The sequence below is a fragment of the Tasmannia lanceolata genome, unplaced genomic scaffold, assembly GCF_043159265.1.
Source record: "Tasmannia lanceolata isolate RefF3 unplaced genomic scaffold, GAP_Taslan_0.1 ptg000003l, whole genome shotgun sequence".
Classification (NCBI taxonomy): domain Eukaryota; kingdom Viridiplantae; phylum Streptophyta; class Magnoliopsida; order Canellales; family Winteraceae; genus Tasmannia; species Tasmannia lanceolata.
Genome location: NW_027518680.1, coordinates 49,420,993 through 49,565,171, shown reverse-complemented (window position 1 = coordinate 49,565,171; position 144,179 = coordinate 49,420,993). Strand labels below are relative to the sequence as shown.

At 40.4% G+C, this 144,179-nt stretch overlaps 3 protein-coding genes, 1 long non-coding RNA gene and 1 pseudogene across 4 annotated transcripts; 1 reads left to right on the top strand and 4 right to left on the bottom strand.

The window, feature by feature from the left end:
* Positions 1-11,691: 11,691 nt before the first annotated feature.
* Positions 11,692-12,507, bottom strand: LOC143869859 (uncharacterized). The gene has a single exon (XM_077376418.1). It carries the CDS (start codon positions 12,505-12,507, stop codon positions 11,692-11,694), a length of 816 nt encoding a protein of 271 aa, XP_077232533.1.
* A 6,109-nt stretch (positions 12,508-18,616) lies between these two features.
* LOC143869858 (ADP,ATP carrier protein 1, mitochondrial-like) lies at positions 18,617-21,830 on the bottom strand (annotated as a pseudogene).
* Positions 21,831-47,265: 25,435 nt separating this feature from the next.
* LOC143869857 (uncharacterized) lies at positions 47,266-50,713 on the top strand. Its single transcript, XM_077376417.1, has 2 exons — positions 47,266-49,975; positions 50,138-50,713. Exons 1-2 carry the CDS (start codon positions 47,266-47,268, stop codon positions 50,587-50,589), a joined length of 3,162 nt encoding a protein of 1,053 aa, XP_077232532.1. The 3' UTR covers positions 50,590-50,713.
* A 37,395-nt stretch (positions 50,714-88,108) lies between these two features.
* LOC143862795 (uncharacterized) lies at positions 88,109-90,897 on the bottom strand. The gene is made up of 2 exons (XR_013240508.1): positions 90,789-90,897; positions 88,109-88,601 (listed from the first exon to the last, which is right to left on the bottom strand). It is a non-coding gene; the product is annotated as an uncharacterized LOC143862795 (long non-coding RNA).
* Positions 90,898-92,845: 1,948 nt separating this feature from the next.
* Positions 92,846-128,374, bottom strand: LOC143862778 (PTB domain engulfment adapter). Its single transcript, XM_077373821.1, has 4 exons — positions 128,122-128,374; positions 105,576-105,657; positions 93,685-93,843; positions 92,846-93,479 (listed from the first exon to the last, which is right to left on the bottom strand). The coding sequence occupies exons 1-4, from the start codon at positions 128,308-128,310 to the stop codon at positions 93,415-93,417; spliced, it is 495 nt and encodes a 164-aa protein (XP_077229936.1). The 5' UTR covers positions 128,311-128,374; the 3' UTR covers positions 92,846-93,414.
* Between the last annotated feature and the right edge of the window lie 15,805 nt (positions 128,375-144,179).

The following is a 144,179-nucleotide window of genomic DNA, read 5'->3' as shown; positions in this document are numbered from 1 at the left end:
TTTTCAGAGAACCAGTTCTTTAATTCTCCAGTTATCCGGCTATTAAATCCCTTAATTATCCGGTTCTCCAGTTTTCTACTCTGCAAGTATCCAGTGCCCTATAACCCAGTTATCGAGTCCTCTAGTTTTTAAAAATGTCATTCCCAATCTCATTCTCAATTATCGAATCCAATCAATCTTTCTCAGTCGATCAATCAGGCAATCTAAATATCAGTCCTATTAAACCTCACTCTTCATTAAGCAGAATCCAATCCAATTTCTTGACCCCAGGCTCGCTCGTAGCCAGGTGAATCCCTTAGTTTTCGGTCTCGCTGACCCCAGTCCTGCTGGCCACGTCTCATTCGCAGATAGGTCAATTTTGCAGACAGGTTGTAAGCCCAAGGGTCTACTCTCCTATCTAGTTTTGATAATTCTAAACATAATTGATTATGTTCTTGAATACTAATCAATTTACCTTGTAGTATTGTGATAAGGAAAGGTGATCATAAAAGGAACCATCACATCACTTGGTCATGCTGAAGATGTACCACACAAGAGTCAAAGGAGCTAGAGACCACATGAGACAACTCACCTTGAAAGAACAATCAATGTGGAGCTCACCTCAACACACTCAAGCAATGCAAGAACACCATAGAAGATCTATGAAGACCAAGACCAAAGAGGAGCGTAACCACTTTTAGACTTGTTGTACATCATCTCTCTTTGATTTCTAAGTCAAGGCAAAATCTTTCAAATGTATTTTTCAAAACTAACAACACTCCCCGTATTTAAAATTAATTGGTTAAGTGAATGGTTATGTGGTGGACCAACATGTTGGGACCCTCATAACATTCCAAATTATCATGAGATTTGAGTTCCAAAAGCCCAAAGTCAAATAGCAACAAAAACAGAAAAAGTCTGTTGATTTTAGGCTTCTCGGAACTCCGAGATTTTTCTCGGAGCTCCGACCTCGGAACTCCGAGAAATGGTCCAGTAGTATTTTCCAACTTCTGGCCATTCTCTCGGAACTCCGAGAATTTTTCTCGGAACTCCGAGAAATGGTCCAGTAGTATTTTCCTAACTTCTGGCCATTCTCTCGGAACTCCGAAAATATTTCTCGGAACTCCGAGAATTTCTTAGAGCTCCGAGAATGGTTCTCGGAACTCCGAGAACGTCGCGACAGCACAGAAAAGAGTCGTTGGGTTTAAAATTAAAAATTAATTTTTGGTCTCTTTTGATACTCACACCCCCAAATGGTCATATCTTTTCAAAGGGCTATAAATACTCATTCAAGAGGATTATCTACCACTCTTGAACAAATTGAAAAACATCCTTAAGCATTCAAAGAACTTGTAAATCCCTTTTAGCTTGAGACATTGTTTTTCTTCTCCACAAAACTTGCCTTGCACTTGCAAATCATTTGAGTTTGGATTTAGGGCTTTCATTTGCAACCTATTGTGGAGAGCATTCAAGGGGACTTCATTGTGCATCAAGCTTTCAAGAGAAGCCAAGCAATCTTCATCTTCTATTCATTGTAAAGGTGGCTAGGGCATCCTAATTTTAATACCCTAAGGAGTAACGCTTAGAACTCGGCGTAGAAGGAGAGTCGGTGTCAAGGTGTCAAGGGCATCCTCATTTAATACCCCTTGGGAGTGTAATCGCCTCGGAGCCGGGCATCGTGGAGGTCTCACATAGTGGAAATCCTTGAGGACAATCTCAAGCAGAGTGGAGTAGGGCTTTGCCCGAACCACTATACATCGGTGTGTTCCTTCCTTGTCTTGCACTTTCATTTTTGTTTGGTTTGGCATTTCCTTTTTACTTGATATTATTTGAACTAACCAAAATCTAATCAAGAGAAGAAAAAAATCAAATTAGGTTTAATACTTGAATTTAAAATGGTATAAATTTTTGTTAAAACCAATTCACCCTCCTCTTGGTTCTATAGACCATTATTTCACAGGTCAATTTTGCAAACAAGCTATTTTCATCCGGCCATCTAGGCTAATCCCTTTTGATTCCTGTCTCGCTCACCCCCAGACCCGCTGGCCACTTCTCATTCGCAGACGGGTCAATTTCGCGGACAAATCAAATTTTCTTTAGCTCCCGTCTCGCTGACCCCCAGTCCCGTTGCTCGCGTCTCATTCGTAGACAGGTCAATTTCACAGACAAGCTATTTTCATCCGCCATCTAGGCTAATCTCTTTGATTACCGTCTCGCTGACCCCCAATCCCGCTGGCCGCTTCTCATTCGCAGACAGGTCAGTTTCGCAAACAAATCAAATTCTCTTTAGCTCCTATCTCGCTGACCCCTAGTCCGGCTGGCCGCGTCTCATTCGCAGGCAGGTCAATTTCGCAGATAATCTATTTTTACAGAGCCCGTTCGAGCAATGGTGTCTCAATTTCTCCAATTCCGTTCGAAAATGGTTGCTCCTTCTCTCCGAGTCCGTTCAAAAAATGGTCTCTCATTCTCTCATTACCTGTTTGAAAACGGCGCTACATCATAAATACCCTTCGTTTTGGGTTGTGCGATTTTTACACCCAGATTGAATCCAGTTCTCTATTATTCTGAACTACCAAGTCATGGTGTTTAAAGTAAATGATTTTTTGACAACATTCACATTTTAGAACTTCGTCTAGGGTCTTGCATTCAGGTTGCATTTTTGTGAAGAGAGTATTTTGATTGGCTAAAGCGACGCAAAATGTTGATGTCCCTTTTGCTTTGTCATACGGTTATTACATCACCTCTGCCAAAGAGGGGCATCTGTAAACACCCTCATTTTGCTATGCTTTAAAAAGAAAAGGGTTCGATAAGTCCATTAAATCCTAAGGCAGTCTCTTTGCATTAGCTTATGCATTCTTGCGTTTTAGGATAAATCTCATCTCATTTCAAGTGTTCTAGTGTTGATTCGCAATCCTGAAGGTCCTCTAAGGGGTTCCATTAGTCTCCAGATAATGATATCTTGTGTTTCCAATCAAGTGTGAAAACCTGTTATTTTTTTAATTTCTCAGAGTTTTCTCCGGTTTTATCATTTTCTGCATCTTAGGGGTACGTTTGGTCATTTCTGATGTTGTCCATATTATCCCGAAAGTTTGTCTAAGAAATCATGAATGAAATTGAGTATTTTTGGAAACCTGTTATTTTTAGAATTTGTCAAGGTTTCTATTTCTTTTGAAAATTTTGTAACCTAGGGGCATTTTGGGCATTTCCAGGGAGTTCCAAATGATCATGTTTGATGTCATCTAACATACCAAGTGAACTTCAATAATTTCTATTTTTGAAAATTACCCTCATCTACTTTACATTTTTAACTTCACCCTTAAGGGGTATTCCAGTTCGACGGCATTTTGGTCACTTTTTTATATGTCTTGATCAAATGATTTTATTTTGGGCAAAAAAAATTTTCTAGGGGGGAGAGAGGTTCGGTCATGTGTGTGGGACCCACCCATATTCCCAACACATGGTGTGGGCCCGCTCTCATCTCTTTAATTCGACCACAATGGTTGGGGGACCACTATTTTTATATTTAAAGTGAATTACCTCACTTATAAAGAAAGACTTAACAGGCTCAGCTTACTAAAATGACAATAGTTTTTTAACAACTAGACCAAAAAATTCGTGCTTGTACTTGTTGGAAACATCTCGAGAGAAGCTATAACTTTCTAATATACAACTTTTCGTGATTCTTCCACGAAATAAGTATAAAATGAGTTTTGAAATCAGGTAATGTCATTTGGATGGAAATTCCAGCACACTAAAATTGTCGTAACTATTTAACCGATTGGCCAAATTTAAACTTTAATATGCGTTGGAAAGATCTTTCAAATGGCTACAACTTTGTAGTTTACAACTTTTCGTGATTCTTACACTAAAGAGGTCACAAACCAGCTTTAAAGTTGCGCAGTGCTTTTTGGACGAGAATCACCGTGATATCTTGCATTGTTTTTTTTTTTTTGGAAACTACAATATTTAGATATGCAAAGTATAGCAATTTGCCTAATTAGTATAAGATATTTGTAGTCTTTCTTTAAAAAATGGCAACCCAATAGAGAAATAAAGAAAGAGAAAGAAACAACGCAAAATTAGGAGACGATGAGAATAGAAAGTTGCTTTCTTTCTCTCATCTCAATCTCTATATACACCCAAGAAGCAATGTATATATTCTCTATCATACAATTAGCATGTCTTAGTAAGCAAGCAAGGTAATTGTTATTGATAATAGGAATATGTATAATTAGAAAATTTGAAAGAAAAGCAAGTGATGAAAGGAAATAGAAAGTGAGTTAAAAAGGCCACTCCCCACATTGGAAACTTCATTTTATCTTTATTGTCCTACCATTCTCTATAAATTGAAGGCAAAGCCAACCTTTTTGAGACTCTTGAAAATTCGTCCAGCCCTTCCTCTCCCCCCAAGAAAATTTTGTCCAACCCTATTGTGAAGAATTTGGTTATATTTCTTGGATTTCAAGTGAATGACACTTCATCTCCTTTATCTTCTCTCAGTTATTCTTTGAATCGGCTGCTTTCCTTCGGTGATTTGGGTTTTCTACTGTGAATTAAAAGGCTTTTCAGAGCGAATATCTTGGATCAAAATCCTTTGAGACCTTGGATTAGCGATCAAAGGTTAGTATCTAAACCCTTTTTAGAATAGAGCTAGTAGCAGGATTAGGGGGTTATTTTCTTGTTTTTCCATGAAAATATATGCGATGTTGTTTGTCATGAATATAATATGATATGTGATGGACCAATCCGTGTTATTGCTGATTTTGGTGGAAGAAAAGCCGTTTTAAATAAGAAAAAGAGAATATCCAAGGAAATAGAGTTTTAATTGATTTTTTGAGTCGTTTTCAAAGCAACTAGTCTAAAATCTTATTTTTTTCCAAAAGATATGTTTTCTGAGTTTTATTTAAGTCAAAAGAACATTGGAAATCTAATATTTCAGTAGGATTCCTTTCATCTTGGCGGTCAAAAATTCATTGAAAAAATATCTCGAAAAATGTTTTTTGGTGAATAAAAATTCGTTTACGTGTCAAATCAATTACGAATTTCACAAAATTTTATTTCGAGTAGGTTTTTGGCATTTTAGATCATACAAAAATTTTAAGAGAATTTTGTGGTTATTTATTATTTTTCTTGGATTTTTTAATGAAAAACAATGATTTTCTACATGTGTTAAGGAGTTGTCCTCAAACGAACTCTTCAAAAGCTAAAATTCTGGAATAAGATGGATTGGTTTATTAATATCTTATTATGAATTTTTTAGAATTTTTGAGCACGATTTATTAGTGATTTTTATTTGAATCAGGATGAATCTAAATAAATCCGTTAAAAATAGTAAATTCCAATAAAAATATGTGAAATTTCTATTGTAATTTACTACTATTATAAGCATGTTTCAATACTGCTTTAGACCAATTTGGACTATATTTGTTATAAATTGCTTTGGAACATTGGTAAATTACCTAAATTGATAAAAATCATCAAAACTTAACTAAAATTCGTAAAACCTTGAGAAATCTCATAACATCAAAAGTTTTCAGAAAGATCATAATCCTCAAGTTATTGAAGTAAAAATTATTAAAAATCATTGAAAGTCTTCACAACCTGCTAAATTAGTCAAAACCCTAGCATAGGTGAATTTACTCTTAGAGCCTTAGAATACCCTTATTTCTAGGTGATAGGACCCTTTAAAAGATGGAATTTAAAAACTTAATAACTTGGGTTGGTCAAACCCAAATCCCGATTAATTCCGGAACCGTTGGATCACGGTCGCGTCTCGTAAGAGCCTTTAGAGCCCCCTTTAGGAACACTTAGGTCGTGATTGAGTTCTAGGTCTTAAGAAGTCCTAGAGTTAAGAGTATGGTAAGCCTCATCACAGCTGGTTGCTATGTTTCACTGGTCAATTCTTTTCCCCATAGGACAAGCCTAGGTAAACCTAGGATGTAAGGCTCACTTGCATTAGTTTAGGGAGTGTCTTGCATTTAGATAGGATCATATAGCATCTTAGATGAGTCCTAAGATATGAAAATGTAATCAACTTAAATTAATTAATCTCTCATAAATTGTTAAAACAGTTGAGTCCAATCTAGATCGGTGTCCTAGATGAGTTAGGCACATGTAGCTTAGTTTAGGCACACCGAACTACGTCGACTTTGATCCCAGTGAGGGTTGGGTACGTAGGCAACTTGGATGGCATTCCAAGCTCAAGTCAACTCTACACACATTTCAGTAGAGTTTTAGGGTTGTTATTTATTTTTTGGTCATTTTCAAAACCTAAATTAACTAACATAAATTCATTAAATCACTTAGAATTTTTCCCAAATTAGATTTTAGGAGAACTTTCATATAGATTAAATCAAACCAAATTGAGATAATCAAAAGATGCATCTAGGAACTATATTGAAATTAGATCATTTAGGGTGCATGACCAGTAGATCACATCAAGAGAGTTTAAATAAGCATTTTGAAAGAAATTTAAGTAAGTTAATCTTTGGAATTGAAGACCGGATTACCAGGCGAGAATGGTGCATATGGTGGTAATCCATCATACCTTCCATTCAAGTAATCAGGTAACGGATCTAGACTTCTGGGATCGCAGATCATTGCAGTGTCACTTATGGGTCCTAGGTCCCTTACCTAGGTGGCGACTCTGGTCATTCACTTTTGCGTGAAATTCAGATTTCTTTAGGGATCCCAAGTTCACGGAAAAGATGATACATATCAATAATCAAAAGCACACGTTGCTCGCGTGGGTACAAGAGACCAAGAGAAGCGGGTTGCGCCCCTCTCTCGCGGGATCGGGTCCCACAGTCCTACTTGTCAGTACACTCCCAAATTAAACACTCTGTCATCCTCCAAACATCTATACTATATCCAAACCATCTTTGCCAAAACACTTGGGCCAAACCCATTGGTCAAACCCTTATGCCCCACCCCATTGACTGAGCCTTACACTCACCCCTTGGCCAAACCCTTGTGCCTTGCTCCATTGGCCGAGCCCTTGTACCCCAACCGAGTGGATCCTTAGACCCCAACCAAATTACACCCCTAAACCCAGACCAAGTTTCACCCCTGGACCCAAACTGAGTTGTACCCTTAGACCCCAATCGAGTTGCTGCTTTCTAGACCTCCACAAAGTTTTTCATTTTCTCAAACCCTTTTGGCCGAGTATCTATGATTCCAAAACCAATGTCCCTAGACCCACTCTCATAGGTCCATTCCTTGATGATTCCTTTGAAGCTAATTCCAATTCCAAATCCAAGTTCCCATTCTCAATCTCAATTCCATCAATTCAAAATCCATTCCGTCATCCATGGAACTACGTGTGGCTTGATCCCCACCATGGGGTACGTAGGCAACTTGGCAAAACCAAGTTCAGTCACACCTTTCTCCGTCATTTCCGTTCCCCCATGCCTTTCTTCATCCTTCCCATTCCTCCAAACGTTTCTCGTCTCTTCCATTCCCTTATCCACTCGTTTTCTATTTCCAAATCATTGGTTGCATATTTAGTTGTTTAGTCATTTTGCATGATTAGTTATTTTCTCTCACATGATTAGATGCTTTGCTTTGCACATGTTGTTACACTGCATGTTTTATCACTTATAAACGGCATGTTTAGGATCACTTGGTTTAATTCCTTGCACGTTGCTTGTTTTTTGTGAAAATTGCTTTGCACATGTAAGTTATGATTGTTTTAGTAAAACCAGTCTATAAGTTAAAGTTACAATTATTTATTTAATTCTTTCCATTAAATAAACAGATTTCCTCCCATCCAATGGGATAAAAAGCTCCATCCATATTTTTCTATAATTCTCTAAATACCCTTATGGTTTATACTTAACCATTTTGGTATTCCCAATGTATCCCATAGTGCATATACACTATATACATTGTATATCTCCTTTCAATACATCCAATGCCACGAAACTAGTTCGTGTAAGCAACCAAATAAATGAAGGACCACTATCTAATAGATAATAATAGGTCAATCGAGTAGTGAGTGGGATCGTAGCAAGGATTCAACGGTAGATCCTGCAGAACCCACAAGTGGGCCCCACTGCGATTATTGCTCCGTAGCCAATGCTATAATCGCATTGAGTTAGTAGCCTCCATCGAGACGCAACCCTGAAGATAACCGTCAAATCATCATACCCCTAATTACATCAAATATGCAAGTCCTTTCTCCAAGATCACATCTACTGAGTTGAGTCCTACGGGGGGTGGACATCAACTACCCCCTGGGCTCACTCACGGTATACCTTTCAGTCAAGCAGTGTTGGCCTGTAAATGCATTTGCTGAAACATTTCAAAACTTATTTTGTGAAATTCTTTTGATAAATATTTTATCAAATCCACTTGGCCAGGTATTTTTCTAGGCCTACTGCTCTAACCAAAACCGTAGATGTTATCCTATGAAATAGGTGGATAATTCCATGTCGGGTATCACTATTAACCTCGAGGGTTTGTCCAACACTCCAGTACTACCCTCTAGTGACTTCAAGAGACTCATGGTTAGATAGACCAAGAATGAGAGACTCACCAACAGACCAGTATGACCCCTTAGGTCAAAGGACATGTAAAGGGTCCTGTCTGGTAGAATAGCTCAACTATCTCCTGTCCACAAGTTATTCTAATGCTATCCCATTCAGTATGCAATCTCATTGTCATACCCATTCTATCTTGCTTAGGGTTCACTACCTGAGTGATTGAGATAAGTCACTCCACATCCCGTGCATGTTGGCAAAATAGATGCTAGATGTATACAGAAAGAGGTGTCCAACCTCAACCCCAACTAGGAACTATTAAGGTCTGCAAAGAACCAGAATCTCGTATCTCCTTGCTCCCTAAGATCTGTGAATCCATGAGCATGGGTTTCCTACTTTCCTACCTAAGGACAAATATGTGTCAATAACAAGTAGCATGTCACACATATTTAACTTATAGTTACCCATCAATTGTCATGAAAAGAAACTTTTATTGATTAACATGCGAAATATACTGGGTTTTAGTGCACGTACTCTAACAGTCTCTCACTTGCCCTCAAAGCCAGTTATGCATATATCTTAAACCCATCCCCTCAACATGCCGATCAAACACCTTTTCACTAAGGGGTTTGGTAAAAGGGTCCACCACGTTATCCGGTGAGACAACCTTTGCAATAGCCACATCCCCTCTATCAATGATCTTCTGTATCAAATGATACTTTCGAAGTACATCCTTGGACTTCTGATGAGACCTCGAGTCCTTTGCTTGAGCAATCTCTCTGTTGTTATCACAGTACAGCGTAATGGGTCTCTCAACAGAGGGCACGACTCCAAGGTCGTCCAGAAAATTTCACAATCATACCACCTCTTTCGCTGCTTCACTCGCAGCGATGTACTCAGCCTCAGTTGTGGAATCTGCCGTAGTGTCTTGCTTGCAACTTCTCCATGACACTGCCCCATTTGCTAAGGTGAACACAAAACCAGATGATGATTTTATGTCATCAACGTCATACTGAAAGTTTGCGTCGGTAAAATGAGAAACGACCAACTCGGCTGCACCGTAAACTAAATAATAATGTTTAGTTCTCCTAAGATACTTGAAAATATGTTTAACTGATGTCCAATGCTCTGGTCTTGCCTCTAACTGATATTTGCTAGCCACACTTACAGAGTGACAGATATCTGGCCTTGTACATAACATAGCATACACAAGACTTCCTACAGCGAAAGCGCAGGGAATGTTGTTCATAACCTGCTTATCTTCAGGTGTCTTGGGAGACATCTTCTTGGATAACCTCATTCCATGCCTGAAAGGAACTAATCCCTTCTTGGAATCTGTCATGTTGTACCTTGCCAATATTTTATCTATGTAAGTTTCTTGTGATAGCCCAAGCTTCCTATTCTTACAGTCCTTAAACAATTTAAGTCCTAGAATGTATGAAGCTTCTCCCAGATCTTTCATAGCAAACGTGCTTGAAAGCTACAACTTTGTACTTGATAGCATTCCTACATCATTCCCAATGAGTAGAATGTCATCCACATAAATACCCAAGAATGTAACCACGCTCCCACTGATCTTCTGGTAAACACAAGCCTCATCTACGTTTTGATAGAAGCCAAACTCTTTGACTGCTTGATCAAAACGAAGGTTCCAACTATGGGAAGCTTGCTTCAATTCATAAATGGATCTCTGCAACTTGTACACCTTTTGATTACCCTCTTCAGCAGCCTCAAAACCCTCCAACTGGACCATATAAATATCTTCCTGAATGTTTTCATTCAAGAAGGCAATTTTGACGTCCATCTGCCAGATTTCATAATCATAATGTGTAGAGATAGCTAGTAAAATCCTAATGGACTTTAGCATGGCTACTAGTGAGAAGGTTTTCTCATAGTCAATACCAGCCTTTTGACTATATCCCTTCACCACTAGCCTAGCCTTATAGGTCTCCACCTTTCCATCAGGGCCCTTCTTCCTCTTGAAGATTTGCATTCAATAGGTTTAATACCCTCACGTGGATCAATGAGAGTCCAGACCTTATTGGAATACATAAAGTTCATTTCTGATTTCGTAGCGTCCATCCATTTTTCCGCATCGATGTCTAACATCGCCTCTTTGTAGTTAAGAGGATATGTATCTTCTGTATTTACTTCACCCAAATAGACAAGTCTATCAAGTTGTCTGACCTCCCTACTACTACGTCGGAGTGTTGGAATAGGTTTGGTGGGTACTTGCTCAATTTCCTTATATCTCTCTATTGGATTTTCGGGTTGCTCTTCAAAGGCAATCATGTCCTGCTCAATTTTCTTATATCTCTCTATTAGATTTTCGAGTTGCTCTTCTAAGGCAATTCTATCATGTCATATTGAATGAACTCTTCTTCTAAGAATGTGGCATTCCGGCTCACAAAACAGTTTTGCTCACCAGGGTTATAAAACACGTAACTCTTTGTTTCCTTAGGATATCCAATAAAGAGACACATATTGGTTCGTGCCTTCAACTTTTCAACACCAATCTTTTTAATATGGGCAGGACAATCCCATATCCTCATAGATTCAATGCGGATTTTCTGCCCATCCATATCTCATATGGAGTCCTTGGTACTGCTTTAGTTGGTACTCGATTAAGGATGTAGAGCACCGTTTCTAGGGCGTATCCTCGTAGAAACAAAGGTGCTTGTGCAAAGCTCATCATAGATCGAACCATGTCTAACAGTGTTCGATTTCTCCTCTCTAACACACCGTTCAACTCTGGTGTTGCAGGTGGAGTCCATTGAGAAGCTATTCCATTTTCTTTTAAGTAGTCCTTAAACTAATCCGAGAGGTACTCTCCTTCCCTATCAAAGTGAAGTGTCTCAATCTTCTTGTTTAACTGGTTTTCTACTTCATTCTTGAACTCCTTTGAACTTTTCAAAGGTCTCAGACTTACGTCGCATTAGGTACAGGTAGCCGTACCTTGAATGGTTATCCGTGAAAGTCACAAAGTAGACAATCCCTCCTCTCGCAGGATGAGAAAGAGGACCACATACATTCGTATGTATCAATTCCAATACACTTTCGCTTCTTCCACTCTTGCCCTTGAAGAGAATTTTAGTCATTTTGCCTTGGAGACATGGTTCACAAGTTGGAAAGGGTTCCACTTGAATTGAATCCAATGGACCATCTTTCACTAACCGTGTGATCCGCTCTAGGACAATATGACCTAATCGAAGATGCAGAAGATGTGTTGGAATTACCGTCTTCCTTGCCCTTTTGAAGTTACATAGAGACAATCCTTTATTATTAGATAACCGCCTAAGAATGTCAAAACATAATCTCCTACAGCTTGGAAAACAACTGTTGCTTCAGTTCCAACTTGTAGGGTGAGCTCACCTTCAGCCAACCTTTTGATTTTTCTGAACCCATGCAAAATATTGCAGATGTGTGAAGTCGCACCTGTGTCAACACAGTAGGAAAATACAGGACCAATCATATTGGTTTCAACAACAAACAATGGCAACATGCTTGACGTAGGCTTGTTGCCCTGCTTGGCAGCTAGATAGCTCCGGCAGTTCCGCTTCCATTGTCCAGGTTTTCCACAATGGAAGCATCTGTCGTTGCCCTTGGTTGACTTCTTCTTTTTAAAGTTCTTCTTGTTCTTTACCGTTGGCTTGTTCTTCTTAGAGCCTTGGCCTTTTGCTCTTCCTTTTCCTTTACCTTTTGGCTTAGGTGATGAGGGTACATTACCCTCTACAAGGAAGGCACTTTTCTTTTTACTCTTCTGTAGATCTTCAGTTGTCTGAAGTTGATTCATTAGCTCTGTCAGGGTCATTGTCATTTTGTTCATGTGGCAAGTCATAACAAACTCTTTGAATGACCCACATAGGGAAGACAAGACAATGTCGATCTGCGTCTCAGCATCCATGATGGCCCTCAAGATGTCGAGCTCGTTTATATAGCGCATCATCTTTAGCATGTGATCCCTAACTGGGGTTCCCTCTACCATCTTGGTAGATATTAGGCCTCTAATTGCCAACAGCCTAGCTGTGCGATGTTGCTCTCCAAACATTTCTTTAATATTTAACATATATCCGAGGCCACTGCCATTCCAATATGTTGCTACTGCAGCACATTGGACATGGAGCCAAGGCTGTGACACTTTGACATCTCATTGTCCTCAAGCCACTTAGACTTTCTATCGTGGTCTACTTGAGGCGCATCGGGACCAGGTAGTTCTGGCTCCTTAGTGGTAAGAATCCAATAAACTTTAGCGGCCGAGAGCACTAGCATTAGGTTCATTTTCCAGTCGAGGTAATTTAGACTAATTAACTTATTTTCGTCTAGGATCTTAGCTAATGGGTTGAATGAAGCAATAGTATCCACGCAGAAAGGAAAGAGGCATAATTAGTAAAACTACCTTTTTAGTTAATTTCATGACATGTCCATCGGATCTGGGATTTTGACCTACGATGGAACCGCCCATTGCATGTCTCATTCACGGGCCCCTCAACCTCATGAATCAAGAGAAATGTATAATTTCTCCAATGGGCATCGAAAAATTATTCAACAACTTTAAATAAGTGGATTCATCTAATCCTATGAGATCCAATTTATGTTCAGCATCCAAGCATTGCAGTATGTATATCCTTTGGGCGTCAATACCCTTTGTCTTATTAAGTTATACCCACCGCCTGGGAAAACTATGCAATCTACAATGGCTTCTGCTTTGGCATGTGACTAATATATCATGCACATTCTCCTTATCCTTGTAGGAATCTAACGGTTTACTCTAGTCAAGAAATAAGATCGACTTCTGCTTTGGCATGTGACCATCCTATTTCCTAGACTAGCAAATGGTTAGATGACTATAGAAGCCCACGAGGTCTTGTCCTTTGGACTTAACCCCATTTATCAACTTAATATTTTAAGAGGATTATTTAATGTGGGAGTTACAATCATCATTGTGTATGTTTGATTAGGCATCCATTGCATAAAAGAAAAAGATACATCGCAAACCAAACCATGCCATCCATCACATGAAAAGCAAACCAACAAACCATGAAAATAAAAACACATCCATGAAACCCAATTTGGCATCTTGGATCGTTGGGGTTCTCCTACTAACCTTATTTGAATAAGGAAATCCCTACAACACTATCTTGTCAAATTGAGGGTGAATTATGGGCAACTTTGTGCAACGGCACAAGGGAAACTTCACTGGCCTCAAAGCGAATTCCCAAAGGACTGTAATCTGATTTGCCTTACTATATAAAGTGCAATAACATCAGCAACATCAGCAAGTTCGTCTCTCTTTGGTTGGATCGAATCGGCCTCCATTTGCTAGTCTATCTAGAGCATCACCATGCTGCAATATCCACGATCCATCGAATGAGCACCAAGAGAATGATTTCATCTTCAATTGGTCTTGGACAAACAGATATAAACTACCATAGTGTCCTATAGACTAGGTAATCTATACATCATAATCAATCTCCATGGAAAAATCAGTCGTCCGCCCAATTGCTCAGAGGGAGTAATTAAAAACTGAAATAATTAAATTACATTGTGGACTTTAATATTACAAACCATGAAATAAATCATCACATCAGATCATAACATCCATAAAAAGGTCATGCATCTCATGCATGAATTGAGGTCTAAGCTCTTTTTTGCCCATCTTTCACCAATACCGATCAATTTGCACAAAATCGCGTTAACTCAATTTTGATTAACACACAACCATTCTGATTTTAATTAGAAGTCTCATAAAATCTTTTTCTATGGTCAAATAAATCGGCGTACAAAATTTTGCGGAAAAACAAGATTGTTTGATTTGTGAAAAATAAAATTTTTCCATATTGGGAACACAATCCGGATAGCATGACCTTTCGAGTAACCTTGAGTGGGATATAGTTACTCGAATGCTTTCTCAAGGATCTTATCATGTTACATACACCCCAAGACATTATTAGAAAAGTCTCTGCCTAGGTTATAGGCTTTTCAAATTGTTTGGGGTGGATAAACAAAATTCCAAATCAATTTTCAGAATTAATTTCCTGAAGTCCAACATCATTTTTCAAACTTTGAAAAATCATCTCCTAAATCGCTCGTCGGATTTCGATGATTCTTGATGCGTTGGATTCGTATTCAAGTCTACTTTCCAACCATGTAAGCTAATCAGTCCAGAAATCCACCATACGGTTCAGTTTTGCTGTTTTCCAACAAACAATTATTTATTTATTAAAAACACACAAAGACTAAGAACCTCGGATAGCCGGGATAAACGTCCAAACTCACAGTGAATCACCGCATGATCTATCTTTGGTTCGTTAGCCTCCTAATCTATTCCCTAGTTAGCTTTGATACCACCTGTTAGATTGGTTGTAAAACCCCGAGCAAAATCGTTACACGTTGCGGAAGAATAAACCGTGTAGAACAAAAAATTTGCTCCAACCCAGGATTCCTAGGGACTAATTTATTTTAATGTGATTTAATAAACATAAATATAAATACCTTATTTTGCTAATGAGAAGAAAAACGTCTGCGTGATCTACTCGAAAATTCGCCAACGATCTAATCGATGCGAAACCGCAAGTTGAACCGATGAATTCCTCTCTTTGCACAAAGGATTTTGTAAACAAATCTTTGTTTACTAAATAACCTAATCTAAATCAGATTATAATGTGGAAATATGTATTTAGATCAATGGAGCTTTGTTGGATGTTTGTCTTTAACTTAGAAAAGACAAAACTAGTTAATGAAATTGAAGAATAAGAAGAAGAGAAAGACTTTGGGATGTCTCTACCAATTTTCAACACACGGAATTATGGAAGAGCTCTTGCAAACTATATTCCTTTGTCTTGTAATTATAGATTTCTCAATTTTCATATCCACAACCCAAAGCTTCTAGAGAAATCTCACAAACCATAGAAACTAGCCACAATTAGAAGCTCCAATTTGGAAACAAGCTAGTTAGCTTTTTCAAAATAGAAACCAAACAATGTGGGAGTGTTTTTAGAAATTCTTAGACTTTTAGAAATTCCTAAATTGAATTTTTTTCAAGTAAAAAATGCGGTTTCTTTATTGGATAAAAACAATCCCAAAAATATCTCACATATTGTTTCCTTTTTCAACATTCTCGTTATAAGCTTGGAGGTTAAATTTCGATCTCATTTTTAGATAAGTAAATGGCCGAATTAGAAAATATCATAAACTACAAAGTTGTAGATCTTTCAAAATCCTTTCGAAACAAGTACTTACACATTAATCTTTGACTAGAGATGAGTAAGTTATGATAGTTTTAGTAAAACCAGTCCATAAGCTAAACTTACAATTATTTATTTAATTCTTTTAATTAAATAAACATATTTCCTCCCATCCAATGGGAAAAAAAGCTCTATTTAGATTTTCTATAATTCTCAAAATACCCTTATAGTTTATACTTAACCATTTTTGTATTTCCAATGTATCTCATAGTACATATACACTATATACAATGTATATATCATTTCAATGCATCCAATGTCACGAAACTAGTTCATGTAAGCAACCAAATAAATGCGAAACCTCTATCTAATAGATAATAATAGGTCAATCGAGTAGTGAGTGGGATTGTAGCAAGGATTCAACCGTAGATCCTGTAGAACCCACAAGTGGGCCCCACTGCGATTATTGCTCCGTAGCCAATGCTACAATCGCATTGAGTCAGTGGCCTCCATCGAGACGTATCCCTGAAGATAACCGTCAAATCATCATACTCCTAATCACATCAAATGTGCAAGTCCTTTCTTCAAGTCCACATCTACTGAGTTGAGTCCTATAGGGGGTGGACATCAACTACCCCCTGGGCTCATTCACGATATACCTTTCAGTCAAGTAGTATTGGCCCGCAAATGCATTTGCTGGAAACATTTCAAAACTTATTTTTTGAAATCATTTTGATAAATATTTTATCAAATTCACCTGGCCAGGTATTTTTCTAGGCCTACTACTCTGACCAAAGCCGTAGATGTTTTCTTATGAAATAGGTGAAGAATTCCATGTCGGGTATCACTATTGACATCGAAGGTTTGTCCAACACTCCAGTTCTACCCTCTAGTGACTCCAAGAGAATCACGGTTAGATAGACCAAGAATGAGAGACTCGCCAACAGACCAATATGATCCCTTAGGTCAAAGGACATCTAAAGGGTCCTGTCTGGTAGAATAGCTCAACTATCTCCTGTCCACAAGATATTCTAATGTTATCCCGTTCTCTACGCAATCTCAATTGTCATAGTCATTTTATCTTGCTTAAGGTCCACTACCCGAGTGATTGATATAAGTCACTCCACATCTCGTGCATGTTGGCAAGATAGATGCTAGTTGTATACAGAAAGAGGTGTCCAACCTCAACCCCAACTAGGAACTATTAAGGTCTGCAAAGAACCAGAATCACATATCTCCTTGCTCCCTAGGATCTGTGAATCCATGAGCATGGGTTTCCTATTTTGCTACCTAAGGACAAATACGTATCAATAACAAGTAGCATGTCACACATATTTAACTTATAGTTACCCATTAATTGTCATGACAAAAAACTTTTATTGATTAACATGCGAAATATATTGGGTTTTAAGACACCTACTCTAACAAAATCATCACCAATTCCATAAAACGTCAAATCACACAGATATGGACTTAAGCATTCTAGCTAGGCATTTAGGAAAACAACTCTTGGCCCGCATGAGTCTAAACTGTGAACGGCCAAATCATTAGTAATATTTAAGTTTCTTTAATAAAACTCACATTTACTCCCTTTTAGTTAGAACATTAAATAATCAAAGCTCTTAAAAGTAAAGACCGACATTTGTCTGGCAAGAAGGGTTCCTAACACCTTCCTTCTTGTAACCTGGTAACTTACCCAACTCGGAATCGTAAACCAACTTAACAGAGTTAACTGTGGGTCCTAGGCCCTAACTTAGGTGGCGACTCTGGTCAGTTGCTTATTTCGTGAAGTTAGGATTTTTATCGCAAATTTATGAGAAAATCAACCATATGCAAATCAAAGGACAAAGGACACTATCATAGAAACACACACCCTCATGGGTCACGGAAGGGACCACCTCCTGGACGGGATCCACAGTTGGCATGTCTACTCAAATGAAATTTCTAGGACAAATAGTATAAGAAGGGTCATCACCCCATTTGATATGCTTCTCTGCCAACATCGAAAAAAAAAACTACTTATATACATTAGATAGAGTATGGTGGGCCCTGTTATTAAAGAAAAAAAAATTTGGTAAATGATATATTCTTCCCATATTTTGTAGGGCACTGATGTCCCACAATCCCGAACAGCCGGGACAACTACTCCAAACCAGTCCACCATGAACGGTTGATGGGCCCAACAATTAATTTGTTTAAATCTTTGAGCAAGCCCATGTTTTACAAAATGAACTGTACTGCCACTACAAGAAAAGTGACATTCACCGACGGTCATGACCGTCGGTGTATATGCCAATGAATGTCGGTGTAACTTACACCGACACTTTTAGTAAACGTCACTGATACTACCATGCCTAAAGGTATTTACCGACATTTATTGCAAAGCGTCGGTGCTACCATTTATACCGGCATTTATGAACGTCGTTAAAAATAAAAAACAAACGTTGGTGTTAAGGCTATCACCGACGTTTTAAGTAAACCGTTGATGTATGTAATATTACACTGACAGTCAAGACCGTCATTAAAAGATCTACATGGGCTTTGGATACGTGTCTTTAGCGACGGTTAATACAACAACGTTTTGGACCATCGGTGAATACCTTATTCAGCGACGTTTTGTGAGCGTCGGTAACTACACCGACGCTAAAGACCATCGGTGAATATCAAATTTAGCGACATTTTGTGAACGTCGGTGAATATAGATATATATTTTTATTTTTTTTTAAATTCCCTTTATTGGGGTACAACATGTAATATGGCATTCAAACAACCTCACACTACAATGGCATTGAATCTCACACTACAATGGGATACAATCTTATTATACAAACAACCTGTAATACATGTAATATGGGTTACAATTTTAACCAAAAATTATGGGTTCAGCTCCCGCTAATTTATTCGATGCCAATCACCAAAAAGAGGTAGTTTTTCATCAACATCAGCTAAGAGATAAAGAGGGACAAATACCAATTAGCTGCCTCCAGATCCGTACGTCTTCCCAAGCACAACCATCTGTAACTTGTCATAACCAGTGAGCAAACCAACACCGGCAATAGCATGGCCCCGCCCCTTTGAACAGAGATTTAGCCCCTTCTTTTTGCAGGATCTGAGAGAATGCATCCATGGAGCTCTTGCACTTAACGGCTACATCAGAGGTCATCACCATTCTTCTACGAATGGTGTCAATAGGGTAGGATGCAAGACCAGCACCATTTGTGATCACCCAACCAAGGGCAAAACACGTGAAAATGGTATCCTTAAATCACCCAACAGATAGTCCATGTGATGAAATGCAAGGTAATGCCAACATGCAAAATTTACAATGTACAATTGATTGTTTAACAGCTAAGTTCCTGTTTGTTTTAGATTATAGCAACCAATTATGGAGTCCCCAACCAATTATTGGGCCGAATATTGGACTAAATTTGAGTCTAATAATCGATTGGCGACCCCACAATCGGTGTCATAATTTAAAACAAACAGGACATAAAAAATTTGCTTGATTATAGCATAAGATAATTTTTAAAAAAAATTATTTCCAATTGTCACTTATGCATCCCCACTTAGGCCCAGTTCATTTTGGGTTTTGAGAATTGATCCCCACTAAGGCCTTGTTAGTTTTGGATTTTAGGTCCAAAACACTCAGAAATCTTTGAATCCATTAATCAGTTTTGGACTCAAAAATCAATTCTCAAAATCCAAAACAAACAAGGCCTCAGTGTATTTTGACTTTAGGCCTCTTTGCATGCCTCAAAATCAGTCAATATGTGCAAAAACAATTTGTTATAAATTAATCTTGTTTACAAATGGGATATTACATCCTCTTTGGAAGCCATTAACAATATAGTTTGTAAAACAATTATGACCATTATTTGTAACGAATCATATTTAACTTAAAAACCATTTGCATATAAGATTATAAGCAGATAATCTTTAGAGGTATCTAAAAAGGCCCTTTTCTTGGAAAATCCATGATGGAGAGATTGCATGATTCCAAGATAGCCATAGTTGAATCATACATTTGTAAGTATCATGCAAATCTAAATTTTTGACTGACCTGCATCTTTCCCGTCAGAAGAATTGGCTTCAGAGAATCATACATTCCAAAGTAGAGACCACGATAAACTATAATTCCAACACAAGAAATGTTGAATCCACGATAGAGCCCAGCAATGTCGTCTGACTTGAGAGTTTTCCTGTAGACATCAACCAAACCATTGAATTGCCTTTCACATCCCCCCTTTGCGGCCTTTGCATCATTAGCCAAACAGGTTCAGGCATAGTCAAGGGAGTAGACAAAGAAGAGGGAGGAAGCACCAGCAGCACCTCCCGAAGCCAAATTCCCAGCAAAGTATTTCCAGTAGCCATCTCTGTCTTTCTTGAAGTTAAACAACCGCTTGAAATAATCTTTGAATGCAAAGTTCAGGCCTGGTGCAGATTTTAGTTTGTAGTAATCAGCATATATGGAAAGGGAAAGGCAGTTACGAGTTTTTTAAGAAGATTGATTAAATTAAACAAGCAGAAACTACAATGTGGTGTGTGTGTGTGTGTGTGTGTCAATTCCCTAAGAAAGAGTGAAGCAATAGAAAAAGCAAAAAAAAAAAAAAAACACCATCTCCACTCCACTTCGTTCTCCTCCGCTAATGAATTCAGCTCCTATCTTGGAGGCATCACTTTGATGCAGCCGTTATTCCGATCGATCGAGAAAAGACCATCCTCATGTTCATTGGCAATGCCCACAATATCTACGGGGCCTGAATTACCAAAGGTTGACCTGTTCAATGGGCTTTGTTAGACTTAAAGAAATATATCGCTGACAACGGAAAGGTAAAATGAACATACACAAAAATAGAAAGATGTGCAGAATCAATGAATGATTTAGGTAACTCTGAAATATATCAATTGCATTTCAAAGTATAATGCAGAGAAAGGGGTAAGATGCAATCAATAAAAAAAAACAAATGATTCTAATAATAACACCTTCTTATATTATAAAGTTCTTATTACCCTCTAGAGGAGTCACTAGTATTAAGCTAACTTTATATTAAAAGCCAGTACCTTTCATGCCACTGTTCAAACTTCAAAGACCCTTCCATTTCAAAGCCATCTTACCAGGGTCTATAGGTACACACCATTATATTTATGTCATCCATATATTTATGAGACCTGCAGATGTACCTACCTGTCATTTTTTGCAACTTTGTATAATAAATATTCATGCCTACTTTGATAATACTCACCCAAAAAAACCAATTATGAAAAGGGTTTCCTTGACAAAGTGATAGATCCATATGATGATTACTAAGCAAATATTTGCACATGGAATAAGCAAGTCCAATGAAAGAACTAAGGAACACAGTCCAAAAGCACATTAGGTCAATATTAAAACTATAAAAATGATATAGCAATTGACACCACATGAGATTCATCTATCTATTCAACATAAAAGCATGTGTATGGAGATTTACATCATTCATTCGATTGAAGCCCTCCTTATCTCTTCGATTAGGTGGTGGGGGATAAATGCGCCGCTGATCCAAACTCCTCATATTCATGGCATAAGCTTCATCAAACTATTCAACATAGAAAGCACATTAATTAGATCAATATTAAAACTAGAGAAATCATATAGCACTTGACACCACACCAACCTTAATTCATGAATAATTCTTCAAGAATATAGGGAAACCCCCTCCTTACTGGGTTGATCATGGCTGGATTATGGTTTTGAAACCCCCCAAAATGTGGCTAACTAGTTATGCTTCCAAAACCTGTGCATATGCTTCTAGGTTCACCATATAGGAATAAGAGATCTGGATTCTTACCTCATAAGTTGGAAATGAAATATTTGGCTCGAAAATCTGAAAAGTAGCTCATCGTGAAAGATTATGGTGTTCCCATCCATATGCCCCGTCATTGAATGAGGGGATGGATTAAATTCCCCAAATGTAAGTATAATAAAATAATAAAGCATTTCTTTATAGTCATCAAAGATCCATGTTTCATTTCTGAACCAAACAGGAAATATGAGTTCATTTGCAGGCTCATAAGCATATCTTCCCAAACTAATAGAACGGTATAATTTTACAAAAAATAGACCGAATATGTAATAAAAAGGATCACCATCACCATCACCACCTCCCCCACCATCAGCATTACCATCACCATCCCCAACACCAAACATATACAAAAACGAAAAAGGTTCTACGACAATAAGATGAGGAAGTGTAATACAATGGATCAAAAAAAACTAATTAAGTGCAAGGGAAGCCACAAACATAAGGCGGCTCAAAGAATCCATCTTGGTCTTACCTGAAAACAAATGAAACGCAAAAGAATTGACAAAACGTGAGGCTCTGTCCTCTGGGCGGCAGGGTGTATCTGTCTCCTCATAGGGCGTGGCTGTGAGTCATGGGAGGTGGGGATATTCTTCCTCTTTGCCATGACTGAAGGATAAAGATATGACCTGTAGTATAAAAAAAGGGATATCTACATCAGTGATTAATAAAACATATTCACTTAGATACTTGTCTTAAAATACAAATAAGTGAATGAGATAAACATATACATGTAGATGCCTTAGATTTTATAAAAATTTTCGCAAGATGAAAAACACTTCCTTCAAGTGTCACTTATATAGCTATAGTAGAGAATTTTAAGCCCTGTTTGTTTTGAATTTTGAGAACAGATTGTGTCTCCAAAATTGATTATTGGACTAATTTTGAGTCCAATAATCAGTTTTGGACTTAGTAATTGTAAGCACGTGATTTTTTTTAAACCTCTCTTTCAAAGCAAAACCAAATACCCTCGTCTTTCCCCACATTTACAACCCATGCCATCCAGCTTTTTAGTATAGAAAAGACCAGAGAAACTTTTGAATTTAAGAAGCAATGCCATTATGCCCTATATTCGAGACTCTTCTCATTCCACACATATTTTACCCATTCTTTGCCAAATTTACACCATATCTACTCTTATTCCTCTCAAATCTTGCCCAAAATCTTGTAGCCCCAATCAAGTAGCCTCAAATCTCCTAAATCATGCTATTTTTGCCAAACTTCCATACACAAATTCGATTTCAAATCAAAAGAAGTCAATGTTTTCTTCCCTAAAATGATAAATCTCGCCCAAATCTGCATTTACTACAAAAAAATCACTCAAATACTCAAGAGGGGGGGTGAATTGAATTTAACTCAATATTAGGCCTTTTGAAAATTATCTATAAACCCTAATTGGAATTTTTCTTCACTTAAATAAATATTTGGTTAGTGCAAATATAATTGAAAGAACAAAGTGAAATGCCAAACCAAAACAATAATGGAAATGCAAGAGTGAGAAATTGACACACCGATATATAGTGGTTCGGCCAACGGCCTACTCCACTCTACTCAAGGTCGCACTTGAGGGATTCCACTATAGGAGACCTCCACGATGCCCGGCTCCGAGGCGGTTACAAATCCAAGGGATATTAAACAAGGATGCCCTTACACCTTTACAAAGACTCTCCTTCTCCGCCGAGTTCTAAGCGGTTGCTCTCTAGGGAATTAAAAAGGGAATGCCCTAGCCACCTACACTAGATTTGAAAGAGAATAGCTTGGCTTCTTCTTGAAAGCTTGATGCTCTTTGTAGACCCTTGATTGCTCTTCAAAGATGGTGATTTGCAAGTGAAAGCACTACTATATCCAAACTCAAAAGATTCACAAGTGAAAGGCAAGTTTGGGATGAAAAACAAAAACTCAAGCTAAAATGGATTGCAAATGTTTTTGATGCTTAAGGATGTTTTTCAAAGATCAAGAGAGAGTGAAAAACTTCTCTACATGTTGTATATATAACCACACCAAAGAATATGACCGTTTGGGGGTGGACATATCAAAAACCAACAATTAATTTGAATCCCAACGGCTATTTTTTAGTCTGTCACGAGGTTCTCGGAGTTCCGAGAACCATTCTCGGAGTTCCGAGAATTCTCGGAGTTCCGAGAAATATTCTCGGAGTTCCGAGACAACGGCCAGAAGAAATAAAATTTCTACTGGACCATTTCTCGGAGTTCCGAGAAATTGTCTCGGAGTTCCGAGAAAGTGTCCAGATGCTACTGGACCTTTTCTCGGAGTTCCGAGGGAACTCTCGGAGTTCCGAGCTCGGAGCTCCGAGAAAAATTCTCAGAGTTCCGAGAAGCCTAAAAATCCGCAGTTTTTGATTTTTATTGCAAATTTGATTTTTAGCTTTTGGAACTCAACTCCTATGGTTATTTTGGAATGTTTATGAGGGTCCCAACATGTTGGTCCACCACATAACCATTCACTAATGCATTTTAAGTTCTTAAGTGTTCTTTGAAAACCAAGTTGAAAACACTTTGCCTTGACTTGGAAATCTAAAGAGAAAGGATGTACAATGATACCTATGCAATCTTCAACTTCTCTTTAGTCTTGGTCTTCAATTGATCTTCCATCTTGTGTATGCTTGCTTGAGAGATGAGGTGAGCTTCACTTAGCTCCTTTGACTCTTGTATGGGATATCTCCAAGCATGACCATGTTGTGTGTTGGTTTCTTCAATGATCAATCCTATCTTAAACACAACACTTCGAAGCAAATTGATTAGTATTCAAAAAACACAATCAATTATGTTTAGAATCATCAAAACAAGATAGGAGAGTAGACCCTTGGGCTTACAATCTCCCCCTTTTTGATGATGACAAACAAAATTGATTATGAGGTGTGTGTGAAGTGACATAGTAGGCAAGTGAATACTAGAACTCCCCCTCAATATATGCACACATATAAATGATACAAGTTATAAGCAAGTGGTGCATATAGTCAATTGAATAGATAATCAATTTCAAACTTCTCCCCCTTTTGTCATCGACAGAAAGGGTGTAAAAAAAATAGGAGTGGATAACTCCCCCTGAATCAATGCTTATGGTATAAAATTATATAACCAAGTAATGCACATATACCTGTTCATGATCGAGATGTTGACATATGTCAAGATGTTAGGTATTTTAATTAAAGTGAAGATACCTCTCCAACTTAGAAAAACTAAGAAGGCTAAGAATATCAATTGAGTGATTTTTAAGATTAAAAATTTGACATCTCATTCATGCAGATACTACCAAACAAAGATTATATATATAAATACTATATAGATAAGCTGGTTAAAGGCACAAAGTATTTATTTGGCAATTTCTTTGATTTGATCCGCACTCCATATGTTTAAGGCACTTCGGATATAGCAAATTCTATCATCACTAAGGGGTTTTGTAAAGATATCCGCTAATTGTTCTTCAGTGTTGATATATTTTAAGCAAATATCCCCTTTTTGTGAGTGATCTCTGATGAAGTGGTGCCTAATCTCAATGTGTTTTGTTCTTGAGTGTTGTATGGGGTTCTTTGTTAAGCTTATAGCACTAGTATTGTCACATTGGATGAGAATATTTTCCATTTTGATTGCATAGTCCATCAATGTGCTTTTCATCCATAGGACTTGAGCACAGCAAGCTCCAGCTGCCACATATTCTGCTTCTGTTGTGGACAGAGCTACTGAATTTTGCTTCTTGCTAAACCATGAAACAAGTGATTTACCCAAGAATTGGCAAGTCCCACTAGTGCTTTTCCTATCTACTCTACATCCAGCAAAGTCTGCATCTGAATATCCGATGAGAGTGAAGGAAGATGATCTTTCATACCACAGTCCTAGACTTTGGGTTCCTTTTAAGTACTTGAAGATCTTCTTAACTGCCGATAGGTGAGATTCTTTAGGATCCGATTGAAATCGAGCACAGAGACAGACAGTAAACATAATGTCTGGTCTGCTGGCTGTCAAATAGAGCAAACTACCTATCATACCCCTATACAGTTTCTGATCCACAGATTTGCCAAATTCATCTTTTTCTAGCTTAGCAGTAGTACTCATGGGAATTCTTGATGTCTTACTGCTATCCATGCCATACTTCTTTAATAACTCCTTTGTATATTTTTCTTGATTTAAAAATATTCCATTTTTGTATTGTTTAATTTGAAGTCCTAAGAAGTAGGTTAACTCTCCCATCATGCTCATTTCAAATTCATTTTTCATTAAGGTTGCAAATTCATCACACAATTTTTGATTAGTTGAGCCACAGATGGTATCATCCACATAGATTTGGACAAGGAGGATATCATGATTTTCTCTTTTGATAAATAAGGTTTTATCCACCTTTCCCATCTCGAATCCCTTTTCAACTAAGAAAGTGCAAAGCCTCTCATACCAAGCTCTAGGAGCTTGCTTTAATCCATATAAAGCTTTATCAAGCCTGAAGACATGATTTGGATGTTTGAAGTCTTCAAAACCTGGAGGTTGCTCAACATACACTTCCTCTTGGATATAGCCATTCAGGAAGGCACTTTTGACATCCATTTGATATAGTTTAAATCCTTTATGAGATGCATATGCCAAAAGTATCCTAATAGCCTCCATACGGGCAACAGGAGCAAATGTCTCATCATAATCTATCCCTTCCTCCTGATTGTACCCTTGGGCTACAAGCCTAGCTTTATTCCTAGTGATAATTCCATTTTCATCCAATTTATTTCTATACACCCATCTCGTGCCAATGACTGGATGATCACTAGGTCTAGGTACTAGCCTCCATACCTTGTTCCTTTCGAATTGACTCAACTCTTCTTGCATGGCCATCAACCAATATTCATCCTTTTCTGCTTCCTTGATGGATTTTGGTTCTAATTCGGATAGGAATGCCAAATTATTGCTCACACTACGATAGTATGATCTAGTTCTTACTGGCAATGTGGCATCACCTAAAATTTGGGATTCAGGATGATCTACCAATGTTCTCCTATCCCTAGGCAATGAGTCATCATTTTCATTTTCTACTTCCTCACTAGGTAACGTATGACTAGTAGATGCATGAGGAGGAGCACTCAATTTTGGAAAAAGATGTTCAACGGGTTCATCCTCATCATGTGGCATTTCTTGAGGTGTTGGCTCTCTTTCATCAAATGTCACATGCATGGATTCTTCTACTACTAGGGTTCTCCTATTAAATACTCTATATGCTTTGCTATGAGAAGAATACCCTAAGAATATTCCATCATCCGACTTCTTATCAAATTTATGTAAATTATCTCTAATGTTCAAAATGAAGCATTTACATCCAAACACTCTAAAATAGCTTATATTTGGTTTCAAGTTTTTCCAAAGCTCATAAGGTGTTTTCTTAGAGATTGGCCTTAAGTATACCCTGTTTATGATATAGCAAGCGGTGCTAACCGCTTCCGCCCAAAAATATCTAGGGAGATCATTTTCATGCAACATTGTTCTAGCCATTTCTTGGAGAGTTCGATTCTTTCTTTCTACTACTCCATTTTGTTGAGGTGTTCTAGGTGCGGAAAATTTATGTTTAATGCCATGTTCATTATAGTAAGTGTCAAAGTGTACATTTTCAAATTCCGTTCCATGATCACTTCTAATGTGGGAGATGGCAACACCTTTTTCATTTTGAATTTGATTGCATAATGTTAGGAAGTTTTCATAAGTTTCATCTTTATGTCCTAGAAATATGACCCATGTGAATCGTGAGTAGTCATCAACAACTACAAACACGTACCTCTTTCCACCTAGGCTACTAGTCTTCATTGGTCCAAAAAGATCCATATGAAGTAGCTCCAAGGGGTAGGAAGTTGAAATCATATTTTTAGGTGCAAAAGAGCTTTTCAATTGTTTTCCTAATTGACAAGTTCTACAAATGTGATCCTTGATGAATTTGAACTTAGGCAATCCTCTAACACTTTCTTTTGAGGAGAGGGTCGAAATGAGATCCATTCCGGCATGACCCAACCTCCTATGCCATAGCCAAGAATCCTCACTAATGGCATTTAGACAGGTCACTTTTTGGAGTCTAAGATCATCTAGTCCAATTGTATAAATGTTATTGTCTCTAGACCCTATGAATTTTACTTCTCCATTTATCTTATTTTTAACAATGCATTTGTCGGGATTGAAGACAACTTCAAAACCATTATCACATAATTGACTAATGCTAATAAGATTATGGGACAAGCCATCAACAAAGAGTACATCATGTATGGGAGAGGTAGAGTTACCTATGGTGCCTTCACCTTTGACTTTTCCTTTCTTGTCATCTCCAAAGGTAACTTCTCCACCATCCTTGAGTGATAGTGATGCGAATTGAGTGAGGTCTCCAGTCATGTGTCTAGAGCATCCACTATCAAGGTACCATGTGTTCCTCTTGTTGTGGCTTTTAAGGCATACCTACATAGGAATAGGCAAGTGAGATCCCTTAGGTACCCAAATCTTCCTAATCTTGCTATGTTCATTTGTTTTCACTTTAGAGTTCAATTTGATCTTATCTTGTTTAGCATATAAGCAAGCAACTTTATAATGACCTAACAATCCACAGTAAAAGCAAATTTTGGTACTACTAGAGGAAGTCTTTTCAAGTTTGTTTTTATAGTTAGATATTGTGGTATTCCATCTATGTCCAAGTCCACTTTTATCACTTGACATTCTTTGAAGATTTACAAGTTTATCCAATTTTAATGAACTATTTTCAAATTTTTCAAAGAGTTTCTTGAGTTCATCATATTCAAAAGATAGTTTACCGTTTTCATGCTTTAGTTTGTTATTTTCAATAGAAAGATTTTGTCGATTTTCATTCAAAGTCTTAATGGTAGCATTTAGCTCATGAATCTCTACTTTGCATTTTTCATTTTCATCATCTAAGAATTCATGATCCTTTTTTAACCAACCAAATTCTTTTGTCATGTTAGCAAGAGAATTTTCAAGTGATGCAATTTTATCAAATTGAATTTCAAGTTCATCATTTGCACTTTGTAAGGAATCTAAAACTTCTTGTAAGATAATGACATCATTTAAAGTGTTTACCTCATTGTTGTCGTTTGTTGAGGCCATGAAGCACACATTTCTTGCTAATAGGCAATCTTCCCCATCAATTTGTTCGCCTTCGCTTTCAATCTCCTCATCCCATGTGGCGGACATTCCTTTCTTGCCTTCTCTTCTCTTGAAGCGGTTGTTTGAAGTAGGTTCATTGTTGAGTGGACAATCCGGGCGAATGTGTCCAAGCTTCTTGCAACCGTAACATCGGGGTTGAGAAGATCCATCACCACCTTCTTCTTTCTTCTTGAATGGAGGATTGGTCCTTCTATTTCTCATGCCTCCCATGTTTCTTTGCAAGAACTTGATCCTTCTTGTTAGGAGAGCTACTTCATCCTCGATGTCTTCCTTTGCATCTTCACTTTCACCTACATTACAAGCAAAAGCAATTCCTTTTCCTTCTTGTTTCGATTTTAGTTTCGATTTCGGGTGCTTTTGTTTTGAAAATCATTTCATGTGTGATCAAGGACCCTATAAGTTCATCTAGGTTCAAAGTGTTCATGTCCTTGGCTTCGGTGATTGCGGAGGTTTTGGATTCCCAAGACAAAGGTAAGGACCTAAGAATTTTAGTTACTAAATCTCTATTGGAAAATTGTTTTCCAAGTCCCCTTAATCCATTTACAAGGTTGGTGAATCTAGTGTACATGTCGGCAATTGTTTCATCGGGTGTCATTTGAAAAAGTTCGTATTGCCGAAAAATATGGTTCATTTTAGATTCTTTAACTTGATTGGTTCCTTCATGGGTGACTTCTAGAGTGTCCCAAATTTCCTTAGCCGAATTCAAATTTGATACTGTATTGAATTCTCCGGGAGATAGAGCACAAATGAGAGAATTCATGGCTTTGGCATTATAATTCGAAGCTTGTTGTTCGGCTTCGGTCCAATCATTTAAATTTCTTGTGGGTAGGATATATTCATTATTAATTGCTCTCCACATTTGATAGTCTTGAGTTAAAAAGATTTTCATTTTAGTTTTCCAAAAACCATAATTTGTACCATCAAAATAGGGTGGCCTAGTGTTTGAATAACCTTCATGATGTTGAGGGTAGTTTGCCATTTTTGAATCTTTACTCTAAACCGGTTAGGGTTTTCAAAAAAAAATAGAGACGAGGCTCTGATACCAATTGAAATACTCAAGAGGGGGGGGTGAATTGAATTTAACTCAATATTAGGCCTTTTGAAAATTATCTATAAACCCTAATTGGAATTTTTCTTCACTTAAATAAATATTTGGTTAGTGCAAATATAATTGAAAGAACAAAGTGAAATGCCAAACCAAAACAATAATGGAAATGCAAGAGTGAGAAATTGACACACCGATATATAGTGGTTCGGCCAACGGCCTACTCCACTCTACTCAAGGTCGCACTTGAGGGATTCCACTATAGGAGACCTCCACGATGCCCGGCTCCGAGGCGGTTACAAATCCAAGGGATATTAAACAAGGATGCCCTTACACCTTTACAAAGACTCTCCTTCTCCGCCGAGTTCTAAGCGGTTGCTCTCTAAGAAATTAAAAAGGGAATGCCCTAGCCACCTACACTAGATTTGAAAGAGAATAGCTTGGCTTCTTCTTGAAAGCTTGATGCTCTTTGTAGACCCTTGATTGCTCTTCAAAGATGGTGATTTGCAAGTGAAAGCACTACTATATCCAAACTCAAAAGATTCACAAGTGAAAGGCAAGTTTGGGATGAAAAACAAAAACTCAAGCTAAAATGGATTGCAAATGTTTTTGATGCTTAAGGATGTTTTTCAAAGATCAAGAGAGAGTGAAAAACTTCTCTACATGTTGTATATATAACCACACCAAAGAATATGACCGTTTGGGGGTGGACATATCAAAAACCAACAATTAATTTGAATCCCAACGGCTATTTTTTAGTCTGTCGCGAGGTTCTCAGAGTTCCGAGAACCATTCTCGGAGTTCCGAGAATTCTCGGAGTTCCGAGACAACGGCCAGAAGAAATAAAATTTCTACTGGACCATTTCTCGGAGTTCCGAGAAATTGTCTCGGAGTTCCGAGAAAGTGTCCAGATGCTACTGGACCTTTTCTCGGAGTTCCGAGGGAACTCTCGGAGTTCCGAGCTCGGAGCTCCGAGAAAAATTCTCGGAGTTCCGAGAAGCCTAAAAATCCGCAGTTTTTGATTTTTATTGCAAATTTGATTTTTAGCTTTTGGAACTCAACTCCTATGGTTATTTTGGAATGTTTATGAGGGTCCCAACATGTTGGTCCACCACATAACCATTCACTAATGCATTTTAAGTTCTTAAGTGTTCTTTGAAAACCAAGTTGAAAACACTTTGCCTTGACTTGGAAATCTAAAGAGAAAGGATGTACAATGATACCTATGCAATCTTCAACTTCTCTTTAGTCTTGGTCTTCAATTGATCTTCCATCTTGTGTATGCTTGCTTGAGAGATGAGGTGAGCTTCACTTAGCTCCTTTGACTCTTGTATGGGATATCTCCAAGCATGACCATGTTGTGTGTTGGTTTCTTCAATGATCAATCCTATCTTAAACACAACACTTCGAAGCAAATTGATTAGTATTCAAAAAACACAATCAATTATGTTTAGAATCATCAAAACAAGATAGGAGAGTAGACCCTTGGGCTTACAATCACGTTTGACCTTATTCCCATAGCATTTTGATTTTAAATCATACCCAAATCTAATCTTTGCTTGTCCTTGATTGAGACCCTAAAAGGGGTAGTTTTTCCCATTTTTCACCAATAAATAGACCCCCTCCTACAGCCCTCGAAGGCACGAAAAATACAAGGCACAAGCCTCACACAAAGCTCTCAAGATCCCAAGAATTCTTCTCTCTTTCTTTCGATTTTCTTCCATTTCTTCACTTTATTTCAGCATTTTCTCTATTTTTACACTCTTTTGGATTTTTTTCGTCATTTACACCGGGGCAGCAGCTTGGACGCAGTCTTAACGGCCTTCGACATTCCAAACACAGCCCACACATCTCTTGCCAACATAGAGACGCCTTCAAGGCCTCCCTCTTGCCTCTTGCTGCCTCACCGGTCCGCCTGCGACCCGGGATCTAGAAAAGGGGAAGCCTCATACATTTTACATTTATTCAGTGTTACATTTTCTGTCATATGATCATCTTATAGTTGATATATAGTAGGTGCCTTATTTGAATATATTTCATATACAACCTCTCTCTTCATTACTTTCTTATATACAGAATTTTCGTTTACTTATATTCTGACATCACAATAGTAGGGTCGGACATTTCTTCTTAAAAAAAAGGGACAAAACTTGTGAATCTGTTCTCGCAGATCCCTTAGACATTCATTTTTTAATTTGAAGGATTAAATTGAATCTTGCATGCTTTCTTATCAATCCTAACTGACACTCATCATGTAGCAATTTTGCATTGACAGAGAGCTTTTCTTGGGCTTTCAAATTAATTGACATCTGAATTGAACATTCTTTTATGCTACTTTGGCCCATTTATCATCTAAATTAAAGGAATTTCAGCCCAACAGACCCATTGCTCTCAGATTGCATAGACTTACGATTTAAATAAACTTGGTTTAAACCATCTATATTGAAAATGATTTCTTCATCATCTAATTCAAAGATCAGGTACTCACTGGTTTGCATCGTTACAAGTGAATTTCGCTGGATCCCAAATCCTTATTGTCATTGACCCGCTATATTTAAAACTCATTTTAAAATCCAGAGAATCATTTATTATAAAATTCAATTAGTCATTTGCTTATACTTATACCTGTTGGAATCAGTTCTTAATGATTCATTCATCACTGTAACTTGTGTCTTGTTTGCTAAGAGTAGTCAAATAATCAAATCTGCCTTGTTGCCTGTACGAGTATCACTCATCATTAAATTCCCTACTTTAGGCTTTTGTACCATTGCATATTAGTAGTGCATAGCATTTAATAGTTAATATATTTCATTCTGCTATAAAAATCAGTTTCTTGAGCATGTTGCTACACTTGACCTGTTTCAAGACATCTCTCACTTTGTTCCAAGGTATTTCAGCTAGGTCATTTCTAGATACTCACCAACAACCATCCTTGATGGCGTCTGAATCCGGGTCTGCGATCGCGCAGTCGGTAGAGGGCCTCTGCGGGGTCTGCAATCACAAAAAAAGGGGGTCAGGGGGTCCGGGGTGGGTCCCGGACGACCACTTCGACACCCAAGTCATATCCTTCGACCAATCAATATAAAGGACAGCGAGAAGAGGAGGGGGTTCGATCAAGTTTACCAGGGCCAAGGCGCAGGTTCTTTTCTGGGTGTGCAGATGAGTGGGTCGAAGGGGACTAACAGGGAGAGTGGGATTAAGTTCCTAGTCTCCTCTGTTGTTGCCTCGCCTCTTTTTCGGTTGTTATTTGGGAGCTGAGAAAAATGATGTCTTTCCAAAAAACGTCGCTCCCTCTCTTCTTCCCTTCCCTCCCTTTTAAAGGGAGGCGCGCGGACCTTTTCATCATTATGGAGAGAAAACCTTCCTTTGCAGGATTGGACCGTTCTCCTGCTCCGCCGGCGCGCGTGGCTTTGCCGGATAATTCCTTCCATAACTTGTGATGATGAGGTCAGGACGGCAAGAGAGCGACACGCGTTGTGATCGTATGGTCTTGCCGTTTCCCAACGCCTTTCTTCATGATGGTTAGGCTTTATTGGTGCATGGATGACACGTGGCGAGATCTGAGAGCAGCGCCGTATTTATGTCCCATCGGAGGCGGCAGGATTCTAGCTCAGAAAATCGTAAGGCACGGCTACTTTTGGCCTACGATCCTCAGGGACGCCAATGAATTCGTCAAAAAGTGCAGCCCGTGCCAGAGGTACGCAACCACCCCCCATCAACCAGCCACCCCATACACTGTGATGGCAGGGCCCCTGCCTTTCGCCATGTGGGTATGGACCTGCTCGGGCCGTTCCTAAAAGCCCCCGGGGGGCACACGATGCTGTACGTCGCCATCGACTACTTCACCAAGTGGGTCGAAGTTAAAGCCGTAGCGAAGCCCAATTCAAAAGCAACGGAGAAGTTTTTCAATCATGACGTGGTCTGCCGCTTCGGCATTCCAAGAACACTCGTAACAGACAACGGACCCCAGTTCGCGAGTGCTGAATTCGACAAATTCTGCGATAACCTAAGCATCGAACACCGTTTCGCCTCCGTAGCACACCCGCAGGCCAACGGGCAGGTGGAGGTAACTAACCGGACCTTGCTCCAGAGCCTCAAGAAGCGATTGGGAGAAGCTGGAAAGAACTGGGTAGAAGCACTCCCTAGCGTCCTCTGGGCCTACCGAACGACGCCATGGACCACAACTGGGGAATCCCCTTTTAGTTTAACCTTCGGGGCCGAAGCAGTCATCCCGTTAGAAATCGGCCTCTCTAGCTTCCGCACGGAGAACTACGACGAACAAGGAAATTCTGAGCTCCTCCGGAACGCTCTCGATCTCGTGCTCGAAAAAAGAGAGCAAGCCCTCCTCCGAACCGCCTCCTACCAGCAAAGGGTGGCACGATACTACAACACCCGAGTAAGAAAGCACACAGTAAAGCCCGGAGACCTAGTACTACGACGGGCGGAGGTATCTGACCCACGCAACACCAGGAAACTCGCGCCAAAATGGGAAGGACCCTACAGGGTCGTTCGAGCACTCCGCCCCGGGGCCTACGAGCTAGAGCGCCTCGACGGGACCCCAGTCCCTTGAAGTTGGAGCATGGATAACCTCCAAGAATTTTACCAGTAAGAAGGTAGGGTAAGGACCGTGTTTTTCTTTTAAGATATGACGGATGTTTTGTTTGTTTCCTTTTTGTGGTTTCTAGAAGCAAAGCCGTGTTTTCCCCTTTACAAATCAATGGAATAGCGTTTCTACCTGAGCCATGTGCATCTCCACTTTCCGGCCCATGATAAATAAAGGGCCGGAAAAAGACAGGGAGTGAGACAGAGGTAGCATCGGGGTCGATCCCCCCGAAAATACCCTAAAACACTCCCCATGAAAAAAAAGACCTCCCCTTTAAGGGCAGGCGGGACCCATTAACTCCGAGCTGATCACTCGAGGGGAAGATAGTCCTTCGACGAACAAGACACCCTACAAGGGTGCACTACAAGTACTCTCGCCAACCAAGATTACAACTTAATAGCTCGCCACGAAGAGAAATACCGAAAAGCTCAAGGGGCCCACGGCGCATTATATAAAAAAAAAGAAGAGAAAAAAAAATATAGTTCAAATGTTATTACAAACCAAGCATGTCAATAATACCATGAAAAAGAAGCAAATCCCAAGGCATCCGAGCTTCACTGAGCCCCCGCAGAGGTCTCAGTAACTGCAGGAACTTCCAAGGCAACCGCCGGATCCCCGACCGGTGTCGGTGTATCCACTGGTGCCGGCAAAAGATCCTCCGGAACGCTTTCCTCGGCCTCGTGCACCAACTTCTCGAGAGGGAAGGAATGATCAACCTCACGAACGCGCCGCCGGCATTCAACAAAAGCATCTATCTCAATATCCACGCTAAACGAAGCTGCGGCCTTGAGAAACTCCTCGGAATCCCGCCATTCCTCCCGCGCCTTCGCCAGCTCCTCAGCATGCTTCCGTCGAGCCACCACCAATCTATCTTCCGCACGGCTTCTCCCATCCACTGTCTGCCGGAGGTCAACCCGAAGCTGAGAAACAGTATCAACAAGCGCCACCTTTTCCGCTTGGGCCTTCTCCAAGTCCTCGCTCAGCTTTCGGATTCGCTCCTCGAAAGCACCTATCTCAGACTCATCCTCGACGAGGTACTGCACCATCTTCGTGGCGTAACTTTGAGCCTGCAAAAAGCAAACCATTAGGAAATTTCCACTTGCGGTCTCAAAGGCAACAAAAAGGGAAAAGCACAAGCAAGAAAGCCGGCCACCCGGTACTTACGCAGGACGTCGACTGAAAATACCTTCGAAGCCTTCTAACTCAGCCTCATCACCAGGAAGGGCGGTTGTCAACCCTAGCTCCACCCCGACCCGGGGATTCGCAAGGACGCCATGCTCGACACTAATCTTTCAGTCGGGTTTAAACAGCTCTCCCCGCACCCAAAAGCACTGCGAAGAAAGCTCCATCCGCTCCAGAAGCAGCTTGGTCATAACCGACCCTTCCAGCCGACTCGGCACGTCCTCCGTAAAGGCAGGAGGACGCGCCGCACGACCAGCCTTCCCCTGTTTAGCGCCAGAAGGGGCAACCTTCTTGGCGGAAGGCTCCAACTCCCGGTGAGGAGACCTGGCTGTACCCTTTTCTCCGACCGATCGATCAGAGGAGCTAGATAGCGCGGATATGGGAAGCCTAGTTTGCGACCGGTCCAACCTGGCCGCGGCCATAAAACCGGAGGGAATCTTCTTACGGCTCACAGGACCCTTCGTCACCGCCTCCACGACCGCCTTGCCCCTGCCAGCATCACCGGAAGAAGGCATACCTGCTACAAAAAATAGAAGAGCAATAACCACTCAGAGCAAAGAAAAACAACAACTCAAAAAAATATATATACTAGAGGCGCATATGGACAAACCCAGGGAAAAAGGCTCACCGCGATGACTGGCGGAACTCTCGCCCGTACAGCGGGCCATCCTCTCCATAGCTCCCAGCGAACCAAGCCTCTTCAGACCCCTCTCCCATCTAAACTCGGAAACACGTAGTGGGCGGCTCTTGCGGTTAGGCGTCGGGCTTCCAGCTTGTCTTCGGGTAGTATCCCGTCTTTCAGGTATCGCATGATGGGATCCATCCAGTTTGATCCTGGCGGAATTTCCAAGACTTGTACCTCATCGATGGTGGGGTGGGACAGTATCTCCGTGAGCACGGTGCCGAAGTCATGGGTTTCTTCGGAGGCCATTTTCGACAATGTGTCCGCTCGATTGTTCATGTCTCGTGGTACCTGGAGGATCTCAACTTCCCCCATTTTCTGCAGCTTTTCTTTTACCTTCTGGAGGTATCGCTTCATCCTGGGGTCCTTGGCCTCATATGCCTCGATTACTTGATTGACGACAAGCTGGGAATCGCTATAGACTTTTAACTTTCCTGCGCTGAGTTCCGTGGCTAGGCTTAGCTCTGCTAGTAAGGCCTCGTATTCAGCCTCGTTGTTGGAGGCTTTGAAATCTAGCCGGAGGGTGTATTCTAGTGTGAATCCTTCGGGGCCATGGAGAACCACTCCCGCCCCGCGCCCTGTTTTACCTGCTGAGCCATCGACGTGCAGGGTCCAGTGAATCTGGTCGCTCTGTTCCGCCTAGCCTGGCCTCATGTCTTCGCGGGCCGTCTGTTCGGTGGGGCCCCTGTCATTTTCCATTATTGCCGGTTCCGTGGCAAGGGCTGTAGATTCCACTATAAAGTTGGCAAGAGCCTGGGATTTAATGGCCGGCCTCGGTCGGACCTGTATGTCGAACTCTCCCAACTCGACGGCCCAGCTTACCATCCTGCCCGAGGTCTCCGGTTTTTGGAGAATTCTCCTCAGGGGTTGGTCAGTTAGAAGTACTATGGGGTGGGCCTGGAAGTAGGGGCGGAGTTTCCGGGCGGCGCTAACAACTGCGAGGGCGAATTTCTCTATGTTTAAGTACCGAACCTCCGCACCGTGGAGAGTCTTGCTCACATAGTACACCGGGTGTTCCTTCTTGTCGCTTTGCTTGGCCAATATCGCACTTACCGCCGTCGGGCTGATGGCCAGATACAAAAATAATTCTTCCTCCGGTTCAGGTTTGGCTAGTACGGGCAGTGTCTGAAGGTATTGTTTCAAGGCGTAGAAGGCTTCTTGGCAGGCCGGGGTCCATTCGAATTCTCGTATGTTCTTTAGTTGTTTGAAGAAGGGCTGACATTTCTCGGCCGACTTGGGCATGAAACGGCCGAGGGCGGTGATTCGCCCTGCGAGCCTCTGCACCACTACCGCTGTTGTCGGGGGCTCCATGTCCAGGATGGCCTAGATTTTTCGGGGTTGGCCTCGATGCCTCTCTGGCTAACCATGAACCCTAAGAAATTCCCGGAAGTCACCCCGAAGGCACATTTTGCGAGGTTCAGCTTCATCCGGGCTCGTCGCATGGTGTCAAAGGTTTCTTGAAGGTCGAAGATGTGTTTGGAGGCTTCCAAGCTTTTTACTAGCATGTCGTCGACATACACCTCCACGTTCCTTCCGATCTGTGCTCGGAATAGCTTGTTTACGAGCCGCTGGTAGGTGGCCCCGTGTTTTTTAACCCGAAGGGCATGACAGTGTAACAGTAGAGGCCCTGATCGGTGATGAACGCTGTTTTCGGGATGTCTTGTTCGTGCATTTTCACCTGATTGTAACCCGAGAAGGCGTCTAGGAAGGTGAGGAGCTCGTGCCCGGATGTGGCATCGATGAGCTGGTTTATACGCGAGAGGGGGTAGGGGTCCTTCGGGCAACCTCGGTTTAGGTCTGTAAAGTCTATGCAGGCCCGCCAACCCCCACTGGCTTTTTTTACCATGACCACATTTGACAGCCACTCGGAGTACCGGATCTCTCTGATAAATCCGGCTTGTACCAGTTTCTCCACTTCGGCTTTTATGTGAGTTTGGCGCTCTACCGCAAAGTTCTTCTTTTTCTGTCGGACGGGTTTGAGGGTTGGATTCACGTTTAACCTGTGAACGGCCAATTCCTTGGGTATCCCGGGCATCTCCTTGGCGGACCATGCGAACACGTCTTTGTTGGCTCTGAGGAAGTCGATCATTTGGTCTCGCAAGGTGCCTTTCAGCAGGGAACTGATCCGGACTTGTTTCTCCGGCTGATCTTGGTCTATTGGGATAGAGTCTAGCTCCTCGGCGGGCTCTCCTCTGATCGTGCGGGCCCGCTCCCGGGGCTCTTCACTTCCGATCGTGAAGTTTTCGGTCGAGGCGTTGCTTCCTCTTAGGCTTGCCGCATAGCACTGGCGTGCTATCATCTGCTGCCCCCGGACTTCCCCTACTCCGGTTTGAGTGGGGAATTTCATCTTGAGGTGGGGGGTGGAGACTACCGCTCCCAAGTCTCTCAGAGCGGGGCGCCCTATGATGGCACTGTAGGTGAAAGGTATGTCTACGACCATGAAGGTGGTCAGGATGGTCTTTTGGAGGGGGTACGTCCCAAAGGTCACGGGTAAGTCGATTTTACCATTGACCCGTACCGACGCCCCGGAGAACCCGTAGATGGAATACTCCGCGAGTCCCAGCCTCTCTTTGCCCAGTTTCATCTCTTCGAAGGTTCCGAGGTGTAACACATTGACAGAGCTTCCCGTGTCGACCAGAATTTTTCCTATGTCGAAGTTGGCGACAACTAGCCTGACGATCAGTGCATCGTCGTGCGGGACTTGTAGTCCGTCGAGGTCTTCGTGGGAGAAAGTGATGACCTGATCTTCATGGGGCGGATCCGTCCGGGCCTTTTGGAAGGTATTTCCATGGAAAACACCCGCTCTGCATACGCCCGCCGTCCAGCTGTTGTTGGCCCTCCCGCCGCTGGCCCGCCCGTGATGATATTGATTTTTCTGATAACGGTAGGCGGCTGTTCGCGGGCCTGCGGCTGTTCAGGGGGCCCTTCTTTCTTGGGGCGCTGGTGGCGGCGTGTGTCGTGTCTGTTGCGGGATCGGTGTCTGCTTCGGGAGCGATGCCTGCTCGGGGATCGGTGTCGGCTTGTGGATCGGCGGTGGCTGCTGGACCGGCGCCTCCTGTGTGACTGACGCCTGCCTTCGGGTTCGTCGGGTGGGTGATGGGCCTCGCGCGAGTTTTTGCCAGGGCTTCTGAGATATTGATTTAGGTGCCCTTCCTCGGCCAACTTTTCTAGCTAGAGGCGGAGGTGGAAACAATGGTCAGTTTCGTGGCCGTGGTCCCCGTGAAATTCGCAGAACCTTCTTGCGGTCCGCTTCTTCGGGTCCGTGGCCATTCTCTTGGGGGGTAAGGAGACCCTGATCTCTGATAGCTAGTAGGACGTGGGAGAGGGGAACCTTCAGTGGGGCGCTTCCCAGTCTTTCGAAGACGGGGACGGGGTTTCGGCTCGCCTGTTTTTCCTCGGCTCGTGGCCTCATGGCCCTTCGGCCGTTGTTGCTTTTTCTTTCATCGGGGCCGGCCTGGCTCTGCTCTCGGGCGCAGGCTTCTTCTGCTCGTACGAACTTGTCAGCCTTGGATTCAAGTTCCTGCAGGTCTCGTGGTGGCTTGAGGGTAAGATGCAGCTTGAGATTCGGGTTGGTGGTGGCATGCTTCAGTGTCGCGACTGCTATTTGGATGTCCATGTTAGAAAGCTGGGCCAATTCGGCATTGAATTTTAACATGAAGTCTCTTAGGGTCTCACTTTTTCCTTGTCGGAGGGCTAAGAAGGCGTCCGCTGGATCATAGCGGAGGCGGTTGTTGGCAAACCTTGCGCTGAACTTCCTTCCGAATTCGTGGAAGGATGCGATGGAGTCGGGCTCCAGTCTCATGTACCAGTTGTTAGCGGTGTTTCTTAACAGGGAGGCAAAGGCTCTGCACATAAATCCGTCTGACGTGCCCCGGAGCGTCATTACCCTTTTGAAAGTTTGGAGGAACTCGAGGGAGTCTGTGCTTCCATCGTACAGGCCGAAACGGGAGAGGTCCATTCCCGCTTCTACTGGGGGAGGTGAACGGGGATGCCGTTTCCCTCTCCCATTCGTCGAGGATGCCGTGGGCGTAGGACTTTTTCATTTCCAATTTTACTTCTCGGATTTGTCTTTGCAAGTCGGCTATTGGATCTATACCGGGGGGTTGCGCTGAGGTTGCTACCTCCTCCGCCCGATCTGGGGGTGGTTCCTGGAAATGAGCAATCCGGACAGGGGGAGCACGGCTTAGCGTAGCTTGTTTCCCGTCGTCTCACTAGTGTCCCCTAGCTGTGGGGGGGCAAAGGGCTATTTGCCGATGGGGACGGCGTCCGGCGGGTCGGCGCTCTCCTTCGCCGGGGATGACGCTCCCCCGGCTGTTCCTCGTTACCCTTGTCATAGGCTTCCGTCTGGTCATGTGTTGTCAGGGGCCTCCCCGGAGCCGGAGGTTCCTACGGAGGCAAGCATTTGAGTAATTCTTGGCGGAGTTCGTTGAACATTTCCATGGTGGGGACTGTAACGACCCGGATTCTAGGGCTAAATTTTGAGGCAATTCTGAGCCTAGCTCTTTATAAAACAGAGCAAACGAGCCCCGAAAATCCGGATTGCTACGCCTCTCAAAAAAATAAAAGAGGCACAAAACACATTCATTCTTTCATACAGCGGAAGTCTTAGTTAAAACAAATCATTTATTTAATGAAATAGAGACAGAAATAAGGGAAGATAAATTTTATTCCATTAACCTTTAATAATAACATCCACGAATTTACCAAATAATATCTCTAAGTCCAAAGGACTTTTTAAAAGAAAACTAAAAGAAAAGAAAATAACAATCTAAACTCTAACATCTCTCCCCATCCCTTTTTGCCTAGGTCTGTTCATCAGCAAATGCTCCTTCGTTTTGATCGATTTGCTGGTTTTCCAGGTTATCGCCGTTAAAGTCTGTAGAACAATTTTAAGAGTCAGGATGCAAGAATAACGGTTATGCAGTGTAATAAAACTTAACTAAGACAATTGAAAGATTTAAATATATAATCATCTCATGTTAGAGGATATCAAAGAATTTGCAGTACGAAACAAGAATATGATATTTGGCTTTTAATGTGAATCAATAATATAAAGGAATTCAAGTAATTTGAATAAATCTTCAGAATATGGGTTTTTCATGCAATTGGTAGGGTAGAACACTTTGTTCAATGTGAAATTCATTAGAGACTATTGCTCTAGAATCGTTAGAAACTACTGTTATGAAATCATTAGAGTCTATGCTCTTCCCTTTCCTTCCCCATTAATTCCTATACACAATGATACCCATGTAGAATTATAACCTTCGCACTGTTTTTGTACGAGGATACCTTTCGCACTGTTTTTGTACGAGGAGTTCACGTGGTTCTTTGACCTTCTCGTCCCTTTTCGGGTACGAGTGAGATGGTATCAAGGGTATATGAAATTATGGCCTTTAATCATCTCCATTATAGGGTTTTGGTTTTCAATGAAAAATCATGATTTGGATTCAGGAATAAGAAACAAAATCATAAGAGGTTTTATCTAAACTTTCAAGAATTCTAGTTATAGTGTAGATTACAAAACATAATCCGAAATCTTGCCTTTGCCTTTGAATGGATTGGTTTGATTGATGTGATTGATTACTTGAATTGAGAGAATTGAATGAAGCTTGATGGATCTTGGAGTTGAAAGCCCTTCCTTCTTCTCCCTTTCCTTGAATTCTCCTTTTCTTACTCTCCTTAGGTTTTAGGGTTTTGATTTATGAAGAACATTAGGTTATGATAGTGTATATATATAGTCATGAATCTTTTTAGGGTTTGTTTTGGTGTTAACTCACCCAAAAAGGACGGAAATCGGCACTTCATAGAGAGTTTGGAAACTCTCGGATTCTCAATCCGCGACATTCTCGGAGTTCCGAGGCATTTTCTCGGAGTTCCGAGAACCGGATTCCAAAACTACTGTCCGATTTCTCGGAATTCCGAGGTTATTTTCTCGGAGTTCCGAGATCTCTCCAGTAGTTCTCGGAGTTCCGAGAATTATTCTCGGAATTCCGAGGTTTTTTTTTTTTTTTTTTTTTTTTTTTTTTTTTTTTTTAGGGTTGTTACAGGGACCATCTGCGGTGTGCTGGAGGAGGGCTGGTGTAGGCCCGAGAGCGGTGAGTTAGGCTCCCGGGAGCTTGAGGTGTGGGTTTGTGCGTGTTGAGCCTGGCTCCTGGTCATTACCCCTATTTCTTGCTGTTGGGTGTGGTTTCTCATCGCCATACGGCGTTCAGTACTCGACGAGTCCCACGGATGGCGCCAATATGATGGCGTCTAAATCCGGGTCTGCGATTGCGCGGTCGGTAAAGGGCCTCCGCAGGGTCTGCAATCACAAAAAAAGGGGGTCAGGGGGTCCGGGGTAGGTCCCTGACGACCACTTCGACACCCAAGTCAGATCCTTCAACCAATCAATATAAAGGACAGCGAGAAGAGGAAGGGGTTCGATCAGGTTTACCAAGGCCAAGGCGCAGGTTCTTTTCTGGGTGTGCGGATGACTGGGTCGGAGGGGACTAACAGGGAGAGTGGGATTAAGTTCCTAGTCTCCTCTGTTGTTGCCTCGCTTCTTTTTTCGGTTGTTATGTGGGAGCTGAGAAAAATGATGTCTTTCCAAAAAACTGCTCCCTCTCTTCTTCCCTTCCCTCCCTTTTAAAGGGAGGCGAGCGGACCTTTTCATCATTATGGAGAGAAAACCTTCCTTTGCAGGATTGGACCGTTCTCCTGCTCCGCCGGCGGCGTGGCTTTGCCGGATAATTCCTTCCATAACTTGTGATGATAAGGTCTGGACGGCGAGAGAGCGACACGCGTCGTGATCGTATGGTCTTGCCCTTTCCCAACGCCTTTCTTCATGATGGTTAGGCTTTATTGGTGCATGGACGACACGTGGCGAGATCTGAGAGCAGCACCATATTTATATCCCATCAATCCTCACTACCGGATAATCACCCTCGCCAAAGCTCATTGTGATCGACACCTTGAAATCTGCATCAACCAAGCACGAACGAATTCTACGCCGCTAAGACAGCCAAAAAAAATACGCCGCTAAGACAGCCAAAAAAAAAATACATTGCTCTGCCGTCGTACATCGGCCTTGCCTCCCACCAATCAAGCAAAGCTCGCCACAAGAGGTTGGTACCCCTTAATCCTAGAATCTCCACTAAGTGACCCAAGCTTTAAAGCCCCAACTACTAAGACAGGATTAAATTTGCTCTAGATCACTAGATCCCAAGTCAAACCGTAGAACCCTCATTCAAGCCTTAAAGCCCTCTTTAATTAGATTCGAATTTAAACCTTTAAAGTTTTTTAAAACTTTGTAGTTTTCAGTAATCAATTCTCAAAATCCAAAGCAACAGGGCCTTAAAACGAACTTAAATCCAATAAAGCATCAGCAGCTAGTAAAAACTAGTCTCGGGGAACCCACCATATATTCATGCAATCAAACACAGCCAATCAATCACAGTCTAAGCTTGTAGAGAGAAATCAACTAATACAACAGTTCGGATCATCGTAGGGATTTTAAATAGAATAACTGATCGACTTAATGTCTGATGAAAGGTCCAATAATAAACTAAACCACCGTGACCACATGAGCAACATGTAAAAGCAGACATCAATAAGGACAAAGACAACCACCACAATGAGTAGGTTTTATTGCATACGAAGTAAATTTCGGTAAGAATTTTGTTTTCTCATTTGTTAGGTAAGATGGAATTGAACCAACAAGATCCTTGTTCCAACTTTCAACCCCTGCGACGTAACTGTCAGCATAGGCTTCAACCCACATTTATTCTAAATGTTCTAATATAGTTACCCATGTATATATATGCACATGTACTATTGTTGTATGAGAATAGTAATGACATTAATATTTCATAAACTGCCAGCAAGATTGTATTAACTTAGTAAAAGGGATTTGGGTTATTAGACAATTAGTCTATATCAAAATCATGGTTGGAGAAGTTGCAGTTGATCCTTGAAACCCTAGGTTCCACAAACGAACACAACTAAAAGAAATATTGGATTATACAAGGCAGAAGAAAGTTCAGGGGTATTTTGTCCTTTTTAAAAGGTAAATTTCGCCTTTCACATGAAAAGACATTGAAGCTCTGTTTCTTTCGATGTAAAATAGCCATAGAACAAATTGCAGGCCCAATTTTACGTAAAAAAATAGGCACAGAATTTGTTTTTAAGATCAAATAATCTGACAAAACCCTAACAGAAAACCATAAATAAAAGTCCTTATGAGAAAAACCCTAAGGGCCCGTTTGGATACCCCTTGGATTTGGATTTGGAGGTGAATTTGGATTTTTAAATCCAAATTCGGCGTTTGGCAAGCCTTTATGACATTTGGATTTAGATTTGAGTGAAATCCACAAGATTTACAAATTCCTCACGTTAGTGTAATTTTTTGGATTTATAAATCCTTTCCGCGAGAGGTTATTTATAAATCTAAATCTGACCCATAAGGGATTAAAATGACCAAAATATACCAAAAAAGTGTTAATGACTTGAGTACCCACATGACATTAAAAAATGATCAAAATATATCGTATAACATAAAATGATTAGAAAACCCCCGAGTCAGGCAAAATGACTGAAATACCCCTATACCACGTAAAAATGACAAAATACCCCATGTCGTGCAAAATGACTAAAATACCCTTATGACATAAAAATGATCAAAATAACCTCATACAGGGTAAAATGGCTAGAATACCCCAATATCATGGAAAATTACGAAATTACCCATAGATCAAGCAAAAATGACACATGGCTCAGAAAAATTGACTAAAATGACTAAAAATACCATCATGAGAAAAAAATACGCCATATTAGGTAAAATGACTAGAAATACCCCTATACCAGGTAAAAATGACAAAATACCTCCGAGTCGTGCAAAATGACTAAAATACCCTTATGGCATAAAATGATTAAAATAACCTCATATAGGGTAAAATGACTAAAATACCCCAAGATCATGAAAAATTACCGAAATACCCCTATATCAAGTAAAATGGACCTATGGCTCATGAAAATTGACTAAAATGACTAAAAATACCCTCATGGGATAAAGATACGTCATATTAGGTAAAATGACTAGAATACCCCCGAGTCATGCAAAATGACCGGAATAGACCTATATACCACGTGAAAATGACCAAATACCCTAAGTCATGGAAAATGACTAAAACATCCTTGTGACATTAAAATGATCAAAATACCCCTATATAGGGTAAAATGACTAGAATACCGTTGGATCATGGAAAATGGCTGAAATGCCCCTATATCAAGTATTTTAGGGCTTTTTTGGTTTTGTTAGATTTCAAATTCAAATCCAAAGAGCATCCAAACAAAAAAAATTAATTTAGATTTAAAATCCAAATCTATACGTGGTCATCCAAACGGCATTATTTATAAATTTGTGAATTTTAAAATTCTTGATTTCAAATCCATGGATTTTGGAAATCCAAATTCACCTCCAAATCCAAATCCAAGGGGTATCCAAACGGGCCCTAAAAGATATATATTAACTGAAGAAAATCCCTAAAATATATTACAATCAGAGAATCTGAGGAAACCCCTAAAAAGATAGATTACATGTGTTAGATTAGGGAAGAGAGTAACCCAAATTCGTTTGAACAGAAAAAAAATGAGAAAACCGAAATGGTTTGCAACAAAAATATGGAAATAACCCTAAAAACATACCTTCTAAGAAAGAATTGGGAGATTAGGAAACTTGACAGCTAAAATACCCAGGATATAGGGTTCGCACGAACTGTAGGAATCCAATGGCTATGAAAAAGCCCTAAAATTCGAGAAGAGAAGAACAAACATATATGTCCTGAGTCGCGCGCGCGGGAGAGAAAAAGTTCGTCAAAATTTCACTTAAAAAACTAAGCACTGACGTTTATAAATGAAATGCTGGTGTTTTATAATTCAGCGATGTTTTGGAAAACGTCGGTGTATTAGAAATAATTAAGTAAAATAAAATAAACTTATTGCCGACGTTTTAAATAATAAGCGTCGGAAAATATTAACCTTTAATGACGTTTTAGACGTTTTAGACGTTTCTTCTAGGAACGTCGGTGCATATATATTATTAACGACGGTTTATTGGAATGACGCTAAGAAAATGTCACTATTTCCTATGTTTCTTGTAGTGTGCCCACACCATTGGACGATCCAAACTGTCCATTTGATGGAGCACAACGTAAATAGTTTGTATATATCCCAAAAAATCATTTCCACAGGATGATCGCAACCCTCCGATCTAAAGAGAAACTGCATATTATGGAAACCTTATAGATCAGAGGGTTGCGATCATCCTGTAAAAAAGATTTTGAGGGCACAACCTATTTACGTCGTAGCCCATCAAATGGACGGCTTGGATCATCCTATGGTGTGGACCGTACACTTCATTTTGAAAAATATGGGTGGAGCCTACAATTGGACCTTAATGTTACTGTACGACCGGCACCATAGGATGATCCAAACCATCCATTTGATGCGCCACAATGTATTTGTGCCCCAAAAATCATTTCCATGGGATGATCGCAACCTTCCAATCTAAAGAGGTTTCTGTAATATGCAGTTTCTCTTTCGATCCGAGGGCTAGGATCATCCTATGGAAATGAGATTTTGGGGCGCAACCTACTTACGTTGTGGCCCTCACATGGACGGTCTGGATTATCCTATGGTGTCCGTGGTACAGTTTATTTTGAAAAATATGGGCAGCTACTTGTCCAAAGATTTCAACAAATTAATTGTTGGGCCCACCAAGGGTGTGAGAGAGACCGGTTTCAAGTGGTTGTACCGGCTGTACAGTGGTGGTGTGGGGGGATTAATGTCAGGCCGGCCCATTTATGTACCATGAAAAATTATTCCACAAGGGTTTTGTTGACAGGGACTTCAGACCAGTACTCTAAAAATTCTTATCGAATGCTACTAACACGATCGCCAAAATCTAATATTCAAACGGTTGGAATTATCTGGTTTCTGATACTTTGACGGTCGCCATTTAAGATATAGCCTAACATATCGACAATTGGGATCAAGACAGTACTCTCTCTCTCTCTCTCTCTCTCATTGGCATTATTTTGGCTATAAATATAGCCGTTGGTATCTGGGTTTCTATGCAATTCTCATGGGGCTTCCAAATAACATGAATGTAAGGAAGTATGGGCTCTCATTTCTCTTTATTGTCACCCTTTTCTCATTTTTCTTCTTAGTAGTAGAATCTGCCATTTTAGAAAACGAAACCGATCGACTCGCTTTGCTCGCCTTCAAGAATCAAATAATCGATGATCCTAAAGGTGTCTTGACCTCATGGAACCATACTCTCCATTTCTGCCAATGGCAAGGAGTCACGTGCAGTCGCTACCATCACCAAAGGGTCACCATCTTGAACCTAGCCAATCAAGGCTTGCTAGGCCCAACTTCTCCCTGCATAGGAAACCTCTCCTTCCTCACCGAAATCAACCTCGCAAACAATAAATTCTACGGCCAACTCTCTGCAGACATGAGTCATTTATTCCGATTGCGATCTCTCAATCTCAGCTTCAATTCCTATCAAGGAGAAATTCCACTCAATCTGACAGCAAATTGCCCAAATCTGGAATACATGGATTTACATTCCAATGAACTTGTTGGGAGAGTTCCCGACAAGTTCCACTCACCCTCGAATCTCGTATTATTAAAGCTTTCAAAAAACAATCTTACAGGAACCATCCCACCTTCTCTTGGGAATCTCTCGTCTCTCGCCGATCTTTTTCTACAATGGAATAGTTTGGAAGGAAGCATCCCATATGAACTAGGACGATTGGTAAACGTAAAGAATCTTTCTATTTCTGCCAATAAACTGTCTGGTATGATTCCCCACTCGCTTTACAACATTTCATCAATTGTTAGATTCAATGTGGCAGGCAATCAACTCTATGGAAGTCTTCCACCGAACCTGGGACTAACTCTCCCTAATTTAGAAGTACTTTACGTTGGTTTAAATCGATTTACAGGACCCATACCAGTTTCATTAGCCAACGCTTCACGACTAACACGAATTGATTTTAGTTACAACAGCTTTAGTGAATCCCTCCCTATGAATTTAGGAAGCCTTCAAGGTCTTGAGTATCTCAATTTTGAAGTTAATCAGCTAGGAAGTAAGGTTAAATCCAATGACTTGATTTTTCTTACTTGTTTAACAAAGTGCTCTAATCTACAAAAATTAAGTCTATATAACAATTACTTCAGCGGTGTCTTGCCCAACTCCATAGGAAATCTCTCAACCCAACTGACATTTCTCGCTTTAGGAGGAAACCAGATATTTGGGAGCATCCCTTTAGGAATTGAGAATCTCATAGCCTTAACAGGATTGGGCATGGAGAAGAATTCTTTAACGGGCACTATTCCTTTTGGGATTGGGAAGCTTAACAAGTTGATGCTCCTTGCCTTAGACCAAAACAATTTTTTTGGAAAAATTCCACTTTCTCTTGGAAACATAACTCGTTTATCAGGACTCTATTTATATGGAAACAACTTACAAGGAAGCCTTCCTTCAAGTCTTGGAAATTATGGATATCTGAAAGAATTACGACTTGAAAAAAATAATCTTACTGGTACCATACCCATACAAATTTTTAAGCTTTCCTCACTCTCAAAAGTCCTCCTATTATCACATAATTCTTTCACAGGATACCTTGCATCAGAAGTTGGTAACTTGAACCAACTTGGGGCATTGGACATTTCATACAACAGTTTATCTGGTGAAATTCCAACAACGTTGGGCGAATGTCAGAGTTTAGAAAACCTTTATTTGAATCATAACTTTCTTCAAGGAACCATTCCTTCATCATTGAGCACTTTGAAAGGTATTCGAGAGCTAGATCTTTCACAGAACAACTTCTCAGGGAAGATTCCAGAATATTTGGAGAAATTTCTTTTTCTCGAGTATCTAAATCTGTCTTTTAATGATCTCGAGGGTGAAGTGCCAAAAGAAGGGATATTTAAAAATGAAAGTGGATTTTCAATCGAGGGAAACAAAAAACTGTGTGGTGGTATCTTAGAGCTACAGTTGCCTGCATGCTCTGTGCAAGTATACAAAAAACATAGGGGATCTCATACTCTAAGAGCAATAATTTCAATAATGAGTTTAATTGTATGCTTAATTTTATTCTCATGCTTCTTTGCAATTTTTAATTGGATAAGAAAGTCGAGAAAGAAATCACTTGCTATGGTTTCTTCAGAGCATTGCTTTTCTTTGGGGGATTGTTGCTTAAAGGTTTCTTATGCAGAGCTTCTTAGAGCAACTAATGGGTTCTCTTTGGACAATTTGATTGGTGTGGGAAGTTATGGTTCTGTATATAAGGGAATTTTATCGCACAATAAAACAAAGATTGCGGTAAAGGTACTCAACCTTCAACAACATGGAGCCTTCGAGAGCTTCAACGCTGAATGTAAGGCCCTAAGAAACATCAGGCATCGGAATCTCATTAAGATCATAACTACTTGCTCAAGTACAGATTTCCAAGGTAATGATTTCAAAGCTTTAGTTTTTGAGCATATGCCTAATGGGAGCCTAGAGAAGTGGTTGCATCCAAATGAAGATGGGGAACACCCATTGAGGAATTTAACTCTTATTCAAAGGCTAAATATAGCCATTGATGTGGCTTCTGCGTTGGATTATCTCCATCACCATGGTCAAATACCAATTGTACATCGGGATTTAAAACCGAGCAACATTCTACTTGATGATGACATGAATGCTCACGTAGGTAATTTTGGGTTGGCAATGTTTGCTTTGGATAAAAATCAAACCTGCTCAATGGGGATAAAGGGATCTATAGGATATGTTGCTCCAGGTAAATAAATTCATCATTTTCTTATTCTCTAGTTATCTCTCATAAAATAAAATATGTTTTCAATAGCATTCAATCCACGATGGAGATTAAATTAATAGAATGTTACCTTTTCTTTCTTGTAAAATAAAAATCTTGAATTTTGTATTCATGTTTAAATGACAGAGTATGGAATGGGTGGAAAGGCATCTACACGTGGAGATGTGTACGGTTATGGGATCCTTTTGTTGGAAATGTTCACGGGAAAGACACCGACTGATGAAATATTTACAAATGGATTAAGTCTCTACCAATTTGCTAAGAAGGCTTTGCTGGATCAAGTGATGGAAATTGCATACCCACAACTACTCTTAGAAGAATTTGAAGTTATCAGCAAGAACAACGACGAAAAAATTCATAGCAACGTGAGAAGTAAAAGATATGATTTCTTGTTCTCAATATTTAGAATTGGTGTGTCATGTTGTGCGGAATCACCGAGAGCCCGAATGGAGATGCAAGATGTTGTCATGGAATTGCATGCGATTAAAGAGTTATATCTTGGGATCGGATTCTTTCGAGATAGGCAAAATAGGGAGGCAACCTTGCCCAAAGATTCATCTTATCTCAATAATTACTAAGGTGTAAATAAATATTTATGGGTTCACCAACAAAGGAATTGCCAAAGTTTAATTTTCTCATCCCTCATAAGATGCACGATTTTTTAATGAGGATACATGTGCTATCCGTCAAGTTTGATTTATGTAATCTTTAATGTATCTCTAGGTTGCTGCCACTTGTGCTATATGTTTTCTTATCACCCTTTCAAAATTGTGAGACAGAATGGAGATGTGAGATGTTGTCATGGAATTATGTGTGATTAAAGAGTTATATCTTGGGATTGGGTTCTATCGAGATAGTCGAAATAGGGAGGCAACCTTGCACAAAGATTCATCTTATCTCAATAATTACTAACTGTAAATAAAAATTTATGGGTTCACAAAAAAGGAATTGCCAAAAGTTTAATTTTCTCATCCCTCATAAGATGCGCAGTTTTTTAATGAGGATATGAAAAATGCCAATCTATCACCATGCAAATTTATACCCCTCTCTTAATAAGATATTAAGAAATTTTGAGATTAGGGCTTTGCTAATCACCTATGAATACCAATCTTAGTGAAATTTTGCAAAAGATAACCCGAGACTAAATGTTTCTTCAGCCTTAGAGAATTGTGTGTGTGGAAAAAGGAGGAGCGATCTTGGAGTCCATAAATCGTGAACCAAGGTAAGATCTCCATCCCAAATAGTTGTAACCTTGGAAAACCCAAAGAATTTTGCCCTATTGTTTGGATTGGTGTCGTTTTCCACATGTATTCGTGCGATGAATGATCTCCGTGCTTGATCTCATATTCCTTGGGGTTCACCTTGTTCTTGGATCCCCAATGAACTCAAGATTATTCCATTTTGACCATTAAAATTGGAGTTTATGACTTTTTGACCTACATCTTGGATTCTCTTCTAATTTCCATCCGAGGAGTATTCGGTTACCAGATTGGGTTTGATGGGATCCTCTCGTCATAAGGAGTCCATCGAATTCAGCTACGCGTGAATCGGATGACAAACGAATGAGATATGATCACCCGAAGTTGGGAAAATCATTGGAATCCGAAATAATTCGGAAATCCTTGAAAAACCCGAACAACACGTGCCAGGGTCGAACTCCAGGACCGTGGCACTCACTGTTTGAGCATGGTACACCTACTGTTTCAGTATGGTCAACCATGCGCAATACGGGCTGAGGCTTTTAAAATTCCGGATTTCCGAATTTTTCCTTCGTTTGTTTGGGTTCGTGGGATTTTTTATGAATTATTATACCTCCCAAGTAGCTTTATCTTATGAATTAAACATTGTGAATAGATAATCGATCCGTGAATGTAAAGGTACAAAGAAGGTTCCGAATTCGACATTCGAGGTACGTGGTATCGTATTGATTTAGTGCTTTGCTTTTACACGTATCTTTGACCATCGACTCTCTTAGAAACATTTTCAATATCTCTATGACCTTATGAAAGTGTGGCCTTACATTATATCGGGTTTAGAATGCCTTGCTCTATGACTTTATTTGATGTAGACCCTATGAACATGATTCTTATGCTTACCAATGTCCATGTAAGTTTGCATAATCCTATTGGTTACAATTGGAATTTGATTCCCACTTATGAACTATGCTTAGAACCTTCGATTTTGAATATATTTTGATCATGTGACCTTTGAATTTAGTAGTTCGAAAATCTATTTTGTGCCTTTGACATCCATATGAACCCAATGAATAAGAAAACTTCTTGAGGCTTAGACTTATGAACTTAGAACAACCCTTCCAATGGGGTCCCAAAAGACATTGGCCATGTGAACATAAGAACTTAGATCCCACCAATGGGGGACATATGTTGGCCCTGTCGACAGGTATATATATGTGAATAAGAACCAGGAACTAGTTTCAATATCGCGGACCTTCGGTGCAAAATAACATGACATTAGAACCACGATATAACGTGGTGTATATTATTATTATATGACTACGCCGATGACCAGAAGTGTATAAGAACTTTGAATTATTATCCCTTTTGTATAAGAACTATGTACCTTTGAACCAGTGTATACAAACTTTTGTACTGTATAAGAACTTTGTACTGTTGACCCCTTTTGTATAAGAACTTCATACCTTTGACCCCTTTGCTATAAGAACTCCGTTCCCTTTTGAATCTTTCTTTTCCTCTCTTCTGAACATGGACCTATAAAACCTCGGCATGTACACTTGTGAATTTTCCTTCTGATTGAATATAAACTTCTAATTTTTCTACTCTACTTGACTGTTCAGAATATATGAAATCTTTAGCACTTTGACTTGCTTCGCATTGTTTACGATTATCATTCTTTGAGCTCATTTTTTGGCATGCTTAACCCGTAGCGAATCAATTCGTTATTATGTACTAGGCTTCGGCTGACTGTGGTTTAACAATTTTCAGATTTTGATCCTCACTTCGTCGTAGAGGGAGCAAAAGCCTAGATCCTTCTATGGTCGTTTTTAGCAGATTTATTTGATTAGTTGTGATAGTGAGTATCATTTTTGAACAATTGTAATAAGACTATGTTTGAGAATTGTCTTTTGGTAGATGATGAGAGTGAGAGATTGACTCATTGATTTATGCTTTGACCTATGTTATTGTTTAAGAAATTATTTTACCTTTGATGGATTTGTATGGTTTCCTAGCCTTGTATACTTGTAGGGTTCACTTTGCAGGTTTACATTATTGTCATGTCATGGGCCATGTGGGCGGTTCGGGGTGTGACGGGATACATGTTCTCTCCTTCAAGTTTGATTTACGTATTCTTTAATGTATCTGTAGGTTGCTGCCATCTGTGCTATATGTTTTCTTATCTCACTTTCAAAATTGTGATGAATGGTCAATGGATAGCTAAACGGGATAACTCATAATAGGTATAAATTTGTATGAAATAATTGGTAAGAAATCAAAACGTATATGCATATTAGCAATGCAAATGCTTACCTAGTGATATTACTTTTACAGTTTTTTGAATCGGGAGAATATGAAATTACTAACCTTCACATGTGTTTGATTGTTGATTAACATTGATTACGATACAGGTGGGTTGGGTTGTGAGAGAACCCATATTCACTAGGGCCACGTTTGGCAACCATGGATAGTTTTTCTGTGGAATATTAATTTATCAAATTGAGGGAAAGGGCCAGGGAGGATAGGAGAGGAAGAGACTTGAGATTGGAGGACTAAGGAGAGGGTTATAACTGGCTAAAAAGCAGAGAAAATTAAGGCCCTGTTCGTTTAAGATTATGACAATCTTGACTCCAATAATCCATTTGGCACTCACAATCGGTGGCCATAATCTTAAACGAACAGGGCCTAAATTGTATAATTATTTGTGTTTTTCTTTACCTTGTTTTTCATTCTTTTCTCACCATCTCCTCACTCGTGCCTTCTTTGGTCTCTCCTTCTCTCACCTTCCTAAGGCTTCTCTCATCACTTGATAAATGAAAATTTCATGGCAGCCAATAGGTTATTTTGAAAGAAAAAAAACAGCCATTTAAAACCATGTGCAACATAAAAAAAGTGTCCAATTAGAAATAAAAAGAATAGAAAAGAAGCCACTATGCAACATCACAAGAGAACCATGTCCACTATGCAAAATCAAACAGTCATTATGTATGAAGCAAATGAAAGGGACAAGGGAAATGTAAAACCATTACAAATATCTACATGATGAACATATCAGAGCACAACCCACTACTTGAAGTTCAAAATATACCGAACAAAAGTTCATAGTAGAGAGTCTGTTGGTAAGTCTTGATGAGTTAATACTAAAAGGCATAAGGACTTAGAAAACCCAAATGCATACTTAGTGTTCATCTGCTGTCTATGAAACAAAATTGTTCATTTAATATGCATTGAAAGTGGTCAGAGCAAGGGGTACCTTATCTCATGAAGAAGCTCAGTAGGAGCAACCTTGGTAGTAACAAACTCGTCAACTTTTTTTATTGAAAGATAACAATTTTATTCCCATAACTCCAAGAGCAAAAACAAACTCGTAACAAACTCGTCAACTTGTTGCGGAGTTTTCTTTCTATCATGTCAGTACCAAAAATTGGGAGTATTAGAAATTAGGATAAGGTAAGAGGAAGAAGAAGAGTGAGGGAGGAGATGGTGAGATTCTCCAATCAGGAGCTCCCATGTAATATGATGTATATATAGGAGCCATAATAGGTTACATTGTACAAAAAATACGATAACCTGGAATGACCAAAGTACCCTTCTACGCTCTTCACTCCCCCTCAAGATGGAGTGTATATACTATAGAACTCTAGCTTGTTACAAAGAAAACTACAGTAACAACTACAATATCCATACAACAAAAAAGATAGTTGCATACACACAGCCAGCTTGGTGCAACACTCCCTGTCAAGCTGATGGGGTGAATACATAGTGAAATAAAACATAACAAAAATGACAACGGCCACAGTGAGCACATCAACGAGATCAACGGCCGTCAAAAAACAACAGCTCCCCCTAAATCATCATTTCAGCGAAAGTAACTCAACCAAAGACATCAACGGAACAGCACAACGCCAATAGAAGAAGAAGTCCAGTCACCCAAAAGGTGAGACGAACCAACAACCAACCAACAAAACAGTGTTAAAAAATCATCCCACAATAACAATCAACTAACGACGACCACACAGCACATCGCCTGGGGAAACAATAAGGACGAACGCAAGATTACAACCACACAAAAGCTATGAACATGGGAAAAATATAACAAAATTTAAAACAATAAAATATGGCGAGAATCAAGATGGAATCATAAACTAACATCTGCAAATAGATTTCTTGGTAACGAGCTGAATGAGTGTGGCCAGACCTAAAAGCTGGAGAGCTGTTTCTATCTGCATGATTACTTTTAGGTAACAGTATATCAGATTCCCTAAAAATAAGTAGTTTTGTACAGAATAAAACTTCGAAATAAACACGAAGACCTTTCAATTTCCCAACCTCTGTAACTGCTAGTACACCTAAGCCAATAGTTGTTGCTAGTCCGAGGGTGACAAGCAAAGAATCTGAATTCTCTTGCATACAATCATCATATAGATAATTTAAAATTAGAAACTTGAAAGGTACACAACTTAAACATCCGGTATAATTAATGAGTAGAAAACTCACCACTCTGTACTCAAGTAAAAGCCTAAATATAGAATTCTAAAGTAGATTTATTAGTAGCCAGGTAATGGGATAAGAAAGAATCAGGTGTACTTTTGCAGCCATTTTGGAATGGTAAAAATGAGAAGTTACTAGAGTAATTGAATACTTAAACAGGAAATAAATCAATTCTGCCAAGGAAACCATCAGTTATCAGTAATTAAGATTTTCAGAGAAATAATAGCTAACTTTCAGCTTTAATTATTTTATGAAAGGTAAACACCTTGGCATTCTCCAAGGGTGCTAAAAATTGCATCCTTCTGTAGACACCCAAGTTTGTCAGGGCGGAACTCATGATAGGTTGACGCGAGGAAGAGTCTCATGACGAGTCATAGAGCCCTATTCCTTTTCTCTCAATATCTCTCTAGGTTATTGAAACAAGGAAATACTTCACGAAAATGATTTTATCCCGGAGATGCAACTAAAGCCCGTCTTTACACGGCACTCGCCTTTCACGGCACAGTCAAAAAGCCCGTTTTCACACGGCATTTTCAAACAAGAAGTTAACTTTGAGTCGAAAACATCTGTTTTTTACCCAAAGACACTTCACGTCTCGAAAGCCAGCGATATTAGACTCGTTGGAATCTCCTCGGAATAAGGAATCCAACGGATCTGACCGCGTGCGATTCGGAGTCCAACCGGAGGAGTTACGGTCCGCCAAAACTCCCCAAAAATCCCTCAAAAGGGACGAAAAATCACATTTTTTGAGATAAAAAATGACAAAAATTCACATTTTCCATTTTTCGAGATAAAAAAAGGACAAAAATTCACATTTTCCAAAATGTGGCCGACCTGAAACTGACATACCTGACACTAACATGTCAGTTTCAGGTCCAATTTTGCAAATTGCTAAATTGGAAAATTACAATTTTGTAATTTGCAAAAAATTTCGCAATTTGCAAAATTCCCCTCGGATTCCTATAAATAGGTCGGGTAAGAGTAAAATCAGATTTTAACTTCCAGAAGTTATTTTCAGAGAAATTTTTTACTGTTTAGGATTTGGTTTTTAGTTTAAAACCTCTTCCGATCTTCAAAAAACCCTAGTTTCTTTACTTGAGAGATAGAGATAGTAGAGAAATTCTTAGGTAGCTCACACCGGGCGTTGGCATTCTGCCGAATTTCTGAAGACTCAGAGCGACATCCTCCAAATAGCGTCGTTGTTCTACCGGATTTCGGAAAACTTTAGGCTATTCTTCCATAATAGCGCCGTTGTTGTGCTAAAATCTCGGCAAACCTTAGGCTCCTTTACCCGAATAGCGTCGTTGTTCTGCCAAAATCTCGGCAAACTCGAGGCTCCTTCATCCAAATAGCGTCGTTGTTCTGCAGAATTTTTAGAGAACACAAAGCTACATCGTCCAACTAGCGTTGTTACGCTGCCGATTTTTCGAAATACGTCATCGTACTTTTGGTAAAATTACATTTATTTTCCTGCTTTCTGCACTTTTATTACAAAATCCGGTGCAGGGTAGTTATGGGATTTACGGCTCACCTAGATCCTGTAATGTAAATCCTTCTCCTCTCTTTGTAACTAGGGCTACGTTCCCTCTCCTTATCCCGCGAGATGATGAACTTCAAGCGCTTCGAAGACAAGTTGATCAACTTGCCATGCGACTTAAATGCCAAGAGGCTCATAGTGAGCGTGGTGGATCAAGTCGTGGAGGTTCTAATGATGAGTCCAATGTGAATCCCTTCGCCAATACTCGTGAGGAGGCTAGGTTGCGAAGGTTCTATCGTGATTTCAACTCTGTCAAGATTGATTTGCCAGAGTTCCATGGACGTTTACAATCCGAAGAGTTTCTTAAATGGCTTAGTGCCATTGAGAAGTTCTTTGATTATAAGAAGACACCCGAAGCCAAAGTGTGAAACTTGTGACTACAAGGCTTCGTAGCTATGCTTCGACATGGTGGGATAAACTTCAAGAGATGAGAATTCGCAAAGGAAAGCGTAAGATTTCTTCTTGGGAGAAGATGAAGTCAAGGCTTAAAAATAAATTTCTTCCTTTTGATTTTTCCCAAATTATCTTTTCTCATTTCAACAACCTACGCCAAAAATCCAAGAGTGTGTTGGACTACACCGAAGAGTTATACAAACTCATGGCTCGTAATGATATTCAAGATGGTGAAGATCAACTTGTGGCAAGCTATGTTGATGGTTTAAAGTTTTCTATTCGTGATATAGTGGAAATACACTGATCATTGAGTGTCAATGATGCACACCAACTAGCCTTGAAGGTGGAGGCTAAGCTTGCTCATCGTGGTGCTAAGAAGTATGTGGATGTTCGTAGTCAAGGCCCGAACATTTCAACAAAAATTCTACAAAATCAGCCCCTACACATCAAGTTGGAAATCAGCCCTATCGTCCCAACAACCTAAATGCTTGTTTCAAGTGTGGTCAAGTTGGCCATCGTTATAAAGATTGTCCAAAGAGGCAAGTGGTAGCCTTCGGTGACTATGGATACATGGTTTGTGAGCTCTAGCTCAAGCTGAGCTCTAGCTCACAAACCATACATCCATATATAGATATATTTATATATATTATGGGGTCGAGGTTTCTGAGGTATCGCGCAGCCTGAGCAAGCCACTATAAATACACCATCTCCATGTAGTTTGACTCATCCAACCCTTTCATTCTATGGGATCTCACATAGATAGGGTGTTCCTAAGAAACCATCTCCATACCATAATCCTAACCATTCGGTCTATAGGAGCCTAATTTCTAACCATCCATTTCAAAACCTCCACAAATCATAACCCTAACCATAACCCATAACCATACTGTTACCTATAACCTACAGAATGAATGGGTTGGATGAGTCAAACAACTATGGGAGATGGTGTATTTAGAGGGCTGCTCAGGCTGCGCGATACCTCAGAAACATTTTCCCTATATATTATATGGAAAAGTGTTTGTGAGCTAGAGCTCATATAAGCTTATATGAGCTAGAGCTCACAAACATAGAGGGCCCACATTGTTTGGATGATCCAAAGCATTCATTTGATAGGCCCTCATATAGATAGGGTGTGCCCAAAAAATCAGCTTCATAGGATCATCCTAGCCCTTCCATTTGTGAAGGTCAAATGGGCGAGTATAAACCTCCATAAATCTGCCCATGTTTAACCTCCATAAATGGAAGGGTTGGGATGATCCTATGAAGCTAATTTTTTTGTTACACCCTATCTATATGAGGGCCTATCAAATGAATGCTTTGGATCATCCAAACAATGTGGGCCCTCTATATTTGTGAGCTCTCTATGTTTGTGACCTCTAGCTCATATAAGCTTATATGAGCTTGACCTCTAGCCCATATAACTATATAAGCTTATATGATTGGGTTAGGACGATCCAATGGGGCTGATTTTTGGGCCATACCCTATCAATTGAAGGGCCTTCCAAATGAATGGTTTTGATCCCCAAAAAATGTGGGCCCCCACCCTGTTTCTACACTCGTGTGCAGGTAACAATTTGGTCCCGTGCTACCTAAAATTCCACATATTCATACACAAGTTAGGGGCAAGCAAACGACAATGCAGAATGTCACTTTCTTATCAATTGAAAAAAGTAATTTTCGGGTCTTACACGGGAGAGAATTATGTAGGTGCGTATGCCTATGGTTCTTTTAGGATGGAGCCTAAAAGTGACTTTCTTTTTAACATTTTCCTTAATATATCAAACTTTCTGAAAAAAAATTATTGCTACTGATATTTGTACTACACTGTTTTGATAATTGCAAAACGCATCTTGTCTTTTATTATTGTAAACATTTGTCCAAGGTTACAAGAAGCTCTTAGAAGCCAAATAAATTAAAACAGAAGAGACAAGCTTAGTTTGGGCACTTATCAAAACATGGTAGTGCCAATATGACTCCCACGATAATTTCAACATATCCTTTCCGCGAGATCCTAACAAAATATCTTACCCGCCTTTGTTAGACGAGTCCACTTTCTTAGGATATGGCTTTAATGGACCCCACCAAAGAAAAATAAAGCATATCGGCCTATATAAAGCAATAAGCATCAAGCACCAAATCTCCACCACCACCACCCACATATAGAAGGTAGACATCCACCCCAACCGTTCCCCCTATCCTCTTCAAACTCACATACACAGATAAACCGTGTATCATCTCACCGGAATCCAACACCCTTGCTGAATTCCGCAATCTTTCCCATCAAATTAAGATGTGGGGTTTTTTGGCAAGAGTGAAGAGAAACCTAATGAAGTCCACAAAGAGAAGGGTTGCCGACGAGAGCACTTTTGGAGGCGCGAACGGGGCCGGATTGCCGGTATTGGCCGGAAACCAGCAGCGTGGCGCGCTCACCGTCCTTTACCGTGTTGTCCGAGCACCGTTGTTTCTTTTAGACTGTGTTACTCCTCAGAGAATTGAAGGCATGGAAGGGAGGATCCCAGAGATGAATTATCTTATGGTACGTGATAGCATGAGATATGTGATTTACGTGTAGATATTTGTTACTGAACCTTATTTTCTGATTGCCTACGTATTTGCCATATAGAGAAATATATGAAGGGGGATAAGACTTAAGAGAGAGAAAAAGGAAAAATAGTTTTTTTTTTTTTTTTTTTTGTATTAAATTAGGAATTTGGTTCTTCAGATAAATAAACCCATGTTTGCTTGATGCTGGATGTTGATAAGTATCAGTACCCACATGTAGAGATGCACTGATACGGTTTGTTCTGCCAGAGAATATACACTATATTATAGTGTATGGTCTCTAGATGACCAGATACGTCAAAGAATCATGTGATAGAATCCATGGTTTTAAATTTTGATTTCGGCGGAGACACCGAAATCGACCAAAACCGAAACGGTCATTTATTTCGGCCGAAATTTCGGAATTTCGGTTTTTCCAAAATTTGACAAAAAAAAACTGTTTTTTTATATTAATTTAATATTTTACCCAAATTTCGGTAATTTCGGCCAAAATTTATTATTAAATATAATATTGGTTTCGGGTTATGTACCAGATTTGGACCGAAATTTCGAAATTCCAGGGTCCGAAACCGCTACCGAAACCGAAATTTTAAACCTTTATAGAATCTAAAGATTTTGCAAACTGCATTCAATGTATTTGGTATTTTGAAATTAACGCCATTCGTATAAAAGTAAGGACATGTTTGGCTGTCATGAAAATATTTTCCATGGAATAAAGGTTAATCAAGTGCTGGGAGCGGGGTAGAATTGAGAGGGTATGCGTGAGGAGAGGGTGAGGATTGGCTGAAAAAACAGGGAAAAGAAATATATACTCAAAATAAAGTTTTAGAGTTTCTTACTTTTCAGCCCCTTCGCATCATGTCCTCACTCATTGCCCTCTCAATTCTCCCCCTCTCCCTCTCCCTCTCCCTCTCCCATCCTCCTTACTATCTCTCAACACTTGGTAAGCTAACTTCCCATGCATCATGTCCTCACTATTGCCCTCTCAATTCTCTCCCTCTCCCATCCTCCATACTATCTATCAACACTTGGTAAGCTAACTTCCCATGAAAAAAAAACTATGGCTGCCAAACATCGCCTAATGTCTATGATACGAGTTTATAAACCTTAATTATATGGAAAATATGGAAATGGCATTTCTCACCCCTTTCTCCAGCATTTGCAGCCTCTTTTGTTTGTCTTTTCCTAAAAATAAAGTCATTTCCAAGAGAAGCCATGGGGTGAAAATATTATTCCCCTGACAAGTATAAAAATATGAAATCTTTTCACTTGTGTCCCTTATTTTGGTAATTTTTATCATGATTTTTTATATGGTGTAAGCCATTTGGTAATTTTTGTCATGAGTTTTTATATGGTGTAAGCCATTATAGTCCCCAATTTTTCAAAAAGTACTGCACCGACTGTACTATAGGATGATCCAAACCGTCCATGTGATGGGCCACAACGTAAATAGGTTGTGTCCAAAAAAATTATTTCTATAAGATGATCCCAACCCTCCGATCTACAGTGGAACTTCATATTATGAAAAGCTCTATAGATCAGAGGGCTAGGATCATCCTATGGAAATGAATTTTGGGGAATAACCTATTTATGTTGTCTTCCATCACATGAACAGGTTTGATCATCCTATGATGTGGTCCGTACAGTACTTTTTGAAAAATACGGTACTATAAAGGGCTTACCCCATATAAAATCTCTTTTATCATATACACCCCCTTTTCCTTTTTAGAGTTCTTTCTTTGGCTGTTTCAAAGGTTCAATGAGCAGTATACAATTGTACGAGGTAATTCAGTAAATGTGGAGAGAAAGAGGGGACGAATGATACCAAAACAAAGGGAGTGGAAATATCAATTCCTTACGTATGCTAAGGTTGTGTTGGTAATTTGAAGGCAAGTTGGGTTGGAACTTGGAAGCATCTTGAAGTTATTGAAACGTTTCCGTATATTTCCCAAAAATAGCAATAATGTGGTTGGCTTTCTGTCAATGTTCAGTGAGACAGAAGAAAAGGTCAGCTATTCCAATTACTTGCCTTTTTCTCAAAGGATAAGAGCTAACGTGCAAGGGAGATGCTATAGATGTATACGGACATTTGTCTTTTCGAGGCTGTACATTTTCCTTGTTTTTTAGCCCCTTGTCACTCTCTAGTCATTCGTGCCCTCTCAAATCTTACCCCCACGCTCCTCCACCCCACCCAACCGGCTTGAGGAACTAAGGCCCATTTGGATGCCCATTTGAATGCCGAGAAGATTTTGATTTGGATTTCTCACATTTGTAGCCCTTTTTGCATTGTAGATCAAATTCTTGGATTTGTAATTCAACAGCTGACAGTGAAAAAAATCAGATTTCTAAGTTTGTTGTGGAAATAAGAAATTGGAAATCCACAAATCTGGCAGTTTTCTTCACCCTCTTTGCTCCTCAACCTGTACCCTAGGGGTGTAAATGGATATTCGAAAATTCGATTACCGTCCGCATCCGAATCCGTTTAAAGCGAATATTATCTGGATTCATTTCAAGCGGATAATATCTGAATCCGTTTATGAGATATCCGGCTCTTAGCGGATGCGAATCTGGTAAATGGTATATCCGATCCGTTTAACATCCGAATCCGAGAAGTAAATCATTTTTATTTATTATTAATAATATCATTAATATTTATTTTTAGTAATTACACACTATCTTTTGTTTCGAAAAGAAAAGTGAATTTTCTTTTTAGAAAAAAACAAAGAGTGTTTTGGCTAGGAAATGAAGTAATCTCTCATTTTAATGACATTCTTGGAGTTTGACATGGCTTCTTTATGAAGCAACAAATGTGGGCTGTAGGATGAAAGAAACAAATGGATGATGTTGATAGAAAGGAGATGTCATAGTTTCTAGAGAATTCTAAAGCAAAAAGGCCATCGAGGTCATTGATGGTAAATGGACAGCTCAGATCAATTTTTCAACTTAGGGTTATATGAAAACCCAAAATGCAATTAAAAGAGGGGACTTCTAAGGTTTGCAAGGAGAAGCAAGAGAGAGAAGAAAGGAGGAGGCTGAGACACCATCTTCGGCATTCCTTGGTGCCTCCAACCCCACCACAATCCGCCGCCGCCCCTCTCCACCTTCTCACAAACACCTCCATCACCGCCAGTCACCTCCATCTCTAACACAATCCCCATCTCCATCTCCAATTCTCTTCATCTTCCACAATCAGTACTCCCACTTCCCCTGTTCAAAATAGCCCAAACCCATTCCATTATATACAAAAAAAAAAAAAAAAACCCAAAGACCACTACCAACACAATCATCCATCCCCACCGCCTCTCTCTCTGCCTTTGTTTTAAAAGGAAGAAGATGATATCATATATTTTAGGGTTTGAGAGTTAATTTTGTGAAGAGAAGGTAGAGGTCTGGTTTTAAGGTTTGGAAAACTCATTCGATGAGTAAGAAGGAGAAGAAAGATAAAGTGCTGGAATAAAATGTTCAAATTTACTAGATAAATGGATACGGATAATATCCGAATTCGAACAATATCCGACGGATACGAATTCGGTAACAGATATTAAATATCCGTCAAATCCGAATTCGTATCCGAATTCGGATATTCTATACTGTAATCGAATTCGGATATAGCCATATCCGATTCGAATTCGATCCGTTTACACCCCTAATTGTCCCCTCCACTAGAAAGTACCCCCTTCCCTCTCTGTTTCCCTCTACATGAGCTGCCGAATCTATTCAACTTGTATTCAAAACTCAAATCCAAATCCAAATACAAAATGGGAGGTATCCAAACGGGCCCTAATTTATCATGGAAAAAAATAAGGGTTGCTAAACATGACCTAAATTAATAAAAAATCTTTCAGGCAGTACATATTTGAGTGATTCTATCCGGATATTTTGTGCACCTATCCAAATATGGTGTAGAAGATTAGTTATTAAGAAAATACAGTGGGGCGCAGCTGTGCTTGATTATCCAAACCATTAACTTGTTGCACAACATAAGTAAAATCATTTCCATAGGATGATTTAAACTCTCTTATTTGTAGCGCGATGACTCCTCATACAAACCTTTACAGATCGAAGGGTTAGGATCATCCTACAAAGATTATTTTCGGACACAAAGATGATTTCCGGGCACAACCTGTTGCGGCTAAAATTGGTGGTATGTTTAGGTGGCTTTGGAAGAAGTAATGAGCTGCCCGTGCACACGAACAAACCAAAACCTATCCAGAGTTTGTTCTTCAGGAAAGCCCTCCGATCCTTAAGTCAGTGACCAGCAACAAATAATACAGTTTTTACACTTGAATAGTAATTTTTTTTTGGGAATTGCACTTTTACCTTACAGCCTTAATATATTTAGGAGCTTAGAGGGCATTAGGAGCAAGATTACACTAATACTCTTACACAAGTGTCACTTTATGATTAGGCAAGGACTCATTCTGGAACTTCCCAAGTGGGAAATCTAGAATTGCTTTTATTAGTTATCCACTATTGAAAATGACTGGTTAGAAAACTTAAAAAACTAATTTCTAAAGACAAATAACCTTAACATGATGCTTGAAGAATAGCTTAATAAGTAGTATGCCGAATGTTTTAGACATGTGTACATTAGTGGCTATATGTAGTGAAATTTTATAATTGCACTAACTCATCTCCTCTTTTATTACTTAAAGAGCTGTCAAAGTTTATTACAGTTACCAAAAAGCTCTCACAAACCAATCAAAAAATAAAAGGCAAGCATAGTTTGTGTAATTATTAAAACATGGTAGTGCAAACATCAGTTGCTGTTATATATCATAGAGATTTTATATGGTATGTGCCTGTGAAGCCTAGTGGTTTTCAAAGAGTATAGTGGGGCCAGTTCAAATGTTGATCCAAACCGTTCATTTATTTGGCCACAATGTAAATATATAGGTTGTACCCTTAAATCATCTCCATAACATGATCCTACCTCTCCGATCTAGAGAGGGAGGTTTAGGATCACCTTATGGAAATAATTTTTATGGCACACCCTATTTATGTTGTGGCCCAACAAATGAAGTGGGCTTCACGCTACTGTTGAAAAATATATAACTTCACGAGCACACAACATATATTCTTACATATAGGGGTGCAAGTTTGGCCCTATGAAGAGGTCAGGGTTGGAAAATCTAACCCTGAGGTGGGGCTTGGGTTCTTTTTTAGGCCCTAACTCAGGGTCGGGTCGGGCTCAGCGTTGATACCTCGGGCCAGCCCAACCCGACTCTATTTACACTTTACATCTGACCCAGCCCGACCCGACCCTATTTACACTTTACAGTATATGTGACTTACCAAACCACAAATGGTCTCAACTTAAGATCATCTTATTTACATGATTTTAGGGGCATGCCCTCTTTATATTGGGGCGAATGGCTTGTATCTTCGAATAAGGTGGCCTCCACTACATTTTTATTTTTTTGAAAAAATAAGTGCCACTAGGTCGGGACTCCTTACGCTATAAAAACCCAAGTAGTAATAAACCAGAGCTTTTAAAGAGATTTTATATGGTGGGAGGCCATATAGTCCAGTGATTTTAAAAAAAGCACTGTAAGGCCCACTTCATTGGATGATCCTAACCCCCCAGTCCATACATCGGATGGCTAGTATAATCTTATGGAAATGAATTTTGGGACACAACCTATTTATATATGTTGTGGCCCAACAAATGAACGGTTTGGATCATCCTATGAAATGGGTAGTACGGTACTTTTTTAAAAATACTGGACTGTACAGCCACACACCTTATAAAATTCTGGTTTTATATTATGTACAGCAATGCATTTGCACTGGGGTCAATCAGGGCCAGCCAGGCCCGGCCCAACCAGGGCCAATCAGGGCGGGCCAGGACCACGCTGAGCCCTGCTGGGCGGGCATTGGGCTGAGGTCTTTTGGCACTGACTCAGGGTCAGGCGGGTCAAGGCCAAGATAGTGGGATCCAGGGTTGGGCCAAACACCCGGCCCAACCTGACCCTGTTGCAGCACTACTTACATTTTTATCATGTAAGACAATATTCATCGTTATTGGCCGGTACGTTAAAACCTATGAAGGGTTTTTTTCATGCTTTAGCTCACAGCCCACTGAATTACGCTTGTGTCCGTCCTACTTAGGCACTCCAACGGGCCCACAAGGTCTCTCTGTCTTGTTTTTTTTATAAAATGGTGAAAGTTTATTAAAAGGCTAGGCCAAGAGGCCCAGGACCGAGGCAGTCACGGGAGCGTAGAGAACAAAGAAAATCATTACTAATACAACATTGCTCAAAGGAGTAAGAAATTGAAAATCTTTATTGCCGATCTAAACACTCCGGTGGGAGCAACACAGTCTACCTCTCCATTCACTGACCTCCTGACTAGGGCTGCAGCTCAGGTCAGGCGGGTCGGGTTTTCCAATACCCTACCCTACCCGAGAAACTATCTCAGGATGGGACGGATCAGATTATTTTTTCGGAAAACACACAACCCAGCCCTACACGAGATAGTTTCTCGATCAGGTCGGGTTTCTTCAGATTTTTAATGAGGTTTCTTGATTTTACAAATGTACATTATATAGCCGTACAATACATAGATTTTTCACTGTACAATAGATAGATTTTTCACTTGACTTAACGTTACTTCTATTTTTTCCATCTGGACAGATAAGATGAATGGTTATTTATTTACAACAAGTACAATAATAGAGAAGATAGGAAAAGTACATAACCAAGCATTAAGCAATAAAGTATGAGATATTTACCAAGTTCCTATACACTTTATCGGGATCAAAACTTTTGGAGAAACTTGCGGAGATATGCATGTCTACTTGATTGAATTATATCATACTTGTTGACTCCTACAAACAATCATCATTTTTCTCTTTTCTTTCTTGTCATTATTTTTCCATATTGGGTGAAATGCACAAAAACAGGAGTTGCAACTTGGGTTGGGCGGGTTGGATTTTCCAAAACCCTACCCTACTGTACTACTGTAGAAGCTATCTCGGGTCTGGTCGGGTCGGATTATTTTAAAAAAAAAACTCGAGATTCCTAAACCCAGCCCATGGCTTTTTCAGGTCGGGTTGATGTGGGTTGGGTTTTGCCCGGGTTGATGCGGGTTGGGTTTTGCCCGACCAAAGTTGCAACCCTACTCCTGACGAGATGAAAAGGTCTGTCTATATTTTAGCCATTTAGGTTTGAATCCTTTGAATACATCAAACCACCCAAGTCCAGTGACAGCCCTACAATCCTCCATCCCTTACAAAAAAATCCCATTTCTCTAATCTCCCTTCCACCTCTCACAAACAGCTAAACCCTCTTGCATTTTCAACAAATTATCTATAGATTGCTATCTCTATGGATTGCTATCCCCTTGCCAACACAGCTCCAATGGGTATAAGAAATAAGGAATGAGAGTGATGAGTGACAGCATTAGAGTGAAAGAATGGAGAGAATACTGGGGTGAAGAGATATAAGTTGAGGGAATATAGTTTATCCATTTTTTACCCAAATAAAGGATGATTAGATAAATTAAACCCACCTATACTAAAGATATACTAAATTAATAGATCTTGGCATACAAAAAAATTGGTATTTTCCACTTTTATGTAAAGATAAGTTGGTAAGTTAATGGATATTGGCATACAAAATATTATATAGAAAATAAAAATTAAAGGAGCAACTAAATATATTGTCATATTACTTTATTACTCAAATGTCTATTTGTAAAGATAAGTTATTTATTAGATAAATAAAACCCACTGAGGTTTATTAAAGATAGATGGTAAGTTAATGGATATTGGCATACAAAAATTAGTTTTTTTCCTTTTAATGTTGTGGGTAGACTGAGCTTTTAAGCTGTAAAATAATATGTAACAAATAAAAATTAAATTGGCTATTAAATACATTTTCATTCCTATTAAATATAAAATGCCCATACCTTCAGTTGTTTTCTTGTTGACTTCTCCTGCACTATTTAAACTTTAATTTTATTTTGAAGGTATAAGTATCATTTGATTAGTGGGTTACATTCTTGTTCAAAGATAAGTTATTTAAATACCCAGTTTCTAAGAAATATATAAAAATGTCATTGATTAGTGAAATTAACCTATAAATAATTTACATTTGCTAAGATGATCCCAAGTGGTGGGTCCCACCATCTAATCATCATCATCATTCTTCTATATACAAAAGAACCATATGTGAAGTTTCTGGACTACACCTACCTCAAAACATTAAAACATGCATACATTAAAAAAAAAATGCATACGCTATGGCCATGTTTGGCAGCCATGAAAGTTTTTTCTATGGAATATTAGTTTATAAAGTGGCGGGAGAAAGACAAGGAGGGTGAGAGGGAGAGAATTGAGAGGGCATGAGTCACAAGAGGGTGAGAAGTGGCTGAAAACAAGGGGAAAAAAAACTATACTCAAAATAGAGCTTTTGTTTAGGTTATTTTTCAGCCACTTTGCACCCTCTCCTCACCGGTGCCCTCTCAATTCTCTTCCTCTTCCACTCTCCATATCCCAATCTCAACACTTGGTGAGCTAATATTCCATGGAAAAAAAATCATGGTTGCAAAACATGGGTTAAATGAAAAAAAGCGAAAATAAAACCAACCACATTCTTCAATAAATTTTTTTTTAAAAAAAAATCAGTAGGATCTTGATGGTAATAGCCTAATTACGATATGAAAATTGAAAAGTGAAAAAGAAAAAAAGATGTTAGGAGGTAATTAAATAACTAAAAGGAGAAGCATATACTTATCATCCTTCAAAAGTTGTTGTACTTGATTGAGGCACTGAGAATCAAATAGGTATGATATTGGATTGCAATAAAAAGTCCTTTTGAAGTCTTATCTTAGCATTATCTTCTATGGAGAATAGCATGTTGTGGGTGGTGTGGCTCTATCATCCTCCACATCTTTTCTGAACATTTTATTAAATGAAACATGTCAAGAAAAGGCTAAAGTAGAGTTATCATGGGTGTTGGAACGGAATGAGTGTGAATGTTACTGATCTGTCGTGTATAAAGATAAAGAGTCAAAAAAAAGACAGATTAAAGAGCACTACTAATACAAAACATGTGATAGAAAATGGGTATATACAGATAGGGTTGCAAGTTGCTATGAAGTGAGTCAATGTGAAATCCGTTTGATTGGGGCCCACCCCAGATTGCATCAACATGAGGATCGAAATCGGACAGAACCGATCATCTCAATTGCTTGATTGGGACTCTGAAAGATCAACGGTTCCAATACTTTGATTGGATTTTATGGTGGTGATCGAAATACAGGTGTAACAACCCAAGAGAGGAGGTGAATTGGTCAATTAGAAATTTTAGGCTTAATTATGTGGGAGATTAAAAAATTAATTTATTAATTAAGCACTAATTAATCTAACCCTTGTTCAAATAGGAATATTAATGAAAGCAAGGATTTAGACATTCTAATCTTACACATTTGCTAACCCTTGTTCAAATAGATATATAATTGCAATTAGGGTTTATACATTTAATTCAAGTGCATTTACTAACTCTTGTTTCATTAAAACAATAAACAAGTTAGGGTTAGAGATTACCAATCACCATACGTGCAAGTGAAGGAAAGGAAGAGAGAAAGAGACAATGAACACAAGATTTATAGTGGTTCGGTCTATCACAAGACCTACTCCACTCTTCACGTCCACGCGCCAGTTCCACTATCTCGATCCTCCTTCAAGGACGAATCAATGAGCCATTACATGACCAAGCTTTTCAATTCTCAAGGGCCAAAGCAAAGCCCATCTGCAAGAAACCTTGTGAGGGACACTCCCTCTTACATATCTTCACCTTTCTTAACGGGCCGAAGAGAAGACCCTCTTCTTCACAATTCTTACCGGACCGAAGAGAAGACCCTCAATAAAGAACAAATAGAAAATAAAAACTCTCACGCCTCTTGATAGGCGGATTATAACTTTAAAAGCTCACAATCATTCTAAGAAAATACAAATATAAAGCCCTATGGAGTGCCTCTTGATAAGATGTAGAAATAGAAGGTCAAAGAGATTTTTAGCTTTTGATTTTGAAAGTTGAAGCTCAATAGAAATAGGATTTGATCTTTCTAAAATGTTCAAAAGCATATAGAGATAGGTTTTAATCATGTATATATAGAGTATTTGAAAACATGACCGTTTGGGGTAAAACTGTAAATAACTGGCTTGAAAAGGTCAAGCAGAAAACGCCCCAACGGCTAGTTTGCTCAACCGCGGCGGTCGACCGAGCCATCGCGGTCGCCCACCCCTATCGGGCACCCTTTTATATTTTCAAATTCTTTACCGTTGCGGTCGACCGACCCCATGGCGGTCACCCGGCGAGGTCAACCTGTCCACTCGAAAATCGACTCAAAAACCTATCTGCGGTCGACCGACCCACGACGGTCGCTCGCCCAAACCCATGACGGATTGTTCTGTCTCAAACAGAACATATTCCACGGTCGCCCGGCTTGACCTAGTCGACCGGCCAGATAAATTTAGAGATGTCCTGGAATTCCAGGTACCATCCCGCGGTCGTCCGAAATAGCCCGGTCGACCGGCCCTGTATAAAATTTCATTTTTAGTTTAAAAGATCAGGAGCTTTTGGGCCATGGTATTTGGGCTTAAGTCCTAGGTTTTCAAAATACATTTTTGGGTGTGTGTATGGTTTTCAAAGATGTAAAATGTTAAGTATGAAAACCATTTGAAAATCTTTTGAAAGTGCATTTTACATAAAATCAAAAGGACTCCAAATACATTCTAAAAATAAGAACCTTGAGTCTTCTTGGAATGTCTTGGCTCCTTTGTACTTTCTTGGACTTCTTCGGCTTGTTAGTGAACTTCTTGACCTTGTTTGGCTTTTGTGACTTGTCCTCCAATCTTCAATACATGTTGAGGTACATGAGGTGTCACCATGGCATGTTCAACTCCAAGCTCCTTCTCGACACTTGCTTAGGGAACCTGTGGGATCTTCATGTTGAGCTTCTTGACTTGAACATCTTCAAATGAGGATGTCTCCATTGTAGGTGCAAGCTCTTAGTTCCTTTGTTCCTTGATCCACAAATCATGTGTTGTGAAGAGTTGTGTAATAACGATTATGACATGAAATTCATGTATACAACACAACACCTCAAAGCAGCACATCAGTCCATAAATGCTAATCAATTTGATTTGCTAGCATCAAAACAAGAGGTAAGGTGAATGATTAACCCATAGGAACCCTTGGGCTTACATTCTCTCCCTTTTTATGATGGCAAACAAATTGATTAAGGTGGCAGGAGATATTAAACAAATAGTTGAATAAGTATTAAACACTATAAACAATGAAGCAATGCTCTCCCTCATTATATGCACAAGTTTAAAAGGATAATGTAAAGCATGTGGTGCATACAAAATATGGACTACCTAATCAATTCCCAAAATTCTCCCCCTTTTTGCAACAGCAAAAATGTAAGGATAAATAAGTGAAAGTGCAAGTGGGGTGTCAAGATGAATGATAGCTTATAAAAGCTATATATATGGTATATGATATGACATTCAAGCTCATAGGATGCTTATCAAAATAGAAAATAAGGTAAGATGCATGATAAGCAGTTTTTTTTTTATCTAAAGATTTTCAAATTAAGCACAACTAAGGGGGCAATAAATCATGTAAGCACATCACAATGATTCATATAAAGATGAATATATAACCATTTGACTCTCCCCCCATGTATTTGTCATTGGCCCTAAGTGAAACCAATGTTAAGGCATGACAAGAACACTATGATGGAAAAGGAGAATGATTTGAACACTTGGGCTCCATTAGCAACTTTTGATCATGTAAGTGTCTGCCTAAGCAAGAATATGCTCAGATCTATGACACAACCATTTAGGTTCACAAGTTGCTTCAAGACGGGGTTCTATAGACAGTGGCAGACAAGTCTCTTCCAAAGCATAGATATGCTCTGAACTATTAACATAACTTTTAGAGATCACTTGTTGCTTGCCCTTAGAAATTTACACAAATAAAACTATAAGCTTCCCCTAAATATGTGCATCCAAATATAAATTTAAATATCAAGCACATAGGCCCTTGATTTGAAATCACCTTAACCATTCAAAATTTTGCTCCATTCAAATGAAAGTTACAGATTGAATATGAATGGATGATTATTAGACATGAGATATGGCAATGAAAAGAGTATAGTCTAATAAACACATGGATAAAAGAATCAAACCAATAAAGTAGATATCCATGGCAACCAAAGATCATGTGTATATATAGATAATAACTACAATGCTCCATATACATGACAAAAAGATGGAAGATTGATACCACATTTGAATTTAATACATCTTGAAATGATAAAAGTGGTATTTAAAAATCTCTCGAAAGAAGTACAATTGAACTTCTTTTCTTCTGTCTGGAACTCTTCTATTGATGAATGTTTAGAAGAGCTTAGATCAATGCTTAACCCTTTCTTCCATGTAAGGGAGCATCATTTGACAAATCTTTCCTGATTGAGAGATTGGGTACTTACTTTAAATCTTTCTCCTTCTTCAAATGGTCATCCTTGAGAGGATGAGCATGGAGTACACATGCCATCTTTTAGACATGAATCTTCAATTTTCTTAGTCGCTGTTCATCCTTCACTATGGAAGAATGTGAAGTTGGACAGAGAAAAATTGAGTACATCTACCATCTTATTACATCTGGCATGATGGAAGGAGACAAGTACCATAGACAGGCTGCGAATGACTGATTATTTAAAATCAATCAACTAGAGTCCTCCGAAGCTAATATCTTGGAAGAGATGATGAGACATGCAAGCTCAAAGAATCAATTCTCTCTCCTAAGAGATTGTCAGTGGCCTTTGATAAAATCTATAAGGCAAGGCATGACAATACACAATGGCTATAGATATAACTGTAAAAGTATAGCCATTGGATCTTATCATGATAACATATTTCATTCAAAAATACATGATAAGCTACTACTTCATAGGCAATGGGATGATCATCTCAAGCACCATCCTATGAAGAGGAGATCTAGAGATTTTTCAAACTCTAAAACAAGATACTTATCATTGGTTGAGATAGAAACATATAAGTCTATCCAAGATAAGTATAAGGCCTAAAAGGATATGTCACTCAAGCTTAGGCCAAGGGATCTTGTCAAAAATGAGAGATGATCTCAATTTAAAGAATAGGACAAGACCCAACTACAACACACATGGAGCAAGGTGGCTTCACATGAGTGTACTTATCATATGTGATGCACATCAAACATCATATGATAAGATGGATGGACAGACATTGAGCATGTATAGCTCTCCCTTTCTAAATGACTCATACAGTGTAAGAGTTCAAAGGGTTGTCCAACCAAAGGGACACCAAGGGATTTAAAGGTGAATAATTTTCAAACCACCCTTGGCCACTAATGCATGATTGCTAGGAGAAATCAAGTAATATCGAGTGAAATGATAGCCTAGCAGATCATGCTCCCCCTAAATAAGTGCATATATATATATCATATATATATATAAGTGACACTTTAATGCACATTTAGCTAATCATGGTTAAGATGTTGGCTAGAAGCCAAAGAGATTAGATGTTTTAATTAAGGTGAGTGTACACTCTCCAACTTACTAGGTAAGAGGACTAAGAGTACCAATTGAGTAGCTTTTAACTTTAAGTTTATCATTTTTACCATGTAGCTGATGTCTTAAAAGGGGATAAAACTATAGATTATATACATATGACTTATTTAGCACAAATCTATAAGACTCGGACAAATGACAAGTAGACTATAAAGGATTATGTCTGAGGGAGACATCCATGGCTCATGCAAGTGATAATATATCACTTATGGGTAAATATGAGCAAGATATGATATTTTAAGCCTCCATGGATAGTCTACAAAGTTTGGACCTGAGTGACATGACTCATAGGGTTCATAGTCCAAATAACTATGCTTACATCCACAAACCACCATATAAAGATAAGGCATTTAAGCACAAAGTGCAAATGATCATAGAAAACCAAAATGTGTGGGATACAAGTGTTCCCATCACAATGTGTTACCTGATAACCACTACAATGTATGAGTGCCCAACAATGATATTAGATTCCTATGATATTTTTAACTTTACTCAACTGAGTTTCATAAATTGGATCTACACACATTTTCAATTCTCTACAAAATATATTCATGAAGAACAGTAGAGAATAATCCAAAAACTTCTAAAGAATGTCAGGTGATGAACACCTTGGATTCATGCATTCCAAAAATGAACTATTATGACTAGATAGTTTATCTTAGTAATGAGAGGATATTTATTTTAAGCTTTTTGAAATACATCAATTTAACCCATCAAGATTTCTTATGCATTTAATGATAATCATTAAGCACATAAGAATGTGTTTGAAGGACAACTGGGTGCATAGTATAAAACATACTTACTCACCTAGGGCAAAAGATATGTCGAAGAAGGAATTTGAGTGGATTTCCTTAGACATGGCTTTAATCACTCAATCTTGCTAGAAATGATATTCTACCTAAGTTGAATATTTCATGATCTAACAAATACCAAAATTGTCCTAAATAGAGTTCAAGAATGAAGGGAATGAACTTGAACGATCAATTTGAACTCGAGGGCAAAAAGGTGGTCAATTTTCATGAAAGCACATATATGATTTTCAAATTAAATTTTCTATTGTGGATTTACTTTGTGAATTTGCACAAGTGATGTGATTTGCACTTAGATAAGCTTTTTTTTAAATATTCAATCAAGCACATAAATATAGTCTAAGATAAAATATATCAATGAATTACATTTAGACTATATCAAGAAAAAGATGTGATCATTTAAGCACAAGAAAACTAGATACAAAAAGTATTCAATGAATTTAAAATATCTAGCATAAATGTGAATGATATAACAATTTAGCATAGCCCCTAAACTTTCACTAATTAGTTTAGAGGGATTCTTTTGGAACTCAAATCCCTTTGGTTCCATCGAAGTTTGTTTGTGGGAATGTACATTTGCTTATCCAAACAAACTTGTTAGATTTCACAATTGTAAGCTTACACTCATAATTATGATGTCCAGATCTACCACAATGAGTACAATAGTAATGATTGGTAGATAATGAACAAATAGAATCACAAGACTTAGAAGTATGTTTATCTTTTTCTTCTTGAAGTCTTTGATTCTTATTAGAGAGTTTTTCATTTATTTGATCTTCACTCTCAAAAACATGTTTATATTTTTCAACAAGTTCAATGTTTGTGATTTCAAGGCTTTTAATTTCTTTCTCAAAGGCATTGCATCTTTGAAATAAGTCAACATTTTTATTTATCAGAAATATGCTCAATTGACTTAATTTTTCATTTCTTTTCAAACTTTTATTTATTTTCAATTTGAATTTCCAAATCAGAAATTAAATGTTTTAAAGAAACTTCAATTGCAAAAGAATTTTGTAAAGTCACTTTTTGTCTAAGAATTTCATCATTTGAAAAGAGAAATATTTTTCTCAAAAATATTTTCTAATGAAGTCCAAATATCTTTTGCATTGATGCAATTTGAAATTTTGTCAAAAATGTCAGGAGTTAAACCTCAACACAATAAGATCATTGCCTTTGAGTTCAAGAAAAATAATTTTATATCACCTTCAGTGCATTTCCTTGAAAAAGAAATCCCCACTTTAATGACATTTAAAATGTCATGATCTATGGTTTTAAGATATTCTTGCATTTGTACTTTCGAAGCTCCATAATTCGTTCCATCAAAGAATGGAGGAATTAGGGTGGATCGGCCTTTCTCAAAAACCATTTTGATTGTGACAGATCTTTTCACTTGTAGATTTTTAAATTTAAAAATCTGTTTAAGAGCCTTAGCTCTGATACCAAATGAAATACAAGTGTGACAACCCAAGAGGGGAGTGAATTGGTCAATTAGAAATTTTAGGCTTAATTAGGTGGGAGATTAAAAAATTAATTTACTAATTAAGTACTAATTAATCTAACCCTTGTTCAAATAGGAATATTAATGAAAGCTAGGGTTTAGACATTCTAATCTTGCACATTTGCTAACTCTTGTTCAAATAGATATATAATTGTAATTAGGGTTTATACATTTAATTCAAGTGCATTTACTAACCCTTGTTTCATTAAAACAATAAACAAGTTAGGGTTAGAGATTACCAATCACCATACCTGCAAGAGAAGGAAAGGAAGAGAGAAATAGACAATGAACACAAGATTTATAGTGGTTCGGTCTATCACAAGACCTACTCCACTCTTCACATCCACGCGCGAGTTCCACTATCTTGATCCTCCTTCAAGGCCGGATCAATAGCCATTACATGACTAAGCTTTTCAATTCTCAAGGCCCAAAGCGAAGCCCATCCGCACGAAGCCTTACAAGGGAAACTCCTTCTTTCATGTCTTCACCTTTCTTAACGGGCCAAAGAGAAGATCATCTTCTTCACAATTCTTACTGGGCCGAAGAAAAGACCCTCAACGAAGAACAACTAGAAAATAAAAACTTTCATGCCTCTTGATAGGCGGATTACAACTTTGAAAGCTCACAATCACTCCAAGAAAATACAAATGTAAAGCCCTATGGAGTGCCTCTTGATAAGATGTAGAAATTGAAGATCAAAGAGGTTTTTAACTTTTGATTTGGAAAGTTGAAGCTCAATAGAAATGGGATTTGATCTTTCTAAAATGTTCAAAAGCTTATAGATATAGGTTTTAATCATGTATTAATAGAGTATTTGAAAATATGACCGTTTGGGGTAAAACTGTAAATAACTGGCTTGAAAATGACAAGCAGAAAAGCCCCAACGGCTAGTTTGCTCGACCGCGGCGATCGACCGAACCATTGCGGTCGCCCGCCCCTATCTGGCGCTGTTTTATATTTTTAAATTCTTTACCGTCGCGGTTGATCGACCCCATGGCGGTCGTCTGGCGAAGTCAACCTGTCCACTCGAAAATCGGCTCAAAAACATATCTGCGGTCGACCGATCCACGGCGGTCGCCCGCCCAAACCCATGACGGATTGTTCTGTCTCAAACAGAACATATTCCGCAGTCGCCCGGCTTGACCTGGTCGACCGGCCCGATAAATTTTGAGATGTTCTGGAATTCCAGGTACCATCCTGCGGTCGTCCGGAATAGCCCGATCGACCGACCTTGTATAAAATTCCATTTTTACTTTAAAAGATCAGGGACTTTTGGGCCATGGTTTTTGGGCTTAAGTCCTAGGTTTTTAAAACACATTTTTGGGTGTGTGTATGGTTTTCAAATATGTAAAATGTTAAGTATGAAAACCATTTGAAAACCTTTTGAAATTACTTTTTACATAAAATCAAGAGGACTCCAAATGCATTCTAAAAATAAGAACCTTGAGTCTTCTTAGAATGTCTTCGCTCCTTTGCACTTTCTTGGACTTCTTCGGCTTATGAGTGAACTTCTTGACCTTGTTTGGCTCTTGTGACTTGTCCTCCAATCTTCAATACATGTTGAGGTACATGAGGTGTCACCATTGCATGTTCAACTCCAAGATCCTTCTAGACACTTGCTTAAGGAACTTGTGGGATTTTCATGTTGAGCTTCTTGACTTAAACATCTTCAAATCAAGATGTCTCCAATGTAAGTGCAAGCTCTTGGTTCCTTTGCTCCTTGATCCACAAGTCATATGTTGTAAAGAGTTGTGTAATGGTGATTATGACATGAAATTCATGTATACAACGCAACACCTCAAAGCAACACATCAGTCCATAAATGCTAATCAATTTGATTTGCTAGCATCAATACAAGAGGTAAGGTGAATGATTAACCCATGAGAACCCTTGGGCTTACAGTGATCTTTTAGGCTATGGGTACTGCCTTGGTGGGGAGTTATCATTTAGTAGAAACTGGAACGAGCTTAGTAAATTTTCCTTAGGCCTTGTTTGGATTGCAAGAAAAGCATTTCTGACAAAAAAAAATTTCTTGGGAAAATTTTCTTTACTTTTTTTTTTGAAACTAATAGCCAATTTATTAATAAAAGAAGAGACTGAGATGGTCCCACAAAAAGAGAAACAAAAGATAACAACAAAGAAAAACGGTTAAAAAAGATTAAACAAGGTGGAAGAGAATCAAATAGAGCCAGAGCTAGCTTCCCTAGAGACATCTACTATTTTCTTTCCAAATTTTGGGAGGAAATGACATGATTATGGTTAATTTAGAGGAATATCATCATAGATTGAATGTCCTCTAAAATAAAAGTTGAATGGGTCGGTTCAAGTTTTTTTTTTCGTGTAAAAACAATAGCAACTTTAGGAAATATTTTTCCTTTTCCAACTTTCCCGGAAAACTCCTAGGCCTTTTATGGATAGGACTATTTTGGACTAGTCAATTTGGGATGAGTAAGGTCGAGCTTTAGCTAAAAAATGAAATGAAATCAACCCAACCCGATTTTATCGTAAGCTCAACCTGAATTCTCGAAAATAGACCAAGTTGCACCCCTATAATTAGTATAATGTACCTAAATACGATTATTAGGTGAGATCGTGAGGCTTGCGCTTAGACACAGTTGTTAGGTTTTTGTCTACTTAGTCGACTTACATCATCTCCCTCACCCCACAAAAGAACATGATATTTGGACTTCCTGATTTTAGTATTGGCAATCATCTATTATACACATATACAGGGATTTGCTAGGCAACTTGGTGGAAGGCCATTTCACAGCTCACTTTTGCAGGAGAGAACATCCAGCTCAGATGAATTAAATGAATAAGACAAAATCTGCTGAAAGTGAGCTTGTGTGCTTGTTCACACCTGCGAAAGTGAGCCGCACAGAGCTTCTAGAGGCAATGCTGGTATTTCAGGTAAAGATGGCATCATTAAAGAAGAGTTGGGTAAGATTCACATTGCTTTATTGCATTACATCCAAGAGTGATCCTCCTTTGTCTATCTATTATGGTTGGCAAGAAAGGGAGATGACAAATTTGCACCCCCTGTAGGATAATTCACACCACTTTAAAGGAGAATGTGTGGCAGACTTAACACTTTTTAACGTCAATTCACGTTAAAGGGTTGTGAATTGTCCTACAGGGGGTGCGAATTTATCATTTCCCTCAAGAAATCATCTCTCTCAATTTTTTAGATCAATCTGTATTTTTCCCCATCAATTCTGGTAAGGCAATAAAGTGGTTCACATTTCCTTTTGGGATTTGAGAGAAAGAGGCTAGGTGGTTGATGATGCCAAAACCGGTTCTGCGATCAATGGTTGGTAGAGCTCTACTCTGTGACAGATCTATGCTCACAGAAAGCATGTTAGGGTCCTGAAGTTGTGACTCTGGGAGACCATTCTGATGCTCAAGTAAGAAATCAGCACAATAGGAGATAAACCAAGCAATAGGAGAAGTGGAGAATAATAGCTCTTGCAAGTAATTAGAAGATTCAAGATACGCGTACCTTTGAGCGTGGGGGTCTTTTTATAGAGGAGCAATTCCCAACAGTTTAGGAGACTTGCCTTAACAAGAGTCTATATTGGGCGATTTCCTTTGGATATAAACACCAAGTTTCCTCATGGGAACTGGTTTCTTCATTGATTCACCGGCCTTGTGGAAAAGTAGTTATCCTTTACGAGGACTTTCCCTTTAGAATGCTATCATTTATGTCATGTTCACTTCTTTTCTTTCATGTTGTCTTTCCCGTTGATTTTCGGTGTTTTGTTACTTATCTTTTTTATTTACATGCAAAATAAAAATAATGACGTGGAAAAGTCATTTCCGCGACTTTTCTTGTCACCCATTTTTTATATTAGCTATCGAAAAGCCTTAGTTTCTCTCTTATTTCCCCGACTCAAGTGTTGTGTGTGGAAAAAAAAACCAAGCCAGAAGTCTCGTCTCCAACCTCCAGCTCCTCTCCAATGTGGTCTCCACCTCCATCGCCACCATCATCCCCGTCAAACCATGTACTCTCTCTCTCTCTCTCTCTCTCTCTCTCTCTCTCTCTCTCTCTCTCGTGTTTGCTTATCTCTCTTTCTCTCCCATTTTTTTTTCATTTTTGAGAAACCCATTCTCATCTTCTCAAACCCGAAATAGGGTTTCATTTTTTCAAAAATGAAATCCTCTCTCTCTCTCTCTCTCTCTCTCTCTCTCTCTCTCTCTCATTTTTTTCATTTTTTAAAAAACCCAATTTAGGGTTTCATAAACCCGAAATAGGGTTTCATTTCTCCCCCCTCCCTCCCACTCTCTCATTACATGTACCCTAATATCATGGCCATCTTATTGTCCTCCTGCCACTTGAGACATTTGTTCTTTCCTCAAGAATGGCATCCGCACCAGGCATCTCAGGTGCATCTATGGTAATAACAGAGTTGACCTTGCTGGATAATTTATTGTTGTCCAAAATCTTGCTAAGGGGTTGGAGGAGCCCATTTTAATTATATATGCAAAGGAAATTGAGACACTAATTAGTAAGAAACCACATAATAATTAAATTCAATTTCATGATGTATAGCCATCGGATTTTGGTTTTCGATCTCGATAACACCACCCACTGGACATCACATCCAGGAGGCCCTCAACCTCACATATCAAAATAAATATGATTACTTCTCCAATGAGCATCAGGAGCCCTTCTCATGGAACATTGGTCATTGGCTTCTAGCCATATACCATACATTCCTTGAGAAGGGTGGATTGCTCAAATCTATCATGTCCTACATGATATCCGATTTAATTCAGCCTCCAAACAACGCAGTGTGTATATCATGTGGTCATAAACACCCTTTGCAGAGTTAAGCTGAACCCACCACCGCAAAAATATGAAGAGAATAATAATGCCTTTTGTTGTGGCATTTGACCATTATATCCTCAACACTTCCCTTATCTCAATGAGAATTGGGTAGATACTCTAGCTAAAAAAATAAGATCAGCTTTTGTTGTGGCGTATGATGGTCCTATTCTTTAACTAGCCAACTACTGGATGGATATGGAAGGCCATAAGATCCGTTCTTTTCAAACTGGATCCCATTTACCAACTTATTATTGATGAGGAGGGTTTTAGAGGATGTTAGGAATTAACAGCGCAACAGAATAACAATGCAAAAGTTAAATGAAAAACACACAGATTTACGTGGTTCACCCAACCAGTTTGGTATAGGCTACGTCCACGGCAGAGCGACAAGCCAACGATTCCACTATTTTGAAGAAGAGATTACAAAACCCTCACAACTCTCTAAGGAGGCTTCTGATATCACACCCTTTTATATGGCGTTCTCAAACGCGTTACAATAAAGGAAAAAACCCTAATCCATGAAAGTACAAAACTACCCCTAGTATAAAAATACCTTAAAAAATTCGGGACCACCGCAGTCGGGGAAAAGTGTACAGTACTTTCCAGATTAGACTGAGATCAGGGTTCACCAATAACATAGGAGATTTAACAAACCATGAAATTCATCATATGAATTATAAGCATATCAAGCCATCCATCCATGCATAGCATCAAAACATCATATGAAACAAAATTGCATCAACTACCTTGTAATATGCATCTTGGGTTGTGAGAATCCTCCCACTGTTTTTAATGAGAACTTGAGAAGCCTCACATTCCCATATTTTGAGTGGTGATCACGAGCAATAATCAAATTTGTAATTTTATCATAAACATCGCTTCACTTGATGAAGTTAAACTTGTAGCCTTGATGGAAGTCCTTCCACTCAATCAATCGCTTCACTTTGTAATCTCCATATGTAGATCCACCTTTATAAACTTATATATATATATATATATATATATATATATATATATATATATATATATATATATATATAATTCAAGCCTATTGATTCTATACATCAATATAGATCTCCATGGGAAAACGGCTATCCCCACAACCGCCTATAGGGAGTACATCAAATAGGAAAGAAAAAGAAATTAAGTACATTGCGTATCATGCCCATACATCTCTATGGACTAAAATATTAATCAAACAACAAACAAAAATAAAGAGGTGCCTATGATCACCAATTGATGCAACACCACCATACCATAACACATCATGTTATTACAGACTTTTCGATGTAAAGAAAAATCCATAAAAAATCAGAGAATGGGAGGAAATCCCCCAAAAAAAATTCCCTAAGAGCCTTTGGCAATCGACCAGGACTATCATGGTCGATCGGATCGGACACCCCTCGGTTGACTGAACCTAGAAAACAAGTAACTTTTAATTTGATGGGATTCCTTTTGAATTTTCACCTAATATGACTTCAAGCAATTTTCTACATGAATTTAATCCTTCCAATGTTTTTTTATGAGGAGTAAATCCAATTATTAGGATAATTATCAAGAACTTTTGGGCAAAAAAAGGATTTCGTCATAAAACAATTTCGCAATTAAAAATCAAACAAAGACGTCCTATGTCTAATAGCGTGCATTTAAACACAATCGCCTAATCAAGTTCTCTAGTTAGGCTCTAACACTGTTAGCTTTAACTGGATCGAATGGATCTTGGGCATAGTGGAGGGCCATTGAGAAAATGAATTACAAAAAAATTGTCCCATACTTGATTTTCTAGAAGACTTAGTTATTACTTATCTCTAGTAATTAAAAGTAAATTGTAAAGCTATAAGAAATTATAAAAAATTTATTACCTGCCCAGTAATCTCTACTTGATTCACTCCTCGCCCACCTTTCGGTCTTCTCAAGATGAACACCTTGGAAGTTGGAGTGATGACTCCTTCCTTTGGTGCGTGGACTTTGTACAGGAGCTTCTTGAAGAACATTTCTTCAAAGCATGAATGGAGGAGAATGATGGATAAATGATTTCCCTTTTGTGCTTGTGACAAAGAGAGAATTTAGTGATTTTTACGAAAGATGGAAAGGAGAGTGAATTAGTTCAACTCTTGCAAGAAGACCCTTTAGCATATTTATAGGAATTCCACTAGGGTTGGATGTCCAACCGTCATGGGCGCCCAACTAAATTGGGTTTCCTATTAGAAAAGATTTCTTTATGGTTTTCAATTAGAAACATGGAATAAAGAGAAGTCTCTTTTACATCTTTATTTCCTTTTAGGGCTGCAACTCAAGCCGGGTTTTACCCGACCCGCATCGACCCGACCCGAAAATAACCTGGGTCGGGTTCAGGTTTCATGGGTTTCAGGTCGAGCCGGGTTGAGCATTCAAAAGCCCGCATGAATCTCGGGTCGAGCCGGGTTTGAAGAGGCCCGACCCGACCCGACCCGAGTTACATAAGTTATAGTTAGTACATTTTTTTCTATTGTTAGTTACAAGTTAAAAGTGAAAACCCACACACCCACTGTTATTGTATGTGAGTGTAATTTCTGCTTCTATGAGTTGAGTTGATTCAAGCGTTTGATTCAGCATTGTTTGATTGTAATTACAACATTGTTTGATTACGGCATTGTTTGATTCAAGTGTAATGTGAGTGTAATTATATCATTGTTTGATTCAAGTGTAATGTGAGTGTAATTTCTACTTCTATGAGTTGAGTTGCCTTGCCAAACAAGAATTTTCCTTAAAAAATTGCGTCAACGTGAAAAAACCCGACCCGACCCGACCCGAGATTTATCATGGGTAGGGCCGGGTTTGGGAATCGTGGGTTTTCCGAAAAAAAACCCGACCCGAGATATTTCTCGGGTAGGGTTGGGTTCTCCAAAACCCGACCCGCCCGACCCGAGTTGCAGCCCTATTTCCTTTTACATTTAAAGCTTGTTTCGAAATACTGACCTCATCGTTGGACGTCCCATATGTTTGCACGTCCAGCCCACACGGCTTGCCATTTATATGAAATTCACTTTTATGAAACTAGTTTCAAAGAACTTTTAGGACCTCACTCGGTAGTCATACTACAGTCGCATAAGGTAAGTGGCCCCCACCAAATCAATACCCTAAAGATCACCGTCCGATCATCCATAAACTCCTAATCACATCCTATGTGTACTCCTGCCCCCAATCATCATATCGGGCTGGGTCCCATGAGGTGGACATTTGTGGGCCCGCCCAATGGTATACCTTTAAAATTATCAGCCGGGCCAACAAATGCATTTTCAAAATCCATTGAAGAAGAACAACTTGTTTTCAAAAAATATTCTGGTAAATATTTTATCAAATCGTCAGGCCAGACTTATTTTAAGAGGCATATACTAAGATTTAAACCGTAAATGACTTTCCTCTAAAAAGAGGTGGAGGATTCCATATTGGGTATCCCTATTGATCTCATGGGTTAACCCACGCCCAGTACTACCCTCAAGTGATCCGATATCAAAGCCACTGTTAGATAAACCAAAGCCATAAAGTGACCCACAGACGAATATGATCCCTCAGGTCTAAGGACATATTAAGGTTCCTATATGACAGAGTAGCCTATCCATGTTTCCTATCCACAGGCTATTCTGTAATGATTCGTTAAACGTGCAAACCATTTTTCCTCTCTCTCTCTCTCTCTCTCTCTCTCTCTCTCTCTCTCTCTCTCTCTCTCTTTCATTTTTTTAGAAACCCTATTTAGGGTTTCATAAACCGAAATAGGGTTTCATTCCCCCCCCCCCTCCCTCCCTCTCTCTCATTGTATGTACCCTAATATCATGGCCATCTTATTGTCCTCGTGCCACTTGAGACATTTGTTCTTTCCTCAAGAATGGCATCCGCACCAGGCATCTCAAGTGCATCTGTGGTAATAACATAGTTAACCTTGCTGGATAATTTATTGTTGTCCAAAATCTAGCTAAGGGTTTGAAGGATGCCATTATAATTATATATGCAAAGGAATTGAGGCACTATTTAGTAAGAAACCACATAATTATTAAATTTAATTTCATGATGTATAGCCATCGGATTTTGGTTTTCGATCTCGATGACACCACCCATTGCACATCACATTCAGGAGGCCGTCAACCTCGTAGATCAAGAAAAATACGGTTACTTCTCCAATGAGCATTAGGAGTCCTTCTCATTCAACATTGGTCGTTGGCTCCTGGCCATATACCATACATTCCTTGAGAAGGGTGGATTCCTCTAATCCATCATGTCCTACATGATATCCGATTTAATTTAGCTTCCAAACAACGCAGTGTGTATATCATGTGGGCAACACCTTTTGTAGAGTTAGGTTGAACCCACTACCACGAAAATATGCAGAGAATAATAATGGCCTTTGTTGTGGCATATGACCATTATATTCTCAATACTTCCCTTATCTCAATGAGAATTGGGTAGATACTCTAGCTAAAAAATAGGATCAGCTTCTGTTGTGGCGTATGATCGTCCTATTCTTTAACTAGCCAACTACTGGATGCATATGAAAGGCCATAAGATATGTTCCTTTCGAACTGGATCCCATTTACCAACTTACTATTGATGAGGATGGTTTTAGAGGAGATTTAACAAACCATGACATTCATCACATGAATTATAAGCATATCAAGCCACCCATCCATGCATAGCATCAAAACATCATATGAAACAAAATTGCATCAACTACCTTGTATTATGCATCTTGGGTTGTGAGAATCCTCCCATTATTCTTAATGAGAACTTGAGAATCCTCACATTCCCATATTTTGAGTGGTGATCACGGGCAATAATCAAATTTGTAATCTTATCATAAACATCGTTTCACTTGATGAAGCTAAACTTGTAGCCTTGATGGAAGTCCTTCCGCCCAATCAATCGCCACATCTCCATATGTAGATCCACCTTTATAGACTAATATATATACATATATAGCTTAATTCAAGCCTATTGAGCCTATACATCAATATAGATGTCCATGGGAAAACGGCTATACCCTTAACCGCCTAGAGGGAGTACATCAAATAGGAAAGAAAAAGAAATTAAGTACATTGCGTATCATCCCTATGTACTAAAATAATAATCAAACAACAAACAAAAATAAAGAGGGGCCCATGATCACCAATTGATCCAACACCACCATACCATAACACATCATGTTATTACAGACTTTTCGATGTAAGGAAAAATCCATAAAAAATCAGAGATTGGGAGGAAATCCCCAAAAAAATATTCCCCAAGGGCCTTTAGCAGTCGACCGAGACTATCACGGTCGACCGAACACCCCTCGGTTGACCGAACCTAGAAAACGAGTAACTTTTAATTTCATGGGATTTCTTCTGAATTTTCACCAAATTTGACTTTAAGCAATTTTCTACATAGGTTTAATCCTTTCAAGGTTTTTTATGAGGAGTAAATCCAATTAAAAGGATTTCGTCATGAAACAATTTCGCAATTAAAAATCAAACAAAGACATCCTATGTGTAATAGCATGCAATTAAACACAATTGCATAATCTAGTTCTCTAGTTAGGCTCTAGCACTGTTAGCTTTAACTGGATCGAATAGGAATCTTAGGGATATTGGAGGGCCATTGAGAAAATGAATTACAAAAATTGTGTCCCATATTTGATTTTCTAGAAGACCTGGTTATTAGTTATCTCTAGTAATTAAAAGTAAATTGTAAAGCTATAAGAAATTATACAAAATGTTATTACCTGACCAGTAATCTCTGCTTGATTCACTCGTCGCCGGCCTTTCGGTCTTCTCAAGATGAACGCTTTGGAAGTTGGAGTGATGACTCCTTCCATTGGTGCTTGGACTTTGTACAGGAACTTCTTGAAGAACTTTTCCTCAAAGCATGAATGGAGGAGAATGATGGAAAAATGGTTTCCCTTTTGCGCTTGTGACAAAGAGAGACTTAAGTGATTTTTACGAAAGATGGAAAGGAGAGTGAATTAGTTCAACTCTTGCAAGAAGAACCTTTAGCATATTTATAGGATTTCCACTAGGGTTAATTTGATGTCCAACCCGTCATGGGTGCCCAACTAAATTGGGTTTCCTATTTGAAAAGATTTCTTTATGGTTTTCAATTAGAAACATGGAATAAAGAGAAGTCTTTTTTACATCTTTATTTCCTCTTACATTTAAAACTTGTTTCCAAATACTGACCTCATCGCTGGACGTCCCCTGTTTGGACGTCCAGCCCACATGGCTAGCCATTTATATGAAATTCACTTTTATGATACTAGTTTCAAAGAACTTTAGGACCCCACTCGGTAGTCATACTACAGTCGCATTAGGTAAGTGGCCCTACCAAATCATTACCCTAAAGATCACCATCCGATCATCCAAAAACTCCTAATCACATCCTATGTGTACGTCCTGCCCCCAATCCTCATTTATTGGGTTGGGTCCTACGAGGTGGACATTTATGGGCCCGTCCTATTCTATACCTTTCAATCTGTCAGCCGAGCAAACAAATGCATTTTCAAAATCCATTGAAGAACAACAACTTATTTTCAAAAAATATTCTGGTAAACATTTTATCAAATCGTCAGGCCAGAGTTATTTTAAGAGGCCTATGCTGAGATTTAAACCGTAAATGACTTTCCTCTAAAAAGAGGTGGAGGATTCCTTATTGGGTATCCCTATTCATCTCGTGGGTTACCCCACGCCCAGTACTACCCTCAAGTGATCCTATATCAAAGCCACCATTAGATAAAGCAAAGCCATAAAGCGAGCCCACATACCAATATGACCCCTCGGGTCTAAGGACATGTTCAGGTTCCTATCTGAAAGAATTGCCCTATCCATGTTTTCTATCGCTATTCTGTAATGATTCGTTAAACGTGCAAACCATTTTTCCCACGATTCTTGTTGCTTAGGGTCCACTATCGAAGTGATTGGGATAAGCCACCCTAATGCATGTATGGGGGCAATGCTAATACTGGTTGTGTATGAAAGAGATGCCAAGTCTCAACCAAACCAGGAACTTTTAGGTCTGCAAAGGACTGGAAAATTATATTTCCTTGCCCAATAAGATCTGTGAATCCTTCGGCATGATGTTCCTACGATGCTACCTACAGACAAACTTGTGTCACATGAAATAAACACATCACACACTTTATTAATGCACCCAGTAAATGTCATGAAATGAAACACTATTAACAAATCAATGAGTTCAATACATCAAGGACTAGCTCTTTAGGGCACTAACTTTAACACCATAGTGTAAAACTACCACCAATTTCACATACCTTGATCTCAAGATATGTGTCCTTAATCGCATACAGTTCTATGACAATGTCTCCCATCTCTATTCATTCCCGTGGTGATTCTTTACAACAACATACACCGATTCTAAACATAGATAATAAGCAATCATGGATTGTATTTGTCATGTTGCTATGAATTTCATTATTGTTATTGCTGAAAGTTTCAACTTCTTCTGAAAGTAGTTGTGGATCTGCAATCTCCATCACTCGATCTGGCAAAGCCATCTTAGCAAATTGGTAGAGACTTAGTCCATCTGTAAATATGTTATCGGTAGGTCTCTTTCCTGTAAATAATTCCAACAAAAGGATCCCATAATTGTATACATCTCCAAGCATAGATGTCTTTCCACCTATCCCATTCTCTGTCATTTAAACATTAATACAATAATCACAATTTTGATCTTGTAAGAAAGAAAACACGGCGTCATGAAAATTTAAGCTTCATCATACATCCATGCTATTGAAAAATCAGTTATCAAATGAGATATAATAACTAAAACAATATTATAGTTGTTTACCTGGAGCAATATATCCTATAGATCCCTTTATCCCCGTCGAGTTGGTTTGATTTTATGAGCGACTATCATTGGCTTTGAAAAGGAACTATGCCAATCCAAAATCACTCAAATGAGCATTTATTTCGTTGTCAAGAAGAATGTTGCTCGGTTTTAAATTACGATGAACAATTGCTATCTGGCCATGGTGATGAAGATAATCCAATGCAGAAGCCACGTCAATGGCTATGTTTAGCCTTTGAATAATGGTCAAATTCCACAATGCGTGCTGCCCATCACCTCTTTGATGCAACCACTTCTCCATATTCCCATTAGGCATGTACTTAAAAACTAAAGCTTTGAAATCATTGCCATGGAAATCAATACTTGGGCAAGAAGTTAAGATCCTAACGAGATTTCGATGCCGCATGTTTCTCAGGGCTTCACATTCAGCATCAAAGCTCTTATAAGCTCCTTGTTGTTGAAGGTTGAGTACCTTCACTTCTATTTGGTTTTGGTCCACAGTTCCTTTATATAAAGAACCATAACTTCCCACACCAATCAAATTCTCCGAAGAGAACCCATTAGTTGCTCTCAGAAGCTCAGCATAAGAAACCTTTAAACATTGATCCTCCAAGGAAGACGTGGTTTAAGGTTCCTTTCTCAACTTTCTTATCCAATAAAAAATACTGAAGAAAATTGAGAATAAAATTAAGCATTGAATCAGACACGTTATTGATATTATTACTATCAGAAAGTGGGACCTTCCATATTTCTTGTAAACATGGACAGAGCATGCAGGCAACTGTAGTTCTAATATACCACTACAAAGTTTGTTGTTTCCCTATACTGGAATTGCACTTGCGTTACTAAAGATCCCTTCTTTTGGTACTTCACCCTCAAGATCGTTAAAAGAGAGATTTAGATACTCAAGTAAAGGAAACATCTCCGAGTATTTTGGAATCTTTCCTGAAAAGTTATTATGTGAAAGATCTAGCACCCAAATACCTCTTAAAGCACTCAATGATGACGGAATGATTCCTTGAAGAAAGTTATGACCCATATATAAGTATTCCAAACTAAGACAGTTGCCTAACGTATTTGAAATTTCACCAGATAAACTGTTGTAAGAAATGACCAATTCCCCAAGTTGGTTCAAGTTTCCAACTTCTGATGGCAGGGACCCTGTGAATGAATTATCGTACAAATCGAGTGATATTGTTAGGGAGGAAAGCTTAAGAATTTGTATGGGTATGGTACCACTACCACTAAGTTTATTTTTGTAAAGGTTTAATACTTCCATATGTTCGCACTTTCCAAGACTTGACGGAATGCTTCCTTGTAAGTTGATTCCATGTAGATTGAGTCCCGACAATTGACTTATATTTCCAAAGGAAGGTGGAATTTGGCCAAAAATTTCATTTTGTTCTAAACTTAGTTGTATTAATTTGTTAAGCTTCCCAATTCCAATATGAATAGTACCTGTTAAATAATTCATCTCCATTCCTAATCCGGTTAAGGACACGAGATTCTCAATCCCTAAAGGCATGCTTCCAGGTATCTGGTTTCTTCCTAAAGACATAAATGTTAGTTGGGTTGAAAGATTAGCTATGGAGTTCGGCAATACACCGCTTAAATAATTGGCATCTAGACCTAAGGTTTCTAGACATGAGCAATTAGTCAAAAAAGAAAGAAAATTCAAGTCATTGAATTTGCCCCTTATTCCTAGCTTATTTATTTCGAAGTTAAGAGATTTGAGATGTTGAAGGCTTCCCAAATTCATAGGCAGGGCTCCACTAAAGTTGTTGAAACCAAAATCATATTTTATTAGTCCTGAAGCATTGGCTAATGAAATTGGTATGGGTCCTGTAAATAAGTTGACACCAACAAAAAATGCTGTTAATTGGGGAGTGTGAGACCCATATTGGGTGGAATGCTTCCATAGAGTTGATTATCAGACACACAGAATAAAACAATTGATGAGATGTTGTAGAGCGAGTGAGAAATCATACCAGACAACTCATTCGAGGTAATAGAAATATATTTTAGGCTTACCAATCGTCCTAGTTCATTTGGGATGCTTCCTTCCAAAATATTCCATGCTAGAAAAATATAGACAAGAGATGAAACCCTGTAGTTGAGAGAGAGAGAGAGAGAGGGAGAGACTAAGGCATGCCATTAAATGTGCATGTATCTAATATGTAGTTGGCTGTTGATATTCATTAATTATTTCTACTGCATCTATTTATTACTCTCCTTAAAATTAGGTCGGCAAGAAGCGGTTTATTTGCAATAGCAAGATGTAATAGTAGATATGTTATTATTTCAGATGGGGACCTTTTATGTCTAGCAGAGACAATTCCAGTCATTTTTACATAAGACTTAGTTGATCGTGACTGGCATTCAATAATAATTATTGGGATTGTGGTTGGGTGTCTAACTCAATTGGTTAGTTAGGGCTTTGTTCTTGAGGTTCAATCACAGCTTACCTACCAAAAAAATATTATTAGGATAACAAGAGGTTTCCGACCATAGAGAAATTAAATGATGTGTAGGCGTACAAACACATACTCATCATCCCATCATTGATACTTGATCCAACAGTGGCTCATGTTTTGAGAAGTTGCTATTGGATCAAATATACTTTCATGGGTAGATAACGTTATCTACTTGATCGAGTAGAAAATGTGAGCCCATATATATTTTTCGTCCTTTAACATGGCCAAACAAAACCACAGAGAGGCAACGGTTCACATTCAACAAAAAATGGTATTTGATGTTACAGTTGCATGACTGGCGTGATTATTGGGCCATAGGAAACCCAAAGCGAGGCTTATCAATTAGACAGCTCAGATCAATCAGGCTTATCAATTAGACAGTTCAGATCAATCAAAAGTGAGGTCTAGTATTCCCAAACCTATTCCGTCTGGCATCCAATAGTGAGTCTAGAGTTCGTGATTATTTGGTGAAGGGTGAGGACTATGGGACGGGCTTTTGGGATATTAGACTTCGAAGAAATCTCAAAGATGAGGAAATCGTTAGCTTCTCTTCATTGCTTGCTCTCCTGAATTCTTGGTGTTGTTCCCCTTTTGTGCCTAACCGTAGAGTATGGACCACGGACCCCAAGGTGGTTTTTTTGTGAAATTCTTCTTTTACAAGTTGAATGATGGAATTAGGGAAGCCTCAAGCCGAGCAAGAATATGGAAAGGCTCTGTACCCTCAAGGGTGCTGGCCTTCACGCCTTTGCATGGACTGTTGTTTACAGAAGCATTAACACGTGATCGAATCAAGAAAAGAAAATTCCGATTGGCTAGTTGGTGCGTACATTGTAGAAGGGAAGAGTTGGCCTCACATTGCTCTTGATGTCAAACTTACCATTATTGCATGGACTAGAGATAAGGTGGGACTTGTGTATATTGGAGAAATTCTTAGGAACTGGCATGCGGTGTTATGGGAAAAGAAAAGCAAGGAGAAGATCTCCCCTAAGTGGATGGCCCCAACGGTAAGTTGGGTGTAATTGAACTTTGACGATAGCTCTATTGGTAATCCGGGTCGTGCAGGCATTCGAGGTTTGATTCATGACGCAAATGGTGTTGTTTTGATGTCTTTTCGTCGCCGGCTGGTATTTGTGATGCTAACAAAACCGAAGCTAAAGCCTTGCTCTTTGGGCTTTAGATGGTACACGAAGCACAACTCGGGCCCGCTCATTATTGAAGGTAATTCATCAAACGTGTTAGCTTGGGCGTCCAATAAGTAGGGGTCCATGGGAGCTTCTAAATACAATTTCTGAGATTCGGGACTTGATGGGCTTATTGGACCCTAAAATACAACATAAGCGAAGATCGGCCAATGAGAAGGCGGATCGATTGGCAAAGGACGTTGTGGGGTTGGAAATGGTTGATGTGGACCAAAACATTCCCTTCGATGGCATCGGATAAGATAGCATTAATGTTATTGTTGCTTCCTTTACACTCTTATATGCTTTTTTGGGGTTAGTTGGGTTTAAAACCTTGTTGTAAGGGCTGATTGCTGCCTCGGTGAGTTGCTCGATGTTTTTTTGGGGACAGCTTGTCTCCCTTGGATGCTTTTATCATAGAATGAAATCTGTTACCTTTCAAAAAAATGATAGGATTACTCATTGACATAATAAGTATGATGGTGTCATAAAATAGTATATTCCCTCTAGAACTTAATGTAAAGAATATATTACAAAGACAATCCATCCTCAAACTATGCTTAGAAAATGAAATTAGTCACAATACCAAATCCATTGTGCGTGCGTGCATATGCGTGCGTGTCATTGAAGATCCTCATTTCATCGATATGCACCTTTTGGAGAAAGGCATTATTTATCTTTTATACTTTAACAACATAAACCCGGTGTCATACCTTACATGCATACAGTACATGATCCTTACTGGGATGATACAAATATTCATGGACAAGAAGACTACAGAACAAAGAGAACACGGTTGTTTTAGCTCAATGCTAAGTAAAATTGCTTGCACAATTCAATCCTAGAGCATATAATCTTCCAAAAGTGACTCCATCTCCATTGCCTTGATCTGAAATTCAAATCTGTAGTTCTACTTCCCAGGAAAGGTGAGTGGAAATACAAAATTCAGAACCACCTCCACCAGCTCAATACCTCTATTGTACCTATCGAGCTTATTTCAGAAATTCAACGAGAGCTGCTTCTTAAACGCTCTAAAATGTGTTGTTCCCCAGTAAGGCACTCGACCAACCCTTCGAAGAGACAAGACAGAGAAAAATCAGGCACGAAAGAATCAAGGGGTTCAAAGTTTGATGACATCCTAACATGCATTGCTGTGCCATATAGAGGCATGAAACAGCATTTATGCACCCATGAGTCACATTCACACGGTAAACACAAACCAAGTGAAGAGTTACTTAAAATAAAGGTTCAGACTTCTAACGATATGTGCTTTACCATTGGTGTAATGGCGGCAGTCATGGTCGCCAAGTTTCAGATCAGTTTGCCAGTAGTCATTGAATTTATTAGCCACATCTATACCATCTGCATGAGAAAATCCAACGAACCAGCATCTGCTTGTAGGAAGCTTTACGAGCTTCCTCACAAGAACAACTCCTAGAAAAACATGATAGGGTAATGTGAAGGATAGAGAGAAGCTAAAAACTTAATAAATATCAGCTTGACGAAATGCAGGTAAGAAAGTAAAGATTGTTGGAAACACGGACTGATGGTAGTATTTTCGTTCAGGAAAATTCCACAAATGCTTTGGGATGGTTATAAAATGTGCAATAAATTTCTGTTTCCACCCGACTATACTACTTACTTGAAATACCCCAACCTCTCTAAAGAGGGTAAATATGTAAATTTAGATTTATGTCCATAAATTTAACCTAAGCTATAAATACTCACCTTTAGCCTTATTTTCTTTAGGAGAAAACCTAGAAGATGAGAGTGTGGCAGCCAAGGAGAATTTTTGACATTGGAGGACCTATTGGAGGTAAGAATATGAGAAAAACCAGAGAACACCTCACGGATGACCGTCAGTCCAAACAGTCAACCGTTGCCTGAGAATGGTCGACCGTGAACTGGATCAGTCAACCGCAAAGGGACCGTCGCTGAGCACGGTTGACTGTGGTCATAATCGGCCGATCATCCAAGGACCTTGCCCATCTGCTATATTTCTTTTTGGTAAGGACCTTGGGGCATGCAACAAGCATCAATGACATCATGCATGCGCATGTTAAATCATATTTCTAAATTCTAGGTAATTTTGAATATTGGGTGACTAAATTTTCGAGTTCCGAGGGATTTGTGGTTAGCATTCCAGGTAAGTAATTTAACACTTCTTTAGTGTTTTCGGTCCTAAAACTGCCCTGTGGATTTATAAAACTTGTGAGGTTTGTTTTGAGCTAATTACCTTGTGAATTTTATTAAAATCTCTGAGATTCATTTCGAGCTATTTAAAATGCCCTTCTATTTGTAGAAATAGGGTCTACCATGCTTTGTTCGAAAGATTTCAAATCATCTGTGTTATTGGAATTTCAATTACTTGGAATGATATGTTTTGAGATCTTTGATATGTTAATTATGATCAATGCCAAAATATATCTTATGACAGCGGCTAGGGAAAATTTTTACTTTATTTGGATTTTATGATATATTTCAGTATGGAAATGATCTGACCCCACCAATGAGGAGTTGAGGACTAAATGTTGGCCCTGTCAACTTGTAATCTGAGAAACTAGTTTCATCTCGAGCCGCCAATAGCAATATTTGTTATCCATCATCTGGCACCACAGTACATATCAGATCTGAGATGTTTGTTATTTGACCCATGTCAGTGGGGTGGGAGTGCAACTCGGGTCTGGTTGAGGCCAACCCGACTCGAGGAACCCATTTTTCCAACCCGAACCCGACCTAATTTCCAACCCGACGAGATTCAACCCGACCTGAACCGAGGAACCCTTTTTTCCAAGCCGAACCCGACCTGAGTTAAACCCGACCCAACCCGAGTTTTTAAGCTCAAAAAAAAAAAAAAATGCCGGGTTTCACTCGAGTCGGGTTGCCAAACCCTCAACCCAGGTTGGGAAAAGTCAACCCAAACTCGACCCGACCTGTTTTCGGGTTCAACGCGACCCGAGTTGCACCCCTACAGTGGGGTATTGTGGTCATATCCTATCCAGCTAAGATCATTAGTATTTGTATGTGTATATGTTTGACTCCGCCCCCAAGTCTTATCAATTTTGATGAAAAGAAAGAGTTTCTTACTTTGAGCCAAAGTTGACCTAGAGCTTAGCAGGATTAATGATCCAATTTTAATGGCGAAACCAAACAGTAGATTCTAACTCCACTTATCCACAAACCAAGCAGTAGCCCCATAAGCATATAAAAGTTCTTGCATACCAAGTTATAGTCGCATGGAAAGAAATGGATGCAAGAATCTGGTCACATAATATTACCCTTTCCTAATGATTTGAGATAGAAGTTTTTTTTGAATGGCTAAATTTTCATTGAAAACAGACTGAGATGGTCAAATACAAGAGAATTGACAAGAATAATGAAGAAACAAACAAACAATAATACAGCTGCAAGGAGGCAGAAAGTCAAATTGTCCAAAGGCTCCAAGTGGACTCCTTCCCTGGCAAGTTTATCTGCCGCTCCATTTCCCGATCTCCTAATGTGCCTACGGGTCCGTTCACCTGTTTTCCCGGCAAAGGAAAAGAAAAGAATGCTTGAGAAACTGACGTGGCAAAAGGAAAAGAAATCCCGAAAAACTGTGAAGGAAAAGGTTTCCCGCGCCTGTTCACTTGCGTAGGAAACCCGAGAAACTATGCAGGAATAGGTTTCCCGTGCCTGTTCACTTGCCAATTAAATAGTGGTGGGAAACATAAAAACTCATTTTAAACCACATTACACTATTTGTCATAGTTAGAGGCCTAAAAAGCAAAGCAACAAAACCCACAAGAAAAACTAACTATAAGAGGAACTAGTCACATCAGAACTTGCTGAGGCTTGGGAATCCACAGGAAGGTGGTTGGTCTCTGCTTTCCTATCTTCTCTGGACCCACTAATGCCTTGTATAAATGCTTGAAGGGCAACCTCTGCCTCATCCCTAGTACCGTACGACTGGTATCAGGCTCTACTAAACTTGTTCACTTGAACATGACAGTCTTGCCAACTGTCATATATGCCTACCTGCCTTCCTTTGAATACCACATAAAATTTTATTTTGGCCATTACCCTACAAGAATGCAATTCGAAACGAATTAAAGAAAATAAGATCCAAGTACTATTAATCACCACTAACATAACCAACAACAAACCAAACATAACGACCAACATAACGAACACAAAAGTATAATAAACACCATAACATCAATTTGTCACCATAACATCAGTTTGTCACCACCAATATAACCAACACAAATCCCACAAACCCACCAACATAACCAACAAAAAAGTATAATAAACACCACAACATCAGTTTGTCAACCCACCATAACCATATCCAAACATAACATCAAAAGTATGATAGTCAACCCACCATAAACAGAGCCAAAAAGAATGGAACAACCAAAACCAGTGAGGAAGAGGCTACTGCTCCAAAATGCAGATCAATATCTCGTGACGTCCCTCCTCCTCCAGGGAAAGGAAGACCTCAGCTTCCTTATGATGGGTATGGAAGTACGAATAGGCTCTAACCCGGTCCCTGTAGCAGAAACTCTCCATGCTCATCGTCGAGTCTTTAAGCTCATTGAGGTCGTGCACCTCAGCAGTCGATGTGATGGCCTCAGCCATCATCCTGATACTGTCGGACACCTTATCCATATCTGTTGAAAGCTTTGCATCACCAGCCCGCCGCCTCCTCTTTCCGCTTCTACCCGGAGTAGGCGTTTTCAAAGGGGATGAGTCACTGAACCCCATGCTAGTGTCTCTCACAGGAGAAGAATGACGTGATCTGGAACATCGTGGAGGGCCTGAAGGAGTAGATACATGAGGGAAACTGTCGCCCATATCGTCGACCCCCATTGGCCAGCTCCATGGAAAAGAACCCAGATCATCCTGGGAAGGGGCGTGGCTGTCTGCAAACTCCCATGTAATCCTCCCCAAAGACATTCTTCCATTCCTCGTAAAGCGGATAACGGGTGTTAAAGAACCGAAGATGTCGGGGATTACTCTATTAAAAAAAAGAGAGAGGAAACTGATTAGACAAAAAAACCAAAGGGACCCCAAAAGTATTGGAGATTACCTTTAGGTAATCATTCTTTACTTGGTCCTCAACACGTATTTTACATGGTTCTGTATCCCAGCCTATCCCGCTGCGAGAGAGGATAGTGTGAACAACCTTGTAGTTGGCTTTCATTGTCTTGATTATATTCCTGACATGGTCTTTTGTGATTTCCCTTCCAATTGCAAGGGTAGGCTCCTGTGCCACCGCGTTGTATGCAACATTTTTAAAACCGTTAAAAACATTGTTGCCTTCGACAACCTGATTAGCTAGGCTTGCTACAAGAAGTTTATCCTCATCGTCTCCCCAGTGATTATTTCTTTTCTTTCCCTTTTTGGTACCTGAACTATATGACATCTTATTTGTGACATTATTTAATTATGAAACATGATACCATCAAACAAAGACGCAAAGTCTAATAAAAGCAAACAAAGTAGTCTGGAACATAGCTACAACATAGCAAAGTATTCGCGACTGAACATAGTTACAACCCAAAAACAGGTAATAAAACATAGTACCAAACAACAAATCATCCTAACTACGACCACGGCGTTCCGGGAAATCACGCCACATATGATCCATAATGCCTGTACGGATTAATCCTCCCACTCTCACATCCTCGGCCCTAGAAATAGGGGGCAAAGGAACAGGTGGTGGAATCTCCTCCGGAGGGGCTACCGCCAACTCACCGTCAACCACATCAATGTACCCATCGTTTGGCATCTCCCTCCTGATGTGGTTGTGGACGGAGCAATAAGCTAACACAATGTCCACCTGCCGTTTGAAAGGGTACGTGGGTGGCGAATTTATTATGGTGAATCGCTTCTTCAGGACCCCAAAAGTTCGCTCGATTACATTTCTAGTCGTTGAATGCCTTTGAATGTATAACTCCTCAGGAGATTGAGGTCTGCGCCCCCTGATGTCGTTCTTGTAACTAGGGCCGCGGAATGGAGTTATAAAATGCGCAGGCATGGGTACCCAGCATCGGCAAGGTAGTATTTTCCTACACTCGCAAGAAGGATTACATATAAGTTTCATAACTCAAACCATTAACTAAAGGTAAGGTCTAAAAAATAAAGTCTTAACCACCTGTTAGACACAGAATGCCATTATCATTCGATAAAGCGGATGCCAAGACCCGTGAGTCTGATGCCGACCCCTCGCACCAAGCTAACACGTAGGTGAACTTCATGTCGAAGTCACATGCAGTGAGCACATTCTGAGATGGGTATCCGTTATGACACCAAAATCTACCTTGGATGTCTGCATTTACTCTTGCATGTATGTTAGTCCCGTCGATTGCAACAATGCAATCCTACAATGTAGACATTAAAACGTCAACATATGAAGCTAAGGCCCCAATCAGTTACTAACAACTACAGAGGTAATGCTTGATACCTTAAAGTACGGCATCCAGTTCGCATTTTCAGCGATGAGACGTGGTGTCTCCCTTGAAGGAGGTAAGATGAACAAGTGCTGGAGATTTAGCACGACATCCAGAACCTTGTTAAAATGCTTCGAAACCGTAGCCCCTGACCGTCTAATGAATGCCCTAATACTGCGATTCCTATGGCTGTGTGAAAGTACTTGTAAGAAAATCGCCACTTGTTCCTCGACACAACAGTGGATTGTGTCTTCGAGCAGGGCCGTGTTTCTAAAAATGGCCACGAAAGTGCGGAAGCAGCAAACATCCATATGAAGCAGAGCGACACAGTGGTTCTCTGCCTGTGTGATACGTGTAACATATTCCATATGGGTTAGGTACCCTGATTCATAAGGGGCTCTTGTCCTATTCTGCTGAAGGTTTCGTCTAATCCTAACTATTATGGCAGTCGCCGCAACCATAACTACCGTCGCTGCTCAAATAATCAGCATCCTCCTATTTGCTGCTTCTCGAGGCATGATGGTAGCCCTACAACAGAAATTTGTATATCATCAACACCCACAATCTCCTTTCAGACAAAACACCCAAGCTCCCAACCACCAAAACACGCAGAACCACCCATTCAAACATCTGCACCACATAGAAAGCAATCACAATCAACAAACATAAGAATCCCCAAACACGACATGGAATGGGGCTTACAAGACATAAAAATACCAATCAACCAATATAAGAAGCCCCAAACACGATATGGAATAGTGCTTACGACACATAAAAAGAAGTCCCAATCAACCAATATTAGAAGCCCCAAACAAGACATGGAATGGGGCTTATAGAGGAAGAATATACCACAAGATCCGAAGAGTAATAGTAGGAGTCGGAGAGGGAGGGAGAACAGAAACGTCGTTATGTGCCGGAGAGAAGAGTCTGCCAAAAAAAAGAAGAAATATGTGAGAGAAGGGTCTGCCAAAAAAATCACATGAACCCGAACTTCTCTCGCTTTTCAAATACTCTTATGATCCGCTTTTCAAATACTCTTCTGATCCACAAACAAGCAAAACTTCATTCCTTTATCTAAACTACAGTTGATTTCAACTAAGTGAGATTTATAAATTCCGCAATACAACAACCAATTGAAATTTACACTTCTTGTTGGTTTGTATAATACATTGTTTGTTGTAGTGCGGAATTTATAAGTCTCACTTAGTTGAAATCAACTGTAGTTTAGATAAAGGAATGAAATTTTGCTCGTTTGTGGATCAGAAGAGTATTTGAAAAGCAAGAGAAGTTGGGGTTCATGTGATTTTTTTGGCAGACCCTTCTCTCACATATTTCTTTTTTTTTTTTGGCACTCTTCTCTCCGGCACAAAACGGCGTTTCTGTTCTCCCTCCCTCTCTCACTCCTGCTATTACTCTTCGGATCTTGAGGTATATTCTTCCCTTATAAGCCCCATTCCATGTCGTGTTTGGGGCTTCTGATATTGGTTGATTGGTATTTCGTTTTATGTGTCGTAAGCCCCATTCCATGTCATGTTTGGAGCTTCTTATATTGGTTGATTGGAATTTTTATGTGTTGTAAGCCCATTCCATGTCGTGTTTGGGGCTTCTTATGTTTGTTACTTGGGATTGCTTTCTATGTGGTGCAGATGTTTGAATGGGTGTTATGGTGGTTGGGAGCTTGGGTGTTTTGTCTGAAAGGAGATTGTGGGTGTTGATGATATACAAATTTCTGTTGTAGGGCTACCATCATGCCTCGAGAAGCAGCAAATAGGAGGATGCTGATTATTTGAGTAGCAACGGTAGGTATGGCTGCAGCGGCTGCCATAATAGTTAGGATTAGACGAAACCTTCAGCAGAATTGGACAAGAGCCCCTTATGAATCAGGGTACCTAACCCATAGGGAATATGTTACAAGTATCACACAGGCAGAGAAGTAGAGAACCACTGTGTTGCTCTGCTTCGTATGGATGTTCGCTGCTTCCGCACTTTCGTGGCCATTTTCAGAACCACGCCCCTGCTCGAAGACACAATCCACTGTTGTGTCGAGGAACAAGTGGCGATTTTGTTACAAGTACTTGCACACAGCCATAAGAATCGCAATATTAGGGCATTCATTAGACGGTAAGGGGCGACGGTTTCGAAGTATTTTAACAAAGTTCTAGATGCCGTGCTAAATCTCTAGCACTTGTTCATCTTACCTCCTTCAAGGGAGACACCACGTCTCATCACTGAAAATGTGAATTGTATGCCATACTTTAAGGTACCAAGCATTACCTCTGTAGTTGTTAGTACCTGATTGGGGCCTTAGCTTCATAAGTTGATGTTTTAATGTCTACATTGTATAATTGCATTGGTGCAATCGACGGGACTCACATACATGCAAGAGTAAATGCAGACATCCAAGGCAGATTTTGGTGTCGTAACGGATACCCATCTCAGAATGTGCTCGCTGCATGTGACTTTGACATGAAGTTCACTTACATGTTAGCTGGGTGGGAGGGGTCGGCATCAGATTCACGGGTCTTGGCATCCGCTTTAACGAATGATAATGGCATTCAGTGTCTAACAGGTGGTTAAGACTTTATTTTTTAGACCTTACCTTTAGTTTATGGTCTGAGTTATGAAACTTATACGTAATCCTTCTTGCGAGTGTAGGAAAATACTACCTTGCTGATGCTGGGTACCCATGCCTGACGAATTTTATAACTCCATTACGCAGCCCTAGTTACCATAACGACATCAGGGGGTGCAGAACTCGATCTCCTGAGGAGTTATACAATCAAAGGCATTCAACGGCTAGAAATGTAATCAAGCGAACTTTTGGGGTCCTGAAGAAGCGATTCACCATAATAAATTTGCCACCCATGTAACCTTTCAAACGGCAGGTGGACATTGTGTTAGCCTGTTGCTGCGTCCACAACCACATCAGGAGGGAGATGCCAAACGATGGGTACATTGATGTGGTTGACGGTGAGTTGGCGGTGTCCCCTATTTCTAGGGCCGAGGATGTGAGGGTGGGAGGATTAATTAATCCGTACAGGCATTATGGATCATATGTGGCGTGATTTCAAGGAACGTCGTGGTCGTAGTTAGGATGATTTGTTATTTGGTACTATGTTTTATTACCTGTTTTTGGGTTGTAACTATGTTCAGTCGCGAATACTTTGCTATGTTGTAACTATGTTCCAGACTACTTTGTTTGCTTTTATTAGACTTTTGCGTCTTTGTTTGATGGTATCATGTTTCATAATTAAACAATGTCACAGATAAGACGGCATCTAGTTCAGGTACCAACAAGGGAAAGAAAATAAATAAATCACTGGGGAGACGATGAGGATAAACTTCTTGTAGCAAGCCTAGCTAATCAGGTTGCCGAGGGCAACAAGGTTTTTAACGGGTTTAAAGATGTTGCATACAACGCGGTGACACAGGAGCCTACGCTTGCAATTGGAAGGGAAATCACAAAAGACCATGTCAGGAATAGAATGAAGACAATGAAAGCCAATTACAAGGCTGTTCACAATATCCTCTCTCGCAGAGGGATAGGCTGGGATACAGAATTATGCAAAATAAGTGTTGAGGACCAAGTAAAGAATGATTACCTAAAGGTTATCTCCAATACTTTTGGGATCCCTTTGTTTTTTTGTCTAATCAGTTTCCTCTCATTACTTACAATGTCTCCTTTTTTTTAATAAAGTAATCCCAGACATCTTCGGTTCTTTAACACCAGTTATCCGCTTTACGAGGAATGGAAGAATGTCGGGGAGGATCATGTTACAGGGGAGTTTGCTGACGACAACCATACCCCTTCCCAGGATGATCTGGGTTCTTTTCCATGGAGCAGGCCAGTGGGGGTCAACAATATGGGCGACAGTTTCCCCCCTGTATCTACTCCTTCAGGTCCTCCATGATGTTCCAGATCACGCCATTCTTCTCTTGTGAGAGACACTAGCATGGGGTTCAGTGACTCATCCCCTTTGAAAACGCCTACTCCGGGTAGAAGCGCAAAGAGGAGGCGGGTTGGTGATGCAAAGCTTTCAACAGATATGGATAAGCTGTCCAGCAGTAACAGGATGATGGCTGAGGCCATCACATCGACTGCTGAGGTGCACGACCTCAATGAGCTTAAAGACTCGGCGATGAGCATGGAGAGTTTCTGCTACAGGGACCGGGTTAGAGCCTATTCGTACTTCCATACCCATCATAAGGAAGCTGAGGTCTTCTTTTCCCTGGAAGAGGAGGGACGTCACGAGATATTGATCTGCATTTTGGAGCAGTAGCCTCTTCCTCACTGGTTTTGGTTGTTCCATTCTTTTTTGCTCTGTTTATGGTGGGTTGACTATCATACTTTTGATGTTATGTTTGGATATGGTTATGGTGGGTTGACAAACTGATGTTGTACTGTTTATTATACTTTTTTGTTGGTTATGCTGATGGGTATGTGGGGTTTGTGTTGGTTATGTTGGTGGTGACAAACTGATGTTATGGTGAAAAACTGATGTTATGGTGTTTATTATACTTTTGTGTTCGTTATGTTGGTCGTTATGTTTGGTTTGTTGTTGGTTATGTTAGTGGTGATTAGTAGTACTTGGATCTTATTTTCTTTAATTTGTTTCAAATTGCATTCCTGCAGGGTAATGGCCAAAATAAAATTTTATGTGATATTCAAGGGAAGGCAGGTAGGCATATATGACAGTTGGCAAGACTGTCATGTTCAAGTGAACAAGTTTAGTGGAGCCTGCTACCAGTCATACGGTACTAGGGATGAGCACAGGTTGCCCTTCGAGCATTTATAAAAGGCATTAGTGGGCCCAGAGAAGATAGGAAAGCAGAGACCAACCACCTTCCTATGGATTCCCAAGCCTCATCAAGTTCTGATGTGACTAGTTCCTCTTGTAGTTAGTTTTCTTGTGGACTTTGTTGCTTTGCTTTTTAGGCCTCTAACTATGACAAATAGTGTAATGTGGTTTAAAATGAGTTTTTATGTTTATGTTTCCCACCACTGTTTAATTGGCAAGTGAACAGGCGCGGGAAACCTTTTCCTGCACAGTTTCTCGGGATTTCTTTTCCTTTTGCCACGTCAGTTTCTCAAGCATCCTTTTCTTTTCCTTTCCCGGGAAAACAAGTGAACGGACCCATAGGATTTTTCCTTTTTTTCCTCCATAGGATTAGTTGTCAACACTCTAGGAGGGCACCAAGCTCTCTTGGGAACACCCAAGAAATACTAGGTGAGAGAGAGAGAGGTGGTTTTAAGCTCCCACTGACATGTCGATTTCGGCTGACATGTGTCGACTTCCGTGGCAACTGAAGTCCGAAGTAAGGATGGACCTTAGAAGCAGGAATCTTCCCTCGGGGTGCGCTCCCGACTCGGAACCTCGATCCAGCGCTCCTTATGAAGGAGCTTCCAGGGAGCACGATCCCGAAGAGATGGAAATCGCTCCCAACCCGCTCTTATTACTCCATTAGTAACCCCCTCACCAACTTGCATCAAACTCCTCCAACTATCCAAAGTACTTCATTAGAGCAAGAACGAAGGCAAATCTTCATAAGCTATGAAGAAAGAGGGCATGAAAATGAAGACAGTTAGGAATTACTACGTTTGATGTACTTAAATTTTGAAAGATTATATAAGATAGTTAAAAATTACTATGTCTCATGTTCTTGAATTTTGAAAGACATATGATGAAAATATTACATTAACACTCCCATGACGCTCCCAACCTTAGACTCTTCTATACCATCGCGCTTCCCCACCCCCGCTTCGTTCTTCTATGGGACGGACCAAAGACAAAAGTTTGATTCCTTGATCACCCACATAACCAAAAATATCCAGGAAATATCAATTCTCATGCGATTAATAAGATGAGTAAGTGGGAAAGTAAAAGAAATGGCACAATCATCAACTTTTAGACTTGTGAACTACCTTTGCATAGAATTAACCTTATTGTTTCAAAAATATGCAACAACGCATGTCTAAAGGTGGTTATAAATGGTTGTCTTGCGTATGTGATCAATTCTAGGTACGGAGGATTTGTGCTTATTCTAGCATTTCCTGAAGTTTTATCTTAAATTTCTATGATCTCCATGTACTTCAATAAACTTCGGTGATTTTTACAAGATGTCTATAGGCTTTCATAAACTTTCACAATCATTTCCACTTCCACGAGGTCCGAAGTCTGGATCAAAACTGATATTTGAATCCTTGGAGACATAGCAAGGATTGTGGTAACTACAGCTAGCAAAAATATCAGCGAGGTTTGTTTACATCCACTGAGAGACATTTTGCCAGGAAAGGTCATCATAGTTACATTACTAAATTGAAGGGCTCGAGTTTGCTATACACTTGCAGAGAGAAATTTCAGTAAGAGGTGAAAATTAATGAATGCACTATTAATACAAGACTTCCAATATTTTCCCTATCATGAAAGAGTCGGCATGTTCATAGCAAAGTTTTCTCACAAGGGAAACTTGGCAGGGTAAGGGAAACTCGGCAGGGTCCTCAATGGATTACAAGATGAATATAATTCTACAAACCTTGATTTACATCATAAGGATGCCTATAGTAAATATTAACTCATCTCACTTAAAAAGAAATGAGCATAGGAATCAAATTACTTGTTCAACTTTAAAACATCATATATCAATGAAGTATCCAAAATCATACCCAATCATAATAATATTATGCTTTAGATATAAGTACTGCTGAAAAATTGGTAGCCAAATAATAACTCTCACCTGGTATGCGTCTACGAGATAAAACTGCTAGAGCCACATATATGTTCTCGGGATTCACTGGTTGAAAATCAAAAACAGAGGCCTATAAAAGTAACACATTTATGTTTAACACCAAGATATTCATCATTGACCAAAAGAAGAAAGATGATGAAAATGAACGAAAGGACCAAGGAACACAGATTTGTGCCAAGGATGTCCGTAAAAGCCCCCTTATTCTGCCATCTTTTCAAAGATGGAAGTTTTTATGACCAACATACCCCTTTCTTTCAATAAATGACACACATATCACTACTTTGGTAAATTTGGCAACATTAGGAGGGCTCTCTGGAATGACCATGATACAAGCATATCTTCGTATCATTCCATATAATGAAATGAGTACAAACTTCAAATTAAGGAAATTAATACAGAGATTCTAGAATCTGTCCTCTTCTCTAAGGTCCATATGTAGTGAAGAAAATACTAAATCTAGAATTTTCCTTCAGCATAACCTGAAAGCAAGTACAGATATCATGCATCCTATATCAGTGGTAGATGCTACTTCGTTTTCTATATTTGAATATATGTTTTACGAAAGCTATTTCAATGTAAAGTTGTAAACAGTCAAATAATGTAGACAAATTAGAGATAATAGTGGAAGAAATAAATACATAAAATAGGAAATTATATAAAAGTCAAGTCGTATATCCCTTGTTATATTCAAGGAATGTGGATCTGATGTGGCCCAATGTTGTGTTTTAGATGAGAGTGGTGCCAAACCCACATTAAATGTGGCTTGAATAAGAAGAGAGCGGTCTCCTAGTCATGAAGAGATGGGAAGGGATTGAAGAAGAGAAAGAAGGAGAAAGGAGAAGAAAAAAAGGATGTAGGATTGGAATGATACAAGTGAGAAATCATATCTTGCCTCACGACTCTCCTCCCTCTTGTCTTTATTCATTCAAAGTCATTACATTTACAGAACTGTCGCTAATAACTGAAATAAACAAACTTTATTAAATCTACCCTTACATAATAAATTTTACATATCTCATAAATCTCCACTATTGTCTACAGTCCCCCTCAAATTGATGCATTGGGTCAAAAAACATCAATGTTCTAATCAGAGGAGTCAGAGTCATGGCTTTAGTGAACAAATTTGCCAAGTAATAATGTGATCGAACACAAGGCAAAGTGATTAGTCCTCTGTTGAAATACTGACATATGAAATGATAGTCAACCTCAATATGTTTGATCCGCTCCTTAAAACTGGATTGGTAGCAATCTGTATAGCACTCCTGTTGTCGTTATAGCGGTGTGGGTCAGTAATATGCATACCAAAAAGGACGAGAAGGGTATGTAACCACACGATCGCACTGGATGCATAAGACAGATAACAATAGTCAGGTTCTTCATATGATTTCGACACATCTTGTTTCTTACATTTCCACAGTAACAAAGAATCGGCCCAAAATTGAAGTGCTACCATCCTGCCAATGCATAACATTAACCTCGTGGGGAGTATCCAGTCTTGTTGTTGCCCGTGAGATGAGAAATTTCAGCGAGATCCTTACTATAGTAGGTATGACTAGCTAAAATACACAATTAGACGAAAAGAAGACCTCCAAACAAAGGAACTATGTCAACCGGCCCAAGTCCTTCATCTTGAAACAAGACTGAAGGAATGCCTTCAATAGAGAAATGCTACATATATCATCTCTTGAGACAATAATGTGATCATCATACACGAGTAATATCATTCCCGTGGACGTCCTCATAATTAAGAGGGAATAGTTTAAGGCGACGATTTGATGAAAAGCATGTGGGGGTGGGGGCTATTTCCAACCCATAAAGATACATCTTAAGAAGACGTACCATAGGAATGGAAGAAACATTAACTCATCAAGACCTAGAGGACTTGTTTAGACTCGCTTGGAGGTCCCCATGATAAGGTCTGATGATGAGTTGATGTTATAGCAATCAGAGTACAGATGGTAGCCATCTTCGCTAGAGGAGAAAAAGTCTCTTAATAGTCCATGTCCTACTCATGTTTATATTCGTGAGCAACTTGTGGTTTAGATCTGTGCAATGTCATGTCTCTCTTTAGTTTGATAGAGTACACCCGTTTTCTGCCTATAATATTAAAGCGTATTAAGGAGAAGGAACAATGTTTTTTGAGTATTTGTAAAATTAGATTTCATAATGATGTGAAGGAGAGAAGATAGATGAAAAAAGACAAACATGGGGACACAGTAATTCGTTCAAATAAAAAATGTGTTTACAAGTATGTGACCATGTTGGGACACTGGGAGTCACAGGACAAATTCAATAAGCCTGGAGTGACAGTGTGGCGGGATATTATGAGGTTCAAGCAAGGGGTAAGATGCAGAGTATACTCAGGGAACATGATCAAATTCTGGATAGACTATGAGGTTCAAGCAAGGGGTAAGATTCAGAGTATACTCAGGGAACAGGATCAGATTCTGGATAGATAAATGGTGCTCCCCCTTCCTCTGAAGGAGATGTTTCCTGATCTATTCATTCTGGCTACGGCTAAGGAAGGGCTTGTAAGAGATTATTTTGAGCGTGGGGAGAATAAGATGGTATGGATGCTGATCTTCAGAAGGAATTTCTTCGATAGGGAACTTGAGATGGTAGACAGGTTAACGGAGACTCTTGAAGGATGCTATATTAAGGCATCAGGTGGAGACAAAAGGGTTTGGATCTGAAACTCATCTGGAGAATTTTCTGTCAAGTCCTTTTATCACCATCTTGTATCTTGCCCTATATCTTCCAAAGTAGCCAAAGTTTAGAACATCAAAGTGCCTACTAAAGTAGGTGCCTTGGGTTGTGTGGCTTGACTTGAAAGAATACAGAAGCTGGATTTCCTAAGAGCCCGGGAGATGTTAATCATAAACCATTGTGCGCTTTGCATAGAGGATGGGAAACGGTTGATCATTTATTTATCCATTGCAAAGTGGCAAGAGAGGTATGGAGCAGGACTTTCGCTAGATTTGGAATATCATGGGCATTTCTAGCCAAGCTCATCAATCTATTGGAAAGTTGGGCAAATGTACCATAGGGAAAAAAGGGAAGATCCTTTGAAATGTGGCCTTCCTAGCTACCATTTGGGAGTTATGGAAGGAGAGGAATGTGAGGGTCTTCAAAGGTTACTCAAAGAGGCCTTGTTTTATTTATAACAAAGTGATAGCTATCATAATATCCTGGGTGAAGATCCTTCCATGTTTTAGGTTTGTGTCGGCTTACGACTTATGGTTTGGTTTAAAGGAAATATGTCTAGATTCAGCACCTCTTCCAAAGGTGGCACAGGAGTGGGAGCCCCCTACTCCTGGTTTCTTGAAGCTGAATTTTGATGGTTCTAGTAAGGGGAATCCAGGACCATCTGGTATTGAGGGAGTATTAAGGGATGAGAATGGAGCTGTGAGATGGGCTTGTGTGGGACCCATGGGGTATGCAGACTCGAATGAAGCGGAGGTACGTGCATTCCATCAAGGTATAAAGCTCCTTGAGAATGAAGACCTGAATAAGGTGGTGGCTGAGGGGGACTCTCTCAATGTTATTAGATGGCTCTCAGGATCACATCCTTTCCCTTAGAGATTGCCTCTTTCTTTGATGAAATTCACGATAGGGTGGGCATATCTGATATCTCATTCCATCATGTCAGGCGAACGGCCAATGGCATGGCAGATAAATTAGCAAGGGAGGGTATCATAAGAGAGGGTCTAGAGATTTTTTATTTTCTTCCCATCTAGTTAGCTTATTTTCTTTATTGTATCTATTATCTACTCTCTTTGTATTGACCTCCTCGGTCTTTATTGATTTTTAATAATATTGGTTACCATTTTTAAAAAGATGAGCTTACAATATATATATATATATATATATAATGGATCTTCGGTGCAAAACAAGTCAGTTGCCAAAGCATTATATAACCACCTTTTATCCTAGTAGCAATAAAAGTTTATTTCCATTCACACTGCATTTTGATGTAAGGGCCTAAGTGGACCATCCCCGATTATGCTTATGTTTGGCTTTCACTACTGTGTTTCCTTCATGGATGATTTTTACAAATCCACTTGGATATATCTTATGACAATAAAAGATGGAAGTTTCTAACATCTTTAAGATCATCAATAAGAGAATCTAGAATCAATTTGTAACTAATATAAAAATTCCCCGCTCTTATAATGGGTATGAGTAAACTTTGGCAAATTTTGGTGTTTCTTTTGTCAAGTTTGAGTGTCTGACATGAGATGGGTAACTTATATTAGTTTACTAGTATTTTCTTTTATTTTTCCCTTTTTTTTGTCTCTGTTTGTTTGGTTGTCGCATTGGTGTTCTTTATTAATAAATCCACACTTCCTCAAAAACATTTATGTGTCAGTACATTTCTCATGAACGAGTTAGCCAATAGTTTGGCGAGACATGGAGTTTCGAAAGAAGAGTTGGATTTTTTTTATTCTCTTCCCCCATAACATCTTTTTGTTTTTCTAGCTTTCTAATATCTCTTTTTGGTTGTACTTTGACCATCTCGGTCCCCTTTTATTCTAATAAAATTTGGCGATCATTCAAAAAAAATCCCCATCACAGGGGAAGGAAGTCGAATAATTCTAATTCTGATCTTGCCACTCCTTCCCTAGCCAATCTATCTGTTGTCGCATTGGCCGAACGTTTTATATGGCAGAAAGAAGTGCCAAAACCCCCAACTCGCTCCAAGATCTCGTCAATCCAGCTAGAGAAACGCCAAGGGTTCTTACCTCTACCATTCAAACATCTAATGACATTGAGGGAGTCACCCTCAACAATAACCTTCGATAAGTCAGAAGGAGCCAACAATTTAATACCCTGAAGGGCCGCTCTAAATTCAGCTTCATTGGAGTCAGAAATCCCTAGGGGTTCAGAAAAAGTCCAAATTGTATCACCAAACTCGTTCCTAAGAAGATCACTCACTCCTGGAGAACCAGGATTGCCCAAACTTGAACCATCAAAGTTGAGCTTAAGGAAGCCTGAAGGAGGGGGAGACCATTGTTGAGACACGCACAATCTGACTCCCCTTGAGCACACCTCCTTCCAACCATGCCAAAGGCCGAAAGTGGAAACGTGATAGAACGGCCATAAGTCATTCAAATCAACTCAAAATTCAGTGAAATTTGTACCCAATCGAGCGACTCGAAGTCTAGTTTCGAACGAAAGAAACGGCACTGGAAAATTCTAAGTGTTTTGAGAGTTATGCAAGATAAAGGACGGAAGAGTCTTCACCCAAGATATTGTCAGAGCGATTGCCTTGACAAAAATGAAGGCAGGGCTCCTAACAAAACCCTTGAAAATTCTAACCTTCCTCTCCTTCCACAACACCCAAATTGTAGCTAGTAAAGCCACATTTCATAGAATTTTTCCTTTCTTTTTCCAAGGGACAAACGACCAAGAATCCACGAGTTGGTCCAAACGGGCAGGGAATACGTAGGAAATGCCAAATCTGTATAGGACTCTATGCCAAACCTCCCTTGAAAACTTACAGTTTAAGAGGAGGTGATCTATCGTTTCACCTGCTTCGATGCAAAGAGCACAATGGTCCACAATCAACATATGGCGATGACACAAGTGAACGACTGTCAGAATCTTATCCAAAGTGGCCAACTAACCAAAAACGCACACCCTTGGGGGAGTCGGGATGCTCTCCACTTTAGCAGTGCGAAGATGCCGTGCAATAAGTGAGATGGATGTAGAAAAATTTGACGCTGAAATACCCACAGGTGCACCAGATCCAAACTCTTTTGTCGGTACCCAAAGATAGAATAAATTGCCTTTCCGCCCAACAAAAGGGCAACCCACTCCAACTCCCTTTCAAAAAAGTTTCTTCTAAATTGCAAGTCCCAGGCAAAGCCATTTTCCCCTCCAATCATCGGGAAACGATGATTCTCATCTCTGTTCATGTTTTCATGTCTCCATTTGGATCTATATCTAGGCATCATAAGTTCAACCATGCGATGATAAGTTGATTTCTTGTCAATGTTCCACATATTCTGGATACTTTTCCTAGAAAATAGCCTTTCTTTTCTTATTAGAGTAACTTCCCCCTTTCTTAATGTATTCATCATGAGCAATAAAGGTACCATTCAAACAATCAAGTACTATTTGGGCATGTGCAATAGGTGTAATACGTCACACCCACAAAAAAAAAAAAGAGTTATCATGTGATAACTTTATAGTGACAAGTTAGGAAGACAAAATGAGGGAAAAGTTATGAGAAGATAGATTCGAGGAAGATGAAGTCATGAGAAGAAACATAGGGGGCAGGACAATGCAATCATAAATGAATAAAACGAAAGTGGCCGAAGGGGTGTGATTTTTGGTGAAGTGGGAAAGGGATAAAAGAAAGATGGTCAAAGCCATGTCAATTCTATTCCGTTTCATCTGAAACGGATGAAATATTTCGTTTCGTTTCACAAAATGAAACAAAAACCAGTAATGAAGATATTGGTTGAAAAACCGTTCTGATCCGGTCTGTTTTGGGATTTTTCATCCATACAGCCCTATTTCAGACAAAGTGCCTCGTTTTATCTAGAATTCATTATTTTAAAAAATAACAAATTTACCATTTAACCTTTTTTTTTTTGCTTTTTGATTGTTTTACCCATGTTTTATGTTCTTTTTTACTGTTTTATAGCCATTTAAAAGGTATTTTCCATCTTTTTCCCCCCCAAACAAACAAAACCCTATATATATTCATCAAAGCCCTCATTTTCTTCACTTCTACACATTATCTTTCTCAATTCCTTACGCTCATCTACACTCTCATTATAGTTGATATATCAGCAATATTTTGGTGTTTGTCCTACTTCCAAATGGTGATTTTCGACGTGTTTGTAACATTCTTAGCATGTTTTACGATTAATTTTTGTTACTTCCATTGATATATTGAACTAAATTTAATTTTTTAAGTAATAAAATGTTTCTTTTTATTAAATTTGATTGGTATAATGGTTTCTTATATTTTTCAAATAATTTCTAATTTATTACAAAAAAAATTTTAAAAATTAAATATTAAAAAAAAAATCAATCGTACTGAAATAGTCGAAACATTGAAACATCCCATTCCACTGACCAAAACGAAATGTCGAACGAAATGGTATTGACAACGAAGGTCAATGGTTGGGATTTGGAGGTTTTCAAAGGAAATATGGAGTTAATAGGATTTTGAGAGACAATGGCAATTGTAAAGAATAAAGAGCAGTTAGGGTTTCTAATGGACTGTAGGCTAGGGTTTCAAATTGATGAAAATAGGTGTTCTGGTAGGGTTTCAAACAGGGTAAAGATGGTACCGAAAAAACAAATTCATGGAATACAAAGAAAGAGTGGAAAGGTAGGGTTTTGAAAAGAGACTAGAAAAAATAGGAAAAACTAGGTTTCAAATTGAAAGAGAAGGAAGAATAGAGGGAGCTAGGGTTTCAAGATGTATGAGAAATAAATATTGATGGGACACAAATACGGCGTCGCTCTCGGATATCGCCACGTGTCGCCCTCTCACTGTCCAGGCCTCATCATCACAATTTATGGAAGGAAGCATCCGGCAAAGCCACGCGCGCCGGCGGAGCAGAGGGACGGCCCAATCCTGCAAAGGAAGGTTTTCTCTCCATAATGATGAAAAGGCACGCGCACCTCCCTTTAAAAGAGAGGGAAGGGAAGAAGAGAGAGAGAGACGTTTTTTAGGAAGACTTCCCCCATTCTCAGCTCCCGCAGAACAACCGGAGAAAGAGGCAAGGCAACAACAGAGGAGATTAGGAACTCAATCCTACTCTCCCTGCTAGTCCCCTCCGACCCACTCATTCCCGCACCCAGAAAAGAGCCCACGTTTTGGTCCTGGTAACCCTGATCAAACCCCTTCCTCTTCTCACTGTCCTTTATATTGATTGGTCGAAGGATCTGACTTGGGTGTCGAAGTGGTCGTCCGGGACCCACCCCGACCCCCTGACCCCCTTTGTTTGTGATTGCAGACCCCGCGGAGGCCCTCTACCGACCGCGTGATCGCAGACCAGGATTCAAACGCCATCATATTGGCGCCATTCGTGGGACTCGTCGAGTACTGAACGCCTTATGGCGATGAGAAACCACACCCAACAGCAAGAAATAGGGGTAATGACCAGGAGCCAGGCTTAACGCGCACAAACCAACACCTCAAGCTCCCGGGAGCCCAACTCACCCCCTTCGGGCCGACACCAGCCCTCCTCCAGCGCACCGCAGATGGTCCCCACCATGGAAATGTTCAACGAACTCCGCCGAGAACTACTCCAACGATTGCCTCCGCCGGACCCTCTGGCCCCGGGGAGGCCCCTGACAACGCAGGACCTGACGGAAGCCTGCGACGAAGGCGACGAGGAACAGCCAGGGAGCGTAATCCCCGGCGAAAGCGAGCACCAACTCGCCGGACACCGTCCCCATCGGCGAATAGCCCTTTGCCCCCCGCAGCTAGGGGACACCAGCGAAATGACGGGAAGCAAGCTACGCTAAGCCGCGCTCCCCCTACCCGGACCGCTTGTTTCCAGGAACCGCCCCCAGCACGAGCAGAAGAGGTAGCAACCTCAGCGGAACCACCCAGCATGGATCCGATAGCCGACCTGCAAAGGCAAATCCGAGAGGTAAAACTGGAAATGAAAAAGCCCTACGCCCACTGCATCCTCGACGAATGGGAGAGGGAAACGGCATCCCCATTCACCGCAAAGGTCCTAAAAACCCCAGCAGAAGCAGGGATAGACCTCTCCCGTTTCGGCCTGTACGACGGAAGTACAGACCCCCTCGAGTTCCTACAAACCTTCAAAAGGGTAATGACTCTCCGAGGGGCGTCGGACGGATTCATGTGCAGTTCCTTTGCCTCCCTGTTGAGAAAAACCGCTAACGACTGGTACATGAGATTGGAGCCCGAATCCATCGCATCCTTCCACGAATTCGAAAGGAAGTTCAGCGCAAGGTTCGCCAACAACCGGCTCCGCCACGATCCAGCGGACGCCCTCTTGGCCCTCCGACAAGGAAGAAACGAGACCCTAAGAGACTTCATGTTAAAATTCAACGCCAAATTGGCCCAACTTTCTAACATGGACGTCCAAATAGCGGTCGCCACACTGAAGCATGCCACCACCGACGCGAATCTCAAGCTGCATCTTACCCTCAAGCCACCCCGGGACCTGCAGGAACTTGAATCAAAGGCTGACAAGTTCGTACGAGCAGAAGAAGCCTGCGCCCGAGAACAGGGCCAGGCCGGCCCTGGTGAAAGAAAAAGCAACGACGGCCGAAGGGTCATGAGGCCTTCGGCCGAGGAAAAACAGGCGAGCCGAAACACCGTCCCCGTCTTCGAAAGACTGGGAAGCGCCCCACTAAAGGTTCCCCTCTCCCATGTCCTACTGGCTATCAAAGATCAGGGTCTCCTGACCCCTCCCCAAGAGAATGGCGACGGACCCAAAGAAGCGGTCTGTAAGAAAGTTCTGCGAATTCCAAGGGGACCACGGCCATGAGACTGACCATTGTTTCCACCTCCGCCTCCAGCTAGAAAAGCTGTCCGAGGAGGGGCACCTAAATCAATATCTCAGGAGCCCTGGCGAGAGCTCGCGCGAGACCCAACGCCCACCCAACGAGCCCAGAAGCAGGTGTCAGTCACCTAGTAGGCGCCGGTCCAGCAGCCGCCACCGATCCACAAGCCGACACCGATCCCCGAGCAGGCATCATTCCCGAAGCAAACGCCGATCCAGCAGCAGACACGACACACGCCGCCACCAGCGCCCCGAGAAAGAAGAGCCCCCTGAACAGCCGCAGGCCCGCGAACAGCCACCCACCATTATCGGAAAAATTAACATCATCACGAGCGGGTCGGCAGCAGGAGGGCCGACAACAGCTGGTCGACGGGCGTATGCAGAACGGGTGTTCTCCATGGAAATGCCTTCCAAAAAGGCCCGAACAGACCCGCCCCGTGAAGATCAGATCATCACTTTCTCCAACGAAGACCTCAACGGACTACAAACCCCGCACGACGACGCACTAGTCGTTAGGCTAGTCGTCGCCAACTTCGACATAGGAAAGATCCTGGTTGACACGGGAAGCTCCGTCAACGTGCTACACCTCGGAACCTTCGAAGAAATGAAACTGGGCCAAGAGAGGCTGGGACCCACAGAGTATTCCATCTACGGGTTCTCCGGAGCATCGGTGCAGGTCAATGGCAAAATCGACTTACCCGTGACTTTCGGGACGTACCCCCTCCAAAAGACCATCCTGACCACCTTCATGGTTGTGGACATACCTTTCACCTACAGCGCCATCATAGGGCGCCCCGCCCTAAGAGACTTGGGAGCGGTCGTCTCCACCCCCCACCTCAAGATGAAATTCCCCACTCCAACCAGAGTAGGGGAAGTCCGGGGGCAGCAGATGATAGCACGCCAGTGCTACGCAGCAAGCCTAAGAGGAACCAACGCTCCGGCCGAGAACTTCACGATCGATAGCGAAGACCTCCGGCAGCGGGCCCGCACAATCAGAGGAGAGCCCGCCGAGGAGCTAGACTCCATCCCCATAACCCAAGATCAGCCAGAGAGGCAAGTCCAGATCAGTTCCTTACTAAAAGGCACCTTGCGAGGCCAGATGATCGACTTCCTCAGAGCCAACAAAGACATGTTCACATGGTCCGCTAAGGACATGCCCGAGATACCCAAGGAGTTGGCCGTTCACAAGTTAAACGTGAACCCAACCCTTAAACCCGTCCGGCAGAAGAAGAGGAACTTCGCGGTAGAACGTCAAACTCACATCAAGGCCTAAGTAGAGAAGCTACTACAAGCCGGGTTTATCAGAGAAATCCGGTACCCCGAGTGGCTGTCTAACATCGTCATGGTCAAAAAAGCTAGTGGAGGCTGGCGGGCCTGCATAGACTTCACAGACCTAAACCGGGCTTGCCCGAAGGACCCCTACCCCCTCCCGCGCATAAACCAGCTCATCGACGCCACATCCGGGCACGAGCTCCTCACCTTTTTAGATGCCTTCTCGGGTTACAATCAGGTGAAAATGCATGAACCAGACATCCCGAAAACAGCGTTCATTACCGATCAGGGCGTCTATTGTTACATCGTTATGCCCTTCGGGTTAAAAAACGCGGGCGCCACCTACCAGCGGCTCGTAAATAACTATTCCAGACGCAAATCGGAAGGAACATAGAGGTGTATGTTGACGACATGCTGGTGAAAAGTTTCTAAGCCTCCAAACACTTCTCCGACCTTCAGGAAACTTTCAACACCCTGCGACGAGCCCGGATGAAGCTGAACCCCGCAAAATGCGCCTTCGGGGTAACTTCCGGAAAGTTCTTAGGGTTCATGGTTAGCCAGAGAGGGATCGAGGCCAACCCCGAAAAGATCCAGGCCATCCTAGACATGGAGCCCCTGACAACGGCGATAGAAGTACAGAGGCTCGCAGGGCGAATCATCGCCCTCGGCCGATTCATGCCCAAGTAGGCGAAAAAATGTCAGCCCTTCTTCAAACAACTGAAAAATATACGAGAATTCGAACGGACCCCGGCCTGCCAAGAAGCATTCGACGCCTTTAGGGGTGTAAACGAGCCGAGCCGAGCCGAGCTTGGCCAGGCTCGGCTCGGCTCGTTAAGCTCAAATACCAGGCTCGGGCTCGGCTCGGGCTCGAACCAGGCTCGGGCTCGGCTCGGCTCGGTCAGGCTCGCGAGCCGCTCACGAGCTTGGGTTTATCGAGTTTCGCATATGGCAAATGGTGGTAGCAAAGGTAAAGGTTCGTAGCAAAAGTAAAAAAAAAAGTAATCATTACTTTTGAAAATGTAAAATAGCTGATTTATATAGTTTGAAATGAAAAATTACGAAGAACAGGTACTATGTTATGACAATTAATAAATAAATACCAAAAAATGATAAAAATTATGACAATTACGAAAAAAAATTAATTTTGAACCCTTTGATTTGCGGGATTGGCGGTGATGTTGACAGAACATACCTACCCTCACCTACCATCAGTACGTTATTTTTGCTTTTTCATATTATCTTTACTTTACGAGCTTTAACGAGCCGAGCCGAGCCGAGCCTGGCCTAACTCGGGCTCGGCTCGTTAAGGATTCGAGCCGAGCTCGAGCCGAGCTTTTTTCGAGCCGAGCTCGAGCGAGCCTCCGAGCCCGAGCCAAAATTGACACCCCTAGACGCCTTGAAACAGTACCTCCAGACACCGCCCGTACTCGCCAAACCTGAGCCGGGAGAAGAACTATTCCTGTATCTGGCCATCAGCCCCACAGCGGTAAGTGCGGTATTAGCCAAGCAAAGCAACAAGAAGGAATACCCGGTGTACTATGTGAGCAAGACTCTCCACGGTGCGGAGGTCCGATACCTAAACATAGAGAAATTTGCCCTCGCAGTCGTCAGCGCCGCCCGAAAACTCCGCCCCTACTTCCAAGCCCACCTCATAGTGCTTCTAACTTATAAACCCCTAAGGAAAATTCTCCAAAAACTAGAGACCTCGGGCAGGATGGTAAGTTGGGCCGTCGAGTTGGGAGAATTCGACATACAGGTCCGACCGAGGCCGGCTATTAAATCCCAAGCCCTCGCTGACTTCATAGTGGAATCTACGGCCCCGGCCACGGAACCAGCAACTGTGGAAAATGGCGAGGGCCCCACCGAACAGACGACTCGCGAAGACATGGCTCCAGACTCAACGGAACGGAGCAACGAGATGCACTGGACCCTGCACGTTGACGGCTCAGCATGCCAAATGGGGCATAGGGCGAGAGTGGTCCTCCACGGCCCCGAAGGATTCACGCTAGAAGACGCCCTCCGGCTCGATTTCAAAGGCTCCAACAACGAGGCTGAATACGAGTCCTTGCTAGCAGGGCTAAGTCTAGCCACGGAGCTCGGCGCGGGAAAGTTGAAAGTCTATAGCGACTCCCAGCTCGTCGTCAACCAAGTGAACGGAATATACGAAGCCAAGAGCCCAGGATGAAGCGATACCTCCAGAAGGTAAAAGAAAAGCTACAAAGAATGAGGGAAGTTGAGATCCTCCAGGTACCACGAGACATGAACAACCGAGCAGATGCGTTGTCAAAAATGGCCTCGGAAGAAACCCATGACTTCGGCACCGTGCTCACAGAGATACTGCCCCACCCCAGCATCGACGAGGTACAAGTCTTACAAATTCCACCAGGACCAAACTGGATGGACCCCATCATGCGATGCCTGAAAGACGGAATACTACCCGAAGACAAGCTGGAAGCCCGGCGCCTAACCGCGAGAGTTGCCCACTACATGGTCCATGGACCCAGGCTGTACAAACGGTCGTACACCTGGCCGTACCTCCGATGCCTGGTACCCTCCGAATCGGAGTACGCACTACGGGAAGTACACAAAGGAATCTGCGGAGACCACGGAGGCAGCAGGATTCTAGCTCAGAAAATCGTGAGACACGGCTACTTTTGGCCTACGATCCTCAGGGACGCCAAGGAATTCGTCAAGAAATGCAGCCCGTGCCAGAGGTATGCAACCACCCCCCATCAACCGGCCACCCCATACACTGCAATGGCAGGGCCCCTGCCCTTCGCCATGTGGGGTATGGACCTGCTCGGGCCATTCCCAAAAGCCCCCGGGGGGCACACGATGTTGTACGTCGCCATCGACTACTTCACCAAATGGGTCGAAGTTGAAGCCGTAGCCAAGCCCAATTCAAAAGCAACGGAGTAGTTCTTCTATCACGACGTGGTCTGCCGCTTCGGCATTCCAAGAACGCTCCTAACAGACAACGGGCCTCAATTCGCAAGCGCGGAGTTCGGCAAATTCTGCGATAACCTAAGCATCGAACACCGTTTCGCCTCCGTAGCGCACCCGCAGGCCAACGGGCAGGTGGAGGTAACTAACCGGACCCTGCTCCAGAGCCTCAAGAAATGACTAGGAGAAGCTGGAAAAAACTGGGTAGAAGCACTCCCTAGTGTCCTCTGGGCCTACCGAACAATGCCACGGACCGCAACTGGGGAATCCCCTTTTAGCTTAACCTTCGGGGCCGAAGCGGTCATTCCGCTAGAAATCGGCTCTCCAGCTTCCGCACAGAGAATTATGACAAGCAAGGAAATTCCGAACTCCTCCAGAACACTCTCGATCTCGTGCTCGAGAAAAGAGAGCAAGCCCTCCTCCGAACCGCCTCCTACCAGCAAAGGGTGGCACGGTACTACAACGCCCGAGTAAAAAAGCGCTCGGTAAAGCCCGGAGACCTGGTACTGCGACGGGCGGAGGTATCTGACCCCCGCAACACCGGGAAACTCGCACCTAAATGGGAAGGACCTTACAGGGTCGTTCGAGCACTCCGCCCCGGGGCCTACCAGCTAGAGCGCCTCGACGGGACCTCCGTCCCTCGAAGTTGGAGCATGGATAACCTCCGAGAATTTTACCAGTGAAAAGGTAGGGTAAGATCCGTGTTTTTCTGTTAAGATATGACAAATGTTTTGTTTGTTTCCTTTTTGTGGTTACCAGAAGCAAGGCTGTGTATTTCCTTTTACAAAATCAATGGAATAACGTTTCCACTTGAGCCATGCGCATCTCCACTTTTCGGTCCACGATGAATAAGGGGTCCGAAAGAAGACAGGGAGTGAGACAGAGGTAGCATCGGGGTCAACCACCCCGGAAATACCCTAAAACGCTCCCCATGAAAAAAGACAGGGAGTGAGACAGAGGTAGCATCGGGGCCGATCCCCCCGAAAGTACCCTAAAACGCTCCCCATGAAAAAAAGACCTCCCCTTTAAGGGTAGGCGGGACCCATTAACCCCGAACCGATCACTCGAGGGGAAGATAGTCCTTCCACAAACAAGACGCCCCACGGGGTGCACCAGAAATATTCTCGGCGATCAAATTGAAGTTCAAATACCAAAAGGCTCGAATAACCCGGAGCACATTGTATATAAAAAAGGAGAAAGAAGAAGAGAAGAAAAGAAGGAGAATTCAAAAAGTTATTACAGACCCAACGTAGAAAAGAAGAAACATAAAATCCAAAGGGCATCCTGACATCACTGAGCCCCCTCCGAATTCTCAGTGACTACAGGATCTGCCAAGGCAGCCACCTGCTCCCAGACCAACTCCGGTGCTTCCACTGGTACCGGATCCTCCGGAACACCTCCCTCGGCCTCGTGCATCAGCGAGAGGGAAGGAAGGATCGACCTCTTGAACACACCGCCGGCATTCAGCAAAAGCATCAATCTCAATGTCCACGCTGAACGCGGCCGCAGCCTTGAGAAACTCCTCGGAGTCACGCCATTCCTCCCGCGCCTTCGCCAGTTCCCTGGCGTGCGTTCGGCGAGCCATCGTAAATTTTTCCTCCGCACGGCTTCTCCCTTCTATGGTTGTTCGGAGGTCCGCCCGAAGTCGAGCAACAGTATCATCAAACGCCGCTTTCTCCGCCCGGGCCTTGTCCAAGTCCTCACTCAGCTGCCGGACTCGCTCCTCAAAAGCACCTATCTCAGCCTCATCCTCGAGCAGGCACTGCACCATCCTCCTGGCATAGCTTTGAGACTGCAAAAGCAAGCCATCAGAAAATTTCCAGCTTACGATCTCAAAAACAACAAAAAGGGAAAAGCACAAACAGAAAAACCGGCCACCCGGTACTTACGCAAGATGTCGACTGAAAATACTGAGCCCCCAGGGCCCTACGATCGAAGCCCTCTAACTCAGCTTCGTCGCCAGGAAGGGCGGTTGTCACCCCTAGCTCCAACCCAACCCGGGGATTCGCGAGAACGCTATCATCAACGCCAATCTTCCAGTCAGGTTTAAATAGCTCTCCTCGCGCCTGGAAGCACTGCGAAGGAAGCTCCACCCGCTCCAGAAGAAGCTTGGTCATAACCGCCCCCTCCATCCGACTTGGCACGTCCTCCGTAAAGGCAGGAGGATGCGCCGCACGGCCAGCATCCCCCTGTCGAGCGCCAAAAGGGACAACCCTCTTGGCGGAAGGCTCCGACTCCGGGGGAGAAGGCCTAGCCGCCCATTTTCTCCGACCGTTCGACCAGAGGAGCTGGACGGCACGGATGCCGGAAGCCTCGTTTGCGACCGGCCCAACCTGGCCACGGCCATAAAATCAGAAGGAATCTTCTTGTGGCTCACCAGACCCTTCGCGCCGCCGCAATCCCCTTCCCCTTACCAGCATCACCGGAAGAAGACGTGCTCCTGCCAAAAACGGGAGAACAACAACCACTCAAAACGAAGGAAGACAACAACTCAAAAAAAAATATGCCTAAGACGCATATGGACAAACACAAGAAAAAAGGCTCACCGCGATGGGTGGCGGAACTCTCCCCCGCTCCCTCACCCGTACAGCGGAGCCTCCTCTCCGTGGCTCCCAGCAAGCCGAGCCTCTTCAGACCCCTCTCCCACCGGAACTCGGAAACATCGATAGCCTCCCTTGAGACGAGTTTGCTCAAGTCAAACTTACTACAATCGGACTCGTCAGGGAGGGACTTCCTTCGCCACTCAACGGAGCGCCTCCATGAACGAGGAAAGCCCCAACCAGCGTCCGACGGAGGGACAATGAACACGTACTCCTCCTTCCACTTCTTAATGGAAGAAGGCAAGTTCGCCGCAATCTTCACCTGCGTACGCTGGGTCAGATACAACCAGCTGTCCTCCCCCTTCACCAGAGGACTAAGGGCAACACAGGCCCGGAGCAGCGGGAGGGTAGGCTGAACCTTGTGAAGACCCACCTTGGCCACAAAGGCCAAGAGAGTGCGCCAACTATTAGGTGCCAGTTAGGAGGGGGCCACCCGGTAAAACTCAAGGGCCTCCACTATAATACCCAAGAGCGGGAACCTAACCCCCGCCCGAAAAGCCTCCACGTAGAAAGCTACCTCTTCCTCCGTGGTACCTTCACACACCCCCTCTGCAAAGGAAGGAACCCTAATCCCATAATCATCGGGAATGTGAAACTCCCTCCTAATCTCCTTCGCCGCCCCCTCTCCCAAAGTGTTCCTAAAACACGTCACCCGGACCGGGACGAATAACGGCACCAGACCGAATGTCCCTAATCTCCGCCTCACGAACGGAAGAAACTCGAACAGGAGATCCCGAAGGAGCGGCCCCCACCGATGATCCAGAGGCCCCAGAGCTATTTTTCAACTCCGTAGGCTGCTGTACATCTCGAGAGTCACCGCCCCCTCCCTCTACGAACAACCGCCTCATTTTTCGCGACAGACATCGTAAACTATCAAATGTCGGATGAAATAAAAGACACAGAAATCACCAGAAGAAGGTTGGTGAAGAGCAATACGTAGAAAAATCGTCGCGGAAGAAAGCCTGTTTCACCCGAGGAAGACGAAGAAATAAAACAAAGAATGAAATCCCCAAAAAGGCTTTAAAAAGGGCTAGGGTTTCGACACGCGTCGATTGATCTCCCTTCCTTTCTAATCCGATGGGACGCGCACACGTGGCACCGATTGGGAAATTCAAGGGAACAGCCAAAATCAAAGCGCCATACTGAAAAGACGTCGCTACCCCTACCGCCAAGTAACTTCCCCAGCAAGCCATCCTTAAACCCTCCCCACGTACGATGGCAAAAGGCTCGGGACCCCATCACAAGGGCCCGGCATACAAATCCACAAGATGGAAAACCCCACGTACGATGGCAAAAGGCTCGGGACCTCATCACAAGGGCCCGGCATACAAATCCACAAGATGGAAAATGACACGTACGATGACAAAAGGCTCGGGACCCCATCACAAGGGCCGGCATACGAATCCACAAGATGGAAAATGCCGCGTAAGGTCGGGAAAGGCTCGGGGCACGTCGCAAGGGTCCAATGTACAATACCACCAAGCGAAAAAATACCAAGCACAGCGACAAGGGCTCGGGTCGTGCAAGAAAGCAAACATAAGACACAAGTCGTAAAAAGCCACAAAAAAAAAGGGCCATTCATAACTATTTCCTTCTGGCCCACGGGCCTACAAAAAGGGGAAAGTGAAAACAAAAGATAAGGGCACGCAGGCCCGGGCCCCCAAGGCCCCCAACAACAAAAAAAAGAAGAGAGGGGGAGGGGAAATAAGCCCCCTCCAAAATCCTGCTCATCCCGCCGCCTCCAGCTCAGAGAGACTGGCCGCTGAAGGAGTTTTCCGCATCAAAAAGCTCCTTATCGCTATGCTCCTCCTCTGAAGAGCTCCCCCAACGCTGATTCTCAGCAAATCGGGCCTGGTCATTTAACCACCGCACCCGGTTCCTCAACAAATCATTCTCCGCGCGCAAGGCCGCTATCTCTCGATCCATGTCGATCATCCGGCTACAAACCTCCATTTCCCTACGATGGACATAAGAGAAGAACGAGCGGTGGCGATGAGCAAAAGCTTCATGGGACTCCCTCTCGTAAAGGGGAGGAAGATGAGAGCGCAGGGAAAGCCCTTGAGGCGGGTTCCTCTCAGGAATCGTTTGCCGAGGCCCCAACCCGTCAGGGTTAATCTCGGGGCTACTGGGAGGACTCCCCTCGATAGCAACTCTCCCCTCACCACTTATAGAAAGACCTTGGAAAGACGACGACATCTCCGACGAGCCCGAAGAAAGGCCGAAAGAGAGCAAAGAAGGGGAAAGGAACGGAAGGGTAATCTGCATACAAAGCAGAAGAACTCGCTCCTTATAAACCCTATGGAAGACTCTCGGGTAGGAAAGCGAAGCGACTCGCCTACGCGTGTCCGTTGCCCATTGGATGGCCAACCGGCACCGCATAATGACACCGCAGTTCCTCGGGAAGGAGCCGCCGGACGAAACGGCACGTCCTCTCGTACCCCAAGGCTCCCATAAATGCTTTCGTCACGATATTCCTTAAACTAGGTAAACAAGCCTGCTCCCTTGGACCAGTAAAGGGACCAAAAGTAGTATTACGATGAGACATAAAAAAACGGCGCCGCTCTCAGCTTTCGCCACGTGTCGCCCATACACCCATACTGCCAAACCTTCGTAAAAAGAGCCGATGGGAAACGGCAAGACCGTATGAATTCGACACGTGTCACTTCCCCGCCGCCCAAACCTCACCATCACAAAGCACTTCCGATTCCTCCCCACCAAATGAGAGGGAGGGGCCCGGAGGTAACAAACCAAGCAGAGGGGCCCGACCTCAGTCCCACCAAAGAAAAACGTGCGCCACGGTGCACGAGCACAACAGGCGAAGGAAGTTAAAAGCGCCAAGAAAAGGCTCAGGTTCGGACAGAACGACACAAATCCTCACAACAAAGATAATTTACATCAAACAAATGGAAAAAGCAGCACAAAGAGACACGGCACCAATTCATAAAGATAGTACATTCACATCCTCTTAGCCCACAGGCCTACAAAGAGAAAGGGAAACAAGAAACAGAAACAGGGCACGCAGGCCCCAAAATCCTCGATAGGAAAGAGGCAGAAAGAAACACACGCAGAAAAACAGGAAAGGTCAGGGACTAATCGGAAGAAGACTCCTCTCCCGAAGGGTTCCCCTCCTCCTCCCAGGAGCTCTCCAGCAGGGGGTCCACCTCATATTCAAACAGCTGCTCATTGAGGAAGCGAACATTTTTCTGCAAAGCCTCGTTCTCCCGCTTCAGGTCCTCGATTTCCTTACCCATCCTCGAAACACGGCCATGCAGTTCCGTTCCCTGGCGATAGGCTCGGGAGAAAAATGACCACTCCCTGGCGACACGGGACCGAAACGACTTGTTTCCCTAGGCAGGGAGGAAAGGCGAAAGAGGGGGAAGCCCGAGGAAGGGCTCGAGTTCCTCCTAGCCTTCTTCCGACTAGCCGCAAGGTCCTCCTCCGGATCGGAAGACAAGTCGGGGTCACTCGACGATTCCTGGGGAAGACAGGCCTTGCCCCTGACTCGCGAAGAAGAACCAGACATGTTGTTGAGAAAGGCACAAAAGAACGCCTACTACAATGAAGCGCCAGGGTAATTTCCCTTTTTAAGCTCAAGAAAGGAATCCTGGTGCCTCGAAACAAGGCAGCCCAGCTAACGACGCCACAGCTTCCCGGGGACGGCCGCCGAATAAAACGGCACGTCTCCTCGTACTCCGGGGCCCTCATAAATGCCCTCATCATGACGTCGCTCGAACGAAACGTTACTCTCTTGGCCCATCCAAATGGACCAAAGGAGTAAGGGGGAGTTATGATGGGACACAAATACGGCGTCGCTCTCGGATATCGCCACGTGTCGTCCATGCACAAGTAAAGCCTAACCATCATGAAGAAAGGCGTTGGAAAACGGCGTCGCTCTCGGATATCGCCACGCGTCGCCCTCTCACTGTCCAGGCCTCATCATCACAATTTATGGAAGGAAGCATCCGGCAAAGCCACGCGCGCCGGCGGAGCAGAGGGACGGCCCAATCCTGCAAAGGAAGGTTTTCTCTCCATAATGATGAAAAGGCACGCGCACCTCCCTTTAAAAGGGAGGGAAGGGAAGAAGAGAGAGAGACGTTTTTTAGGAAGACTTCCCCCATTCTCAGCTCCCGCAGAACAACCGGAGAAAGAGGCAAGGCAACAACAGAGGAGATTAGGAACTCAATCCTACTCTCCCTGCTAGTCCCCTCCGACCCACTCATTCCCGCACCCAGAAAAGAGCCCACGTTTTGGTCCTGGTAACCCTGATCAAACCCCTTCTTCTTCTCGCTGTCCTTTATATTGATTGGTCGAAGGATCTGACTTGGGTGTCGAAGTGGTCGTCCGGGACCCACCCCGGACCCCCTGACCCCCTTTGTTTGTGATTGCAGACCCCGCGGAGGCCCTCTACCGACCGCGCGATCGCAGACCCGGATTCAGACGCCATCACATATGCTGAACTGCATAGAGATTCCCCGTGGAACTTGATCACCTAGTCTCTGTTACCATGTAAAAACATGCACGAATCTGTAACAGATTGAGGGAAATAAAGAAAGAGCAAGAGAAGAGCCCATCAACTCGTGGGGTTTGATTAGATTAAGATGTCCACACTATGTAGCACTCCCTGGGTGGGCCAACGGATAACTACCCATGCCATTTGTTTACAAATATCTCCCATGCTTGTATAAGCAATAGGAGACCTTATTCAACAGGATATAGAGAATACTTTGACTGATCATTGAATGATAATAGAGGTCAAGTCTCGGAAGTAGCACACCAAATCAATAAGTCTAAAACAATGAGAGAGAAGAGGACTACAAGTATAATGGTGCTTAGTCTATTCCCTTATGATTTCTTCTTAAGAATGGGGAATCATCATGTTAACTGTTGTGGATCCATCATCAACCTTCCACTCGAGTTCTGCTAAGGGGCCAATAACCTCCACAACAAGCTCATAATCTAGGCCAAATTGAGAAGTTGGTGACATCGAGGTTAGCTTAACGGCCTTCAACTCTTTGTCAGAAGCGATGGAATCTGCTTCTGCAATATCATCATCTTCGAGGAGCACCCTCCGTAATGGAATCTTTGTGGTGAATAATTGGACGTCTTCTCAAGGTTATCCAGTGATGTAACTAACAGCCCAAACAGTTAGGGATATGGGACCACACAAAGACATTAACAAAATTGAAAACCCACAAAAGGGAAAGTTTGTACACTTTCTGCGTGCATGTTTTCTAACCGCACAAAGACATTAGTTTCTATCTTGTTTTGTTTTATTTTTTGGAGCAATTTGAGATATGAAATTGGTCCTTAACTATCTTATTTATGTTTTTCCAGCCTTCACATCCATTGCCTTCCAAATAGAGTCACAAGGACCATGGTATATGACTGCACGATGTTAACATGAGGAACAATAAGAAGTGGTGGTGTCTATTTCACTATAGGATATAACATGTAAGATTAGAAATGCCTACCTGAAATTTGAGGAGATGATAGACGCTGTGAAACAGTTTGAGCATATGTTACAACGGCCGAGATTTCATTTAATCATACGAATAGAACATTTTTTTTTTTAATCATACGAATAGAACATGGATTTGCTTCACATGACAAAAACCTAGCTGCAATAAGATGAATTCAGCAGCAACCAAAATAAATCATAAATTGCCATGCTATGCACCCATGTCAGTTTTAATATGAAATGGTAGGGTTTCAAAAGCAATTCGCAAGTGAATGAAGCAAAAGGAACCCAATTCAAGCTAAGAAATCATTCATGGCTGAACAAAAGGAGAACCTATCAAAACAAAGCAAAATAACCTAAAACGTCAAAAAACGAAAAATCAAATTCAATAATCGAAATTAAAATTTGAAATTGCTTAAGGGGATAACTGAATAGAGCAAAAGAAAGTCAATTCAATGAGAATGCAATGACATATAGTGGAACAACATAAATCCAACTAAAGAACATAAAGCATAGATGCTGAAATAAAAAGAAAGGAGCAAAATAACAGTAAAAGTAAAGGAAAGACAAAAAACCCATTGCATGAAAAGTTGAATCCTATCAAAAGAAACATTGATCAAACAATAAAAACCATAGACGATTGAAATATAAGATGACCCATGAAGGAAAAAGAACAAAAAATACCCAATCAAAGTAAACCAGAAACTGGGAACCTAATTTAGAACAAGAATGAAAAAAGAGATAATGAAAAGTACCTTAGCTTGGGGAGAAGTGGGTCTGACAATGACCATATAGTGCTGCAAATCCCACAGATTGAGAGAGTAAGCTGCGGACATAAGCATCTGGGCAGGCCCCTCAGTAGCTCTCAAAGGCATAGAAGCCACATAGACTTCATCTCTGCCTTTTACAGGAGATTTAGGAGCAGGAAAGAGCAAGGAAGCCATTCGAGTTTTTAGGAACAGAAGATTTAACAGAAAAATGGATTTCAGAGGTTTTATATGGCAGTGATATCAAATCACCCACTACAGCCGGTACAACACGTCCAACCCGGTCTCCCTCTCCCCTCCTCTCTCTCTCTCTACAGCCTACAACACTTCCAAACCGGTCGCCCTTCCCCTCCTCTCTCTCCCCTCTTTTGTTTAAACCTTTGAGCAAGGTAGGCCCACCCATGTTTTTCAAAATGAACCGTACGGCCCACACCATAGGATGATCCAAACTGTCCACATTGTTGTGTCCCAAAAAAATCATTTCCACGGGGTGATCCTAGCCCTCTGATCTAAAGAGAAACTGCATATTATGGAACCTTATATATCGGAGGGTTGTGATCATATGTGGAAGTGATTTTGGGGGCACAACCTAATTACATTTCAGCCAGCAAATGGACGGCATGGATCATCCTATCGTGTGGACCATACGCTTCATTTTGAAAAATATGGGTGGGGCCTACAATTGGGCCTTAATATTATTGTACTACCCACACCACACCATAGGATGATCCAAACCATCCATTTGATGGGCCACAATGTAAATAGGTTCTGCCCCAAAAATCATTTACATGCAATGATAGCAACCCTCCAATCTGTAGAGGTTTCCATAATATACAGTTTCTCTTTAGATCGGAGGGCTAGGTTCATCCTATGGAAATGAGATTTTGGGGAGTAACCTATTTACGTTGTGGCCCATCAAATGGACAGTCTGGAGTATCATGTGGTGTGGGCCTTACAGTTCATTTTGAAAAAAATGGTGGGGCCTACCTTATTCAAAGATTTCAAAAAATCAATTGATGGGCTGGTGAGTGAGAGGGAGACCGGTTTGGAAGTGTTGTACCAGTTGTAGAGTCTGGTGGGGTATCACTGCCCTTTTTATAGGGGACCAGTCGTGCTATGCACGATTTGGAAGTAATTTAAGTTCGAAAAGAAATTGAAAGTTGATTAAATAACAAAACATATTTGTAGTGCAATTGTAAGGATTTTATATTTGAGTTGGGTGACATAAGAGAAAGATGAACATAAAAGTTTTCTACCATATAAATAGGTTTAATATAACAATTTATCGAGATTTGGAAGGAAAATAATACATCTAGAACTTGCAATCAATAATCCCAACCGAACAAAGAATATGATGTATGTATTGTAGATCGAAAAGATAGGAGTGCTAGTAGTAGACAGAGTTTTGGGTGTGGCCCACATGGTTGGATGATCCAAACCATTCATTTTTTTGAAACTAAATTATATACGCCCTGCCAAGAAAATCATTCCGAATAGAATGGTCCTTGTGCTACCATCTGCTGAGAATGAGACATTAATTAAAAAAAAACAGTTTCCAACAAAACAATAATTTCGATTGCTGGGATGTGAAATCAGTACCCAAATAGGAGTGATAATTTACCAAATTTTGCCACACCAGTGAAAGACGGAAAGAAAAATGATTTTTTTACTCGTATCATCTAGAAGAGGTAATCAGATAAATTAGTGCTCTGCCATGACAATATTTTTGGGAAATAAAATTTTTTAGGAAAAATTCTCAAAAAATTGTGATTTTTATCTGAAAATCTCAAAAAATGGTAGAGTTGGCCTCAAAAAGGGGTGAAACGCATCCCAATGAGTGTTTTATGACTAAAATGCCCTTATGTTGCCTTTTCCTCCAAGAAAATGAGCAACAAATCCCAATGCATTTCACCTACCAATTTTGACTTTTTTAACTTCTTCTTCCCACGCCAAAATCAAACTCCATTGGCTATTGTAAAAATCCCAAACGAAATTCCATTGCAGAGAGGTGAAACTCCCCTCTCCTAAAATGTAGATTTTATTGGATCTTTTCTTTGGCTATCAAACCTAAGCTTCTCAAGTAGGTCCATTGTGATACAATTGCATACATTTAACATGTTCCTTACACTGTCATGGTGTATTGTCATCTTGTTTACTTGTTAGGGGTTTGTTATGGTTGTGTTAGGCATTTGTTATTGTCATCATCCTCTTTCCAAAGCTATGGTGTATTGTCATAATCTCTCTATCTCTCTATTGCCCCCTATGTTTCTATTTAGAGTAAACCAGGATGAAACTCATGTCTATACAATTACAACCACTATAAATAGTGAGAATGACTGTATTTATTGGATTTTAAACACTCGGGACCACTAATTAGACCTAGGAACCACTACTTATACTTAGAAACAACAATTTACCAGTATTTAGTGGTTCCAAGGTATAAATAGTGGTTTCAAGGTATAAATAGTGGTTCACACAATCTAATATTACTTCATTGGATGTCAAAGTTGTAATGAATGTATGAACAATGGGTTAAATAGTTGTCTAAACAGTCAGATCTTATCGGGGTTCATAGTTTAGATGGCCTAATACTTGTTCCGTTCCGAGAGTTTAAATTGTGAGATTGAAATAGTTATGCAGTCAAAACTACAATAAAAAGTGAGAATGACTGTATTTATTGGATTTTAAACACTCGGAACCACTAAATAGACTTAGGAACCACTAATTATACCTAGGAACCACTAATTTTACCTAGGAACCACTATTTACCAATATTTAGTAGTTCCAAGGTATAAATAGTGGTTCCAAGGTAGAAATAGTGGTTCACACAATCTTATATTACTTCAGTTGATGTCAAAGTTGCAATGAATATATGAATAATGAGTTAAATAGTTGTCTAAACAGTCAGATCTTATCGTGGTTCATAGTTTAGATGGCCTAATGCTTGTTCCATTCCGAGAGTTTAAATTCTAATAAAATTGAAATAGTTATGCAGTCAAAACCACTATAAAAAGTGAAAATGACTGTATTTATTGAATTTTAAACACTCGGAACCACTAATTATACCTAGGAACCACTAATTTTACCTAGGAACCACTATTTACGAGTATTTAGTGGTTCCAAGGTATAAATAGTGGTTCCAAGGTATAAATAGTGGTTCACACAATCTAATATTACTTAAGTGGATGTCAAAGTTGCAATGAATGTATGAACAATGGGTTAAATAGTTGTCTAAACAGTCAGCTCTTATCGTGGTTCATAGTTTAGATGGCCTAATACTTGTTCCGTTCCGAGAGTTCAAATTGTGAGATTGAAATAGTTATGCAGTCAAAACCACTATAAAAAGTGAGAATGACTGTATTTATTGGATTTTAAACACTCGGAACCACTAATTAGACCTAGGAACCATTAATTATACCTATGAACCACTAATTATACCTAGGAACCACTAATTATACATTTTCACATGTTTTACACCTGTCTGACGGAGTGGTGGAAAGGTCGACCTGTAATTGGTCTTCCTACCTTTTGGTCAAATGGTGAAAAGGTCGACCTATCAAGGCAAATTCCCACCTGTTTGTACATATGCTATAAAGGTCGACCTGCAAGTCGACCTATTATGAAAAATTTGCACCTGTTTGCGAAGAATGTAAAAATGTCGATGTTTGGCAATTTTGTCAACATTCCTCCCTTGGATGGTGGGCCCCACAAAATAAAACTTGCTTGCTTGTCCACTTCCATGTGGGTCCCACTATTATTATAACACCATATGGCAATTGCCAAAGTTGAGGGCCGCTGTGAATAGAGATGGAAACCAAGGCTGGAAACGTCCAAAACAACTTGCATGCATTCGTACACTTTCTGTGATGATCCAACCGATCATATACCATATACAGTGATTGCACCCCCATTAATTCCCTATGGGATCATCCAAACCGTTCATCTAAAAGTCCCCAAATTGGTGTTCATTGGATAATCCAATCGTCCATTTGGTGGTCGCAATGTAAATTAATAACGGCCCTCAAATCATTTACATGGGCTAATTCCTAACCATCCACTGATTGATCTAAACCGCTTATGTGTTGGGACACAATATCAAGTGACCGCTCCATCTAAATCATTTCCATAAGCTAATCTCAGCCCTTCATTCGCTGGGGCCGCGGCGTAGACGGGTTGCGCCCATTAAATTATGTCCATAGGGGGGCATGAGATGATCTAAACGGTCCGTTTGGTGAGCCATCAAATGGATGATCCGAACCATTCGTCTTGTGGGCAAATTAGTTGTGGCCCCAATATTGGCATTGTGATAAATGTGTTGCGCTCTCATCTTCTTAGCTCCATATTCCGTGAAATTCGAGAATATCCATGAAACACCAAAAACACAGAAAATACCTTAGTAGTACCGCTTTAAATGATAAAGTATGCATGTTTCCTATCACTACTATTCACACATAAATGTATTCATCAAATTCCCCCATACTTGAACTTTGCTTGTCCTCAAGCAAACAAAAAGAAAAACTAAAACAAACACAAAAACTAAATAAAAATAAAATCCTAACTCACTTTCGTAGGAATCACGATTGCACTTAGCGCCTGCAACAAGCCTTTAAACCCCTAGGTTACCCTAGTAGACGAGTTGTGTCTCGTGAGTGTTTGCAGTGAATAAACACACAAAATTCTAAAAACAAACTTTTCTTTCAAATCCGACTATAGAGTAAAGCCAAAAATTTCTAATCTTGTTTCTTTGATAAATTGCTCAAAATAGAAGAACAAGAATACCCCCATACTTAAACTTTGCATCCTATCCCAAGTTGGAAAATTAGAAAAATATTTTAATCGAGGAATCCTCTTTTGAATTTGTCCTACTTTGCTCCCTTAAACTTGCCTCTAATGTAATCGTACCATAAAAGAAATTTGATTTTGAAACTTAATAGAAAAATTGCAATCTTATATGGTCCACCATCCTTTCCACTTTTCCATTACTTTCTAAGAATAGAACTCAGTTTTTATAATCCTCTACTGCTTTTGACGTGAATGACGTGCAGGGCATGCACCAGACACCCAGGCTACTAAGCAGTGCCCGACTAATCTTTGATTTGCATATGTCATAGACATTGATGCATATGAGTTCAAACTTTACCTTTGATTACGTGCAATGCTTTGATTTATTAAGCTTTCTAATTGACCCATGTATGGAGGTTTCAGTCAGTTGCTCTCAAGCCAGTTGGCTTTAAGGAACTAGGCATAAAAACCCTTCAGACTTAATAGCTCAAGTAAAAAAGGCTACAAATCAAAACTATAATTAAGAAGCAAACTTTCTAAAAATCATTATTTCTTTCCTTTGTTTCAACCTTTCTTTCCTTTTTATCCATACCATATAAAAAGCAAGTTTCTATTTCTATTTCTTATTCAAATCCTTTTAAAAGAAAGATTCCAAAAGAAAACAAAACTAAGAAAGTAAAGTATTATTTATTTTTCAAATTCCAAAATTAAAATATCCACTAACTTTCTTTCTTAAAATAGGAAAACAACTTTCTTTTTAAGAATACCAAGTTCTTTCTAATTTGAAAAATTACCAAAAACAAAACGAAAAGAAAATTTCTAACTTTAACTTATAGAACAGACTAGAGAAGGAAAGTTTCTAAAAGCTACCATTCGCTGGGGCCGCGGCGTAGACGGGTTGCGCCCATTAAATTATGTCCATAGGGGGGCATGAGATGATCTAAACGGTCCGTTTGGTGAGCCATCAAATGGATGATCTGAACCATTCGTCTTGTGGGCAAATTAGTTGTGGCCCCAATATTGGCATTGTGATAAATGTGTTGCGCTCTCATCTTCTTAGCTCCATATTCCGTGAAATTCGAGAATATCCATGAAACACTAAAAACACAGAAAATACCTTAGTAGTACCGCTTTAAATGATAAAGTATGCATGTTTCCTATCACTACTATTCACACATAAATGTGTCCATCAGTCGACCTTCAGGTGTGACCCGTACAATACTATTTGCATTGTATTTTATTAGATCATTATGTGGAAATGATTTTTTAGGCACAACCTATTTGCATTGTGGCTTATCTAATGGACGGTTTGGATCATCCTATGGTGTGGTATGGGTGGGACCTACGTTGTTCAAAGATGGTGGGGCCAAAAGAAATCGTTGGTGGAATGGTAGGCCCATCTTTGAACAACGTAGGCCCCACCCATACCAAACCATAGGATGATCCAAACCGTCCATTAGATGGGGCATAAACATAAATATGTTGCGTCCCAAAATATCATTTCGATAGGCTGATCCTAGTCCTTCGATCTAAATAGAAACTACATCTTATGCAACCTCTATAGATTGTAGGGTTGTGATCATCCTATGGAAATGATTTTGGGGCACAACCTATTTACATTGTGGCCCATCAAATGAATGGTTTGGATCATCCTATGGAGTTGGCCGTATAGTAACATTAAGGCCCATCCACAATATAGGATGATCCAAGCCGTCCATGGTTTGGATAATCCTATAGAGTTTGTCATACAGTAAAATTAAGGCTCAATCGTAGGCCCCACCTATATTTTTCAAATTGAAGCGTACCGTCCACAACATAGGATGATCCAAGCTGTCCATGGTTTGGATCATCCTATGGTGTGGTTCGTACAGTAACATTAACCCAATTTAGGCCCCACCCATATTTTTAAAATGAAGTGTACCGTCTAGACCATAGGATGATCCAAGCCGTCCATTTGATGGACCGTAACATTAATGGCTTGTGCCCCAACAATCATTTGCATAGGATGATCACAACCCTCCAATGTATAGAGGTTTCCATAATAAGCAAGTTCTCTTTATATCTGAGGGCTAGGATCATCATATGGAAATGGTTTTTTGGGACACAACCTATTTACGATGTGGCCTATCAAATGGACTGCTTGGATCATCCGATGGTCTGGACAGTACACTGTTATAGTGGGTTGGATTTGGGCACCAACTCACCAAGGAGGAAAATTTGGGGGGGGGGGGGGGGGGGCTCAATTGTTCCTGTTGGGGAGAGAGAGAGAGAGAGAGAGAGAGAGAGAGAGAGAGAGAGAGAGAGAGAGAGGTGGGAAAAGGTCAAAATGTTAGGTGAAATGCATTGGGATTTGTTGGTTACTTTCTTAGAGGGAAAGGCAACATAAGGGCATTTTCGTCCTAAAACAATCCTTGGGATGCGTTTCACTCCTTTTTGAGAAATTAGCCAACTTCACCCTTTTTTGAGATTTTAAGATAAAAATCACATTTTTTTTAGAATTTTCCCAATTTTTTAGTGAATAAAGAAGCAAATTATTAAATTAGTGAGCAAATATTTTCTTAACTAATAATAATCTTTGAATTGTAAAAATCTGAAATTGCTACCAAATAGCATCTTCATGGCATACAAAAAGGAAAAATGGTTAGACAAGAAAAACCATAGACATAGTTATAGTATGACTGCGGCATTTTCTTTTTCTAATCAAGCACTAAGGTGAACTTTCCTTGTAATTCACACTAAGATGAACTTTCGTTGTAATTCACATGGTGACCCTGATGGCCTGACCCTGTTGAACTACCAGACGAGTCATCTCATGCAAGAATGGTTCAACTGCTTGTGAGGGTGGGCCTTTGCAAAATTACAAAAGCAATTGAAAATTTACAGCCAACTTAATTCAGACGTCAGACTAAGTTACTGCCACATTACATGCCTTAAAAATTATTGTGTTCCACAGACAATTGGATGCATGGACAGTAGCAGCAATAGAGAACTGGTAAAATGTTTTGCACTGCTCATTTAAAAATGTTTGATACAGGTGATATATTAAAGAAGAAACTACCAAAAAATCCATGAAACATACGGTGAAACTTATTCGGTAACAGTTGGATACACGCTATTTTATTCTTTTTATGGTATTTTTATATATTATACGTGAGCAATGATCGATACAAGGGAGCCCTTGCATAAAGTGCCGCAGAAGGGCTCTTCATTAGATCCACGTCATTTTCAGTTACATTTTAAAATTGGTTGAAAAAAGTAAAATCAATTACAAGTGATGACGTGGATCCAATCAAGAGCCCTTTTTAGGCTCTTTATGCAAGGGCTCCCTTGCATCTATCATTCCTCATTATACGTGGAAAAATATTGCATAAACTAAATTATTTGGGCAAGTTTGTGACGAGAAAACATTGCAAATTCAATGAAAAGCACTTCGAATTGAAAAAATAAACTAATCAGAGATACGTATGAATCAAAAGAGTAAGAGAAAACAATACTGAGTATAAAAAATATAGAATATAGAAGACATTCTTTTCTCACTACTCAGTTCTTCACACAATTCACCATGAGAGGAATCTTGAAGAAGGAACCACAATGCCACATTTTTTGTCTATATGGCTGGAACTAACGCAATGGATCAAACGGGAATTGCAGCCGAAGCGTACGATCCGATAATTGCCCTAGAATCTACTAGGAATAAGAAGAACCCTAGAATCCACTAGGAAATGAGAAAAGAAGAAGAGAGAGAGATAGAGAGACAAAACATCTTTGATATTATTCCATTGTTCTCCTAACACATGATTTACATCATCTTAAATAAAAGAAAACAAGCCCTAAATAAGTAAAAGAAAGATCTAGAATCCTATTACAATAAGAAAGCAACTATAATTAGACTTGTAATCTTGCTAACTAAAAAAAAAATCTACCAAAAGAAAGAAAGAGATACTAATCCTAGTGAAGAAAATAAGAAAGAAAGTTACTAATACTAGTGTCATACGTCAGTCCCTACCACTCGAAGACTTAAACTTAGCCCCGTTGCGAAATAGATCTCTGATTACGAGTAGCTCGCTTCAACTTCGAATTGCATGCCTTTCCATTTGATCAAGTATTCCATCGGCCTAGTAATTTGACATGTGTGGGCTGGCGGTAGCACTTGATTCGATTAGAAATCAGGCCCTCGATAAAATCTTCAATCTGAGGTACTTGAGGCAGAAAGTATCTTTCATTATCTTCGGTATGAAGGATAGAGTTACGGAGATGAGTAAAATCGTTGTCTGCCATTATTGACTCATGTGCTTCAACTAAAAATTTCACCATGGCGTTCTGTCAATTGATCCGGGCTCTTTGAATGGTGTTGGTAGCATATTTGGTGCATAAATAATTAACTCGGGCGATCTTTTGACTTACATGTGCCAAGTCTTTTGAATTAGAAGACACACGCCTTTTCTCCTTGCACGATCTTTGGCCTTTTGAGCTTTCTCATGTCTCATTTTAGCTTGAATTCTCAAAGACTTTTGATACGCTTCCGGTGTGAATTCTCTGATAAAGACATCACGTACATCATACCAACAACTGAAGGGTTGGAGTCCGACAGTCGCTTTTACACACTAAATTACCTCTGTGTGGCTCAGGTCATATTTATATATACAATCTTCAATTGCATCAATCTAAGCCAAACATGAAGACTCACAATTACCAAGCCCAAAGAAAGGTGGGATGCAATTGCCCTAGAATCCACTACGCTTTGGATCGTACGTTCGACTGCGATTCCTAGTGGTTCTGATACCAACTAACGCAGTGGATCAAGGGGAATCACAGCCGAAGCGTACGATCCAATAATTGCCCTAGAATCCACTAGGAATAAGAAGAACTCTAGAATCCACTAGGAAATGGGGAGAAGAAGAGAGAGAGATAGAGAGACAAAATGTCTTTGATATTATTCCATTGTTCATTGTCCCTAACACATGATTTACATCCTCTTAAATAAAGGAAAAGCAATCCGTAATTAAGTAAAAGAAAGATATAGAATCCTATTATAATAAGAAAGCAACTATAAATAGACTTGTAATCTTGCCAACTAAAAAAATATCTACCAAAAAGAAAGAAAGAGATACTAATCCTAGTGAAGAAAATAAGAAAGAAAGTTACTAACACTATTGTCCTACGTCATGAGCATTAGCTAATCATTCTACAAGATCAAAATAGGGATGCTTCCCTTCCTCGAAGAAATGTGATGTCAAACGAGCCCTTATAATGAACCCACAATGTGGACTGGGATGTTTCAAATCAAGGCTAGGGGAATTCACTTGTTTCTATTCAAACTAATGATTTTAAATAGGAGTAGACCAAAAGACATTGACTTTACTAAAAATAAGTCTTAAGAAATTAGATAATCGTTCAAAAATAGATTGAGCAAGCAATTGAACCACTTAGACTTCACACAACAAAGCTCCTTTTCGTATCTTGATACCCATTGAGATGTAGTTTTGTCCCTGTCTATGTCTTCATCAAAATATAGTAATTAGTAAATGTTAATAGCAGTTGCATTTACTTTTTTTTCCTACATAGGCACCCCTATAGTTTCTATTAGAACTCCATTTTCTAATTCTCAATAGAGACCCCCTTTTCAATTATTCGTATGCTTTTGGTAGCAACTTTTCAATAGAAAGATCTCCATGCAATTCATAGGGCACAACTCCGGTTTACATATTGATGATGATCAAAGTTGTTTATCTAGTTGGCCACCGCATTTACCATATGGGCTAAACGTTGATAAAACAATATTACAGAGTATTTATAATTCTCATTAACGGTAATTATGACCATCGATATAAGTCCTATTTATTAGCAGTAGTCATAGTTGCAATTAACAGTTTTAAATAATGGTTATCGAGATGTTTTTTGTGGCAGTTTTGACCGCTATTAAAAGTGCATATATACATATATATATATATATATATATATATATATATATATTGGCAGTTAGTAATTTATGTAGGTACAAGCTTTACCAGTAATATATCTAACTACGGATGGTTAGCCGATGGGAATGCACTTTTATAACTTTTCTCGGCAGATAGTTCAACTTTTACCGGCAGTCTTAACCGCTGGTAAAACCAACTATCTTATAGTGAAAAGATTGTCATCATCTGCTCATAGCTAACCAACGGTGAAGATAAAAGAACTCCATCATCTTCCGTTTTGGATTGAGCGATTAAGGTCATCAATTTGTTATGGAATTTTGATTTAACATCATAAGAAGAGTGGACCTCCAAATCATCGACCTGTGTGTTGTAATGCTAATAATGACACGACAGCGAATAACATTTTTGGAAAGAAATGATAAAAGTAGGGTGAATAAAAAAATTGGGGTTGATAGACACGTATAATCGCAACACTTCATAATTGCAAGCATTACTGAATAAAATGATCATATTTCACCGCTGAACATTGCTAATGAAATAATTGTGATTCTCGTGTAATTAGCATAACCACTCAGTGGAATCCTGTGCAAGGGTCAATTGTGAAAATGCCACAAGCGAAAATTAGACGATTTAAATAATCTTAATCATTTGATTGATCATTTCTACAAGCCAATGGAATTTGCTTTATATACTTAGCTTTATCTGTTGTCGTCGTATTCTAAATTTTTAGGTGTTTATATTGAATTTGCTACTATGGTGAAAAATTCTAAATCCATCAAAAAATTTTACTCTGAGTGTAGTGGAGAGTACATGTTAGTTGCATTTTATTCATTTCTAAAATCGGAAGGTACAGTTTCCTAATTTCTTTTACTGTTACATTATAATAAAATGCAAACATCATCATAATGTTAATGTAATATCTTGAATTTTACTTCTCTTCTCTTTTGTTCCCCGTATGTATTGTGATGAATCCGTTCACATTTCATTTTTCTCATTTGTCGAATTCCCTCATTCATTACCATTGGCATATCTCCTTTTGAACGCCTATCAATTTCTTTATAATTACTTTGAACTTTAAGTGGTTGGGCCCACGTGTTTTGTACTTCTTCCAACATGAGAGTGACAAAAGTTTGGAAAAAAGTGCCATTTGTGTATTTTTAGACTATGTTATTCAACAGAAAGGATATCGCTGTTACGATCCTGATGTAAAAAAATATGCATTTCTCAATATGTTGTCTTTGAGGAGAAAATATCATTTTATTCTCTCTTCTCCATTCCATCATCCTAGTCTTTTCAATTTGTGGATCCCTTTTCTGATCCTCCTTATGTCACTTCTTTTAGCAATCCTTCTGAGATCATCTCTCTTGATGCTCTCAACACTCATCCTACTCTCCTTAGATTATTTTACACTTCATAATTCTCCTATTGACCATTTCATACTAGAAACCAATAACACTGCCTCTACAAGTGACCCATTGCACGTTTTTCCTACACATCACTATCTGCATGTGAACACATTTCTCTAGCCAAACTCAAAGATTAGCATTATTATTTGTCCACTATTTTGTCTATTCATGAGACTCAATGAGAGGTTGCCTCTAACCTAAAATGGCAGCTAGCTATATCACAAGAGCCGACAATCTTACAAAACACCAATACTTGAGATCCTGTAGATCTTCTTCCGAAAAAACCTATTGTTGGATGCAAATAGATTTATAATATCAAAACCAAATCAAATGGATCTATTGAACGATAAAATCTCGCTTTATTGCTAAATGATTCACTCAAAAGTATAGGATCAATTATTGGAAAACATTTGCCCCTGTTGCTCATATGACGATTGTCCGAACTCTTATTGATGTTACCTCTAATCGATATTGGTTGTTGCATCAGATAAATGCTTCATGTATGGTGATCTTTTTGAAGAAGTGTACATGCATCCTCTTCCATGGTCTATCACAACCTCTTCCCTGGCCTATCACACAAGCCTTGACAATTTTGCAAACTTCTTTGCACTTTAGATGGTTTCAAACAAGCCCTTGCTCCTGGTTTGAGAAATTTTGCATTGACATTCTCATATATAGTTTTTTCCCAAAGTGCTTATTATTTTCCCACGTTCATCTAAATGTCAACTTGTGATCTAGTTATTCTACTTTTATAAGCTGATGATATGATTATTACTCGCAATGATTTATGTGAAATTAAATATATTTTGATTCTTCTTCACAAATACTCTAAGATGAAAGATCTCGATACTTTTTGTCACTTTCTTAGGATAGATGTGTATTTTACGTCCACTGTATATTTTCTTTTTCAACTAATATATGAATTTGATATTATTAGTTGAGCCGGTCTTACCAATGTTATGATAGCTGACACCTGTCTTGAGTTAAATGTGAAGCTTCATCCTTTTTATGGTTGAGAAGTCTCACCTACCTCACCAATACAAGACCCTATATCAATCACATTGTTCAAATTGTCAGCCAGTTTATAGCCGAACCACATTCTATACCTTAAGGGCGCATTATTTCAATGAACACTTTACTCTTCCAAATCACCACTTATTCTCTACACATACTTTGATGCTAATTGAGCTGATGATGTTACTAAAGAGTTGTTTCCCGCTCTAGTGCCAAAGCTTAATATGCAATTGCTCATTTTACTACCGAAGTTACTTGGTCATGTTGGCTTCTTTGTGACACGGGTGTTTTCCCCTCACATCCTACTACCCTCTTTTGTAATACTAAAAGTGCTATTCAGACCACTCACATTGATGTTGTCCACGAGTGCACCAACTGATGGCGTCTGAATCCGGGTCTGCGATCTCGCGGTCGGTAGAGGGCCTCTGCGGGGTCTGCAATCACAAACAAAGGGGGTCAGGGGGTCCGGGGTGGGTCCCGGACGACCACTTCGACACCCAAGTCAGATCCTTCGACCAATCAATATAAAGGACAACGAGAAGAGGAGGGGGTTTGATCAGGGTTACCAGGACCAAAACGCGGGTTCTTTTCTGGGTGTGCGGATGAGTGGGTCGAAGGGGACTAACAGGGAGAGTAGGATTAAGTTCCTAGTCCCTTCTGTTGTTGCCTCGCCTCTTTTTTTGGTTGTTCTGTGAGAGCTAGGAAAATGATGTCTTTCAAAAAACGTGGATCCCTCTCTTCTTCCTTCCTTTCCCTTTTAAAGGGAGGCGTGCGGGGCTTTTCATCATCATGGAGAAAAAATATTCCTTTGCAGGATTGGGCCGTTCTCCTGCTCCGCCGGCGCGCGTGGCTTTGCCGGATATTTCCTTCCATAACTTGTGATGATGAGGCCTGGACGGTGAGAGAGCGACACGTGTCGTGATCATATGGTCTTGCCATTTCCCAACGCCTTTCTTTATGATGGTTAGGCTTTATTGGTGCATGGACGACACGTGGCGAGATCTGAGAGCAACGCCGTATTTATGTCCTATCACCAACCATATTAAAGTTGATTGTCAATCTATCTGTGATCATGTGTTGCGAAAGAAGATTTCCTTGCCATTTATATTGTTATGCCATTTGTAATGTTAGAACAATAGATTGCTGATTTATTTACCAAAACTTATTCACCCCACATCCATGTTTTCTTATTTTTTAGACATCAAATGCATTAAAAAACATATTTAGTTTGTGGGGGCATGTTAGCGACAAGCACATGCCTTGTATAGCTTTTTACCTTTTTTAGCACATGCCTTTTATAGATTATTACTTGTTTAGATTCATATTCATCTTATTTTATATCCCATAATCAAAGGATTATATCCTTGTAATATCTATAAATGTATGTGCCCATGCATAAAGAACATAGAATATAGAAGATCTTCTTCCCTCAATACTCTGTTCTTCACATAAATCACCATATGAGAAGTTTGAAAGGAACTAAATTGTTACATTTTTGTCTATATGGTTGGAACTTTGCATTATAAAGCTAATCACTCTACAAGAACAAAATAAGTATACTTCCTTTCCTCATAATGAACCTACAATGAGGTCTTATAATGAACCTACAATGAGGTTAGAAGATTAGGTTGCTGCAAATCAAGACCGAGGGCAGTCGCTTGTTTCTATTCAAACTAATCCCTTGTTTCTATTTAAACTAATATTTTAAAAATAAGACTAAACCGAAATGTGTTGACTTATATTCAAAAGTCATAACAAATTAGATAATTGTTCAAAGGTAGTTTGAACAAGCAATTGAACCAAATAGACTTAACACAACAAAGCTCCAATCATATCTTGATACCTAATGAGATGTTGTTCTGTCCCTCTTTATGTCTTCATCAGAATATAGTAAGTAGGAAATGTCCATTGTAGCTGCATTTCCTTTTTTTTCTACGAAGGAACCCTTGTAATTTCTATTAGGACTCCTTCTCACTCTTTGATAGGAATCCTTTTCGGTTATTTGCATGCTTTTGATAATAACTTTTCAATAGAAAGATCTCCATGTCTTTCATAAGGCACAACTCCATTTTACATGTTGATGTTGATAAAAATTGTTTATCTAGTTGGCCACCACATTTACCATATGGGCTAAACACCGATAAAACTATATTACAGAATATTTATAATTCTCATTACCAGTGATTATGATCGACTGTATAACTCCTATGTATTAGTTGCAGTAGATGCAGTTAAAAGCTTTAAATAATGATTAATGAGATGTCTTTGGTGGCTGTTTTGGCCGCAGGTAAAAGTGTATATATACTGATGGTCGAGGTAATGACTGTACATGCAATATATGTAGCGGCGGACAATTAACCACTAGGAATCCTCAAGTACAGCTTTTCTTGACGGATAGTTCGACTTTACCCAACTTGCTTGTAGTGAAAAGATCATAGTCAACCAATGGCGATGATTCAATAACAAGAACTCCATCATCTTCCATTTCTGATCGAGCGATTAAGATCATCAATTTGTTCTAGGAATTCGATTTCACATCATGTAGAGAGCGGCCTCCAGATCATCAACATGTGTGCTACGTCACGCTAATAATGACGCGAGCGAATAACATTTTCGGAAAGAAATGACAAAAATAAGGTGACGAGGAAAATTGGGGTTGATATACACGTATTATCATAACGCTCTATAATTACGAGCGTTACTGAATAAAATGATCCTATTTCAGCGCTGCACACTGCTAATGAAATTGTTGCGAATCTCGCCTAATTAGCATAATCACTCTGTAGAAATCCTACGTGAGGGACACTTGTGAAAATTTTTCAAGCGAAAATCATCGCGGTCAAATAATCCTAATCATCCAATTGATCATCTCTACAAATCAAATCAATGGTCAAATTAAAAAAATTTTTAAAAACAAAAGCAA

Excerpts from the sequence above, each read along its gene's own strand:
- LOC143869859 (XM_077376418.1), bottom strand. The coding sequence starts at position 12,507 with ATGTTTGGAGAGCAACATCGCACAGCTAGGCTGTTGGCAATTAGAGGC.
- LOC143869857 (XM_077376417.1), top strand. The coding sequence starts at position 47,266 with ATGGGGCTTCCAAATAACATGAATGTAAGGAAGTATGGGCTCTCATTT. Across the intron at positions 49,976-50,137 it reads TATAGGATATGTTGCTCCAG|AGTATGGAATGGGTGGAAAG; the intron begins GTAAATAAATTC and ends TTTAAATGACAG.
- LOC143862778 (XM_077373821.1), bottom strand. The coding sequence starts at position 128,310 with ATGGCTTCCTTGCTCTTTCCTGCTCCTAAATCTCCTGTAAAAGGCAGA. Across the intron at positions 93,844-105,575 it reads ATCTCGTAGACGCATACCAG|GAGTTGTTCTTGTGAGGAAG; the intron begins GTGAGAGTTATT and ends ATGTTTTTCTAG. Across the intron at positions 93,480-93,684 it reads CTGCCGCCATTACACCAATG|GGTTGGTCGAGTGCCTTACT; the intron begins GTAAAGCACATA and ends GTCTCTTCGAAG.